Below are 127,872 nucleotides of genomic sequence, written 5' to 3' on the forward strand. Positions count from 1 at the left end.
GGCAGAGGCAGGCAAATCTCTGTGAGTTTGAGACCAGCCTGGTCTACAAGAGCTAGTTCCAGGACAGGCTCCAAAGCCACAGAGAAACCCTGTCTCAAAAAACCAAAAAAAGAGTATAGAGAGTCATAGATTAAAGGAGTAAAGAAAAATAAGTCACATGAATATGTAAAATACAAAGAGAGTCTGGATTATATATATTATAGTGTTTTCTTTGAATTTTTGACTATGAATGAGCTAAGTACAGAGAGACATTTCATTGTGTGGGCTGCTAAGCTAAACCAACATCCATATTTTAAAGGCATCTTGACTTTAAAATTTGGGTTTAAGAATATGTTGCTTTGGAAAAGAGGTTGTTCTATTGTTTCTATAGAAGATGAGAACCTGTGGATTCCTTCCAGGCAAAAATGATTTGATCAAACAAGACAATGAAGCAATGGCCCAGACAGTCCAACATCCATGACAGCTTCAGGACTACTGGCTGAGATGGACCTACCACACATTAAAGATCTGATTAATAGTACCTCCTATCAGCAGGAAGTAGTCTAGAGAACAATGCCCAAATTTCATAAATTATTGTTTATAAATGTTTGTTTACATTTAAAGGGGGATTTTCTATAGAGATGAATACTTTGCATTGGTATGGATCTTGGTTTATTACAAATTTAAGGTCAATTTTGTTATATGTATATTTCTGCTCTTGATTAAAGTATTGTGTTTGTGCAGCTCATTTAAAAATGTAATGTATAATTAAGAAATACAGGTTAATAGAGAGTCATCAATAATAGTCAAGCTTGTAGTCATGTTAGGTTTTATAGATGTACAGAGATATACTTCAGATGGATAGGTATTCTTCAAACCTTTCAAAAACCTATAGAATATGGTATTTAAAATGTTTTAAGAACTTAGACTTTTCATAAAAATGAGACTTATCTGCTCCTGGAAACACCAATCTACTTCTTGAGGATGATGGGCACCAAAGAGGTTCCTTATGAAGTTTGTTAGCCATTTGGGAAAGAAACTGCTCTTGTCTGGACTGCTTGATGGTATGCTGTATGAATTAGATATGCGGGACTCACAGAGAAATGACTGCTAAACTTGCCTAAAGGTGAGACCATCCTTTGGGGTTCCTGTTCCACGAGAGAACTGCCAGACATTCTGCAGGACACAGATGAAAGCAACTGATAGACTTTGCTACTACAAGGCATAAAAGATCTTCAAATTTCCTGCCTCATGGAAAATCCTGCCAGATACTGTAGGCCTATAGGCTTAATATGGATGCTGAAATATTATTCCTTTATTCATTAGCCAATAAAAGCAACACATATACAGAAGGACTTCCTACACCACCTATGCGATTTATGTAGCAGATTGGCTCTGTCACAGCACCCAAGCAACTGCCCAGGTCTGCACATGAACAGGTCTGCAGAAGAACTTTGAGTGACTGTCCAGGTAGCAAGATGTCTCTGTCACTGCCAGCAAACATCCCATCCAAAAAAAATGCAGCTACCAATAAGCTGCACTAAATTCTATTTTGTGTGTGCATCTAGAATTCCTTTTTAAGTTCTCTCAGGTTTTATGTGAGTGTAGTCAGGTCTACATTGGGCACAAACTTGTAGGCAGAAGCTGCTTTTTTGTTCCCGGATGCCCAGACCTGAAATAATCACTAATAATACAGAAACTAAATTAATTACAACACTGCTTAGCCAATCACTTAGTCATATTGATAACTAGCTCTTATAACTTAAATTAACCCATTTAGATTATTTTGTATTCTACCACGAGGTTCATGGTTTACAGGTAGGGTTCCGCATCTTTCTCCTTTGATGGCTACATGACTCCCTGACTCTGCCTATTTTCTCACTATATCTCTTCCAGCCTGAGTATATTCTGCCCTGTCATAGGCCCAGGCAGTTCCTTTATTCATTAGCCAATAAAAGCAGCACATATACAGAAGGACTTCCTACACCACCTATACGATTTATGTATCTGATTGGCTCTGTCACAGCACCCAAGCAACTGCCCCGGTCTGCACATGAACAAACCACATCTACTTTGCACTCCCAAAGAGCAGGATGACCTGTGTTGCACCCTGGAGCAGAAGGGGCATGCTTGTGAGGAACTTTCCAAGCTCATGTACCATCAGTCTGACATGTAGACAAAAGGTGTCTGTACTGTGGAAACTCCTATGGAGAAGTGTGTCCCCACCACCCGCAGTTTCAGGGAAAGAGATGGCTTTCTTGCTTCACTCGGGTTAGGTTGCCTTCTCAGTTACTCATGAACCTACTCATGCCTTTTATCATAGGAAGTCTCAGTTCTTCCTAAGATACAAACCAAACAGGGATGGAGCATCCAATTGATCTTGATTTGATAAGTTTTCTATAAAAGCAGTGAAATATGCCATGACCTGAATGTTTGAATTCTTACACATCCACGCTACAATATGAGACCCAAAACATCTGGGCTACAGTTCTAATCCTGCAAATACATAGTACAGTCCTAAAGTCAAAACATCTATGCCACCATCCTGGTCCCCACATATTCATGCAGTAGTCCTAACCCCAGAACAACCAAGCTACAGTTCAAATCCTTAAGACATCTACGGTATATTCCTAACCCAGAAGACATCCCTGTAATGATCCTAATCCCCAAATATTTGTGCTATGGTCCTAATCCCCTAAAACATCAACGCTATAGTCCAAATCCCCCAAAATGATAATATCAGGCACCTGACCTTTGGGAGAAATTTGAGCCATGAAATCAAAACCTGTGAGCTTGTAAATGATGGGCATAAAAGACACAGGCGGTCTAGCAATGTGGCTCCGTTGTCTGGTAATGTGGCTCAGTTTTCTGGCAATGTGGCTCCGTTTGCAGAGGGCTTGTCTAGTGCACTCAGTCTCTCCGAGTTTGAGTCTCAGGACCGCATGAACCAGGTGGGTGCCGCAGGCCTGTAGTCCCAGCACATGGGGGGTAGAAGGAAGAGGTTCAGGACTCTAAAAGTCACCCCCGGCTTCATGAAGAGTGTAGAAAAACACAAGACCCTGAGACAACAACAAAAAAGAATTAATTGGAAGATTTTCAGCCAATAAAGTGCAAGCAGAAAGGCTCATTAATTAGGACTTGATCTTTAAACTAAGGTGGGAGCCAGACATGGTGGTCCAAGGTTATAAATTCGGACGGTGGAGATCAGAAAGATCTTGGATTCAAGGTCAGCCTGAGCTTCATCCAAGAAGGTGCCTTTAGAAAAAAGAAAAGAAGAGATAAGAAAGAAAGAAAAGAAAAAGAAAAATTTGGGGTATGTGATATTTGAATCCTGAAGAATGGGACTCTTTGACTGAGAGTATACGTGTGACTGCATAGTTAGCCAGGAGAGCACCTATAGATTCTTGTATTCAAATGGAGTCTCAAAAACTAATGCTAACATCTCACTTAAACAACAGAAAAAGCAAGGTGTTGGACAGTGTTTTGGTTGGTTGGTTGGTTGGTTGGTTGGTTGGTTGGTTGGTTGGTTGGTTGGTTTTGTTTGTCGTTTTTTTGCTGGGATGCAGTCAATTTAAAAAAACTGATTGCAAGTTTCACCTTCAACAGTAGAGGGTGCTATGCGGACAGGCGCGCCAGGATTTTGATCCCATCTTCTAAGGTCTGCAGTTCCCGATGTCCCTATTGCACGGGCTCCTCTGCAAAGGCACCTACTGTGGTGCCTGTGCCCCAGTGCCTGTCGGTGGCGCTGGAGTGCAGAAACCGAGAGCCACAGCAAGACAGTAAAGCCCAACTATGGACCCACTTTTTAGAAAGAGTGGCTCTCAAGACCCCCCGGGAGCCAACCAGAGGTTCACAGACACTGTGACACAGGACTTCACATCCCCTGTCAGTAGTTACCATGACAGCCTCTTTGCTTGGTCTGTTTTCGGCAGCGTTAAGCCCTGGTATTTTCCTAAAACTTTAACACTGTATTTTCATGCAAACTGGGGTTTTGTGGAAGACAGTTTGGTGTGGCTTAGACTCTTAATATTGGCAGTCAAGTTACAACAAACTTTTTTTTAAAAAAAGCTTAATTATAGTTCTTTTTTTAAGTCTAAAAGATATGTCTAACATTTTGCCTTCAATGTGTTGAGACATTACTTGGCCTTTAAATGATTTAATGTAAGTTGGTGTTTGCACCAATTAGCTGTCAGTTCCCTCCATGGCTTTGCCCAAGTGAATGAACAGGTATGCTTTCTAGAATTAAAAAAAAAAAATTGGAAACAATTTTTACTGGGTAGGATGAATAGCAGTCTATTCCCTTCTCCTTTAACTTAACCCGTTTGTTATTTATTTACTTGTTTATTTTTTTTCTTTGATAGGATCTCAGAATATAACTCTGGCCTGGAACTCACTAGTCTCAAAAATCACAGAGATCTACCTGCCTGCCTTTGTCTCCCTCTTATGTGCTAGATTAAATGCTCGGGACACCACCATGCCTGGCCTGTTTATTCATTTAGAACATTCTTTAGGAGGCACTGCATTTATGAGAGTGGCAACTTACAGTTTTAAGTGTACAGTGATAGGAGAGTAGCCAGTTGGAACACTTGACTGCACCATAGCCCAGCCATTGATTCAAGAAGCAAAGAGCATTCTGAGCCCAGTCAATAGGAGCCTGCCCTGGGATTTCTCAGACTTAGAACTTGAGTGTAGCTGCCTCCCCTTTGTGAAAAACAAGATTTCAGGAGTGGCAGCAGATCTGTTTGCATTCTCTTGGGAATGACGGGAAGTAGAAGCAGATGGTAAAAATTTGAGTCTGGAGACTTGACGCTGTGTTGGGAGAGGAGATTTAGCCCTCATCTCCTGGGTCATGTTTGTCTGTGTTGTCTATCCTTCTGTGCTCTTTCAGCCTCCCCATTTCCACCTTTTCTCTCCCAAAGACATTTGCATCAACCTGTATGACTTTAAGATTGGCCTGAGTGAGACAAATGAGAAATCAAGAAAGCACAGGCACACACAGAAAGCCTAGGGTCTCCGAGAGAGATGTATCCGCAGCTCTGAAACTCAGTGTGTTTGTTACATACAGTTGAAAGAGAGGGTGGTGAGCTAATCTTGGTAGGACCTCTAAGGAGCAATCCCCACTACAGTCACCAGGGAGGGGAAAGTTGTGGCTGTTACTTTCTACACTTGCTGCTTTAGAGCTAAAGATTGACTGTTTATCACCACCAGGACCTGAACCAGGGGAAGGGCTTATTCCCCATAGATAAGGCGTCAGCATTCACATGTGTCTGAGTCACTGGGGTCCTTGACAAGCCCAAGTTCACGTCAAGAATGCTCATTTATGTATGTGTATGCTCACTCCCCAAAACATTTCATCTCGATTTCTATCATTTATAAGCACAGATCTGACAAGGAGAAGCCACACCTAATAAGCACAATAAAAACATAACTTTGTAGTGTAGAGGCCAGTAAATATGTCTGACCCCTAGTTCTTCCTACTGGCTGGCCTCAATAGAGGTCAAGGATACCCTTTGTCCTGATTTAGCAGTAAGGAAGAAGAAGGGGGGAGAAAGGCAACCTGGATAGATAAGGCAAGAATCAACACCTACTGATCCAAACCAAGACCTTTAATACAAGTACTGGAACTTGAAAGGAACAAAGCCAATCCTGAGGCAAACTTCTCTCTTCATGAAGGTAGCATAGAACAAAGATGAAGACAAGAAGTATGAGAAGGAAGAGGCAAAGAAGGATGATGGGGAGGGATGGAGAGGGAGGAAGAAGTGGAGGAGGAATAAATGGTATTACACACGTTTAACCTCAGTGCCAGGGAAGCAGAGGCAGGCAGATCTGTGTGGGTTCAAGGCCAGCCTCAACTGCATAGTGTGTTTCAGCCCTGTCTCCCCCAAAAATTTAGACGAGAAGGGGAGTGGGTGGTTAGGGAATGAAGAGATGGATTATCCTTTGCATTTTTCTTCACGTACTGAACTAAAATCTACCTATGTTTTAAGAGATTCACACTGGTACTAATACGTGTTTTGTGGTCTGGGGAGAAAGCTCTGGAGATAAAATCTTTGCTGTGCAAGCATGAGGGCCTGAAACTTAGGTGAAAATTGAAGGCAGGGTGTTCTGTGTTTGTAATCCCAGCACTGGAAAGGATGAGATGAATGAATCCCTGATGTATGCTGCCAACCAACTTAGCCTACTGGGCAAGTTCTAGGCCAGCGAGAGACCTTGTCTCAAAAACAAGATGGACAATGCATCCTGGGTAGTTTTATGTCAACTTGACACAATCTAGAGTCCTTTAGGAAGAAAGATTCTCAATTGAAAAAAGTGCCACCAGGCTAGAGAGACGACTTAGTGTTGCAAGGGACAAGTCCAAGTGGGTAGCCTCTGGGGGAGGGCGATCAATGGCATAGGTTCCACATAAAAAGCAAAAGCTGACTCCTTCACTGAGGGAATTGGGCAGGCCTCTTACACCCCTTCCCAGGACCCAGGGATGCTGCCAATCTGGAATGCTGTGTTGTCTTTCTCTCATTGGTCGAGGTTGTCATGACATTAGCGGTCTCCAGGCCTCGCAGCAAACTTCTGGTTGGCTCATAGGGAAGTTTCTAATGCTTATGCTCCACTTACCCCAGCAGACTGTTAGCCTCCTCCTGCAGTGAAGAGCACGGGTTGCTCTTCCTGAGGACCCTGGTTCAATCCCTAGCCCTGGAACTCCATTTCCAGGGGATCTGGACTCTGCAGGCATTGCATTTGCAGCACATGCTGTATAGACATACATGCAGGCAATGCACTTATTTACACAAAATAAATAAATTTACGAAGAAGAAAAAAGTGTCTCCATAAGATTTGCCTGTAGGTAAGTCTGTAGTGCATTTTCTCAATTACTGATTGGTGTGAGAGGGCCCAGCTCACTATGGGCAGTGCCACCCTTGGGCAGATAGTTCCAGGATGCTATAAGAAAGCAAGCTGAGCACGTACCATGGGGACAAGACAGTAAGGTTCGGTTCCTGCCTCCAGATTCCTGCCATGCCTGAGTTACTGCCCCGACTTCTGTCAGAGATAACCTATTTTCACCTAATGTAGCAAAATAAACCCTTTCCTCTCCAGGTTACTTTTGGTAATATGATGTTTTATCACAGCAATAGAATCCCCAACTAAGACTCATTGTTTGAGGAATAGAATTCAAGATTGATCTCTGGATTACACACACACACACACACACACACACATACACACACACACACACCTGCACACGCATGTTCTAAATAAGAGCAGAGTGCCCCCGATTTAATATACTAACATCTTTTTTCACTCTATCCAGCAGCACAGACCACCTTTACCCTCTTCTCTCAAGGCATGCCTTTAGTGTCAGGAAAGTCACTAACTCACACCTAAGTTATAGCTGACCTTTAAACTGCACAATAGACCCATCTATTCAGCAGCTCGGCCTCCCAAAATCAATTAACAAGGTCAAGTCAATAGCCTCAAGAATAGAACACCAAAATTAACAGAAAGAGTATGTCCACAAATGAAACAGCATTAATATAGATACTTGAATTGATGAATTATGCCAGGAGAGATGACACACACCTTCAGTTCCAGCACTTGAGGGGCAGAGACAGGCAGACTTCTGTGAATTTGAGGTCAGCCTGGTCTACAGCTGGTGCCACACAATGAGACCCTGTCTCAAAATAAATAAATAATTTAACTTATGAATACCATCAAAAATACTTATTGATATGCTTAAAACACATAGGTTCTTTATACATACGTACACACAGGCAACACTAATTGAATTCATTAGGATATAGAAAAGAAGAAAAAGGCATGATATTGGGAGGGGGACATGCAGGGGGGGACCAGGGGGAGCTGGAAGTGGGAAATGATTGGTGAATATGACTGCCGTGCACTGTGTGCATGAATGAAGTTCTCAAAGGAGGAATGGAAGAAAGTAAGAGAAAGGAGGTCATATTTGACAGTTATGAAATCTTTCTACATTACACATAACGACTTGGTTTTGTTTACAATTCTATCTGGAAACATTTAGTGGCTCCACCTATAAGTGCACCCCTAATGTTGTCTATATCGTCTCTAAAGAGTGTATTTGTCAATCGGGCGGTGGTGGCGCACGCCTTTAATCCCAGCACTCGGGAGGCAGAGGCAGAGGCAGGCGGATCTCTGAGTTCGAGGCCAGCCTGGTCTACAAGAGCTAGTTCCAGGACAGGCTCTAGAAACTACAGGGAAACCCTGTCTCGGAAAACCAAAAAAAAAAAAAAGAGTGTATTTGTCACGAGTGGTTTTCTTTTCTGTTCTGTGTCCATTATCTCCAATACTGAGCGGTTTTACAGCTTTAGCTGAAAATTTCTTGGGCGCTGGCGTCCTTTGCCTTAAAACTGTAAAGAGCGCCAAAAGACAGCAAGTTTAAAGAGAGGTGTGGCATTCTTTCTGTGTGGAAATCCAGCACAAGATTGAACAAGTGTGCGTAAGAGAAAATGCAAACAGCATTTTGCTCAGTTGATAGAAAGCAAAATAGCAGAGATGGCCTCCCACTACGAGCAGTCTGGCAACCAGCAAATGACCAGATGATGTTAGGTTTGTGATCCATGTCCATGACCCCATTCGTCATGAAGAACAAGAGGCAAAATAAGAGTTTAACATGATCACTGAGACAAGAGCATTTGCCAGAATCTTAATGAGGACGTAGGTGCTGAGTAAAGATGACACAGCATTTGGATTTGTGGCTTAAATTCAAAAGTTCCAGGGAATGTCCACAGTCATTGAGCTAAGCCTCTGTGTCTAGCTTCAACTTGCTCGGTATGGTTGGATCATCTGAGCATGACTGGACTTGGTGAGGTTTAGGCAGAGAGTGCACAGGAACTGTCCTTCCTCTGTCAGGGCTTGGCCTGGTGATCTAGATTGGAGATAACAGCTTTTGTGGTTGCCTGAACTGTGTATTGACATCCTCTGAAATATTGAACAGAATTGGAGCCAGCATCCTGATGAGCTGTCATATGTCACTATTAAAGACAATTGTTCACAAACTTATGGAGACCACTCTTTGACTATTCAAATAAAAGGGGGAAATATGCAGTCTGTTTGCTCTGAAGATTCTCATACCACCACAAAGCAATTTCAGGGTCACCCAAGAGGAAAATATGTAATATTTCAAATGTCAGTATAACAATATAAGTCAAGGAAATATTTCAATATCCACTCAAGTGTTTGAAAACTAATTGTAAGCCGGGCGGTGGTGGCGCACGCCTTTAATCCCAGCACTCGGGAGGCAGAGGCAGGCGGATCTCTGTGAGTTCGAGGCCAGCCTGGTCTACAAGAGCTAGTTCCAGGACAGGCTCTAAAAAAGCTACAGAGAAACCCTGTCTCGAAAAACCGAAAAAAGAAAAAAGGAAAACTAATTGTAGAGATGAGGCAACGTTGGATATTTTTCAACATAGAAACATCTTGAGTCTATTTTTGAAGTTAAACCAAGTGGAATGTTAAGCTCACATGGTTAAAATACATGAACATTTTAAAGTAAGGTTAAATATTAAATTATGAAACTCAACCACATATTCCAGCTTGGTTAATTTAGAGTCAGAAACCCTTACATTCTAAAGTTGTTGATTATTTATCCCAGAGTACAGAGTTCTTTAAAAGTGACTCAGGGAAAAATATTTTACACAGGAGGTAAAACTTGTAAGATTCCACAATGAACTCAGACTGTTGAGTGCTGGAACTATGCATTCCCCAGGGAGCAGACCATCAAAGTCTATAAACCAGAAGCAACTTTATTAAAAGTACCATGGATGGGGAAACAAACAGACAAAAACGCTGCTAACTAGTTCGGGTCACAGAGCGATATTTGACTCTGTGACCCTAAGAAAGAGCTACAAGTGTCTTTTTACAGTCAAAGGTTATGCACAGGGCAGAGAGTATATATTGGGATTTACAGTGTCTGGGGCGTCTTGGCGTCTTGGGAGTGCCAACTTGCGTTAGGGGTTTTACAGCCTCTGATTACAGGGCTTTAGTTTGAAATGTTTATATAGCCTGGGTCTGTTCTAACTTTGCTTTCCTGTATCTGGGAGAATGCAGGACAAAGGGTCAGGTAGCTTGTTTTAAAGCTGTTATCAGGCTATAAGCGTATAATTTGTTTATCTTTCTGGGCTCTTCGAGACCTTTCTATACTTACAGTTCAGACGCACATGTGGAATTTGTCTTTACTTCTTTCTTTTGTAGAGAAAAGAAACACTCAAGAAAACTCTCGATCCCCAAGACACAGACCTTTTGAATTATTGATCTCAGTGACAGATCCAGTAGCTCCAAGTCCTCAGTCAACACCTGACATTATTGAGAAGTGGTTTGTCCCCTTACCATACTTACAGTCAACACAAAATCAAAAGGATCTGTCCAGATTACAAAGTAGGACAAGACTTAGAGTCACAGTGAAGATGAACCAGCAGAGGAGCTTAGTGCATGCAGAGCCCAGATTATTTTCTATGGCGGAGCCTGACATCCACACTCAATGTGAGTCACAAATGGAGGGGCATTTGGAAAGCTGAACACTCTCTACCTACAGAGTAAAAGGGGGTTTGAAGCATCGCCTCACATGGGAGTCGAAGAGAAATGCCCTCTTCACCAGCTTGGAAAGCAACGAGGATGTTTTGTACTTTCAAGGAACTGGCAGGAGTCAACCAGAGAAACAGCAAGCCTGACTTCTGATGTGCTGCTGTGGGTGTTCCAAACCCATTCTCTGTATTGGAAACCAGTGTGGGGTACCACAGAAAACAAGACATAGATCTCCCATATGATACAGCTGTAAGACTTCTTGGGGATATTCTTAAGGGACTCAATATTCTACTATAGATCCACTTGCTCATCCACATTCATTGCTGCTCTGTTAACAGTAGCCAGTAGCGCAGAAATGAAAACAGCCTAGATGGCCATCAACTAATCAATGCATAATAACAATATGATGCATATACCCAGTAGAATATTATTTGCTAGAGACCCACTCCAGCGAGGTTCAGGTCCCAATGAAGATGTGTGAAGCCCGAGGGGTGGGAGGTGGGGAGAGGGGGAGACTGGCAGAATCCAAGGGTGAATAAGGATGGTTGACCATGCATTAATTGAAAAAAGGTAACAACTTTTTACATTCAACAGTTTAGCCTTGAGCAAGGCTGCTAGCAGGCACAATGATTCAGGGATGAAAGTGGCCATTAACTTCGTTAGAGCATTTTTTCCTGAGACAAAAGCGCTAAGTTCAGCAAGTATGGAAATGTCCATTGCTGTCAAAGGCTCAGTATCTCTACCAGGAGCCCTTGTACATCAATGCAAAGGCCACAAGTTCCTCCTGCCTGGGATAAAGAGAACCAATGTTTTTAGCAAGCAGGAACTTTCCTCAAGGTCCTGAGGGAATGGAAGCCCTTGTCCAAATGTCTGACCTTGGGAAAAGGACTTCCTTTGGGGACCACACTCCACTACAACTTAAGAGCCATTTTCCTTCCTCAAGGGGCACGATGCAGTGTTTGCGCTGAGCTGTTCTGTAGTTGTGTTCCCCTGTGTCTTAGTTCTACTCTACTGGGTCCGTTTCCCTCCTACGCTCCCAAAAAGAAAGTCCTCTTTTTCCAGGAAAGCCTACCATTCTGATTCCTCTCCACTTATTAACTGACTCTTGCCCTTAATGGCCTCAGACCCTGGGTCTAGATTGTACCCTTCATCCTTGGAGTCAGGTGTGCCAGTTAGTAAATCTCTAACTTTCCTATTCTTGGTGTAATCCGGGGCACACAACAGGGAATCTTGTGTGCAGAGACATCACGCTATATGGTTCCGCAGTAGGGTTTTTTTTTTTTTTTTGCAAGAATTGTCTACAGAGGTTTTTTTCAGCTTTCAAAGTCCACATAAAATTTCCCAAAGGAAAAGGCATAAGGGAACTCTCAAATCATACAGTGGGGATCGAGAAAAGTTGAAGCGTAAGGGTGCTGGAGAACTGCGATCCCAGAAGTCGAAATGCTGGAACTGTGTCAAGCAGCCATGGTCAATGTGTGGTCCATGCCAATTACCCAACTAGAAAGGAAATAAAGCTATGAAATTAGCAGATTAGTGCATTTCTCAACCCTCATCAGAGAAGCTTCTTTTTACAGTATAAGGTGATTAACACAGAGACCCCCAACTGGTCGACACGTAGGGAGTAAGAGACTGGTGTGCTCAGTTTTAAACGGTATCTCACCCTCTTGAACACAAGGCTCAGGGGGCATTGTAGAAGGGGCAGAAAGAATGTAAGAGCCAGAGGTAGACATCTGCAGTAAAACCATATTTGCCAAACACACAGTGCAGTTGTACACATGAGCTCACAGCATCTGTGACTAAAAACACAGACCTGAACAAGATCAAGCCAGCCGAAATACCACCATGGTCAGGCAAGGAACACATGAAGTTGCACCATGGTCAGGGAAGGAACTCATGAAGTCCCACTGTGGTCAGGGAAGGAGCCCATGAAGTTGCACCATGGTCAGGGAAGGAGCCCATGAAGACCCACCATGGTCAGGGAAGGAGCCCACACCATGGTCAGTGAAGGAGCCTGTGAAGTCCCCCTATGGTTAGTGAAGGAACCCATGAAGTCCCACCATGGTCAGGGAAGGAGCTCACAAAGCCCCACCATGGCCAAGTAGCTATTGGAAATTAACAGCTGCTGGCATGTGAGAGGGTCAGATTTTTTCAGGGATTTGACTCTGAAATGCTACCTAAGCTCTAGTAGATGGCAATAGTGGGAGACAGGGAAGGAACTGAAGGGAGAAATGAGGGTGATTTGAGCAAAATGCATTATGTGTGTGTGAAAATTTTAAGCAGTTTTATACATGAGTTAGAGAATTTCCCATTGTACATGATAGCAGGTATGCAAACTGAGAAATAAGTCATAGTATTATTTTCATGTAGCTTGTCAGCAAATATAGAAGTGGTTAAAACAGGAAAGAAAACATAGAAAGCCATATCAGACTCACAAGAGAGGCCTGTGATTTTTGTTTGTTTGATTTGGTTAATAAAGAACTACAGAAGCTGGGGAAAAAAAGGTGAAGCAACAGAGTGATTGAAGTTCAAGTTTATCCGTAAAATTGCGGTTTACATAGTTCAAAGAAGAAGAAAACTAAAGAAGGGCCAAAAACCAGAAAGAGGGGAAGCATAATATATATTTAATTCTAATTTATTTTTTTGGTCTTTTCACATTTTTCAAACAGAACAAAAGTGATTAGAAACACTGTGGAGCAATGCAAGGGAGCATCCGCAGGTGTCAGAGATGTGGCTGTCTCTTATTTGCTGGGAGATGCCTGACAGGGAGGCTGAGTGGGAAGCTCACAGCTGCCAGAGGCAGGAGGCGTCTACCGTCCAAAGACACAGGTTCTTTACATTTTACCAAAAGTCATTTGCAAAGAAGCCCTTCTTGAGCTTCCGGTTTGATGCCTTTCATTAATGATTAACAATTTAAGCCCTGGAGTGGCAGAAAATCCTGGAGTGTCACTGGCAAGAGGTAAGAGAAGCCTGCTCAGAGGAAAAACAGCACGCCCTACCTCAGGCACTAAGTTGGTAAGTCACTGACCTTCATCGCGCAGCGGAAAGTCTGAATAACAGCTGATGGTCTCTATATATCCCTCTTCAAACCTCAAATGTTCTCCTGTCGACAAAATAAAAAGTGTGTGGCAGAAGGTGAACATCTATATCCACAAAGGCCATGGAGAAGGAGGAGTGAAGAAGATGAAGAAACAGAGGGAGGGAGAAAAGAGATGGGAAGGGAAAAGGGAAGGAATAGGGAGAGTAGAGAAAGTGGAGAGAGAGAAGGGGAAGGGGACGAGCAGGGAAGGGGAGGAAGAAAAGTGGAGGAGATGGAAGGGGGAGGAAGAGGGATGGGAGGGGAAGAAAGAGGGGGAGAAAGAGGAGGAGGAAGAGGGGGAGGAAGAGGGGGAGGAAGAGGGGGAAGAAGAGACTCCAAGAGGGAGAGCAAAGGGAGGAACATAGAGAGAGAGGGAAGGAGAAAAAGGAAGAGAGGGAGAAAAGAGACTTGGAAGTTCACCAGGAACGTTGATGCTAGCTGGTGGAGACAATGGCAGCTGTGGAAGACAAATTCAAGAAACAGACTCTATAAAGGAGTGTTTTAAATATTTTATATAGTCACATAAATTCATGGATTATGTAGAAGTGAATTGTCTACAAAGCAAGGGAGGTCCCATCTAGACTTTTTTAATTTAAAAAAGAATGTGGGGGAAGGGAGGAAAGGAGGAAGGGAGGGAGAGAGAGGGAGAGGAAGGAAGAAAGAGGGAGAGGGAGGGATAGAGAGGGGGGAGAGGGAGGGAGGGAGGGAGGGAATGAGTGGGAGAGGAAGGAAGGGAGGGAGAGAGGGGGAGAGAACGAGAGAGAGAGGAAGAGAGGGAGGGAGGAAAGGAAGGAGGGAGGGAGGGAGGGAGGGAGGGAGGGAGGGGTAGAGGGACAGGGAGAGGAAGGAAGAGAGAGGGAGGGAGAGAGAAGGGGAGAGGGAGGGAGGAAGAGAGAGAAGGAAAGAGGGGGGAGGAGGGAGGGAGGGGGAGAGGGAGAGAAAGGAATGGTAGGTGGTAGACAAAATGGCTCACAAACAAACATCAGTTCTGTTCCTGAATGGAGTAACCTAGAAGAGAGTCAGTGAGTTCTCTGAGGTCAAGTACTCTGCCAGGGTCCTGAGTTTGCAGCAGCAGCCGGCTGCAGTAGCTTTTGCTAACCTGACAGCTGCTGGAAGGTTCTAGCACTTATGAAAACCACTACAGATAAAACAACATTAGCAATCAGTTCTTTGCCTATTGCATTATCAATGCAAAAAACCACACAGCTCTTACCTTATAGGGAATACAAGATTATGCTAGAGCCGTATTTGAGTGACCATGGTTTGGGAACACAGATTCAGGTTGCCCCCAAATTACATGTCTCAACACAGAAGCCGTTTCATGAATCTTATAGTTTACAGAACAAAGAAAGTCTTAAGTCAAGACAAATTTAAAATACACTGGTGAGTACACACGAGAGGCAGGTACAGCGAGACGGTGGAAGTTTTTCTGAGGCCCCGGTTGCTCTCCAATAATATTCATAGACCGTTCAGGTTGGTGGAAGCTAGGAATCTGCTAAGTCAGTAGATTCCACAGGGTTTTTTTTTTATTATTATTTATTAGCCTTGGAATGCTAGTTATGGCACAAAGGTGGGCAAGGAAGGGCTGCTGAAGAGGCTAAATCTATCTCAAGTTAAAATAATCGGCCTCTGGACCCATCTTCTCTATATCATTGCACTCCTTTTTTTTTTAAAAAAAAAATATTTATTTATTTATTTATTTATTTATTTATTTTACATCCAGGCCACAATTTCCTCTTACTCCTCTCCTCCAGGTACCTCCCCTTACCCCTCTCTGTTCCTACCTGCCTTTTGTTTTCATCCTCCAAATCACTCCTCTGTTTCTGTTTAGAAAAGAGTAGGTCTCCCATGAGCAACAACCAAGCACCAAGCTGCAGTAAGACTAAGAACTTCCCCATGTCTTAAGACTGTATAAGGTGACCCCATATGAGGTCACCAATAGAAGCCAATAGAAGAGTTGGAGACGAGCCCCTTTTCCCATTGTTAGGAGTCCCACAGGAGGACTAAGCTACACAAGTACAGGATGTGTGTAGAGGGCCCAGGTTAGTCCACACAGGCTCCCTGGTTGTTGGTTTAGACTCTGTGAGCCCCTGTGATCCCAGGTTCATTGATGCTGTGGGTTTCCTTTTGGTATCCTTGACCCTCTAGCTCCTACAATCATTTGCCCCCTCTTCTGCAGGATTCCCTGAACTCCACCTAATGTTTGACTGTGGGTCTGTATCTGTTTCCAGCAGTTTCTGGATGAAGCCTCTCTGATCTGTAAAATAAAGGAAAACCATGCAACCATCCACAGATCCAGAGAGACTAGGTAACAAAGAGGGCTCATGGGGGGATGCCCAGATCTCCCTGGGAAGGGGAAATAGAAGAGATTTGGAGAGTGGACTGAGGGTCGGTGGGAATGGGAACATGAAATCATGTTGGGGGGTGGCCCATAAGGGAAAAGTACTGAAAGACTACTGGGGGTATTTGGGGGCCAGATTAAAAACCTGGTGCAAGAGAATCTCCCAAGAATCTACAAGGATGACCCCAACTAAGACTCCTATCAATAACCAATATGTGACTTGAATTGGCCATCTTCTGTGACCAGATTGGTGTCTGGCCCAATTATCATTGCAGCTCTAATAAGGTCGAACATGACTGAGGAAGACATTCAGCTTTGCCTTTGCAAATACGCACAGCCGCATGCACATACATGTAAACAATGGCTAGAGTGTAGTGCTGAGGTGGAACGCTTCCATAACATATATGAAGGCCCGGGCTTGACCCACAACATCAGCAAACAGAAAATGAACAAAATGGCTTAGGAGGGAAAATGAAATGAAGAGGAGAGACAATTATAACGGGGGCAGGGGCATCCGAAGACGGCTGGGGACCTGAGGGCAGCGGGAGGAAGGCAATCATAAAGTCCTAAAAACTGGAGTCAAGTCTCTAGCTGCCTTCACAGAGACTGGCATCATGAAAGATCACAGCGCGAGACGTAGCTATCACTCAGTGAGGATAACACCGCTCATGAAAAGAGGGTAGACCCTGCTCTGCCTGAGACAACCAAACTGTATCACCATTGGGTGCAGGTGGCCTTAATCTTGTCTCTTACTAAACTTGGAGTTTTTGAGTGGAGAAGCAAAACACTCTCTATAGAAATCAAACGTTAATTTTAAAAATGTTTGAACACATTAATTTATGGGTGCATGTGTGCATTGCGGGGTATGCTTGTGTGACAGCATGAATGTGGGGTTCATGTTACGACTTAGGGAAGACACTTTTCTCATTATATCCTGTGAGCCCTGGGGATCAAACTCAGGCCACTAGTCTTGGTGGAAAACACCTGTACCCACTGAACTGTCTTGTCAGCCCACCAAAGGCTGAACTTAAAAATTACATGGTACATTATGTGATTAGAATGTCCAATGTTGAGAAGCTTAAGGAAGATACATTGATAGCAAATAATGCCATGAAACGAGCCCAGCTTCACTGGAGAAGTGTAACTAAAACCAAGATAAAACAAACTAGCTGCCTTCTTAACTGCCTCAGATTTCAAAGGCTGACCATGCAAATGGATCCCGTGGCTGCCTCAAACACTGTTGGTGACAATGCAAAATAGCACAGTTGTACTGAAGAGCAGTTTGCCATCTTCCCGAGAAGATGGATATGTGCTTGTTACACAGCCATTCTAGCACTAGGTATTTCTCTAAAAGAAGCCAAAGTACATGGCTATACAGAGACCTGGACATGGGTGTCCATAGGGGCCCCAATGTAATGCTCAAAAATCTATAAACAATATGACTGCTCATCACAGGATGAGCTTGCTCAACACATTTTAACATAACTGCTCAGTGATAATGAAGAGCCAAATCATGAATATAGATTATATGTATAAACTTCAAAATGATTATGCCTAGTGAAAGAAAAAGAAAACATGTCCTGCATTGTTCCATTTTCACAGCATGTCTAGGGAATATCAATTACTACTTGTCATTAAAAGTTGGTCAGCAATAGCCAGAGGGGGAGAGCAGGACAATAGAAGATTTGGGGACAATATATCAATAGGTCACTTTATTAGTGGTATTAGTGGCATGCCGTTCTTGAACTAATTCTTAAGTAAAATTGAGCACTGAACATAGCACACACCTTGCAGTTCTACATAGTGTACTGCATAGCAATCTCCTGTGGCATAGAGACTCTAATATTATGACACAGCAATGAGCTTTTCCATGTGAACAAGATGAGGTCTGTTGGTTCTTCAATAAAGTCTACAGACATAGCATCAACTCATGGGCAGTATCAAAACAGATTTTGAATTGTATCACCGGTTAGGCAGACTTATGTAGACTTTGTTGTTAATAGCAAACAGAGAAATAGGCATTCCGATTTGCTCCTATGTCACTTTGGCAAAGCAGGTCATCTGTGAACCTGTATTTGCACTGAGGATCACCTAGCTCCCAAGCCAGAGTTCTTCAGGCATTCTACGGTGAGTCTGCTAAATCCTGTGATTAACAGTTCCAAGCCTTAGTTGCAGGATGCCTATTGTGTTGAACTGAGAGATGGTGATCAGTTCTATCCCATTTCATGTGCCAGTTAGATGGAACAGGCCCAGTTTTGACTGTTTGGTACCCGCTCTTCAAATGTACCAAAGGCATCTCTTTTTTAACTCACACCTATGGATTATGCATTGCCCTGGAAACTGTTAGGTGGCAGATCCTCAAGCTCTCTCTCTCTCTCTCTCTCTCTCTCTCTCTCTCTCTCTCTCTCTCTCTCTCTCTCTCTCTCTCTCTCTCTCAGAAACTAGCTCACACACCCCTGTAGCTCTCTGGGGGCAGAGTTGATAAGAAAATTTGCTGTGATGTGGCATTCAGTATCCCTCTCATTTATAGGTGCAAAATCAGCCCCCTCTCTTCTCACTCCTTCACCCCCCCCCACACACATCCTATCCCTAAACTAATAACCTTGAATTATACTAATCTTATCAGTACCTTCTTGACTTCTGGTACGTAAGCCAGGACAAACTAGATCATGTGGCGTGGAACTTGCTCACCAACCTGAAAACCTATAAAAATCAGAAACCCTCTTTATTGTCTAGAGTTGAAGCCCCTCTGCAAGTCCCACTCACACCGCTATGCACGATGATCAATCTGTTTTAATGTTTCTCATATTAGGATCCCATTGTTGTGGCCCATGAAGCTCTCTTTCTTCGTAAAGTTTACCTGAGAGATGACATCATGTCAATTATTTTCTATGACCCTGCTTTCTTTTTTTTTTCCCCTGACAAAAACTAGCCACCCAGAAAGAAAAAGCCACAATGACCACAGTGGAATTGAAACCTATTAGTAAGCAGAGTGAGGACAACCTAGTCATGCAGGTGGACAAGAAGAGCCCTTCCCAGAAAGGTAAGCTGTGCATAGCTGTGCACTACAGGAAGCAGGCATGTACACCTGCCCACTGAGTTTCTGGTGTGTTCTTTCCTGTAATGTAGTCCCACAAAACAGTGACTTCATCACGTTTAAGTTTTTGATTTGCTTTGAAACACAGTGATATTAAGTCACATCTCACAGTTAAGTGAAAGAAGGAAACACACTCTTCTAAGACCAGTTTTTCCCAGTTACTTTCTCTTTACCCACATGAGTTTACTCTTCACAACTGTTAACAAAGCTGTAGGCACACAGCTTCACACCCCATTCCTTTAATATCTGCATGGAATACTGCAAACACAATCACATAGCTTGATTAAAGTAACAAATGACATAAATATCCAAAATCAAGAAATGGAACATTTTTGTAAGCTTACTTCACCCAATATCATTTTTACTGCCTTTGTTCTATATGACTTTTATGCAACTCCATACTGTATTTTAACTTGCTAATGGTTTTCAGTATTGCTTTGTAAGATTAACAAAACCTTTTCTTCAACTTATTTTCAATTCTTTAAAGTTAGCACATCATGTAATGGGTCTCACTAAAGCATTTTCATCCTCTTGTTCTTTTTCCTCCTCTCGAGCCCTTGCTCCCTGCCCACCCCTGGCTCTTTCCCTTCCTTCCCCAGATGGAATACAGATGACTGAAGGCAGAAAGGTCAACTGTCTGGAGGAAGGAGGGGAACAGAATGTTACACAAGGCATGCTTGACATATCCCAACAAGTCCAACTTCCACACTTATTTACCTGAAAAGCCCTCCTGTGGCTGATGTTTAAGTTGTTTCCTTTGATTTTGATCCTTTGTCATTATCTCTGTGTGAAATGCATATGTTACTCGGCTATTATATGTATTTGGACTATTTCTGAGAACCATTAAGCTATATATCTTATGGTAAAATAACATAGCCCTTGGATAATCACATTTGGATTATTTCCTTAGGTTTTGAAATGAAAATGATAATTTTGAGACAAAATTTATGATTATTTTGCTTCCAGTGAAATAGAGACTTTGGTTTTCTGTCTCGATACAGATGAAAATATGTGGAGGACTGTGACCAAAAGAGGAAGTGACTTGTCTTGTGGCATAATGGCAACCCTTAACCGACTCCACCAAATAAAGACTGGCAGCAGGGAGCCATTGTGGTTGGAGACTAAGGGAAAAATTCAGACTTCAGCCACAACCATGTAGAATAGCCCCAAACCAAAAGAGAGAGGTGGGATGAGCGACTAGATTCTTGGGTATCTTAGGTGAAAAGACAGCAGTATGATCCAGGTAGACTGGATAAGGCAGCTTAGAAAAATACATTATAGAAAACTACATTAAGAAAACTACATTAAAAAAATACATTAAAGAAAATTACATTAAAGAAAACCTGTCAATGGCAGGGGGCTTGCCCAGCCATATACAAGGTCCTGAGTTTGAACCAGCATCACCTCCCCCCACCAAAGTGATATTAAGTAAAGTAAGAAAACTGCAGAGTGTTTGAGAAAATAGAATTACTACCAAGCTAAAAAAGCAAAGTAAGAAAACTGCAGAGTGTTTGGAAAAACGGAATTACTATCAAACTGGAAAAACCTTTGGAAAATTTTGGGAGTTGTCAGAGCTCAAGGGTTTATTTTTCACTTGTTAATCAGCTTAAATTTGATTTGCTCATCAACTGACTTTTAGTAAACAAAAAATAGAAAAATGATGCTGGACATGGTAGTGAATGCCTGGTACCCAAGCACTGCAAAGGCAGAGGCAGGAAGACCATGAGCTTGAGACTAGCCTGGCCTATCCAACAAGATCCTATCCCAATAAACAAAACCAAACAAGACAAAGAAAAATGCTTAAATGTATCTTCAGTGTCAAGAACTGTAGTATTGCCATACTGATCTCCAGTTTTTTTTCTTTTATTTAAATGTGGAATAACTCCAACATTATTTTTCTCTGTAACAGGGTAATTTAGAGTTCTGTAGTAGGAACCCCCTTGTTTGTTCCTGGCTGCTCAGCCCCGAAATAACCACATAGAAACTGTAGTAATTAAATTACTGTTTGGCCCATTCACTTTAGCTTCTTATTCACTAACTCTTACATCTTAACTTAACCCATTTCTATTAATCTGTGTATCACCACGTGGCTGTGACTTACCGGTAAGGTTTCCACACGTCTGTTCTCCGTGGCGGCTACATGGTATCCCCTGACTCCACCTTCTTTTTCCCAGCATTTAGTTTAGTTTTCCCCACCTAGCTCTACTCTACCCTATCACAGGCCAAGGCAGATTCTTTATTCATTAACCAATAAAAACAACACATCAGAGTTCTTTCATTTCGTGCCCTTTTCCCAATCATTCTTTGGGTATACTGGTATCATTCTATAGCTCTTCCTGCTGTTTTATATTGTTCTCAGTAAAATTCCGATGTTTTAAAATGCAAATGTTAGTTAATGCTTGCCACTCTTGCCCTTTCTTCTAAATTTATATGTTACTATGATAAAATACTCTGATTAAAAGCATCTTAGAGGAGGGAAGTTTTTTGTTTGTTTGTTTTAGCTTATAGGTTATAGTCCATCATTGAGAAACATCAAGGCAGGAACTCAAAGGCAGGTCTGCTTGGTGTTCTACCCAATACTGTCTCTAGTGAAGGAACTTAGTCAAGAGTTGTAGGAACCATGGAAGAATGTTGCTTGGTGACTTACTCTCTGGCTCATACTTAACTAGCTTTTCTACATAGTCTGGAACCACCAGCACAGGGAATGGTGCCACCCATAGTGGGCTGGATCCTCCTACATCAATTGACAATCAAAATATGCCCAGAGACTAGTCTCAGTTGAGACTTCCTTCTCAGGTGCCTCTAGGCTGTATCAAGTTGACAGTTAAAGCTAACTAAAGAACAGCCTTCGGAAAAAATTCTTTTGTAGTCAAATAGTACATTCAAGTAAACTGTACTGATGCCACCCAGTGATCCCTGTAGGCGTATCACCTTAAAGTCAATAGCCTGAAACAACAGGCATTTACCATCTCACCAGCATATGCCAGGAGCCGTAGGGCAGCACCTTAGGCAGCTCAGCTTAACTTCTCTGGGCCTCAGCCTGTCTCACGCCTTCAGAAACTGCTCCGGGGGCTCACACTCCACTCAAAATAAAAGCCACAGTCCCTCCAACAGCTCATGTGATCTTTAAGACTTGGTTCTACTCTGGTTGTCTCCTCTGTCACACGCACCTGGTGCTGGCTCTTTGAACACTCACTACTGGCTCTCTCCTTCCACGACAGGGCATTTCCACTAAGTGGAGTGTGCCTTCCCCTCAGATGCCTGCACCATCAGCTCTCAGGCATGACCCTGGAACTCTGCGTCTTCCTGTTTTATTTCCTGCACACCCACTAAGACAGACTTACTGTCTTGCCTTATGGTGTGTTGTGGTCCCCTCTGGAATGTGAGGCTCACTAGCAGTGTGCTGCTCCACATGGAGAGAGAGCAATAGATGTGTGTTCCATAAGAACTGAAGATACTAACTTGACTGGAGAGCACGGCTTAGGAGAGTGGTCTGTCAAGCTCCTACCCAGTTCCCCCAAGTGAACCAACTGATGTGCTCAGCCACAGGATGAGCTGGATAGACTTAGGACTCCCCAAGAGACAGATACTTGTCTGCTAAAGTACCCATGGAGGACCTGGGAGCTCTTTGACACCCTGAGAAGATGCTGAGTTCTGCATGCTCAGTTGATTTGTCACAGTCTCCTGGGAAAGAAAGAAAGAAGCAGAGGGTGTTGCAGAATGCCCTTTGCTGAAGTCTGTCTGTAAAGGATAACCTGCAGCCAGGCGAACACAGCTTCTGCAGTCATGTGACTTTTTTATCACGTCAGTCTGCCTAATGTTCTCTGCCAGGACCCCTCAGCAGTGCCACACTGCAGGCCTTTCCCAGAAGCCATGGAAAGCTGCCTGAAGAGCTCGGGAAGTAATCGGTTATCTAGCCAACTATCCTCAAAGGTCCATTTCTGAACCATTCTCACATGTCACTCATGGGTGCATGGCACTTTGGACAATGGACCAGGCTCTGGGAATGTGGGGGGTGGGGTGAGGATTTCCATGGAGCCACACACATGGATTGTTTCAACAGTTCTGTTTCCAGTGCAGCTTCACCGCAGGTTTTTAGCATTTGAGGGTGTCAACCTCCCTAAGGATGATGCCTCTCTAGGACTTAAATCTTAAACTTGGTTCATGTTCTTAAATCTCACATTTTAAATGAAAATTTATCCTCAACTTATTCAAACTTTAAATTTTATTTGTACACATTAGGCATGATATATTACATATATTATGTCTGTGATATGTAACATAAATATATTATATATCACTAGTTGTGCATACTATGCACATACATGTAATTTACATGTAACTTATGCATTATATTATTGTATATATTTAACTTTTAATATAAGTTTTAAATTTACTGTGAATCAGTTCATCAGCCCTAAAACTCAGGGATGTGGGAATGGGAGAGACAATATTATAGGAAGGACAGAAAGCCCCAAATGAAGCCAGGCTTTGTTAATTTGTAGTATAAAATGTTCCTTGACTTAAGTCACTTACCAGCTGCTTTGACTCTCCTTTTCCTGATTCCAGCAAAACCAGAAAGGTGATTTAAGTCATCAGATGGCCAGTAGTGATTTTAGTTGGCCTCAAATAGCAGCCAATGATAACCAAACTCCTAGTCCTCCTGCCTCCACCTCCCAAGTGCTGGGATTACAGGCTTCCACCACCAAGCCGAGCTTTCTATTATATCTTGTGAAAAATTAATGTTACCTCAACAAAGCAAGCCATGATATGATGTCCTGTTTCCAGTCCCGAGTTTGTGCGCCATACGCTACGGAATAGCCTTGCTTGCACATTTGGCCAACTTCACATTTATAGCGCAGAACTCCATCATAAGCATCACTATGGTCGCCATGGTCAACAACACAGACCAATCCCACCTCAATAGCTCCACCGAAGAGCTTCCTGGCGATTTGAATGGTGACCAACATGACACCTTAAAGCATCTTTCTACAAAGGTAGGCAATGCAGAATTTAAGTTTGTGCTCCCACTTGTGTGTGAGAGTGTGTTGCACACATGTGTGTGCGTGTCTGTGAATGCCAGAGGCCAAATTTTGGTTTCATACTTCAGGAGCCATGCACCTTGTTTCATGAGACAGGATCTCTCCCTGGGACCTGAGACGTGTATGCTAGAGTCTACTAACTGCCCGGCGGGTCCCAGGGATTTTCATGGTTTTGCCTCCCCAGTGATAAGATTACAAGTCACAATGCTGGCCTCTTTATGTGGGTTCTGGAGATTAGAACGAGCCTGTGCACAGCAAGTGCTTCACCAACTGAGCCCTCTCTCCAGTCCCTAAGCTCAATTTTTTTTTGCTATTCATGTTTGTATTTATTTTTCTAAAGTTTGTGTTCAAAATCTTGTTTTATAGTTCTTGGAAGAGAAGCCAGGGACTTACACATTCTTGACCAATTGCTCTACAATCGAGCTACTTTCCAGCTCTTTCCCTTTTCTCTTACATTTATTCTGTTTTCAGAAAGGGTCTCATTAAGTTGCTCATGCAGGCCTTGAGCTCACTTTGTTGTCCAGGCCAGCCTTGAACTTGTGTCCTTGCTTCAACCTCTTGAGTAGCTGGTATTACATATCTATGTAACCAGGTCTAGCTGTATTCAAAAATTTGATTGAGAAAATTCAGATCTAATGAGGCTTCTTAGACTTGGTAAATACCTTCCAGTGTGTGGCTCATAACAGCATTTTGTGCTTCCCAAAGGCCCCTGTGTATAATTGGAGTCCTCAAACTCAAGGAATCATCTTCAGCTCTGTCCAGTATGGCATGATGTTGATGCAGGGACCTGGTGGATTCTTGGCTGGGAAAATAGGAACAAAGAAAGTGGTCGGAATTGCTCTGCTTGGGTCTTCGCTGCTCACTCTCTGCATTCCATTGGCTGCCAATCTTGGACTAGGTTTTCTCCTAGCAGCGCGAGCAGTCCAAGGCTTTACCCAGGTACCAAGTATTTCCTTTTATTTGCTTTTTTAAAAAATGTAGACCAGGCTAGCCTTGAACTCAGAGGGATCTACCACCTGTCTCTGCCTCCTGAGTGTTGGGAATACATATGTGTATCAGCATACCTACCCCAGGTACTGAGTACTTTCAGACTTTGAGTTGGATGTGGATTTCTACACAGCATCATATCAACATCTCTAACCATCTCTATTTCAGGGCGCTGGCTATGGGGGTCAGTTTGCACTCTGGCAGAGATGGGCTCCTCCACACGAACGCAGTCGGCTCTGCAGCATTGCTCTCTCGGGTAAGGAAGTGCAGTCCAGATGAATGCCTGGCAACCCCACACTCCCCACTGAGCTCCTAAACAATTTTTCTGTTAAACAGTTCTTTATCTTTTACTTGATGTTAATGAAATGCTTATACAAATTAAGAAAACCAACACTTCATTTGGATTGTGTGCTCATTTGTGACATGACATTTTTTGTCTGTTTTGTGATTTGTGGCATAACTTTGTTTATGATATGATTTCTGACATTTAACAATGTTTTTTATGTCTCTAAATCGATCACTTTTATTTTGTGGGATTTAATTTCAGCTCACTGACGGGTTGTAAAAGCAATTACCCATGTTTTTATGAATTTGTACAGCTTAGTTTTTACATATCAACTCCTGACAACTCAATTTCCCTTCACTTGCTGGTCTATCCGGCCTGGAGAACCAAAATAAATCAACTGACAATATATAGGGGAATCTCAGCAGCCCACACACTGCAAGCTCCAGAGGCTTCCTTGTCTTTGGTGTTGAGGAATTGTTTGAGGAACTCCAGAAAGAAATTCTTGTCTGTCTTCAGAAAACATAGAGACCCTCCTGGCTTCCTGAGTGACACAGAGAGAGCAGATGGAAAATTCTATCGAAACAGGGTTGGTTGAGCCCACTTTCCTGCCTCAGTAAGACTGTGATATTACTTACAGTGATGTCTGGGTTAAAAGACAGGATCGCTCTAACCTGAACCCTAGAGAAAAACACCCTCCCCAGAAAAGTACCTGCCTAGGGCCCAAATGGCCTGGCTTCTGCCAGCCTCCAGTGCAGAACAAACTGCATGTTCCTTGTAGATGTGCCAAATCTTTGACATTGCCACCCTGCATTGCCATCTATAGAGTTCACACTTACGAATAAAATTAAGAGATGAAAACATCATGCAGTCTCATTTCAAACTAAAGAAGTGAGTTGAGTTTTAAGAATGTGATGGTAGTGTGTTGACCATCCCCTAGTGAAAGCCACATGTCCGCTCACAGGCAACACAAACTGGACTTGGACGTTTAAAAATAACAATTAGCACGCCTTTAATCCCAGCACTCGGGAGGCAGAGGCAGGCGGATCTCTGTGAGTTCGAGGCCAGCCTGGTCTACAAGAGCTAGTTCCAGGACAGGCTCTAAAAAAGCTGCAGAGAAACCCTGTCTCGAAAAACCAAAAAAAAAAAAAATAATAATAAAATAAAAAAAAATAACAATTGGGTGAGTTGGGAAAGAATTAGGAAGGGGTAGATACGATCAAAATAGATCACACGCTATTTTCAAAGAGCTAATAAAAATGAGAAAAAATAATCACAGAATATTTCATAATGTTTAAGTCCATTTAAGATTTTATGGTGTGGTCTATATTTCTAGCTATCCTGGGGTATTTAGGTGGTGTGTGGGTCATAGGTTGGACATGTTTTCAGGTACTACGAAATATACATAGAGGTAGGGAATTTTGCAGCCACTCACAGAGCTTTGGAACAATTCAGGTCAAACAGGACTTATAGCTCACTCTTAAGGCTAGTAAGTGCTGGGAAGAAGAAAACGTTTTATTAGCTTTGCCCAGAGCTCAGGAAACAGCCTCTCAAACCACACCGGAGGCTGTCATTGCACAAATTCTGAGTTAACTGAAAACACAGGGTGAAAGAGCAAGGAGAACAAAAAGGAGAACGGGGAGAGAAAGAGAAAGGGTGGAGGGAGGGAGGGAGGGAGGGAGGGAGAGAGAGAGAGAGAGAGAGAGAGAGAGAGAGAGAGAGAGAGAGAGAGAGAGAGAGAAAGAGAGAGAGGTGAACGGCACAGTTATCTTTTGAGAGATAGGAGGCAAACATGCGCAAGGACCATGTGTGCTCAACTGCCTAAATATTCAATATTCTTTCTCTGTCTTTCTACTTCATCAGCCTTTGCCCCAAGGGTGTGGTAATGGAAAACGGTTAAAGTTCAAGCAAGACTGTCCCCAGAGGAAAGGCATCTTGGGCCAAAGTCACCTACTTGTATGGCAGAAACACAGGGAGGAATAGAGGAGGTCAGCTAAAGATACTGATAATTACTGTTTTGTTTCTTGAGTAACTGGAGCAGAATGGATGACTGGCCCAGGCCTTTGCATGTACTGAATCAGCAGTGATTTACTGATACATGGTTCTTTAAAGGGGGTTGGAGGGACCAAGGTAAATTACTTATCAACGTCTATGCTAAAGAAACTCCTGAGAAATCAGTCTTAAGATACAAAATGAGGAAGAGATGCTATGAGATATTTCAGTACATGTCAACACGTACTGATGTTAAAATCCAGGCACGTCTATCTCTGCTGACACTGATCACTTCTTTGTAGTGAAATTTTTCAAAGTTCTCCCTTTAAGATTGCTTTAAAACATAGTACGCTCCTATTCTTGACACTCTGCCTGCCGCTATGCAGCAGAACACAGAACTTGGGCTTTATTTCTAACAAGGATCCTATGCTATTGGTATTGCATATAGTCAGGAAAGAGTCAAGAACAGAGAAGGAAGTGAGAGTGAAGAAGTGAGAGGATGCACACTTAAGAGCCCAGGCTTGAGGCAGATTGGGAGGGGAGGAAGTCAAGAGCACAAGACAGGACATGACCTTGGCTGGAAAGAGGAGTCTGCCCCTCACTGTAATCAAGGCAAAGGCAGACATTTAGGGGAAAGATATGGATCGGGTGGACCTGGTGGTAAAATAGGTACCCACTTCCAGCTTTCTATACATGCACCCTGGAACTCGGTACTCTCTTTCAAATGCCCCCTTTCCTGTTATTAAAAGGAAAAGCCCCAACCCTGGGGCAGTTTATTTAACTGCAGTTGGCTATTCTTGATCACAGGCAAGTTTGATTGTTAATATTTAAATAAGATAGCACAGACAATATGCTTCAATAAACATGAATAAAGGAAAAAGAATGTGTAAGCAATTATTTCCACATTGCGGTGTAGGTTAAAAAGCAGTCTAGGCAAAAGAGTAAATTTGGAAGGCCATAGATCTGACTCCACAGCAGTCTGTAACTGCTGACTGTGAAATATAACCACGTCAACAAGGCTAAAGATGGCAGAACGCCTGCCCAATGCACAGAGAATCTGTAGCTTGAGACAAAGGGAAACAAATGGGAGAAACAGAAAAAAGACAGCCAACAATTTCAGTTGGTTTTTTTTTTTCCTCTTACTCTTCAGAGGCCACCACCCTGCTCCCAAACAATCACATGGAGAGTTAATCTTACTTAGGAATTCGCGGGTCTTCGTTTGACTTGTTTCCACTTTGTTTTCTTTACTTCTTACTCCTTGGCTGGCTGTGTGACTGAATGGCTGGTCCCTGGTGTCCTCTTCTCATCCTCCCTTTCCCACTCCTTTCTTCTCTCTCTTCTCCTATTTAGTCTCTCTGCCTGCCAGCCCCTGCCTATCCCTCTCTTGCCTAGCTATTGGCCATTCAGCTCTTTATTAGACCAATCAGGTGTTTTAGACAGGCAAAGTAACACTGCTTTACAGAGTTGAACAAATGCAACGTGAAAGAATGCAACACATCTCTGCATCATTAAATAAATATTCCACAACTTAAACAAATGTAATACATTTTAAGCTGATATTCTACAGCAAACAATAAAGTTGGTAAACAGGAAAAACTGTACCTCACTACAAAGAGCAAAGTTTGAAATGGGGGCTCTTTTATTATTTATACTAAAGGACAGGTGTTTAAAATTTTTTCAAGGTATTAGATGTTATAAAGGAGATGAGAAAGAAAATGTTGGCGATTTAAGCTGCTACAGCTTTCAACAAAGCTCTTTTACTGTATTTACCAAAATTTGAAATATACATAGCCTTTCATCCAGCAAGTCCACCTCTGATACGCTATTATACAAATTATGTTCATATTCAGAATGAGTAGTAATTCCTGTTTGGGATTAGAATCTTCAGTGCAATGGAGATCTTTGTAAGAACTATTGTTCACTGAAGATAGCTGTTGGGGCTGGCACGATGGCTCTATGGTTAAGAGCATGTACTGTTCTTGCCCAGGACCCAAATTCCATTCCCCGCACTTGTACCTGTAATGGCAGCTCTAGGGGATCTGACATTCTCTTCGGGCCTCCACGAGCATTTCAGTCATGTGCATGCATACTGCACGCACATACATAATGTAATTAAAAAATAAAAAATTTAAAGATAACTGAAACCCTTGGGCCATTATCATCTTACTTATTTTAAAATAACTCCATACACATGGACTTTGACAAGAATACTAATCATAAAACGTGAGATTGCTTAGAAATATTTGAAAAGCTGTGAAATGGGAATACGCCTGACATATATTAGAATTCTCTGAAGTTATAGAAATTGGAACACTATCATTAGCATATTTGTGCAGAAATCAGCTTTCTGTGAATGCGTTTACAAAGAGAATGAATGTATGTATCTCTATAAACAGCATATAAGTGCATAGAAAAGAAGGCGAGTGACTGTTTCTTGTACAATAAATTGTCATGATGTTTGTCTTCAGAAGGATGAGGGGGTGGAATTGGAGAGCATACAACAACCTTGACTATTCATGTGCTTTATTCAATAATAGATAAATTATTGAAAATTAATACAGCATGGAAGTAAGTATGACAGTCTCCTGCAATGTCACTTGGGAATTTTGAGGGGAAAACAAAAGACTTTTAGGAAGTATATAAATTAAATGAGCAATCTGAAGGTTTTACATTTGCACATGGTTTTCTGTGGTTTGGTGGCATGTCTCCATGTTCACTTTCAGCCCTCGCTATCTGTCTGGTAGAAAGCAGGGGTCCCACTACCTTTTTTCTTTCTTTCTACAGGAATGGTATTGGGAATCTTTGTTGTCCTCCTTGTGGGTGGCGTCATTATCCAAGCCCTTGGATGGCCCTTTGTCTTCTATATCTTTGGTAAGCTGCTGGCTTCTGAGCTATTCAGTCATGCTCTTCTGAGGTTGTGCATCTGTGTGTACTTTACTGAAGGAAGAGAGTCCAAATATAAAAATGTCAGGGAAGCGAAGTATCATAATATAAGGAAATAACCTTTGCTAGCTAAATTGTGGGGATCCTCTGGCTTCATATAAAGTACTATTCTCTTGCCCTAAGGCTCAATGGGCACAGATGCACCGTGCCTTGTAGGCAGGAGGGGAAGGCCTGCAGAAGAGTGCTTTCTAAGAGATAAGAATGCAATCCAGAGACTAAGTGTAGCTATGGGGCTTGTCTTTGGTTAAACACAACAAGGGGGCGGCATCCTGGGCAACTCTCAAGTTTCCCAATAAAAAGAAAATATCAAACACTGAGAGTAATTCATGGTAACTTCACTCTTGGCCCCAAGACATCTATTTAACTAGAAACCAAGGACGTGCTGCTTCACCTACCATTGCCACTGGAGGGGCTTTGCATTTTATTTTCAAACTTCCTATCAGCTTGTTTTGTTCACATGCCTGTTCCCTTTCCAGTCAGTGAGTATCTAAGGACAGAGATGGGTTACTGTCAGTTCTTGAAACTTTGTAGGGCTCAAGAAACATGAAAACTACTCAAGAGATAATTGGGTGGATATATTAATACCAGACAATAAGGAGTCTTACCAACTCACCAAGAAGACACAACAATCAGAAATGAACATGCACCCAACAGCAAAGCCCCCAAATGCACCATGCAAGAACTGATGGAACAAGGTTGGGATGTAGGCCGGTTGATAAAGTTCTGGGCTAGGAGGGAGCCATGGGTTCAGTTTCTAGGAAAACTGGGCGTGGTGGCACATGGCTCTAATCCCAGTTCTCACAAAGCAAAGACAGGATGATCAGAAGTTCAAGGGAAAGCTTGAGACCAGTCTGGGCAACTCAAAACAGTGTTCTGTGGAGCAGGAGTAGGGTAAGGAAACAAAAACCTTCAAGAAATATTAATCAGATAGCTTAGGCAAATAGGTGAGCTCCAAAGTCAGTTAGAGATTCCTGTGTCAAAGAAATCAAGGAAGGAAATTCTCTCACCCCCACCCACAAACACCAGACCTACAAATAAAATCTGGAAAAATTATTTAGAAGAAAATGCTTTTTTCTTTAGTTAACCAAATAATTCCTAAATATGACACCACTAAAAGTATGAGTCACTGAAAGTAGATGGAATCGATGAATTAGATATCCACAGAGTTAAAAAAAATCCTCTTCAAAAGACATTGCTAAAATAATAAAGAGACAAACTGGCTCAAGGAGGATATATCCACAAAACAATTATTTGTTTATCTAAAATTTGTAAACAATTTTCAAAACTCAATGAGAATACAAGACCCTCAATTGAAAACTAAGCAGAAACATTTCACCAAATACACACAAAGAGAGCACAGACCTGTGACCAGGGGCTGAACTAAAACATTTAATCATGGCGGCATGAAAAGCAAAAGTACAATGGGATACAGCCATATCCTTATTAAAATGGCTAATACTGAAAATATTGACACTAAGTGTTAGGCTCTCCCTAAGGTCTGTAACCCCCTTCCCATACACAACAGACTAAGAAATGTATTAGACAGCTTGTTTAAGAACTGGGGAGGGCTCAGAATGAGCTTTGGCAATGGCCTCTCCTAGAAAATGTCCCAACATAAGAACAAGCCATTCGAAATACCTAAAGGAGGCTAAGGCAGCCCAAAACAAAGATTATAATTGGGAAAGCACACATTTCCAATTATTGCCGCACTGTTCACAGTATCCCAAGCATGGAACCAGCCTAGATGGCCAGCAAGAGAGAACAGATAAAGGAAATGTGGTGCAAAGTCACAGTGGAATTTGATTCAGCCAGAAAGAAGAATGAAATTACGTCATTTTCTGGAAAATGGAGGGAACTGAAAATCATAGTAAAAGAAATAAGATACACAGAACAATCCACACATTTTCTCTCATTTGTGGGAACTAAAATTCTTTGTAAAGTATCTGTCTACCTATCTACATGTATGCATATATACGTAATACATACATGGGTCACACATACATATACATACATAAAAGCAGGCAGGCAGCAGAGAAAGGAGATTAGTAACTGGTAGGAGGGGAGAGGGAGGAGAAACTCAGGAGAGTATATGAAGAAGCTGATATGCTCAAAATGCATTGTACATTTAAAAGTAATTATTAAAAACCAACATTATGTGCAATGACTATTACAACAATTAAAAAAGAAAAAAATGTGAAATCCATATGAAGTTTAGGATTTAGTAGTAAGAAGTCAAAAAAGTGTTGACAGATGTCCTATGATGTCAACACTGGAGACATAGGACAAGAGGGATGTGGCAACTCTAGGCTATCTTTGCAACATTTAAACAATCCTAGTATTATTCCATAATTTAAAGTCTGCTTTAAAAAAGACAAAATGAGCTATTTGATGAACTCTCCCCTTGCTCACAGGAGGTCTTGGCTGTGGCTGCTGCCTTCTCTGGTTCATTCTGGTTTACGATGACCCTGCCTCTCACCCATGGATAAGCAGTTCAGAAAAAGAATACATCTTATCCTCCCTTCACCAACAGGTACTCATAAAACCTCCAACCTCTGCAAAAACCTTGCATCCACATCTGGGTTCTGAAGGGTGGCAGAGACTTTGAGCCTTATTTTGATCTTACTACTCAGACCATTTGCTTTCAGAACAGTTCAGAAGAGCAGCCACTTCCCATCAAAGCCATGCTCAAATCTCTGCCACTCTGGTCCATGTGTCTTGGCACTATGACCCACCAGTGGCTTGTTAACACCTATATAGTATACATCCCAACCTACATCAGTTACGTGTTCAAAGTTAACATCAGAGACGTGAGTAGATATCATTCCTTTCCTTCATTGTGTTTGCATGATTCCTCCGCTACTCAGGTGTCATAAATCATTCAATCCGCAGGACATTAACTCTCATGACCCCAAAATAATCTGATCTTTCAAACTGATGACAGCAACCTTGTTAGGGGCATGACGTAAGAGGTGGCCAGGATTCCCAAGAAAGGGTGGTTTCAGAGAGTCGGGATAATCTGAGGGAATTACCAACAAGTTGTTTCCACTGCCTGAATTATGGAATTCACCCAGTCTTTTCACCTCAGAATGGGTTCCTGTCTTCTCTTCCCTTTTTCGTTGGCTGGGCCGTTGGTATCCTTGGAGGCCTGCTGGCTGACTTTCTTCTGAGCAAGAATTTTAGGCTCGTAACTGTAAGGAAAATCCTCACAGTTTTAGGTAAGAACAGGGTATGAGGGTTGAATGACTTCTAAGTATTCAACAACCGAAGACTGCATCTCACCCTTGGATTCTCTCTTCTGCACTCCCTAGGAAATCTTCCCTCAGCAGCCCTCATTGTGTCTGTGCCCTACATCCAGTTCAGCTATGTCACAACAATTGCATTTCTGACACTCTCCTGCGGACTAGCCCCTCTATGTCAGTCCGGAATCTATATCAATGCTTTAGACATCGCCCCAAGGTGGGACTCCTACAGCTGCTCTTAGTTTTACATTTTCTGGGTGAAGAGAGGGTAATCGGTAGTGTTCTGGGGTCTCAAAGTATAGAAAACAAAAAATCATAAGCATGGACCATAGACGGGCCTATGGTGTGTTGGGTGGAAGGGTGTCGACTTATCATATCGCCTCACATTGAATATACAATGCCCAAGTCCTTTTTGATGTAATTACTTGGTGGATTCATACATAAAGCAAGGCTAAAAGATACTGTCAACTATGTATGGGTTTAGCCTGGGACATTCCTGTCACCCACAGGTATGCCAGCCTTCTCATGGGAACATCAAGAGGATTGGCACATTCATCAGCTGTGCTGGTACCCCTTATTGGTGGCTTTTTCCTCGATCAGGTAATTTCCATGCCAAGACAGACTTTTAAAATACCACATGCATTTGTAAAAGTGATAATAGTTAAAGAGTGTAGTCAAAGGTTGGAAAATAGTGTTGAATTTTGGGTGACCATGAAGTGTAGAGCAGAATGAACTAGAGTTGAGGTCATTCTGGAGTCAGAGAACTAACCACAGCTCCACTCATAATCCCCATTTGAAATAGGAAACAACCCTAGATGATTTCCATGCTGACCTGCCAAGTCATTGAGGCTGAGTTTTTATTGTGTAAATAATTACACACAGGGAAGGAGAGGAGAGGAAGCATGTTAAGTGCATGCCTCATGCTGGTATTATGATAAAGTATTTTTTTCTCAGACAATGTTTCCTGGCTATCCTGGAACTCACTCTGTAGACCACATTAGCCTCAAACTCACAGAGATCCTCCTGCCTCTGCTTCCTGAGTGTTGGGATTAAAGGCATGTGCCACTACCACCTGACTATGTATGAGACGCATTTTATACAACACAATCTTGTTTAGCTTTTCATTCTAACACAAGTATGAACATTAACAACATCACCCTCATCCCCTGATGCTTAAACTGAAAATATGATACATTGAGTCTTCCTGATCTGAGGAAAGAGCTCTGATGCCTAGAATCTCTTTACCACATTGTAACGTTTGATGGAAGATTCTTAGAAGAGTAAGTTTTAGCATAGCATTTGTAGGCAAGGTTGGGCAACAGAGAATGTGTATGACACATTGATAATAATGACAAACATAACTCTGTAGGTCAATCATGAGGGTCTCCAAATCTCTCTTACGTAGAAAATTTTGAGTATATTTTGGATTTCCTTTATCTAACGATCAAAAAAGAGTTGTAGGAAATGAATCTCGGCATGGAAAACCCCTGGAAACTGTCATCTGAACTAGTGATTCAGTTTCATCAAAAAAGAGAGGCAAGAAGTCATATGTATTTTGGGTTTTGTGTTCCCAGGACCCTGACCTTGGGTGGAGGAATTTCTTTTTCTTATTGTTTGCCGTTAGCCAGTGTGGCTTAATCATCTACCTCGTGTTTGGAAAAGCAGAAGTCCAAGAATGGGCTAAGGAGAGGATGATGACCCGATTGTGAAGGTACCAGACGATGATCTCAGTAGAGGTACAGTCACAGGACTCCAAGATAGTCATTTCCGGTCATGTTCCTTCCTCAGCTGTTCCACTTCCAGTAAAGACATCATGACACCTGCTGTTTCCTGTGTGAGAAGACTTGGGTCAAAAATGACATCTGGGTTCCCTGCCCCCTCTCATTCAGACTTCTTGTGAAGAAATGTAAGATGAATAAAAGATCGAGTAAAACGACAGCAAAAGACTCCGTTGCCATCTTTTAATTGAGAATGTGGGCACTGACGTGGTAGGTTTCACTGTCTTTAAAGAAAAGAACAAAAGTTTTTGAACTCTTAGTCTAGAGAGGCAGTCTTAGTAGAACAATGCTTTATTTTCTATTTGTCAGATTTGATATTAATTTCTTTCTGTGCATGTGGTTCTAGAGGTAGAGCAAGCGCTCCACCACTGGTATGCACTCCTAGCCTGGAGTTTCTACTTGCTGGGTTGGTTACTGCCATGTTTGTCACATGTGTTCCATTTATTTTCACTGTGTTCAGGCTACTGGAGGGTGAGTTGCATGGCCACACTCCCTTGCCCACCAGCTTCAGCCAGGGTTTTGACAGAGAAAGGAAAACGTAGTCTGTAGATCCACAGGCCTAGCAGGCAACCCTCTTTATGTGTTCTAGTAACTTCTTCCCTCTGTCCATTTGGTCTTGTTTGTTTGTTTTGATCTTTGTGCCAGATCTGATTCTCTCTATAATCCTTTGTGGTGTTCTTGCCCTGTGTCAGATCCTGCACAAATTATCTCCTTTTGCACTGTGCTGAGACTGCTCTGTGTGGCTGGTGTCTTTCTTCTCTAGGATCTACCTAATTAAGTGGCTAAATCACTTGTAGGGATGGAAAGTAAAACTGGCTCAGTGTTTTTGTAAAGTAATGGTTTGTAGGTAGTAGTGGGTCAGACCCAGGTCAGCATTGGGGACTGTTCCCCATGCTGATCTCTGTTGCTTAAGATGGAGATCACTGCCCTCAAGCCATTTCCTACAGAAGCAGTGTAATAAATTCTGAGTTCATCAGGACAAGGTTAGAAAGGCCAAGCATGACCAAACTCAGCAAAGACCGTGATCTTGATATAAGTTCCACTATGTCTGTAAGGGCACTAGAGTAAGTTAAATACAGTTTTCCTTCTAATGTGCCTGGCAAACACTGTCTTAGGTACAGTAGTAGAAGGACTCACATGGGACAGAGATGAAGGTTTACAATCCCATGCTGAAAGATACAGGGAAGTTTTCTTCCATTAATTCCTGGGCTAGATGTTGAATGAGAAGGTCTGTGGTCTGATTTCCCAAACCAGAGTCCAATTTCTACAGAAGCATAAAGGCCACGAACAGGGTGCATTCTGAAGGAAATCCCCTGCCTGCACACTCAGTGAAGAAAGTACAAAGCTCAAAACTAGAGGAATGTGTGTTCCTGATATATGCCACACCCGTGTGTCCTGGGAGAGAGTCTGAGTATGTCTTACAAGCAGTAATCAGGGCTCCTAGCAATAGTTACATGGGCAGATCCTGCTAGACGGAACATTCTAAAATTTCAGAATTAGGTGACTAGCCAAATAATCATCTGGACACTGGTCTTTACGGCATTTCTGGGACTAGAATAAGGCAGGGCGAGCTGAGAGGATGAGGAGAGGAATGGAAGTGTTTGTGTGGATGGATTTGAGGAACCTACTATCTAATTGGGTGGATGCTAGAGAACACAGGAGAAGATGAGAGTCCTGGGGCTCTACCTTCTCGACCAGATGCCGGCAGACGAGCTCTGTGCAGAGGAGAGCTAACAAGCTGGCTGGGGGATGCTGAGCTAGCAGTGATGGTGAGATCATCGAGTAGCCAGCCGTGTTGACAGTTTTCTGCCTTGACAAGCTGCCACCAACCAAACTTAAAACAATAACAACTATTATCTCGGTTCAGAAATTAAAGTGTTGAAAAGGTTGATGGTTCTCCATAAGGACTGTGGAAGAGGACCTGTCAACTGTCTTTATTTTAATTTCTTTGTACCTCCAGGGATCCTTTGGCTTACATATTTCCTTTCCAGGATACAGGAGTTTAGGATAAAAGCCCTGGTTTTCAGGAGTCTCAAAGGACTAGACACCACCATTTGTCCCAGCCTGAGTGGTGGTAAATTATTAAGAAACGAGATTAACTTGGCATGGCCACATTGGGAAGCCGTGTCATTAAGTCTGTCTTCAAGGTGCCAGGGTTCGATTGGTCATTGCCTCTGTTCTGGCCCTTGTTTTGAGTTCTGGAGACGTTGTCATTGCTGTCACCACTTGAGGGGAGTACCTGAGTCCCTTGGAATCATGACACCTATTCCAGGGTACAGCCTCAGCCCCCAAATAACTAGTATCATCCTCATTTGCGAGCAGGGAATCTGTCCTACAAAGTGTGATCTGGGTCTTTGGTCATTAAGATGCTTGTTATCAGTGCTGTAATCCTGGAGCTCAACACAGCTGCAGAAAAGAAGGATTGTCAGTAGCTAGCTTACTACTGCCAAGCTAAAACACCACGACCAGAAGCAACTTGGGAAGAGAAGAATTTATCTCCTCTTACAACTCTCAAGCGACACTCCGTCACCAAGAGAGGTCAGTGTAGACACTCAAGGCAGAAACTGAAGCAGAAGTCATGGAATCCTGCTTACTGGCTTGCTCTCCATGGGTTTGTTCATGTGACTTTCTTACACAATTGAGGACCATCTGCCCAAGGGTGGTACCACACCCCCCTTAGTGGTCCTGGTCCTCCAACATCAATCATTGTTCAAGAAAATACCATTCAAGACTTCTCTATGGGCCGATCTGATGGAAGCACTTTCTCATTTGAGGTTCTTCTTTCCGGATACTGCTAGCTTGCATGTTGACAAAGTAAACCAGCACGTGCAATGACTGAGGAGGCAAATAATTAGAGAGGCAAAGCCTGCCAGTCAGGCAGTGACTGGCCTTCTCCTTTGCTCCCAGACTTCACATCAGGCTCTCTCTGTGTGTCTGTCTTTCTGTGTTGCCTGTTTTCATGAGGGTGCTGGTCCTATCGGATCACATTCCACTCTAATAGTCTTATTTTAACTCTGGGTCTTTGTGTTGAATAAAAGCACACTTGAGGCTCTCAGCTATCCCCACGTTTCTTTAACTGGCCTACCTACTGTTTCTACCGATGCATTTAAAGGTGTCCTGATCTGTGACTTCCTTTGTTCTGCTTCTACAATAACTTAACAGAACCGCTTTCACATTAGGACCCAGAATTTGGGGTAACTTAAATCTAGGTTTTCATGCCACGGCCACTCATATTTGAGTCCAGAATAAAATGTCTTCTTTGAGCTTACTGTTGTGATTATTTATTATTTATTTATTTTAGTGTTGTGATTTTTATATCAAGAAAGTGAACACTAGAAGGGAGGTAGAGCTAGCAACAGAAAAAATTCACAAAGTTTGATTAAAATAAGGACATGGAAATATAAAAGAGGGGTGTTGGGTAAATGTCTGACCTAAGGGAGAGGGCAGCAGTCCTTAGGGAGACTTGGAAGGAGGAGACTGCAGAGGAATTGTGCGAAAGCGATGGACCAAAGGCTAGCAGGACACAGCAAAGTATTTGAAATGGAGGCTGTAGTAGTCTAAGTACAAACATTCTAAAAATATATAAACTTGCAAAAAGCAAAGGATGTCTTTTTTTTCCCCTTCCTCATAAAAAGCCTGCTCACAGCCGTCGTTACACTAATTTGGGGCACTGAAAAGCAGGTGTGCATTTTCTTGCCAGAGTTTCCTTTGCTTCGTTTGATCGCAGTGGCTACGGGGCTGACATACAAGGACAGCCCGTGAATGTTCCCTTCAGCGTGGCCTGCTCACCTTGCTGCCACTGTAAAGTCATGGTTGTTGAATTAGTGTCTCCGTGGAAAGGAGAAATGGTTAAAACTGTATCAGCTGTAGTTGATGAAAATGACACTAGCTTAGGTGCTATTTATTCATTTATAGAAATGGACTACACAATGAACACTCCTAAAATCTAAGGCAAAAGTTTTACCTTTCCTTGACAGGGGACAGGCAGACTCTTAAATGAGACAGCTAGAGACTTAGGAATCCTGACTTATCATTGGAATGAGCTGGAACACGGGGTGGTGCGGTGTCTCTCTGACAATCACTGTGGGAGGCCAGAAGGCATTTTGTTTCAATATGCCTAACTAGCCAGTGTTGGTTCAAACTTCAAGAGCCTGACCCTGACAAGTTTATTTTAGGAATACTTAAGCAAATTGCAAGTTGGTGAAGAGTTTTCTGGTGATAATTAACTCAATCCCGTGTGTACAATAAACCTCAAAGTAAGCTAAATAAAGATCAGACATGGTTATATCAACTCTTTGCAAATACATATGATACCTTCCATAAAGATGGGTTCTACAGATTAGGAAAAACAAGCTCATAATAAGGGTCTGGAGGAAGATCCAGTGTGGTCTCTGCCACAGAAATTGAAAAAAAAAAAAAACTCACCAGGCTATTAACCATGTCCGCTCCCAACCTTCTGCACAGATAACAGCCTGTACATCCCTTCCTTTGAAGGAACAACCTTCCGTGTTTAACATCCCAGGTTCTCCTAGTACTTACCCATGGGTACAAAAACCTGCTTACCTCCTACAGTAATGTACTCTCAAAATGACACAAGGATACTCAGAACCCAGATGCTATATGGATGTTTATACTTGATATGTTCCTGTAAGTGTTAAAAGCTCTTTCCTGTGCCTTGAACATATTAGGTGCCAAATAAAAGGCAACTGTGAAAACAAAAAGAGAGGGTACAGGCCATGGCAAGAAGTGTCCACGGGAGCATTCTGCAGTGAAGACCCCAACACCAAGTTTCTGATAAGAAAAATCAGGAAAACATAGTTTTTCAAGCAACAAGCCTATCTGTTTCTGCCATTTAGGCGTGATGTCTAAAAGATGGGGCTGTGGGAGGAAATGAACGTGTACTTCCTGGGTGCCCCTTCCAACTGGCAGGCTCTTCTGTGAACATTCAAAACTACTTTCTTTGTTCATCAACGTTTAAAAACCCTAGACAAAGAGCCGGAGTGGTGACATATATCTTTAATCCCTGCACTCTGGAGATCCCTGTGAATCTGAGCTCTGCCTGGTCTACACAGTGAGTTCTAGCACAGCCAGGACTACATACAGAGATCCTGTGTCAAAAACAAAACAAAGCACAAGCAAACCGACAGGTCTCCTTCTTGGTGAAACATTTGGGGTCTCCTGTTAATCACCGAGAACTTTCTTTTACTTAATTTCTTCTCACTGTTTTTTGCTTCATGGCTCTTATTCTTTGAAGTCACAGGGCAAGGACTGACACCAGAAAACCTGAAAGACTGTTGCAGTTACTATAGTTTGTTTTGTTTTGTTGAGATGGGGCCTCATGTAAATCAGCATGACCTTGAATTTGCTATAGATCTCTGGGTAATTTTAAGTTTATGATCCCCCTGAATCCATCTCCAGAGTGCTGGGATTAAAAGAGGACACTTCATACTTGCCTTGCAGTGAGGTTTCTCAAAGTGATTTTGGTTGCCTTTGAAATTCAAAACACATCATATTCTCCCCGCTCCTTTTCTTTAGCTTTATGAGTATAGTTTTTTCTAAATATGGATGCAACTATAGAGCCTGTCAGTGAAGGAAAGAGGTGACAATTAGTGTGTTAAGAAGTTGGATATATGTGACATGTTGCTTTGCCTTTCTGAACGAAGAGGCAGGGGTGAGATTGCCCAGATAGCAAGTTCCTCGGGGTGCATATGCGTAAGACAGTAACATGATGGGTTAGTGTGGTTCTGACCGTGGGGGTGAGCACAACCAAATGGAAACTTCCAGACAGTCTGAAGGTCTAGATGACAACTCGATGTTACATCATGTATGTTTGTATGGGAGCAATTCGTATGTTAATGACTTCATTTGTGAATCATACATACATACATGAAGGTGGCATGGATATGATCACTCTAGAGTTTGTCTCACTTTTCCCCCTCTTTCCTGCCTCACGGTAAATCCGAGTGTGTAAAGCCAATGTTTCCTCCTCCCTAGAATGTTCCAGATTTGCATCTGCCTCTGGGGCATAGATACTTACTTTCAAATGGGGAGAACTGATTGTTCTTGAATAATAACAGTAATGAACATTACTAATACTCCAAGAATGGTTTAGTAGCTTGGCCAGATCCAGCCGTGAGCATCAAGGATGGAGTTCAGTCCTGTGGAATCTAACCCAAGAAACTGTGCTTGAAGTTTCTGCCTCACATCACCCATGAAGGTGTGCTCTACTTGGATCAGGAACACTTGCTAGAAGTCAACAAACTATATCTGTTCTTTTATTAAATCTTTATGGCAATGCCATAAACCAGCATTTATTATTTTAATTTCATTATGGCCTTGATATTAAATGATTTCCTCAAAGTATTACATTAGAGGCAAGAAATTAATCGTGCCAAAATTTAATCGCACAGAATAAACATACTATAAATCTTGGTTGACATTTCTATTAATCTTCAAAGAAGTTACAGATATGGCACTAAGCAATGCATTGTCTCATGCTGCTGGGTCTCAGTAAGTAAAAGTTTTCCTAATTAGCATAAGGGCTATCACAGGCCAAAGACCCACCAGTTAGCTGTCTCTCTAGCACACATGGTAGTTTTTATTTCACCATGGGAATTGAGGATCACAGAGAGATGGTTGAGACCATAGAGAGAAATCTACCCGAATCTCACAGGAGAGTTCTCTCAAACATCTCTCTCCCCTAAGGATGGGTATAACAAAAGATGATGGTCACTCTCTGGTCTTCATATGAATTTACCTTTGACACATTTTAAGTTCTATCATTTGAGTCCATGTACCCTTCCCAAAGGACCAAGCCATCAAGATAATACTCAACTACTTGAACATGGTGGAGCTCAGCCTTATTTAGAAGACAGGTAAGGATTCGTAGTCACTTCCTGAGGCTGTGTCTGGACCTCATCCAGCACTTTATGCACGGTCTGCCAGGCTCGCAAGCCACCCTCTGCTTCATACTGCATGCACCAGCAGTTGGCACATATCCAAGGGCCCAACCCTTGCTTTCTCTTTTCCTGCCAATTAATTTTCATAATAAAAGTACATACAGCCACATACGTATTATTATTCATCAATCCCAGCGTGGATTCTACAAAGTCTCAAAAGAAAACAGAATGCCCCCAGTAGCGACATTATCAAACAAAGGAAGATGACTGCATTTCTGTTGAGGTAAATAATCACTCTGATTAACCCGTTGAGGCAAATAACTACTGTGCTTAATGTGTAAGGGCTTTGTGCAAGCTTTCTATGGACGGTAATTTGAAAAGACATTGGGCACAAAAACACACTGCCAAATCCGGTTCCCATCAAGGATTGTATTGGAAGGAAAGAAAATGAGCAGAGCTGAATGAGAGTCTGTCTTCTCAATAAAAAAGGTTTTTTTTAGGATGTAATGTAAACAGATTCTGTTATTAAGGCTATTTATGTGGTAGGATATTTAATAGCAAAAATACCAAAACCAGTTACTGATGGTAGGTTCTGAAAGTTATGAAGTTCTGAAACACCGCAGGGGGCAGTGTGGCCGACATAACCCACACTGAGAAGGAGGGAGAACTTTTTAGATTAGCTGTCTCATCTGGTGAATTAAAGACACTGGAAAATCTAGTGAAAGAACCTTAGAGAGTTTCGTTTCTGGTTTTAAATCTTTTGCTGTGGCCATAGATGGTGGTGCTAATGACACAAAAATAACTCAGCTAGTAATTTTCTTAAAAGTATCAATGAGAAATACAAGGTCACTAAGAAAATACACATATAAATCAAGGGATTTATATGAGCCATAAAAGGGTATATTAAAATTCATTTTCTTTCTTCATTATAAATATATCTGGTACAGTTTTTTGTTATTGTTTGTTTGATTTTGTTTTTTTGAGAAACTCACTGTATAGCCCTGGCTGGCCTAGAAGTTATAGACTAGGCCGACACAAACTCACAGAGATTCATTTATCTGTGTATCCTGAGTGTGAGATTAAAGGCACATACCAGACTTTAGCAATGATAGGTAAAAGAAGGGGGCTTTTCAAATTAATAGAAGATAAAGAAATTGATGCCCAAAGCCCACGCTTAATGAAGTATTATCAAGATAATGTATTCAACACGAAGGTATAAAAATGGATAACATCAGGCAAATTATCATTAAAACCGACTTTCCTAAGGGCCACATCATCATCAAATCCAAGAATTCCTTAAAAGTGTTGGTGAGCTGACTATGGCAATACATTCTTTGTGCTTGCGTGTAAGATAGATAGGTCAAGATGGGTGGTGATGGTATAATCTTTAATCTCAGCACTCGGGAGGCAGAGACAGGCAGATCTCTGTGAGTTCGAGGCCAGCCTGGTCTACAAGAGCTAGTTCCAGGAAAGCTAGGGCTGTTATACAGAGAAACCCTGTCTTGAAAAACAAAAAACAAAACAACAACAAAAAAGCTAAATCAAGGACAAATGTTGAGAGATTATGATCTGGATTTGTTACATGTTATCTAGTTATTTATATTTATGGTAGCAAAACAAAACTTTGTACCAAAATTTGCTGATGAAACAATATTATATATTTAGTAATTTTTAAGCCTTATTAGTTCATTTAAATTAAAATAGATTTCATAATTCTTGGAAAAAAATCAACATTTTGGTATACTTGCAACTCCATTTTCAGTCTACAGAAAAACATTGCCTGACAGCTGCTAAATGGACCACTGTCTGTCCCAATCTAAGCTGCAGTCTGACATTCCACCTAAAGAAATCCTTGCCTGTGTCTTGTATTAGTCACCAATCTATTGCTATGAGGAGACACCATGGCCAAGATGATTCTTGTAAAAGAAAGCGTTAACTGGGGCAGGTTCAGAGGGTTAATCCATCATAATAGCAGGAAGTGTGGCAGTGAGCAGGCAGGCTGCTGGAGCAGCATCTGACACCTTACATCCTGATCCGCAGAGGAGAGAGGGGGAGGGAGGGAGAGAAAGGGAGGGAGGGAGAGAGAGAGAGAGAGAGAGAGAGAGAGAGAGAGAGAGAGAGAGGAGAGAGAGGAGAGAGGAGAGAGAGAGGAGAGAGAGAGAGAGAGAGAGAGAGAGAGAGAGAGAGAGAGAGAGAGAGAGAGAGAGAGAGAGACTGGGCCTTATGGGGGCTTTTGAATCTTCAGCGCCTACCCCCAGTGACATATGTCCTCAACAAGACCATACATAATTCCTCGAAAAAGAACGCATCTCCTAATCCTTCTAATCCTTAAATGGTTCCACTCCCTGGTGACTAAGCACTCAAATACAGGAGCCGATAGGCTCTTCTCATTCAAATCACCACATGCCTCTTTTATTAGACTCTTATAGGTCCCAATGCGCTTCTCTTCACAGTCACAGCTTTTATTGTGTCATAACTTCGTGCTTACACTGGTGAGAAACTGTTTCCAAGAATGAAGCACAATCCAGGTAGAATTAGAAGGGAAATATCCGAACACCGGAAGAACTCAGTGAAACAGCAGCTGTTTCCATGAAATCAGATACTGAGGCAGGAGTATCTCAAATACAATATCAAATCACGCAATCGTTTCATGTTGCCTTTTTTTCTTTTACTTTTTATTGGGAGGGGGTAGGGTTAGAGACAGGGTCTCCCTGTGTAGCCTTGACTGTCCTTGAACCTTGTCTCCATAGACCAGGCTGACCTCACAGAGATCCACCTACCTCTGCCCCCCAAGTGCTAGGATCGAAGGCACACACCATCACACATGGCTTTTTCTTTACTTTTATAATAAATATTTAAATCAATGAAGTTTTATTATATAGAAGGGTTCACTATATTATTGATTACAAAGGTGGAGCCCTCTCATCAATCCCGGAAGAATATCCTAGTGGGTTACTATGTTATTGGGGCTACTGTGTAAAGATTTTGCCTTTCTATAGTGGCAGATATACACAGGCATTTTTTATTGTTTATGACTTTTTGTGAGTGATCTTGTATTTAATGTGTGGTCCAAGGAAATTCTTCATCCTATATAGCCTAGGAAAGTCAAGGAGTGGGATACCCCTGGTCTGTAAAGACTATGGACTTCTTCCATTGATGAGGTGTGCCAATAATGGTTTCATTACCAGGTATGTCATTGGCTTTTACAGAATGAATTTTTGAAATACTGGATCTTGATGTGTATCACAGACTGGCCTCTGGACCTTTGAACTTTCTATGTAGTCCCAGCTCAGCTCAAGGTCATGATCTTCCCTGCCTCAGTCTCCTGAGTGTTAGGTTCATAAACGTGTTACTCCATTGCTGGTTATATATAGCTAGTTTTTACAAGATTCTTCTATTTATTTATTTAGATAAGATCTCAATATGCAAAACAAGTTAGCCTGGAACTCTACATGTAGCCCAAGTTGGCCTCAAATTCATGATCCCCCTGCCTCAACCTCTCAAGTGCTAGGATTTATAAGCAGGCGCCAACATTTCCGGATTTAACATGAACTTCTTACTGTCGGAATGCATGTGGTACTGGGAGGGAATTGTTTAAGGGTAAAACTAACGAGCTATCTCATTAAGGTAGCAAGTTCTCAAGTGATGGTCAAGAAATAATGCCATCCAGGAGCTGGAAAGATGGTTTGGGGATCAAGAATGCTTTCTGCTCTTCTAGAGATCTCAAGTTCAAGAAGCTGACAATCACCAGTAACTCTAGCTCTAGGGGATTTTATATCTTCTCTGGACTCTGAGAGTAGCCATACTCTTATACACTGGTGCGTGCGCGCGCGCACACACACACACACACACACACAATTTAAATTAAAAAAATATTTTTTTAAAAACAAAAAAGCTGACTGGGGCTGTAGAGTGCTTGGCCACCATTCATAGAGCCCAGCTAAGCTGACAGTGGCACATGTCTGAAATCCCTGCACTTGGTCAATAAAGGGAGGAGGATTGGGAATTCCAGTCCATCCTTGACTACATACAGCATGACTTCTAAGCCAATCTGGACTGCATGAGACCCCAAATCAAACAAAGATCAATCGAATATAAAGGGGATAGTTCTGAAGTAACTGAGGAAATTTAAAGGATTTTGTTTATTTACTAGTGCTGGCAGCTTGTTATCTATGGTGTAGATTTTTCTGATGAATTTTCTTTGCTGAGGTTTCTTTCATTTTATTTGTTTTTTGTCTCATTTTGTTTTTGTAGAAGAAATTATATGATACTGATAATTGCTTTAGAATACTACAGAAACAACTATTGGACAGAGAAATTCAAATGCTAATAATAGTAGAAGCTAGTTAATATGTCCATGGTTACATTGGACTGTTCTACTTCTTTTCTGGGCTTGAAATTTTCCATGATAAACTGGGAAAGTAAAAAATTAATAAGCTAAACATGGAACTCAGTGGCGTCAGAGCCTCGCGATGCAATAGAAAGTGAAAGCAGCAAACAGAAAGCCAGCTCCTTTTTATGTAATCTGTACCTAGAACGTGGGTATTGATGCCATGTGGGAGTGCTGTTTATTCAAAATGTGGACATTGAACAATTGCTAACTTGGAGCAAGATGTAGTATCAAGCAGAGAGGACAGATTTGCTGCGGCACACGGAGCATCAATACCTCCTAGAATCACAACCCCAACTGAGTAACAAGACAAGGCTCCAGGGCAAAGCATTTCAACATTTGACTTTCCCCTCCCTTCCCTTCCTTCTCTCTCTTCTCTTTCCCTTTCTGATATACAGGGTCTCATTGTGCATGTAGGGCTTGTCTGTCACTTGTTAGGTAGCCCAGACTGGCTTCGAACTCATGATCCTCTTGCCTCTGCCTCAGGTACAGAGTTCACAGGCTCACACCATATCTGGCCTCACAGTTATTTAGGGAGAACAATTGGGTTCAAGTCATGGAACAGCTGCTACATGTAAAATATTTATAGACATCGAAAAGAGTGTAATAAAAATTAAAATGTTTAAGTATGTTAACAAATTATCAACAGTGAAAAATTTCTGAATCAGGGCTTAGATGTCCCTAACTGATCAGCATATTATGTTCAAAAGGTTTCAGCCCAAATGTTTCAGAAGAGCCAAGAGTTGAACCAGGAGAAGCCACAGAACAAGTCACAGCTTTGAGAGGAAGGGCATAAGAAAATACACAGCTTTCTGAGCATGTCAAATGTCAAACAGGTATGACCTCTGAGGAGTGGGGAAGAAGGAAGGAGGGGGACAGAAGGGAAAAGAGAGAAGGTGCTGAGAAGGGGGAGAGGAAAGAGAAGGAGGGGGAGAGGGACGGGGAGGGGGAGAATGTGAGTTGAGGTAGAAGGGGAAGAGAAGGAAAGAGCAGGAAAAGGAGGGAAGTAAGAAGGCGGGGGGGGGGTGGAGGAGAAAAGATAATGAAGTTAATAGGACATCCGTGAAGCCACAGCTCTTCTGGGACAATCCATGGAATTCCAAAGTCCTCCTCGATTGAGACATCTTGTAAACACTTTTGGAAGGCATGCTCCCTCCTGGGTAGGTTGGAGATGACGGGATCTGTTTATTAAATCCTGAAATTGCTGATTAGTTCCCAGAAAGTTCTAGTCCAGTGGATGATCTCAAGACTCATGTTTCTCCTTAGAAGATGCAAGGTTAGGGTAAAAGAAAGGTTAAAAATTAAACATTACCCTTGACATGATGAGGTCAAGAATTCGATATAGGATTTACCAGGAGGTAGAAAAATTCACCTCTAAAGTTGAGTGAAAAGTCTTCCAGGGAGGAGGAAGGGCTGTTCTGTCTTAACCAGGTCGGTGTCATTTTCATTATGTGCCAAGTGAAACGCACTTTTAATTCTCCAGAAGGCTTTAGCGGTCCTTTCCTGGCAGAGAATTTCCCAACGTGAGGAAATTTTGTCAGAAGAATTTGCTTATCTTTAGAGGCTTTTTACAAGGGAGGAAAAAGAACATATTTTTAGGAAAGAGTGTGAAGTGGGCATTACTCACAGAGACACGGGGAAAGAGAAGGTGTGGGCTGTGGGGCGAGCTGTCCGTGATTGTTGCAGCATGGCAGAGGTGGAGGGAAGGGTAAGTGCCTGTGGCCTGTGTGGTTCGCTGGACTGCAAGTGTGTCCGGTAGGTGGTGTGTGCAATTTGTGCACACTTATCATTACAGGCTAGAGAGGTGTAGGTTTGGTTTGTGGGTGGAGGTGTTTGTACTATGTGTGAGGAGGGTTTGTACTATTCGTGTGTGTTGTATGTATATGTGTGTGAGGTGTGCATTTACATGTGGCTTGTGTATGTATAGTATGTGTGTAATGTTTTTGCGTGTACAGTATGTGTGTACTAGGTTTGTGTATAGTGTTTGGGTGATATGTATGTAACATAGCCATGTGTATATAGTTTGTGTGCAGCATGTATATGTATACATGTTATATGTAGTATAATTGTCTATTATATCTGTGTATTTTATTGCATGTGCAATATATGTGTGCTTTTCTGTCTGTGTGTGGTATGTATTTAGTGCTTCTGTGAGTACGTAGTAGTATCCATGTATTGTGCTGTATGTATCTTATGTGTGTCACATTTCTATGTGTGTAGTGTTTGTGTAGTATTTCTTTCTATGTGTAGTATGTGTATATTATTTGTTTGCATAGTGTTTCTGTGTATAATATTTGTGTACTATGTTGTATGTATAGTATGTGTATAGAATGTGCATAAATGTACAGCATATGTGTATTGTTTATGTGTGTATAGTGTTTTTCTCTGTGTGTAATATGTGTGTATAAGGCATTTGTGCACTGGGTCATATGCATAGTATGTGTGCGGTGTTTCTCTCTGTTTAGGTTTGTGTGGTATGTGTGTTGTATCTGTGTACTATGTTCTATGAGTAGTAAGCATGTAGTGTTCCTCTATGTGTGTGTGAGAATATGTGTAGTATCTCTGTACTGTGGTGTGCATTTGTTGCATAAAGAGCAGTTCAAAAGAGGATCCAATGTGTGATTCTTGTGGTTGACGTTCTATGCATTCTAGAATGCTCCAAATACGCAAACCCTAGGTGTCCTGGGGACATGTGGGAGTCATGTGAATTGATGAAGTCAGATCTCAAAGTCTAAGTGCACAGCATATGTGAGAATTGAATCCTAACTCATCACCCTCCCACCTGCTTCTCCCCGGCAGACAGAAGCTTGGCTGCGGGAACTCTGTTTCCAGAGAAACTGCAGCTACAGACAGGTTCACATGGGGCTATGGAGAGCACTCTATCTCCGGAGAATGTAGCATTACTAAGAAGACAGTCATGCTTCACCTCTCTTAACATACAGAAAATAAGCTGGGCACATCTTTAATTCCACCACTTGGGAAGCAGCTGTGGGTGGATCTCTGTGTGTTTGGGGCTAGCCTAGTTTACCAAACAAGTTCCAGGATAGTCAGGGCTGTTCCATAGAGAAACCCTGATTCCAAAAAACAACAACAAAAAAACAAAGCAAAACAAAAAAACAGCAGAAAATGAGTTTTGCTTGTATTTACTCCTTCTCCAACATTCAGCTTTAATGTGCACTGCGCTCTCTTCCTGCGCGCTGACCTTCTGACAGTCTGCCTTGCAGGGCAAGCCTACTGACAGCAAATGTCCTGTTTTTGTTTCTGTAATAAAGTTTTTATTTTTCATTGAATTAAAAAAAACTAGAATGACAGGGTTGCTAGTTAACAGATTTTCAATAAATTTTAAGTGAACAAAAAAAAAATCCATGAAAGTGGAATATTAACTAAGCTCCTCCGTGGGGGTGAAAGGGCACTGGAGTGATTGGGTTAGTCATCCTTCAATCCTGGCTTTCAGTCAGACAGGATTCCCGAGGGCTTGGTCAGTTGCTTCCTTGCATATGCTGACCAGTGTGCTTTGAATCCACAGTGCATGGAGACCAAACCCACGAACAAGAAGATAAGCATCAAATGGAGAACCAGTGTCTTGCCAAGAAAGGTAGTGTTGTCCTGTTGTACAGGGTCCACCTTCTTAAACACAACATCACTGGCGGCGAGTGAGAGAACTGGTCTATGGAAGCATTAATTCGGAAATATTCAGAAAAGGCAATAAAGTTTTCATATGATTCTTAATGCTCTTCTGACATCCCATAACTATGATGCAACTTACAGTGCTTAAATATTTGTATATCATCAACAAGTCCCGTATTGAAGGGTAAAAACAAAATAGGAGAAAGAAAACAAATTTGTTTGATACATGCATGAATAGACACAAATGTGTTCTTAACAAAATAGGGAATAATATCATGATAATCAAAATAATTGGTTTTTTGGGGACTCATCACATGCCATAGTGTGTATATATATATATATATATATATATATATATATGGCATGTGATATATATATATGTGTGTGTGTGTGTATGTGTGTGTGTGTCAGATGTCATAGCTGATGTTGATGACTACCATTCTCCACAGCCTTTGTCTTCATAAAGCAATTCAATGGACTGTGGTTCTTTACCTAGTACGGCATCTACAGCTTGAGTACTGAAGGCCTGGGCCATTTATAGTTCTGCTTGAACAGGGTTGTGAATGAGTCTCATTGACCTTAAATACTAGTCTGGGAAACATTAGGAGAGACTCTAGAAGACCGTACCTGTTTGTACTCTTCCTTGTCAAGTTACAGAATAGAAACCATATTTCCCTATTGGGAGATCATATTTCTCACCCCACAAACACCTTAACTCCACTCATAGCTCATCACCTCAGAGGCAGAGGACCCCAAAGTCCCCCAAGGGAGAAGCCTTGTCTTCTAGCCCAATGGAGTCCTTGCTTTGCCACCAGTGTCTGAATTTCTCCCCCTGGAAGCAATAGGTAGAGGCCAGCAGCAGTAGCTCCTGAAAATAGGAAGTGAAATGTTTGCTGCCAAATCTCTAGGGGTGATGGTTTCTATCTCTCCCCTGTGGTTCCTGGATACATAAACTTTAACTATGGGAAAACAGCACCATGTGTTGGATGCTGATTCAAGCTTACACAGCCTCTAGCAGAATATTGTTCCAGTCCAGCAGAGTACTGCCACCAAGTTAATGCTGTAACTGTGTCCTCATAAAGGCCATTCAACCACAAGTGAGGTAAGACCAATAAATCTATGAACACATGCCCTCTGCTGCACATCTCTGGATGTGACGTGAGCTCCTGTTGTATAGAACACCATGATGGGGAATAAGGCATTTTTCGAATTCAGAGAAAGTTATTTCTAGAAAAACATTGCATAGAGGAAGGATAAATTCATATCCAGAATAACTGTCTCTCTAGTAAATATAAAACACTGCCCTATCCACACAGGAAATTATCTGATATAATCTATCTGCTATCAGCTTGCTAGCTGGTCACCCACAGGAACTGCCTTGTGGTGGGCTCAGTGTTGGTCTCTCTTGCTGGCAGATTGAGCACTGAGCAACAGCCATAGATATGTGGGGTTTTGTGAATGCTGTAAACTGTCAATCTTCTAACCCAGTGTTATAAGTTAGTTCGCAGGGATCTTGATTATTTTCCTCTTTTGCAAGGTATCGCAGGGGTCAATTTAACATTAATCAACAAGAAATTATGTTGATTGGCCTGCATGAGAGGTAGCATTCACTATGGACTTACTGGAAAAAAAAATACTCATCTGAATAGACACCCAGATTCTAACCCTTTCTGGATACACTCTCACAACAAACCCAGAAGTATAAGTTAACCATTTTTCTAGTAGTTTCTCAATATGGTGAGATTGACAATCACAATACATATATTGGATTATCATACTCTATACCACTTTATTTTATAACTAGGGTAAAAATTAATCTTTTAAAACACAGTATTTGTTCAGATGGATTTCAAACCCATTGTGGATTCATGACTTTTTTCTCTTTTAGAATTTTAATGTTGGTAGTTTTGCACATGCCCATCCTATTATTGTATGTTGGGAGTAGTAAGAACTTATATTTGCCTCTTCAGCAAGTCCACAGATAAATATTGTACCCTAGTTGCATTGCTTCTATAAGGGTCATCGGGGTCTGATTTAGACGGTGAGATTTTGCAATTTGAAGTCATGACTTTTTGATGAGGTTCAAGGTAACATTACAATAAAGTGGGGGTGGGGGATGCTTAAGATGGGTTGACCATGTTTTGCATGTGTGATAAACATACATGTTTAGGAGTCAGATGGTGGACCACAGTAGGCAGAATTGTAAGATCACCCCTAAGACCTCCTAACCCCTGATACATGCAAACTATTTCCCAGTTAAACAGGAAAATTATCAAGGGAAAGTGATTGAATCACACAAGCCTTTAAATCTATGTTTAGAGGACACAGATGGAGCAGTCAGACAGATGTAAGATGGATTCAGCATGGTGGGGCTTCTCACTGATGGCTTTGGATAAGAGAGGCCATGCCGATTATTTTTGACTGTTAGGGAACTCCATAACAATAGATTCCTATGGTAGACAGCTTTGGTGACTAGTTCTTTAGCCTGGGGTGATGGATCAGTCAAGAAAGCATTTGCAACACTAGTACAATGATCTGACTTCAGATCCCCAGCACTCACATAAAAAGCTAGGTATGTGGGCTGGAGAGATGGCTCAGCGGTTAAGAGCATTGCCCGCTCTTCCAAAGGTCCTGAGTTCAATTCCCAGCAACCACATGGTGACTCACATCCATCTGTAATGAGGTCTGGTGCCCTCTTCTGGCCTTCAGGCATACATGCAGAAAGAATATTGTATACATAATAAATAATTAAATATTTTTTTTAAAAAAAAGCTAGGTGTGGTGATATGTGTCTGTCATCCTGGTATGGGGGAGACAGATACAGGAGGATTCCTGTGGTTTGATAGCCAGACAGTCTAGCCTAACTAGAGTGATCCAAGAGTTTCATGAGAGATACTTCCTCAAAAACTAAGGTAGATAAGGTGGAGAACAATAGAGGAAGACACTCAGCATTGACCTTTGGACTCCATAAATGTGCAACCACTTTTCCCAATATGAGCATGTATACCGACATGCAGCATGCGTGCGCGCGCACATACACACACACACATCATTTAGTCCTAGATGCACATGTATTTCTGTAATTCCTGATTTCTTCTACTGATGAGCGTGCTTGGTTTTATACCAATATTACATTCTTTACTATAGCTTGATACTTTCTCAGTAAATTTATTCTCTTCAGAAAAAAATTTCACATTGTAAAAATGAGTTTGTCAACCAGAGTAGTCATATCAGTTTGAAGATCAAAGCAGTTTCTTTGAGATAAAATATGACTGATAATATTAAGGGGTCCTACTTCCAAAGAAAACCCAAGGTATTTGTCCATGGTTTCTTTAAAATAGACACTCACCAAAGCATTTGCAAATTGGATTAACATTCTGGGACATTCTAACTGGAATAATGTCTTAAGATAATAGGGATTATTATATAAGTACCACATCTTCCTTTTATATGGCAATTTCTAGAAGGATGTTTTTACAGTAAAATTTTAACTTACTGTCTAGGATATCAAAGTTCTAAATGCCTGCATTTCTTTTTCTTGAACTGTGTTACAAATTGAGATGGTCTTTTCTACTTCCCAGTTCCAGGTTTCTGCTCCTTTCGCTATGGATTGGCTATCGTTTTGCACTTCTGTAACGTTTTCATCATGGCTCAGAGAGTGTGCCTGAACCTCACCATGGTAGCCATGGTGAACAGAACAGAGACACTCCATTTACCCAATGGATCTGCAGTGGAGAGACTCGATGATGTGAAGGTATATTAGAAGTATGAAGTATACGTTTAAAACTTTACCTTGGTAGCTAGTTTCTACAGAGGACATATATTATTGATAAGATAATAATAATAATAATAATAATAATAATTATAAAATGAAGCTCAAGTTTTAACTATGAGTAAGGACCCAAAAAGGCATAGTCTGTGATTAAAGAATAGCTCAAAGGCTGGAGAGATGACTCAGCTGTTAAGAGCACTGACTGTTGTTTCAGGGGTCCTGAGTTAAATTCCCAGCACAAACTTAACAGCTCACAGCAGTTTATAACTGTAATCCTATGGGATCTGATGCCCTTCTCTAGTGGGCAGACATACATGCAGATAAAACACCTAAATACATAAACAAACCTTTTAATAAGTAAAAAGAATTATTTGACATTTTGGAAGGGTTTGTTGTATGATTTCAGGTTAAGGGGTAACAAATCCCAAGAGTTAATACTTCTTTAGAGTAAGAACTTTGGTATAGAACTGGGGGCAAAAAAAGAATGTACCTTACCAAGGGAAATGAAAGATCTGGTTAACTCTGATTGGAACTTGGCGAGGATCAAGAGTCACCTAGGAGACACACCTTACATTTGTGAGGGAGTTTCTAGATTGTGTTAACTGAGGTGGGGAAACTCACACTAAATGTAAATGACATCATTCAGTGGACTGGCCTTTCAGTATGGATAAAAAACAGAAAACAGGCTGGGCTTCAGCATTCGTCTCTTTCTCTTCCAAACTACGGGTGCAATGTAATCGGTTGTTTCACCGCTGCTGCCAGGATCTCCGATATCCAAAAGAATTTGAAATCTTTCTGGTCTCAGCATTTCAGATAAGAGACACTTAATCTATACTTGAAAATTTCAATGATAAAATGTAAATACATATGCAAAATGACATTATAAGATAACAAAGTTGTTTTGAGACAAAAATAAACTTTAGGAAGAGGAAGGACTACTTTAAACAGACTGAGCAGGAAGACCACACTCCTGGAACCCATAAACACAAGATTTTATCTCCAATGCTGAGTCCTTAGACATGTTTCCTTTTTTTCCCCCTTTTAGAACCCTGTGTATTCCTGGAGTCTTGATATTCAAGGGCTTATCCTCAGTTCTGTCTTCTTTGGTATGGTCGTGGTTCAGATTCCTGTTGGGTACCTATCTGGACTATATCCAATGAAGAGAATACTTGGGTTTTCAATGCTCCTCAGCTCTGTGTTATCCATGCTTATCCCACCAGCAGCCCAAGCTGGAGCAGCTTTGGTCATTGCGTGTCGAGTACTCCAGGGAGTAGCCCAGGTATTAAGATATGATTCAAACAGACATAGATCTCGGATTCAGAGTATTAAGAGTTTAAAACCCTCATCTTTTCATTTCAGGGGATAGTGTCAACAGGCCAACATGAAATATGGGTCAAATGGGCACCTCCCTTGGAACGAAGCCGACTTACCTCTATGACTTTATCAGGTAAGTACTTAAGCCAAGCATGGTTAAGTCCCATTTTCATCTCCTTGTGTCATGGTCTTTCCGAGAGCCATTTAAACACTTGTGCTTTGAGTTGCTAGAGGTTTTAGAAACATCCCTGCAATATTCTTGCTTTAATTAGGTGAGAGAAGATGGCTCAGTGGATAAAGTGTTTGCCACACAAGTATGAGGACCCTGGCACCCATGTAAAGTAGCAGGCATGGGATCACACATTTATCACCCCAGCACAGTTGGCGCAGAGACAGATGTAGGCCAAAAGCTCACTGGCCAGCCATCCCTGCTGAAACAGTGAGTTCTAAGTTCATTGAAAGACCTTGAAAGACTTTGTCTCAGTACAGAGAGTAGGGGAAGAAAACACTGGACTTCAACCTCTGGCTTCCAAATGAATGTACATGGATACACACACACACACACACACACACACACACACACACTGTTTCAGAATGAAAAAGCAGTGTCTTTACCTCAAACAACAGAAAAAGAGAAAAGAGAAAAGGCATTCTCCGTTCCTCCTGAGCACTGGAAACAAACTTCTTCCATGGAGTTCATTACAACACAGGTTTATTGGCTGAATTTTCAGGTGCCTTTGTTAAGTTAACAGGGATGTCTTCTGTGCCCTTTGATTAGGATTTGTAATGGGACCATTTATTGTCCTTCTTGTGAGTGGATTCATCTGTGATCTTCTGGGTTGGCCCATGGTTTTCTACATTTTTGGTGAGTCTCTTTTTTATAAAATCTCAGTAAGGCATCAAAGTTTAAGAATAAACACAAAAATCTAAATCTATTGTAACTTAACAATTTATATGAAATGCCTATTTAAAAAAACCTGGGGGATCAGAGAGGACTGGTGGAGAGGGACTGGGAGGAGAGGAGGGAGGGAAAACTGTGGTCAGGATGTAATAATACTACTATAATTAATGATGATGATGATGATGATGATGATGATGAGCCCACAGTCATCACTAAGAGAAGAGCAATCAGTATTCAAGATGCTGATGATGAGAAATGCACTTCGTAATCTCCTACCCAGTTTACATAATTACATGATACAGTTTGGTATATCTTACGTAAGAAGCTGTCTGGGGGAACAGACTATCATAATAGTTACGTATATTGATCTTTGAAAGGTCATAAGATGAGTATGTTATATATAACCCATACTGCAGGGCTAGGCTGTAACTAGGCATAGTTACATCTTCAGGGAAAAATACACTGCACAAATTGGAGTAAGTAAACATAATAAAGAACAGATGCTGCCAAGTGAATTATAGCATCACCATTGGATTCAAACTGCAATGTCTGTCCCCAGTGACTAACTTCCTCCAGTAAGACTCCCTGCACCTCACAAAGATTCTTCAACCTTTCACTTCTGTGCCACCAGCTGGGGACCAAGTGTTCAGCACAAGAGCCTCTTGGGACATTTTACTCTCAAGTCACATTGTTCAAAGTCACAATTATGGCAAACTGGGGATTTCTTTACTGACTTTGTAACTTTTCTCTTGCTGTGACAAGACATCATGACCAAGGAATCTTATTTAAAAAGCATTTAATTTGGGGCCTTGTTTATAGTTTGAGAGTATAAGTTCATGGCCATCATGATAGGGAGCAGGGAAGCAGGGAGGTGGCCAAGGCGCTGGAACAGTAGCTGAGAACTTACATGTTGAGACAACCACCATGAGGCAGAGAGAGAGAGAGAGAGAGAGAGAGTCAACTGGGATGCTGTAGGTTTTTGAAAACACAAAACCTACCTCCAGTGATACATCTCCTCCAGAAAGGCCATACATCCTCCAACAAGGCCACACCTTATAATCCTTCCCAAACAGTTCCACCAACTAAGGACCAAACATTCAAACATATGAGCCTAATGGGCCATTCTCATTCAAACCCTCATATTTACCAAGCAATTACTTTGAAAGACATACTCTAGAGTTATAGGAACAATGTCATAATGTAAAGTTGGGTTACAAGAGCTACCATTACCCCCAACCCCAAGAGAGCAAGTGAGCCAGAGTTATCAGAACCAATCAAAAAGTCCCTAGACTGGATGCCTGAAGAACACCCCTGTTTATTCACAAAGAAATGATGTAGGTGTATCTTCTATCTATGTGATGATTTCATTGGTTAATTAATAAACTGCTTGGCCTAATAGGTTAGAACATAGGTGGGTGGAGTAGACAGAATAGGAAGAAGGAAGTGAGGTAGATGGCTCAGTCAGATGCCACACCTCCTAAGTTAGTCAGACCACCGTGCTTCTCCTCAGGGAGACAGACACAATGAAGCTCCAGCCCAAGATGGACGTACGCTAGAATCTTTCCAGTAAGACACCACTCCGTGGTGCTACACAGATTATTAGAAATGGGTTAAAGCAAGATGTGAGTAAGAGGCTGAAAATAATGGGCCAGACAGTATTTAAAAGAATACAGTTTGTGTGTAATTATTTTGGGGCATAGGGCGGCGGGAAGCCGGCCCACAGCTCCACACTACAAAGAAACACATAAAAGGAGTTAACTCTAGGAGGGAGATACCAAAGGTTTGAAAAGATACCCTGTACTCATTTGCCTTCTCCCTCTCATCCCTTCCCAGGCCTTTTTTTTTTTCAGAACTTAATTCACTTTTAATTTTCTTGTATAAAAATCCTTATGTGGTGGCCACAGCTGGAGCCTGAGTCCTCTGAACAGAGACTCTGGTGTGGGTTTTCACAGGATGGTCAATGAATTCCTGATAAGGAGACTTGGTGAACACAGTCTCTTTCCAGGTATTGGGGGTCAGGTAGCTGTGTCTTAGAGATGGCATCAAAGGTGGCCTTGGTAAAACTGCCCAGGGTGGCAAGGTAGCCCCTGACTGATGTGTAGCAATCATCAATACTGGCCATTATCAGTAGCTTCTTGGGCACAGGAGCGGAGACTATGCCAGTGCCTCTGGGAGTAGGAATGAGACACCAACACAGAACCACAGCAGCCTGTCACTTCACATGGAACAGGGTAGGGCTTGCCAATCTTGTCCCCCAGTAGTCTCTGGAGGACAATGGAAAGCTTGGCCAAGACGATGGCCCCTCAGATGATAGTGGCTACCTCCTTGGAGCACTTAACACCGAGACCAACATGACCATTGTTGTTCCCAATAGTGACAAAAGCCTTGGACCTGGTCCGCTGGCCTACCCTAGTCTGCTTCTGCACTGGCATGATCTTCAGAACCTCATCTTTTAGGGATGCTCCTAGGAAAAAAATTAATAATCTTGGATTCCTTAATGGGCAGGGAGAACAGGTAGATCTCCTCTGGGACTTGATTTTCATCTCCTTAACCAGGCGGTCCCGCTTGGTGATGGGGATCCACTCCTTGTCTTCAGCTTTACCTCCGCGAGCCCCTTGGCCCCTAAGACCACTGCATGGCCTCCTAATACTGGGCCCCCAGGTCCTCTGGGCCCTCCCACTGCATTGGCATCATCCACATTTGGTGTTTCCAGAAGAAGAGGAAGCCTTCCCAGGCTTTCTATTGGCCAAATTCAAAAGGAAAGTACAGGGGCAAAGGCCTGTTGATATTTATTCAAGTCATCTATGGCTAAGTCAGTGTCAGAAGGTTACAGAAAATGCATAATTCCCATAGTGTGCCAAAGGCTGAGTCAGACTAGAGAAACACATCTACCCTTGCAGCAGTGGTTTGTGAGGCTGTCTAGCTCTGTGCAAGCTCAGAATGGCATGCTCTTGAGGTAGGGAGCCATTACCAATCTGAAAATATAAAAGCCCAACATTAGGGAACCCTAAGGGAGTAGACGGACTCATTGGATCAGGCCGGAACAAAGGGTTCACCGACAGGAGCATATCAGTAACATGCACACCACAGCAAGGGCCAGCTGTGGTTACAAAGACCATCAAAGTCTGAGCCTCCCAGGGTTTCAGAGAAGAAAAAGAGATTCTCAGGCCGATGCTCTGAAATGTGCTTGATCCAAAATTCCAGGTAGAACTTCCTTGTAACATGTGATTCTCCGATAGGTATTTTTGGCTGTATCCTGAGTCTTTGCTGGTTTCTTCTGTTCTATGATGACCCCAAGGACCACCCGTATATGAGCAGCAGTGAGAAGGCCTACATCACATCCTCTCTTCCCCAGCAGGTAGAACACTGAACTCCTTTTGGGCAGCTTCTACATTCCGCTCCAAACAAAACACATTCCAGATGATCCTCATTTTGAATGATTCTTGTTTTCTTTCCCAGGTCAGCTCACGCAGACAATCTCTGCCAATCAAAGCTATGCTTAAGTCTCTTCCGCTCTGGGCTATTATCCTCAATACCTTTGCTTTCATATGGTCCAACAGCCTCCTGGTTACGTACACTCCAACATTTATCAACACGGTGCTTCATGTTAACATTAGAGAGGTAAGTGTACTACCTGTTCTCATCTTTAACATATAAAGGACTCCTCCCCCTTAACTCTCTGTGTCTTATGACCATAGACCCAGTCTTTGCCTGTTTCCTACACTGGCTAGTGGACTTTACCTGGAGATGCATGGTTTCCTGCATGTGAGCTCTGTCCAGACAAAGGGTGTTAGTATAAACACAGTGTCTGAAATTCTTCCACCATGCAGCCACATTTCCACACAGACCCCCAGGGTCCCTCAATATATGTCTTAGCCTGTTACTTAAGACTTGTTATTAGTTAGTATTGTGGTGAATGCCTGCCTATCGTCTAAGCACTTAGGAACCCGAAGCAGGAAGGTTGCTCTAACTTTGAGCCTAACCTGAGCCACAGTGTAAGTTTTTATCTCAAAAAAAAAAAAAAAATGAAAATCGCTTGACGGTACCATTCTCTTCAGGAAATGGAGTCCTGATGTAAAAGTTACTCTGCCACCCTGTTCAGCTCTTGTCAACCCATTGTCTTTGGATAAAACCACAATTCCTGGGCTTTAGGTGTTACTCTTAAAGGATTCCCATTGCTTATCTGACATTGGATGCCAGTTATGCTTAGAACTTCCTATCATTTGATATCAAGGTAACCTGGAAAGACTCCCTTAGAAATGGAGTCTGGGCTCCCAAACTCAGAACATTGTGTAGTGTACTTACTGCCTCAGGGTAGTGGCCAGAATAGTGCCGTGGTCATACAAGCTCTCACTGAGTCAACTTAATGAAACGATTGAGTCATTCCTAGAGTTAACCATGGCCAGTTAGAGCAAACATGCAATTGTCTGTCATCAATTATTATCTCTGTCCCCTATCATTTCCCTCAGGGCTGACACTTCCTGTTCTCAGTAGTCTTCTCTTGCATTTTTCCAGGTCCCATGATACTAAAAACAAAAATCTATAGAGGATGGTGACAATGCTTACTAACTTCAAAACTATGTTTTGCTTTCCTTGGACCTTGTGTTCCCAGACACAGTTCTAGTACTGGATAGTTTCCTGCATCAAAGCACACATTTAATTCATTCATTAATTAGATGGGACTGGGGATTGAACCTAGCACCTTTGGCATGGCAGACAAGAACTCAACCACTGAGTCACATCTCCAAGTCTAAAGTACACATTAGTTACTGAAATCTAGTGAATGCACTGGCTGCAGGCACTGCGTCTCCACCATGTGTACTCAGGATGGTGTTTTCTCCTCAGAACGGACTGCTGTCCAGTCTCTCCTATCTGCTTGCTTACATCTGTGGCATCGTAGCAGGTCAGCTGGCAGACTTCCTCCTGTCCCGGAAGATTTTCAGCGTAGCTAACGTGCGGAAACTCTTCTCTACGCTAGGTAAGGAAGAGCCAGGACAAATGAGCACATGGGGAGTCCTTCAGCCCTGTGTTCAGAAGCACCTAACTGTACGGTTTGGATCATTCTGCAGGGATTCTCTCTCCTGTGATCTTCATCATGTGCCTGCTCTACCTGAGCTCCAGCTTCTACAGCACCATCATCTTCCTGACACTCGCCAACTCGACACTCACCTTTTCCTTCTCTGGACAGCATATCAATGCCCTGGATATTGCTCCCAGGTAGGGCTCTCTTAAAATTTATTTACTTTTGCATTAATAAATAAAATGACATGCATTTCTTGAGTACAGGATGATGTTTGGAAATGGACGCATTGTCGGATGATTAAATGGAGTTAAGGAACATATAGATTACGCATACAGTTCCTTATTTTTGTAATGAAAGTACTTAAAATCTGTCATAGTAGCTGTTTTCAAGATTACAACCCATTGCTGTTAATGGCAGGCCTGTGCTGTTTGATGAGTCTCTTGAAATTATTCATTCTCGTTGAAATTTCGCATCTTTCAGCCAGCGTCTTCCTAAATGTCTTGCTTCACCCCTAGACTCTGATAACACCCTTCCTATCCTCTACGTCAACGAATTCAACTTTTTCTATTCTACATGTACATGATATCATGTGTGTGACCTGTCTGTGACCTGCTTATTTCACTCAGCATTAAATCCTCCAAGTTCATCCATATTGTTAAACAAAGGCAGGCGTTCCTTCTTTTAAAGGCAATAGCATTCTGTTGTGCAGAACCCACAGTCTTTAGCCATTTAGTGCTGGTGGACGCTGCTATTTTTTGTGTCTTACCTGAGTGGATGATGTGGCCATAAACAAGCCATTGCAGATGTCTGACACACCAACTCAGTCTCTGTCTAATACATGCCCAGCAGCCGGAGCGCTGGGACATATGATGAGGCGCCTTCATTCTGTTTCCTACAGTGGCTGCCACACTAGCTCAGCTTTCTGCCTCTTGCCAACCCCTCTCTCATCCTTTTCATCACAGGATTGGTCAATCACGGCTGCTCGTAAACAGCCTTTTCACCTCCTCATCAGAGGACTGGCAGGGGTCAGGGGCTCTGGGTCTGTGTGATTAGACCGAGTGAACAGAGACCTTCAGTCATCAGCCCCAATCCAGTTCCTGCAGGCCACCCCATCACCTTCTGAATGTCCTGGCTGTACTTGGAAGTCTCAAACACTGCTGAGTTTCACTCTAAACATTGACCGTTTGCATAATATCATAGATTCCTTACTGCTAAAGGTAACCCTTTCTGACAGTGTAGAACAATGAAAACTAGCTAATCATGCATGTCTACTTTCCGCCGTTTGAACGTAAGCAGTTGGAATGGGTATTCATAGCATCAGCAGGTCCCCCTGCGAGCCTCACTGCATTGCGGTAGCATTTGTACCACTTTCCACCCTTGTTCTCTTTCCTTTTTGTACAGCTATTATGGATTTATTAAAGCAGTTTCAGCTCTAATTGGAATGATTGGAGGCCTAATTTCTTCAGCTGTAGCTGGGTTAATCCTTAATCAGGTAAGTAGCATGCAGATAAGCTTAGTGGTTTTGGGTTTTGGATTTGCTATTAATTGTATAAAGTCACACACACACACACACACACACACACACACACACACCTTGGGGGCGACCACAACAGCAGCAGGTGGTCTTCTGAGTCTACACTCCTACAGACAATATATTCTTTCTCACTGTGTGTCAGCTGGGACCTCTTGGGCTGTTTGAAAGGAAATGGGTCTCTGGTTTTAACAGAGAAAGGTAGCTGCTGAAACAGGATTCAGCTGAGGGAGGGTGGAGGAAGCACCAAAAGGAGCTTTGTCAGGAAGGAAGTTAAAGACAGGAAGACACGGGGCTGAAGGTTGGAGGATGCTGTAGCTTCTGCTGAGGCACTACATCTGCAGAATCCTTAAAATCCTCTTGGTGGACACAGTTGAAAGACTCCACAAATTTAAAGTTACTTAAAAAAAAAAAAAATACGTGTTTCAGGCTGGTGAGATGGCTCAAGGGTACAGCACTTTCTGTAAATGCTTAACAACCTTGTTCAAAACCAGAAAGCCACATAAAGGTGGAAAGAGAGAAGCAGCTCACAAACATGTCCTCTGACCTCCACATCCATGCTGGGGCACATGCATGTTTTCACATGCACATAGCCTGTGACACACACAGATAACAGTGTGAAAATCCATGCTTCCTCTTGATCAAAGCAAATAAAAGAACACTTTAGAGATTTAGAAAATTTGAGTTCAAGGAGGTGAATGACCACAGGGCCACTAGCTGCTGTGGATCAACGGACACACATTTACCAGAAAAAGCAAAGCCAGGATGGGCTTGTGTAGAGAGAAAGGGCTGCACCCTTATTCTGCATCTGCACTACTCAAGGTCACGCTCCCTGCCACCGCAAAAGCTGTGAGCAGAGGCAGAAATTGCATCTCTTCGTAGTACTATCCAGACTGTTTGATTCAGTGAGTTGAGAAGGCGGTGGGTTAATATCCTAGGAAAAGCTGTAGCCAGCTGGCTTAAAGGGAAGTAGTTAATCATTCTATAGGTCTGTCTTGCCCTGCTGGTCAGATGATCAGGACATTTTGGAGACTTGTGATGTCTGTGTATTGTGCCTTGCACTTTCCCCTCGTTCTCCAGGAGCCTGAGACCAGTTCCTTCCAGAAATGCTGAGTCCAGCTTGTGTCTGACTATATCAACCCTTGTTTCTCCACACGGGCTGGAGCATTAACTCAGAACAGCCAGCAGCTAGTACTGTGTGCGGTCTAAGCTATTGATAACATGTGCAGATGCCTTTCTACCTACAGGAGGACTAAAGCACCTTCTACAGTATAGAATACAAAAGGGTCCAAACCCACCCCTTGTCAATTTCATTAGCTCCTCAACTGGTTTGTTTGGAGGGCAAGCTCCCAGGTGGATTAGTTGTGTTGGAAATTTCTTCCACACGCCGCACAGCAAGAGGCAGGGTGAGGTGGTCAGCATATATTGTGGCCACATTTCCCATCAAAGAACTTTCCAAAATCCTGCTGTGCATACTTATGGTGTCATAAAGGCAGAAGCCACAGACAGCACCACAGAAACTCCCTGGGAGGAACGCTGGCCTCACTAAAGAGGGGAAACTCAAGGCAACTAGGATTACTTCTCTTTCTGAGCCTTAAGAGCCAGCCACACCCAGCTGTATCTATTGAATACCATGAACTGGTTTCCAATTATTGTCAGCTGAACAAACTTCTCTACTAACTTCCGAAAGGCATGAGGAAATGTGGTTTTAGAACTTTGCAATGCTGTCTCTACCCAGGAAGGAATCTTGTCGCCTTTTCCTTGGTATGAGGGAAGAGAAACACTGACTTAAACCCCACAGCAAACAACATCTCAGTGCACTGTGAGATGGTTTTCCTTTGACACTGTGAGCAAGAAAAGGATGCGATGATCTTATTAGCTTTGTGCTGTATTCTAGTGAAAATACGGAAAACGGACATGAAAAGAGGAAGAGTTAAGTAGGTGACATTCAAAGAGAACCAGAAGGCTACAGCTAAAGTATGGCAATGAACAGTTTGGCGTGCTTGCTGATGGAGTATAAATATATAAATTGTATAAATCAATGTCCATATGAAGTATTTTCTAAATATTTGAGTAAATACCACAGAGATAATTTTAGTATATCATTTATAGCCCTAAAATAAAATAATGTATCTAAGAATATATTTAATAAATGACTTACATATCTGTGGAGAAATCAGGAGATAGTTTTTATAGAATTAAAAAAATTCTCATAAATGGCAAGGTACACCATTTCTTGTATTAAAAGACTTGAAAAGCTGTAAAATGATTTTGAGTTCTGTTATAAGATTTGTTGGTTAAACACAATCCCAAATAAAAGTTTAAATTATTTTTTGTGGGAAATGATAATGTTTTTATTCAACTAACATGTGTCCATTTCTCTTAATTGTGTCAGAACCCTGCCATGGGAAATGTGAAATCATATGATCATAGCAAAATGATAATTACTGTACATAGGATGGCTAAAAAATAATAGCGGTAGTGCATAGAAATGGTTAAATCGGCCAACTGCATTTGAAAACACACTTTCCCTACATGCTTATCCATATGTGACTATCTGATACAACACACCATTGTCTGGGTAAGATGTCTTGAAAGAGACATGAAGTTTTGAAATAATAAATCATGCCAAAAAGATGCATTATTTACCAGAAACTGGTATATTGCCTGGCGATGGTGGGGTACTCCATTGCTCTCACTACTCAGAAGGCAGAGAGGCAGATGAATCTCTGAGTTTGAGACCAATCTGGTCAGCAGAGTGAGGTCCAAGACACTCAGGGCTACACAGAGAAACCTTGTCTCAAAAAACTAAAAATAAATAAAAATTTTTAAAAAAAGCCCAACAAAAAGAAAAAAACTGTCATATTATTAGCTGGTGAAAGCAGCAATTTATAAATTTATGGAATTAAAAGTAGTTACTGGTGTAGAGTGAGCTGATGGCTTTCATTGTCGTTTATAAGTGTTTTGAATGCTTAAGTGACCTGCGTTGCGTCTACATACTATTTTAATGCTGTATTCTAAATGTTGTCAGACACAAAATCAAGATCGGCCACTCACACTTACTTGTATTTCAATCCCCCAGGATCCAGAAAATGCCTGGCATAAAATCTTCTTCTTGATGTCAGGCATTAATGTGACGTGCCTAACTTTCTACAATGTATTTGCTAAAGGAGAAATTCAGGACTGGGCTAAAGAAACAAAAAGCACACGACTGTGAAGGTGAGACATTACCAGATTAAATCCTGAAACCGAAGATGCAGGCAAGACAGCTGCTGCTGCTGCTGCGTCGCCGGCGCCGCTGAGATGGAGAGCTGAGCGGGTTGGGGGAGAGCTGAGCGGGTTGGGGGAGGGCTGAGCGGGTTGGGGGAGGGCTGAGCGGGTTGGGGGAGGGCTGAGCGGGTTGGGGGAGGGCTGAGCGGGTTGGGGGAGCCGAGCCTGCTAAATCTGAAACATCATCACTGATAACCGCCCCACCCAGCACTACCCTGTTCTAGGCAGATATCAGAGTTGCTATAGCAAATCTGGGAAATTGAGTTTCTCAGAAATGAACAGTTAAGAGAAATGCAAAAGAGATGAGGACCTGCCCTCAGGAAAGTAGAATAATGGTTAGAAAACATGGAGTGTTGAGGCGAAGGAACTAATATCTCTGGAAAGCGCCATCCATGACTTAACATCTTTAGATAGGCTCTAAAACTTACCGCTGGGTTAGGCATAGCTGTCATAGGGATGATCCTGGCAGAAACAACTTTCAAATAAATGATGGAGACAGGAGGCCGGTTAAGGGGTGCTCAAAGAGAATCTGGTAGTTTGTGAAAGTTTCATCTAACCTGTGGGTAGTGGATAAACGGGAGAAGAAAAGACTCCTGGATTAGAATTGGCAGTTGTGAAACAGCCCTATTTTAAAGCCCCATTGAATCAAGACACCCTGTTGTGATAAATGCCAGCAGCTGTTAGCAGAGACAAACAGAGACTGTGAGCCCCTCTTTTTAGGCATGGGGGAAGAGAGTGCACGTGTGACTAGGTTAATGTGTGTGCCTGTGTGTGTTGTGGTGTGTGTGTATGTGTGTGTGTGTGTGTGTGTGTGTGTGTGGTGTGGTGTGGTGTGTGGTGTGTGTGGTGTGGTTGTGTGTGTGTGTCAGCCAAAGACAGCTTCAGATGCTATCCTCATGCCTCTGCTGCCAGCCTTTCTCCCCCCCCTCTCTCTCTGTTTCTTTCTTTCTCCCTTCCTTCCTCTCTTCTTCCCTTCCTTCCTTCCTTCCTTCCTTCCTCCCTCCCTCCCTCCCTCCCTCCCTTCCTTCTTTCCTTTCTACTTTATTTTATTTTAAAAGAAAGCAAACTATCTTTTTTTTATTATACATACCAATCTCAGTTTCCACTCCCTCCCCTCCTCCCATTCCCTCCATCTTTCCCCCCACCCCACCTCCCATCCACTCCTCAGAGAGGGTAAGGCATCTTGCTTTGGGGAAGGTTCAAGGCCCTCCCTACTGTATCTAGGCTGAGCCAGGCATCCATCTAGAGAATGGGTTCCAAAAAAGCCAATACAAGCAGTAGAGATAAATCCTGGTGCCACCCACATTCAGAGGGCCTAGTTTGGACCTATGCCGTTTTCTTCCCTGTCCAGCTGGAGTTGGTGAGCTCCCATTAGCTCAGATAAGCTGTTTCAGTGGGTGTTCCTATCATGGTCTGGATTCATATTCTTTGTTCATATTCTCATTCCTCCCATTCTTCTACTGGATTTTGGAAGCTCAGTCCAGTGCTCCTATGCAGGCCTCGGCCTCTGTTTCCATCAGTTGCTGGATGAAGGTTCTAAGGTGATGTATAAGATATTCATCAGTGTGACTACACGACAAGGCCAGTTTGGGCACCCTGTCCTCTATTGCTTAGGGTCTTAGCTGGGGTCATCCTTATGAATTCCTGGAAATGTCTCTATTGCCAGGTTTCTTGCTAGCCCCATAATGGCTCCCTCAATCAAAACATATCTTTCCTAGCTCTCATCTCTGTCCTTCCTCCATCTCTACTCTCCTGTTCCCTCAAGTTCTCCTCCCCTCCCCTTCTTTCCTCACCTTCTCCTTCTACCCTCCCTACTGCCCCCACCTCTATGCTCCAAATCTTGTCAGGCGATTCTATTTCCCCTTTCCAGGTGGATCTATGCATGTTTTTCTTAGGGTTCACCTCTTTTGAAACAGTCTCTTATTGTCAGGCAATATGACAATTGAGTCTCCTGGCTGGCCAATCAGACCCAGCAGATCTTCCTGTTTCTGCTTCCCCAGTGCTCAAGTTACAAGTATGTGCCCCTACTGTACATTTTTACACGGATTCAGGGAATCAAACTCAGGCCCTTGTGCTTGCAAACCATTGAGCCAACTATTTCCTTCCTCAGTTTTCTGTTGTCTGTTTTATCTGTAGAAAAGAAAAAAGAAAGAAAATATGATGTGAAACAGATATTCCTCCCAAAAAGAAATAGAGAGAAATGTGGCATCAAAGACGGTTTTGTTGTTGCTCCTGGCTGTTTGTTTTGGAGGGGGATGCAGTTGCTTGTAAGTTGATGTTATGTATGAGTCACTGCTTATTGGTCCTTTCTGTTGTTGGTGTTAGTGCGCTTCCATAGTATCTGAGTGTGTTACCCAAGAACTCCTGGGTAAGAGCTAGAACCAGCGTGTGGTGATAGACTTGGAACTCACTGTGGAGCCCACACAGACTAGCCCAGAACTTATAACCTCCACTCTCAGGCACTGACGTTACAAATGTATATCAGTGCGCTTGGTTCTTAAATTCTATTTTAAATGGAGTTGTTTTCTCAGTTTAATTTTTGTGTTAAATACAATAGGAATGCAATTAACATTTATAATGCCCTACAATTTCATTAGGCTTACCTTACTAGTTTTTAGTGGATACTGTCTGATTTCTACATAAATGATTCTGTTATCTAGAAATGTAGGTCATTTTACTTCTGTTTCCTATCTGAATAATCTTCATTTTTCCCTCTAGTTGCTCTGCTTAGAACCTTTAGTATAAAACTGAATTGCAAGGGTCAAGAGATAACAGCTCTTATTTAGTGTTTTTCTTTTTTTGGCTTGGTTTAGCTTGAGGAGTGTTTTTTTTTTTTGTTGTGTGTGTGTGTGTGTGTGTGTGTGTGTGTGTGTGTGTGTGTGTGTGTGTACATTAATTCAAGACCTCAATAAGTATAGCTTAGACTAGCCTTGGACTTTCTGTATAGCCTAAGCTGGCCTGAAGCTCATGATTTTTCCACCTCCATTTCTGAGTGCTTGAGTTACATGCATGTGCCACCATGATCAAAATTAAGAATAGGCATATTTACAATGTTCTGACCTTCAGGTAAGAACAGGCATTTTTAAATTGTTGCAAAACCTTTCTCCACCTCAACTCTCCCAGGGCTTCACCTGGCAGATAGATTTATTTATTTTTATGTTCATAGGGGAGACATGCGAAAATGGCATGGATAACCTGTCACTGGACAAGAAAGATGACTTGAGAAAAGTCTCCTAGCCTACACTAATTTCTTTGCGGTGCTGGCACACTCTCTGCAGGACAACTCTCCAGTGACATCTCTGTGTGTTTTGTTTTCCCGTTTCTACAAAAGTTAATAGAAAACTGAGCGCTTACGAAGCACGAGGTCAGAGTCCTTATTAAAAGGAAGAGGAACCTATGTGAGACTCCCATCCCCAGGGAGCCACCAACCCCAGGAGGGGGTGGCGTGAGGATCCTGGGAGGCCAGTCTCACTCGCTTTAGTTTGTGTACTTCTTCTGCACTGCGTATTGTATGCGACAAGTTACGTGTCTGAGTTTAAAGGTGGATTTATTTATCTGTCCTCCTCTATGATCCAATAAACAAACATAAGATGAAATTTTACTCTACAGCTTCATGAAAGGCCTCTTGGTTTGGGTTTATTTTCATTCATTTTGTTTTCAATTTTCAACATTCATTCCTCTTCGTTGTAAATATGTGAGCCATTTGAAAAAAAACAACTTAAATTATTCTTTTAGGATAGCCCAATTTGAAAGAAAATATTTTAAAAAACCAGTTTCCTCTTTGGTGGTCCCAGAGAGAAGTCAGACATGTTATAGGCAGCAGCTGAAGATGATTGATTAACAAACAAACAAACAAACAAAAAATAGGGACTGATAAGACGGCTCAGCAGTTAAAAAGACTGCTCTCTCAGAGAACCCGGGTTCGATTCCCAGCACCCACATGGCAGCTAGCAACCATCAGTAACTCCAGTTTCAAGGGATCCAAAGCCCTTTTCTGGCCTCCATAGGCACTACACACTTATAGTGCACAGACATACATGCAGACAAAACCCTTGTAGGAGTAAAATAAAAATGAATAAATATCAAAAAATAAAAATACAAGTGTCATGGGAGAGAAAAGAAATGGATTAATGAAGATCTTGGAAAGCTGACTATGTGCTCTAATGAGACCCGAGTCAGGTCCAGGATTGCCAAAGAGAGTGACAGTGTCACACCCAGGTTTCTGATACCATAACTCTACCATGGGCTCTGCAAGCAAAGGCATATAAATCTGGGGTGAAATTGGTTTCTTTTCTCCTGTCCCCATTAGCTTTACCCATCAACTTGACATAGCCTAGAGTAACCTGAGAAAGGAGTCTCAGCCAAAGAATTGGTCCAATCAGACTGGCCTATGGGCTTCTCTGTGGGGAGCTGATTGATGGTTAGCTGGTGCAAGAGAGTGCAGCCTGTGGTGGGCAGCACCACCCTGAAGCACACAGTCTTGGGCTGTATAAGAAAGCGAGAAGAGTATGACCTGTGGGTGAGCTGGCAAAGTGGCATTTCTCCATGGCTTCTGCTTCAAATCCCTGCTTGGGTTCCTGCCCTGACTCCCGTCAAGGATGGACTGTGACCTAGATGTGTGTGTGTAAGTCAAATAAATCCTTTCCTCCTGTAAGTTGCTTTGGTCGTGGTATTTGTCACAGCAACAGCGCAGAAACTAGGACACTTTCCCATTCCTTTTGTCCCCTAACTGGTCTTCTCTACCACCCCACAGCTGCTCCAATACGTGACTCAAACATTTATTGGTACTTACTGTACATGGAACCCCAAACTTTGCTGAAGATGTGTCAAACAATGCATGCCCTGGTTCCGGAACCTTCTGGGATTGGAAACTATCATGAATGGGCTAGAAGAGGAAGCATGTGTAGGTGTTCCAGGGTTGCATGGAAGGCAAAGACCTTGCCTGGCCATCAGCAGGGCATCTCTACCATGTCGCTCTTCTGTCAAATAAGAACACGGCAGCCTCTACCTCACCCACAAACCACTCATGCACCCTCTGCACTTTCAAGTAGAAAGAAAGATTCCAAGAATGACGCCCTCCTTGGATTTCTCATTAGCTAATGTGGACAAAAGGCAAGACCACCTACATTCCACCCCTGTTATCTTCCTAGCTGGTCTTAGCCCACAGCGGTCCTTCCTCATCCCCCCCTCCCAGGAACTTTCCGTTCACGCTTGAAGCTTTGGTTTATGCCACTTTGATTTCTCAGCTAGCTCTGCCTCCGGGGTTTTCAGTAGCTTGCTCCAGACTTTCTTTGAACCTCTCACCTTTCTTCCTCCCTCGCTTTTGCCTCCGAAGTCTCAGGAGTGGACTTCTCACTCTGCTTTCTCCCCATCAGCCAGATCCCTGCAGATTGATGCCACACTGACCGATCGCTCCTTTTTGTAATTCATTCTTTCCATTTCTCCATCTTAATACTATTCTCTTGGTTTGCCGTCTATACTTTTCTTCCTTTCTTCCTCCATTCCTCTCTCTGTTCTTCCCCCCACCTTCCTCTTTTCTCTCTCTGTCCTCTAGCTGACCGTGAAGGATTAGTTATAGACTTTCTCTTTTATGTCATACTGTCTACCCAGGCAATCTCATCCACATTGAAAATTTTGTTTAAATAGCAAATTCATAACTGGACCCCAAATGTCACATGTGCCATCCAGACCTTTGTGCCCATGTTTCTGTTTCTGTTGTGGTCTTCATTGTGTGAGTTGTTGGTGTGAGAAGCATCCCCATTGACCTAAAAACAAACCAAAATGCAACTGTTGCCGTGGACATCATTCACTCTCCCCTAGGGTATTAGAGTGTGGCCAGGCTATCCACTTGGCTTATTTCTCCTTACCCCGTCACCTATACCATGGACCACCACTCTCCTGAACTGCACAGGGACCTCCTAACCAATTCTTTTAACCAGTGTTACCACTAAAAATCGGAACCATGATTGTGCCCCCATTCCATTAAAATATGATCACTGATTTTAATATAAAGACCAATACTCTTCACTCGGTCCACTATGCTCTGGATGTTCTTAACATCAATACTTCTATAACCTCACCGCCCAGTTTTCTCTTATTCACTCCTGATCTTTCTATCTTTCTTCTTTAGTCACTTCCCAGTCAATTCTGCTCGTGTTCATGCCTGCCTTTTCTCTCTGCCACCAGGCCTTTGCAAATGCTGTGGACCTTACTAGAGGGTCTTTCCTAGAACATTCATTCCATCAGCCTCCTACATCAGGTGACCTTCAAACACCAGCTCAATTGATGCTGTGTAATGGTGGTGGCCACCACTCACCCTTAAATAAGTGCATGGCACTTATGTATTCTAGTATGATGTGCCCCTCTTTCTTACATAGTCCACAGCTGTCACTGCACACTCGCTTGTGATACTGTCATTAAAGCCGTCTCTATCCCCCTGTGATAGTGAGTTATTTCAAGCTGCGCATGACTGTGACGCCTGCCATGTCTCCATACACACTGATGTATATTCATTAGCATTCACTTAGTGTTTGAGTGTTTATGTTCTCTTTTGTAGTCTGTGTGGATTCTTAGTGCAAAGAAACACCATACAACACCATACACACTCTCTAAACATGAGAAATGAGCTAGAGCAAGCATGGGTCCTACCAACATTTTAGGAAGGCATTTTACATTGAATGAGAGCCGTTGAACAGTGACTGAAACCACAAGAGTCAGAGAAGCAGGCAAGGAGCAGTCATTGTGAGACTGATGTTGCAAAGCAGTACATGAGGGGATCAGTCACACAAGCCCGTGTCTACTCCCTAAGACTAAGACGTAAGAGATTTGCACAGATCCACATCCCAATGAAAGGTCCAGGTCAGAGTGGTCAAAAAGAAGGTATCTGTGGAAGAGTTGACTCCAGAGAGTGCCTGAGTGGTGTTTATGTTCTAGAAGTGGTTTTGATCCAAAGCCAAGATCCACAGACAGGAAACTTTCTAGAATGGTTGAATTCTACTGCTCCTCTGGTATTGGTTGAAGAAAGTTGATTCATTTTTACATGATAGATTCACTCTTCCTTGTTCTTTATTCTGATTTTCTTAGACACTCTGCACACACCAAGACCCACAATGGCTCTTTAACCCTCTCACTTAATGTGAGAGCAACTGTCCACTCTGGCCTCCTACCCCAGCACTTCGACCTGTAGATGTTCTGTTGTCCGGGCTGTCAGGTCTCTATTGCTGGCAGCTTACAGACTTCATGGTACCACTCTTCCATGGGTTCAACTTACCACTCCTGTACTTCTGACTTCCTTTTCAGTTTTGGTGCAAATTGTCTTCCAACCCCTGATGCTTTTACCATGGCAACAGGCGAAAGTACAGAGGGTTCATAGAAAGTCAGACACAACTGTGCTTCCAGGAGCATATAGTTATAGATAATCAATTATTTCCCTCCCCTGTGAAACCTCCAATTGTGGGGGGAAGTACCTTTGGTATCATCTAGCCAGGATCTCTGAGATGACCCTGGAACAAAGCCCCTTTCGGTTTGATGTCTTTAGCAGCCAAGCAGGCACAAAAGCAGATCTTTGAAGGGAAGTGTCAGGATCTCACACATTGCTTGTTCTTCTCAGAGATGGGTCTGTTCCTTAGCCCAGTCCTGTACCTCTGCTTGGCCGAAGACGAGGTAGAAGAGCAGGCCTATGACATCAATAGCAGCTGCCAGCAAGAAGACATTTCTCCAGCCAAGCTCTGGATTCTGGAGGCAGGAAACTACTTGTTAGCAATGGTGGTCTACTTCTTGTACCCTGGTTCAGAAAAGTTGGGGTGCTATACCTTGATGCTCCTTCTCCTAGCTCAACCCAACCTCCACGACTCCCATCTTGCTCCTGGAATATACTGCTGTGTGTCTAACATTAGGCCATCGGTCCCTCTTCCCTCAGCTAGAAAGCATTTCCCATAAGACACTCTTTTGACTCATTCCCTCACTTCTTTCCAGTACTTGCTTAAAGTCACCTTTTCAAAGATTCTGTCTTTGGCCACGTTGTTAAATTGGTCTTGTTTCCCACTCTCCGCTTCTCTCAGCACTTACCACCAATCCGACTATAATTTACTTCAGCTTTCTGTCACTTGTTTTTCAATGTAGATTTAATGGGATAGGGTTGGGACACTTTAGTGTGTTTGTTTGCTAAAACCATGGACATAATACACACTAACATTTAATAGTTTTTTTGAATCAATGAATGAATGACTAAATGAATGAACTAATCAGTCAGTCAAGTGGCAAGAGAAACAAGGTCTATATGACCTAACCCCTAACAGTGTGTTTTCAGAGACTAGAAAGCTTCGAAGCAAAAGGGGACTTGATAAAGTCCATTCTTTGCTAATCTCCTGTCTTTTTCTGTGCTATTAATAGAAAGTCACAGGAAGATTAGAAGTGAGATTTTCACAAATCTCACAGACATCCTTTTCCATGTGAAAGGTATGTCTATATAATTCTTAGGCAATGTTCAAGTTATCAGGTTTAATTATATATTTATTCTTACTTTTTTCTTCTTTTAGGGATTTGTTTGTAAAACAGGGTCTGACAATGTAGTCCAAACTGGCCTCCCAAGTGCTGGGATTATAAGCACACACCGCATTGCTATGCTTATTTTAATGATGTAAAAATGTGACTCTGATGTGGGATTCCCCTCTGTATGCTGTAGTTACCATTACTGAATACCATTACTGTCTTGGGCCTATGCAGGGAATAGAGGTAGGCGGGGAAAACTATACTGAATGCTGGGAGAAAGAAGGAGGAGTCAGGAAAGAAGCCATTTAGCCCCACCAGAGACAGACACCAGAATAAGCCACAGCCACGTGGCAATACACAGATTAAAGGAGATGGGTTAAATTTATATGTAAGTGTTAGCCAATAAGAAGCTAGAGCTAATGGGCCAAGCAGTGATTTGAATAATATAGTTTCTGTGTGATTATTCTTGGTCTGAGCTGCCAGGCGGCTGGGAAACAAACAAGTGGCCTTCTTCAACACAACTCCGGGATGGAGGCTTCAGAATGAAAACCAGCATCGCAGCAGCACTTGTCCTGGGAGCTTCTGCTCTGACAGACGAGCAAGGCGTTTAATGAACACTCAGGAGCACAGGTGTGAGGTGCAGGGAGCTTTCCCCTCTGCCATTCATTAAACATCTTGTTCATCAATTTCCAAAGACTTGTTAGCTTCCTAGCCAGAAAACCACCTCATCCTGGTTTTCCCAGAGCATTCAAGATGTTAACACTGAAAACCTCCCAAAAATCCTGAGAGCCCTCAGTTTGAGGCAAACTATGCTGAATGATCATACAGTACTGCAGGAGAAACGCCATGAATATTACTGGATGTAGGACTTTAACTTGAAAGGCTCATCCTGAAAGAATTCACAAACCATAGCCCACGACCCTGAGCATTCTCACACACACCGTACCCACAGAATATGGAGTTTCCCTCCATAAGCTGAGCTGGGAATGAAGGCTTATTAAGGGCTCCAGACGCATGAGCTTTGAGTTCTTCCTCACTGAGCAACTAAACAGCACCTTAGACTGACTTCTACTAACTACCGCTATTCAGTTTCTCTTACTGATATTTCTTACAATGTTTAATCTTACCTGACCAATAAAAAATCCAGCAACAGTAGGAGCTATGGCTCCCGCTATATAAGAAAAGATTTGCAGTAGTCCTTTGAGAAAGCCAGCGTACCTGGGAAGGGGAAAATCTCAGGTAAGCAAAGGTTTGCATTCTGCTGTCCTATCTCTATGCTTCTCTCTGGGGAGGTTTAGGGTGGTGCATATTACACTTGAACACCATATGCTAACTAATGATCCTTATACTCCTATGCCACAGGCTCAGCCTTTCAGGGGTAGTCTATGCTAACATGTCAACTTCTTGGCTCTTGCTATTGAGCTCAATCTTGTAGCCCTGTTTCGAGATAAAATGTTTCCTCCTCCTGTGTCAAAGACCTTCATGGGATGAGATGGTTGTTCTCTAAACCAGCCTATCTCCAACACGTCTCAGGGGCCCATTGTGTAAAGATAAAACATGTCTTGTTGCCTGAATTAGACCCTGGGAGCTTTATGTCTGGTCTCAGTTCTCTCTGGCATGACTCACACCAGAGATAATGATTCTTTCCTTTGGTTCTATGTCTTGTCCCTTTATTTTTGTGGGTGTATATGTGTTCACATGTGTGCCGGTATGCATGTACATATGTGCGCTACAAGTGGAGGCCAGAAGACAACCTTGGGTATCGTTCTTCAGTTGTTGACCATATTTCTTTTGGAATATTGTTTCTCATTAGCATAGAAATTGCCCAGTAGGCTAGGCCAACTGCAAGCAAGCCACAGGGATCTGTACCTCTTGCCAGCTTCCCAGCACTGGAATTGCATGTGCACATACCTGGCTTGTTTTATTTTCTTTTGTTTTATTTTAATTTTTTGCAGCATGAGTTCTGGGGATGGAACATGTCTACATGCTTGCCTGGCAAGTATTTATCAACTAAGCCATTTCTCTCAACCCCTTTCCCCCTTTATTTAAGCTCCATATAGGACTCCATGATGGGATCTCTTGAGAACTTTCAGTAACCAATCCAATGAACCTGCTGCATTCTTCAGCAGAGACTTACAGGTGAGGTGTCTGCATGACCACAGACTGCTCTTGTTTCAGCTAGGAAAGGCTGCATTCACAATGGCCCACTAGCCCAGAGTCCCTTCCAGGAACTGCAGAGATGTAGCGCTGATGTTACTGTCCCTGCGACCTGATGCATACACTATCTTTTACCTTTGCATCAGGGCAAGGGTTCCTGGACTTGAACTGAACTTCTATGAGGATGAGGCAATAGGGTCCCTACCTTGGAGCAATATCTAAGAAGTTTATGAGGGCCCCTGAGTCACAGAGGCTGCAGAAGACAGACGACAGAACCAAGAAGGCCATTGTGGTGCTGCGGCTAGATCTGACCCAAGGCAGGGGCACGAGGATCCCAGATGAGACAAGGACCCCTGCAGCAGAACAAAAACAATAAAAGGGGGGCTCCAGAGCTCCCACAGTCGCCGAGCATCCAGCTTGGCTCTTACCTATTGCAGTGAAGAGCTTCCTGATAGTCACAAGTCGGAGGATTTTCCTGGAGAGGAGAAAATCTGCCAGTAGTCCCCCCAGGATAATGCAGACACAGCCAAACACGAATGGCAGGGCCGACAAGATTCCGCTCTGGAGATTGGAGATGGTAAGTACAAGCTGCTGCAGCACTTCCCCACTGTGGCCCCGACTGATCCTAAATGGATGACCCAGGTCTGTGGCTTTGCATTTTATACACATCGCTTCCAGTGCAAATTAAATTCTTTGTTACTAGAGCTGTAAACTGTAGAGTTGTAAACTGTAGTTCTGGAGGGAAAATGCGCACATAATTCAATCTTCTTAATTTTTTTTTTTTTGACAGAAGTTCTCACTATGTAGTCCTAACTGACCCAGGATTCACTATGTAGAGCAGGCTGGCTCAAACTCACACACATCGTACAGCTTCTACCTCCTAAGTGCTGTGATTAAAGGCATGCACTATTGTACCTGGTTTTGATAATTTTAATAAAATGATAAGCGCTCTCTTCATATATAAAGATCACTTAGAAATAGTTATTTTAGGGCTGGAGAGATGGCTCAGAGGTTAAGAGCATTGCTTGCTCTTCCAAAGGTCCTGAGTTCAATTCATGGCAACCACATGGTGGCTCACAACCATCTGTAATGATGTCTGGGGCCCTCTTCTGGCCTGCAGACATACGGACGGAATATTGTATACATAATAAATAAATAAATATTTAAAAAAGAAATAGTTATTTTAAAGATTTTGAACTAGGCTTGGTGGTATATGCCTGTAATCCTACAGTGAGGAGGTAGAAATAAGAAGACCTGAATTTGGAGGCCAGCTACATAGTAAATTCCATGCTAACCTAGGATACTTAGTGAATCCCTATCTTAGGGGGAAAAAATCAAGAAAGAAAGAAGAAAAAAATCAAGAAAGAAAGAAAGAAAGAAAGAAAGAAAGAAAGAAAGAAAGGAAGGAAGGAAGGAAGAAAGGAAGGAAGGAAAAAAGAAAGAAGGGAGAGAGGGTGGAAGAAAAAGAAGGGAGAAAGAAAGAGGAAGGAAGGAAGGAAGGAAGGAAGGAAGGAAGGAAGGAAGGAAAAGAAGTCTAATAACATCTTATTTACAACAGAATTTATTAATCCTTTTAAAATTTTTATGCTGCCAATAGAAAAAATCTTGTTTATAAATGCTGACTTCATTAAGTATAGAATTTTTTTTGCATAGGACTTTTAAAACTATGACCCCGTAACCTGATTTGGCGCCACACCTCTGCTCACGTAAGCAGTGCACCACACTGAGGTCAGTGTGGCTCCAAGTTACCGGGCTGCATTTCCTGTGAGGGGTCCTGGCTTAAATTCCTCATCCTGTGGCCACGAGTGAGATCACACAGAGAAACACAGTAACGGGTACACCTTCTTTATACTCACGTCTCTGAGGTTTGCTTGAAGTACAGAGCCGATATATGTGGGTGTGTATGCCATCATCGTGGATAACAGCCAATACTGACAGAAGTAAGAAACTACAATAGCCCAAAGTGGGAGAGATTTGACCATGGCTTTAATGGGAAGAGACCAGCCTGGTGAGCAATCCTAAAAGAAAACGCATGTGATTAACCCCTCCATCACGAGATAGGAGCACCCCATGCTCTACCTCCGAGATGCCCAGGGATAGGGAAAGTGACAGGGAGATTCCTCAATGTACCTCGTGAGCCAGTGAACACCCAATGTATCTCTTCTCAGCAGCGCTGATAAAGGGGTGATTCTGTGGGTCATCATATACGAGAGGAAACCAGATCAGGCAACAGGCACAGCCAATCCCACCTGCGATAGAAGAGCTGTCAGCACTGTGTGGACGCTGTCCTTGGTTCGATGATTTCTACGACCGATAGAATAACTAGTGCACGTACTTCACCCTCACACCCCACATTGTAATCCTGAATGGCTCTGCCATGGAGGGTACTTCGCCACCACTTGACTTAGGTCTTGTTTGTGTAACTTGCTTTTGCCTAAGCCCTAGTGCAGCTGTCAGCGGAGGTGTCAAGAGATGCTGCCTTACTTCCCTGTCCATGATCCAAGGCAGATTAGAGAAACAGAATAGAGGCCACCAGCTGCTCCGTGGGACTCCAGGAAGAACGGCAGCTGCTTCCAACCGCTGCATTCCCAGAGGCTTTGAAGCACACACGTGTTACACTGAAGATGCACACAAGCTCTCAGTGCACGTGCCCTCACAACTGAGCACCAGCCGGTGCTCCTCCTGCCGGACTGCAAGGTTTGCTTCTCCACTGAGCCTTTTCTTGCCTTTCATTTATCTTTCTTGTTTTATGTGCAACTGATTACTTAAACCATTTCTATATGTAGAATGAAGTTAATCACCATCAATCAAATACATTCCTTATCACAGTGTTGGAGAACTCAATATCATCACTGCTGAGTGGCAGTGTGGCTCATCAAACTTGAATGCCATCACTCAGGTGTAATCCACCTAGTTTTGGGACAGTATTTTTCTCTTTTTTATTTTATTTTATTGAGCACTACATTTTTCTCTGCTCCTCTCCCTGCCTCTCCCCTCTCCTTCAATTCTCTCCCATGGTCCCCATGCTCCCAATTTACTCAGGAGATCTTGTCTTTTTCTACTTCCCATGTAGATCCATGTATGTCTCTCTTAGGGTCCTCAATGTTGGACAGTACTTTTCAATGGGCTGAGGCTTACTAAGGAGGATGTACTGGCTGGCAACAAGTCCAGGGTCCTACTTGTCTCTGCCTCCCCAGTATTAAGATTACAGATGTGCACCATGATACCCAATTTTTCACATGAGTTCTGGAAATTAGACTCAGCTTCTTATGCCTACATGGTAATCACTTTACAAACTGAGCCATCTCCCTAACCCAGAAAGGTGTATGCTTGTTATTATATTTCTGACCTTCCCTGTCACCTGGGTAACCTGTCCTTTAAGAGATAAGCTCCAACCACTCCCAACTTTCCATTCCCCCCACCACACAAGCAGATCCCCTGCCTCCTCTCCAGCCTATTCTCTCTCTCTCTCTCTCTCTCTCTCTCTCTCTCTCTCTCTCTCTCTCTCTCTCTCTCTCTCTCTCTCTCTCTCTCTGCCCCCATCCCTCTTCTGAAGAAGTAACTACTGCCTCACTCCCCCTTCCCCCTCTCTCTATCCCTCTTTACCCCTTTCCTCTCTTTCTCTCTGCCTTTTTTCTCCCCCCTTCTCTCTTTCCAGCTTCCCTTTCCTCTCCATAACCCACTAAATAAACACTATACCCAAACTCTCTCTCTCTGTATGGCATATCTTTCTGTCTCTCACCCACCTTGATCTTCCACCCACCAAAGGAACTTGAGACCTTTGGGGACCTGCCGCTGCCCTGCCAAGGCCTCAGGTATCCTGCTGCTGTCCCTCCTGGGATTGGTCCCCCACCACCAAGTGTTTATAAACAATAACAATGCTGATGTCCATAAAGTCATAAGGTTATTCAACTATATAGCCAAATTATTAAATTCATACTAGTTTGTCTTTTGAAATTTACTTGTTTTGTTTTATATGCATGAGTGTTTTGTCTGCATATGTGTGTGTGCACCTGTGGATGTCAGAAGAGGGCATGGGATCCCCTAGAATTGGAGTTACACAAGGTTATGGGCTATCTTGTGGGTGCTTTGAACTGACCCTGGGTCCCCTGCAAGAGCAACAAATACTCCTAACTGCTCAGCCATCTCTCCAGCCCCCAGAATACTAAAATCTGGATTCTCTTTTATAAATCAGCAAGATTTTCACCATGACTAATTTTGAACATTGCCAACTTTACATAAATGCTATCTGTTGGAATTTAGATGACCAAAGATATGTTCATCCCAAACACCCAGCATTCATTGTCATAGAGAAACATTGAGATTTTTAAAATGAACAAACTCACCAAAGATGTAGAAGATATAAGGCCATCCGAGGGTCTGGCAAAGAAGACCACCAGCAATGAGGACGAGGAAGGTCCCAAGCATTGCCCCTGAGCAAAAGATACAAGGATATGTAGCTGAGAGCTGGTCTTGGGAATCCATATGCTTCCTACAGAGTTGAGTGATGGTGACTGAGGGTTGGAGCTTCAATCAAGACTACAACAATACAAACCCTGCTCCTTCCCGCAGGAGCCATATGATCCCAGACACTTATCAGTCTACTTGTGTCTTGGATTTTTTTTTTTACACTGTGTACATACTACTTAACTGATTTATAAGGTTCTTATGAGGGTAAAAGAAATGAATGTATACAAAATCCAAGAATGTTTGCTGCATTGGTAACATGCTATTCTGATCAAAAAGATGGTCTAGGTCTTCAAAGCAAGGATTATGAAGACAGGGTGACTAGGATACAAGGATTTTGTTCTCTTAGTAGTCCATTGCTGAGTACTCTTGGACAGCGCATACAAAATGAGATTCAGATACCAGTTACCTGATCCAGCAATGGTGGTGAGTTGACTCCTTTCCAGTGGTGGAGCCCATTTGACCCATATTGAGTACTGACCTGTTAATACCATAACCTGGGGGAAATTATTCATTCTTAGATATATGAGATCATACTAGAACATAGATATTTGCCAGTTATACTTGGTAAAGATCTTGATACCTGAGCTATGCCTTGGATGACCCGAAGGCCAATGAGCAAGGCTACTCCAGTATCAGCCGCCAATGGAATGAAGAGAGTCAGCACTGAAGAAATTAACAAACCCGCTCCAACCACATACTTGGCTCCAAATACTCCAGCCACATAGCCAGTGGGGATCGGAGCTAAGAATGACCCGTAGCTCAGGGAGCTGAGGAGGATACCCTGGATCTCTGGCGTCCAGTCATACACCGGGGCCTGGGCGACAAGAAGAACTCATTGTTTGGCTGCATACGTGACTTGTTTCACTTCATTTTGGTTTGAGATGGGTTCTAGCCAGCCCAAGATGACCTTGATCTCTTAGTCCTTCTGATCCCACATCCAAAGTCACGATATTACAGCTGTGCTTCACATCTGGCTCAGCTGTTTGACTATTCACTGTAAGACTTGAGACACAGAAGGCAATGTGCAGTTCATTTCAACACTGTTCAATTCTTTCAATTCACCAGTTTCATAAAGAAAAAACCTAAGTATATGCATAGTATATTCTTTTCTATCACCCTGACATGATTAACTGACCAATTAAAATATAGGAGTCAGAGTAGGGCAGTGGTGGCACACGCCTTTAATCCCAGCACTCGGGAAGCAGAGGCAGGTGGATCTCTGTGAGTTCGAGGTCAGCCTAGTCTACAAGAGCTAGTTCCAGGATAAACACCAAGGCTACACAGAGAAACCTTGTCTCAAAAAACAAAAACAAACAAACAAAAAAATTACAGGAGTTCAGGCTGGTATTTGCCTGGAATCCATGTCCTTTGGAGGCTGAAGCAGGAGGATAAGGAGTTTGAAGACAAACATATAAAGTCTCTGTCTCAGAAAGGCAAATACATATAATATTTATCTTTATATGATCTATATGAACTACTATATTTTATATATTATAATAGATGCATATATTATGCATAATAGATAGAGACAGAAGGAAAAGCTCATAAAGAAAAAACATCATAGCTGAGATACTGAGCATTATGTGGAAGAAAGTGAACATAATCTATGAGCCTGGTTGGGGTTGATTTTCATCAGCATAGAAGAAGAATTTATTTTTACTGAATGAGGAACCATGATACATTCTGACTTAGCCAAGGCATTACAGGCATTACATAGAGAGAGATAAAAATCCTTTCAGGTAATCTTTATGTTCTCATATTAAAGGAAATTCATTTGCTCATAAGATGGCCCTTAAAAAAATAATTGAGACTCTCACAAAACATATCAGTACCTTAGATTCCTGTACTGTTTCATTCCAGAAGTCTTGGGAGTCACCAGGGGGTCTTTCAGTGGAAGCGTTGGGCTGGCTGGTTGCTGCTGTGGTGTTCACCATGGCTGTTATGGCAATGCTCAAATTCATTTGTTGGGTATAAATCGAAAAATTACAGAGCTGCAAGATGAAGGCCAGGCCATGTCGCAGTGAACAAAAACCTAGGAGAAAAAGGGTCAAAGGTCATGCAGTCAGCCTGTCTTCTTCTTACGGTTTCTAGGTCTGAAGGAGGCAAAAGACTGGTATCTGTTTGATTCTCAGGAATATAGGAGATCCAGTTCATTCTGTGGAGTCTCCATTCTTCTGAAACAAAGAGCTAGTTCCTTTGGAAGCAGAGCCAGCCTCAGAGATGAGGTTTTCAGGGCTGGGGGATGAGCCATCAAGGGCAGGAACAGGTTTATAGCTGGGACTGCTCATGAGTGTGGTGAGGGGTGGGGTGAAAATAACTCCCAATTCCCTGCTTACACAGCTGAGATCAGTGTGTTCATAACTAACAATAGGATGCTTAGCTTGTTCAGGCTTTGAAGGAGAAGTAGAGTGAACATAATCTATGAGCCTGGTTTAGGGGTGCGAGGTTGAAGACGTGTGTCATGTTCACCTTACTACTGTATTCTAGACTTGCACAAAGCTTCCCGCTGGTCCAATCACTTTAGTTTGACCCCAACCAGGAGGCAGAGAAATCCAGAGGTGACTTGTGGTCACTGCGGTCAAACTCTGAGTTTACAGCTTCCAGCCTTCAGTCAGAAAGCAGATGAAGCTGAAATAGCCAGCCCTGCACCCTTGTGTGTGGAGATGCACTTGTTAAATTCAGGGTTAACAGATGGCACCTTTGGCCTAAGTCTAGGACTGTTTAGCTTTGGAAAGCCTCCCTTCTCCTTCCGAAAGTTCCAGCGCAATTTTGGTCACTGTTGTTTAGACATGTCATATCCCATTAGGAAGGGGGGTCAGGTTATCTTCTCCATGCTTCGCCCATGTACTCAAGTCTTGTCTCTGCCCCAACATAAAACTGCAATCATTATCAAGTACTTTGTGTTGCTTCTAAAACTAAATTAAGTTTACTATCACGGTCTTTATTTATTTGCTTGTTGATACAGGGTTTCATTTCACAGCCCAGGCTGGCCTAAAACTCATGGTCCTACTATGTCAAACTCCCAAGTGCTGTCATTTTCCTCCCTTTGACTTTGATTGGATAGATGATAGACAAACAGATAATATATACACATTTGCATACAAATCATGGGGGGGAATCAATTCTTTTTTACTGTTTGTAACATTGATATCATATTTTCTTTTTGTCCATCAGCACGGTGGGGAGAACACTCCCGCTAGATCAGGATTTAGTGGAAACACTAAATTGTTGCTTGTGTGACATGCACTTCAACCACACTAAATAATCCTATTCCTATTTTAATATTCATGGGCTATATCAGATGGTTTTTTTAATCTTGAAATCAGTCTGCTGGATCTCCATCCCAGACACTCTACTAAAAGTCTCCGTGGCCCCTGCACTTTGCCAGGGTGGCAAAAGAATCTGCCTATAAGGGCCTTGATGACAGCGGAAGCTTTCCCCGCCCGCACAATGATGGCGGTTGCTAGCATTTGACTCTCCTTTGTATTCTTAAAATATTCTCTTCTTCACAGGCTGTTTCAAATGACCAAACAGTTTGCTTTGCTACGTTAACTATAATTTTATTTAGCATACGTCATTGAGTTGAATGTGTAGTTCGTGTACATGTCTATCATTTTGTCCTTGTTAGCTTTGTAGGGGAAAGTTGTAAGTTTTGCATCTTGACAGTGATCTGTGATGATTTAGAGGATAATGGGCCCCAGCCCTAGACCAACAGTCAAAGGCCAAGCTTAGATTCCTATTTCAAATCTGCTCTGATGTGATTGGGGTGTGTTGGTCCACTGGTTTTTATGTGTGTTTTGTTTTTTATTTGTTTGTTTTTGCTTTTGGTGGGCTGTTTTATTTTGAGTTGTTTTGGGTCTTTGTTTTCACTTCCATATGATGGCTACAGGTTTCTTATCTGTTCTGTATCCTTTGAGATTACCTATGAGAAATGAAATAATTAGGAGTAAAAATGCTTTATCACTATTTAGCTCTATTGGTCACTAGTGAGAAGGAGGAAATTGGGGTGCCTAGATCCTGTTTTCCTCATAACCAGAGTTCTTTGTGTGTTATTTTTACCTCTCTTGAAGGATTGTTCTTGGGTCATGCTTGAACTGCTGTCATTGGAACTGTCTCCCACTTTCGTCTTGATGCCTGCTCCAGTAGACATTTTGTCTCTCTCCTCCTAAGGTTCAGCATCTACTTACTGAAATAAAAGAATGTAAGAGCAAACACAGATAGGAAAGCATCCTGTATCTTAGATGATGTGGTCCCTGTCCTTGGCTGTCACTAACAAAATGTGAGACCTTGGAAAGGATATAGTTACCCTAAGTCTTACTAGCTGTATCTTTGAAATGGGAAACTAGCCTAGACTGTCTAGATCAATATAAGATTCTTTCTACATCTGTTTGCTCCCTGTTCTTAAGCTGGTATTTGTAACAACTGTAAATGAAAATTTAAACACTAATTTGAAACTTTATTTGGAAGATTTCAATAGATTAAATTTTCTGGGGTGGTGAAAACTGTCCCTTATAAATGTTTAGGTTAGGTAAAATATGGCAAACAGTTGTTCTTTGAGGCACAGGGTTCCAAAGCTAGAAAGAGCTACCTCCATGGATACAATGAAAGCTTAGAGTCGTGTACTAATTCTTCTGTGACGTAGGGGTGGGGCATAAAGGCAGGGTCCATCAGGGGTGCAGGAGTGTGGCCCAGGGACTATGAAGGATGAAGCCAGGTCCATGACAGGAATGAAATTATGAGAAAGATCCTAACACATACCCAGAAGCCGCAGAGACCCCAAACTTGAAGAATCTCTGCACTTTCACCAGCCGCTGGTTTAAAAACAGGGACTCTAAAATTCATGGCGAACTGCAGTTTTGAATTCACACTATATTCTGAGAACTAAGCCCCTAATGAAAACTCAAGGCTTGTAGCGTGTTCCTTTGATACACACAGATCACAGCCAATCACTACAGGTGAAGTTTCACTTACTATGAGCTTGAGGTTCAAAATGATAAACATCCAGAGAAGCAGCCCATCTAAGCCAATCCTCTGATGTAACCGACGGAAGATAGATGGAAACTTCCCCAAATATACTAGACTCATAATGTTACATAAGGATGCTTAAGGTGATTAAAGAGGAGCTAGAGAGACCGTTTAGTGGTTCCATCTTGCAAAGAGCCTGATTTGGATTTCTGAGCACTGGAAGGTTCTATGCACACTACCAGAGGAAAAGGGTGATTGTCAGTCTTAGCAGGAAACCACTGGCCAGGAAAGACATGCTACATCAATTAAATTTCAATTGTTGTGATGAAACACCATGACCGCAGGAACTGATAGAGGAAAGTGCTTGAGCATACAAGTCCAGAGGACGGAATCCATGATAGTGCAGTGAGGGCAAGGCAACAGAAGCAGGTGGCCGAGGGCTCTCATCTTCAACTGCAGGCACCAGGCAAAGACTACAAGCTGGAAATAGAATACGGTCTGGAAACCTGAAGTCTTGCCCCCAATAACATCCTTCCTCCAGCAAGGTTACACCCTCCAAGCCTACCCTCCAGGGAGCAGAGGAAGCCCTGAATGAATGAAGTCCAGGATGGATCTGTATTATTGACATGGGCACAGCCATACAAGGACCAAGGCCTCAAACCCATGGGAGATGGCAAATCCTTTCCCCATGTGGGAGAAGCTTGAAATTGGTAAAGCCTTCTTCATCTGGTCCAAGTACCAGTGTTTATAGATGATTGATCTCATGGATACAAAAACTAGCTAGCAACTGCAGCTTCCTCCTCCTGGATATCTACAGCCTTAGGCTGCTCGCTTACAAAGACCACCTACCAAGACTAGCTAACTTCTCCTTGTGCTGTACATGAGAAGACACTAAGGTTCTGAGTTGTAGGAGAAGTAGGTGCAGCTCCTTCAGAGTACACACACCCTACTTGATCCTAGCTTTTCTGTACGCGTGTCTGTCATTTTTTTCATTCCCTCACTGCCCCGAGTCAGTTGCAAAACCAAGTCACTTGGGGCATAGCACTACCCAACAGTGCCACCAACTGGGGATCAAGAATTGAAATGCTTGGAACTATGGGGTCTTCTTATGCGAATCACCACACATGCTCATTAGAACGAAAGTGGCATAAAGATTATGAGTATAACCAACCACTTTCTGCTTGTATTTAGGCACACTCCACAAGAAGAAATTCAGGCCTGGCACCATTAACCAGCCAAGACCTTGTGGCTAGGTAGGTCATATATCCTACTGATCCTACTGTTATCATTCTGTTGAATGGGCACATTATTAAACCAACTCCTAATGGCTTAATATATTAATAGATATAAATTTATATATTTAATATATAATTATATGTGCAATATATATTATTATAATATATTAATATGTAATATGTCAATGAAATAAATTTTATAACGTCTTATAACCCTAATCAAAAAACTTTTTACAGCAAGACAGATACAAAATTTGTCAAGATGTGGAAAATAAGAGACCGCAGAATGTTTGGCCCTGAATGGAACACACACACACACACATATGCATGCACGCACATACGCATACACACATCATGCCCCCTCCTCACAAACTCAGGGATTAATATGGAAAAGGAAGTGGAAAGGTTTCAAGAGCCAGAGAGGCAGATGACAACAGGAAAATAATACAGTGTCTTCCAGACACAGCAGGAAGCAGGCCCATATGAACTCACAGTAGTTGTGACAGCATGCACAGGACCTGGGCAAGCTCTGCCAGACTAAACCCCAGCACGGAGAGGGGAGGTGTGCACAAAGTCCCACCCTTAGCTGAGGAGCTATGACCAATTGATAACTGCTGGGAAGGGAGAGAGAGGATACAGACTTGGGTGAGGAGAAGTGGGGAGTGGATCTGAGGATTGTATGTGCTAAATACACCTTGCACAACATTCTCGAAAAACTAATTTAAAAAAACGAGAGAACAAATAAAGTTGTTGGGTGAAAAGCAGGTTGTAGAAAACTAAATTTAAATAACCCAAACTCACACAAAGACACACCTCACATACTTTATGTGTAAATAAGAGATCTAAAAGTTATGAAAGAAAAATTAAGATCTGTTCGTCTAATAGGTTTTGTCATCTCTGTAGGGGGAAGCAAGACAAGTCAAAATGGCCACACAGGAATTTCATTTCACCTCTGGTGTCTAATCAGTGTTTGTGAAACATCGTTGTGATTAAAAACAAATTGGAAAGGGTCTGGAGTGGCAGCTCAGTGGTTCAAGGCACTTGCTACTCTTTCAGAAGAGCCCCTGAATTCAAGGAGGTTTCTGGTCACCACAGCTCTCTTATGGTATCCTCCTGTACTATACACAGGTTATATAGTGTGTGCACACATGCATGTGCTCACACACACACAAACACACGCACACAAATAAAACATAAATGTAAATGAACAAAATTTTAAAGCAACAACAACAAATATTTACCACAAAAAAACCTGTAATTGCAACCTGCAGGGTGTGCAAATTGTTCTTGCTGATGGTATTCTCATGTGTATATGTAGTGTATGTATCTGCGTGTCTCTCTATGTGTGTAACAATCCTAGATGATGAGCCCTACCTGAACTTGGAAGAGAACATCTCAGAGGGCTCAGAAGAAGACGTTACTGAACCAAGCTCAGGGGCACAAACCAACTGTGATGAACAAGCAGAACAGTTTAGCCACCTGGATGTTACGAAAGAGAAAGAGAGGCATTTACAGGGTTACACGTATGCCCAATGGAGCTTGTTGTAGAGAAAGAGTGGAGGTAGAAAGGCAGAGAGGTAGAAAGGTAGAGAGGCAGAGAGAGTTCAGAGCGCATAAGCTGTAAGTATGGATACACACTGAGTAGAGAAGAAGCCCACGCCACGCTAAATGCCTGTGGTGTCTTCCCGGTAGCAGGTGCAAAACTGCTGGGGCACAGAGCCACACATTCCAGGTCAACCAGATGTAGATGACTTGAGAGAAGTCAAAGCCCCAGCTTTCTAAAACCTGCCCAAGAGCCCTGCATAGAAGCTGTTCTGTGGCCACAGCAGAAGTGGACTAACAGATGCTCAACAGCTGAGGAAAGGACCAAAAGGCATGAGTAACCACTGACAGGGGAAGGACCCCTGAAGTCCCCAGTGAGGCGGTCTAAAGATGCAGCAGGGGCTAGGCACCCAGCCAAAAGGCACCACCTGCCTCCTATTGGCCTCTGCTGCCCTAGTCCCGCCCTGGAAGGGTTAGAAGCTTCAGCTAGGATGAGAGGAGAGCGGAGTGGCTGACTAAGGAAGGGGGCATGAGGCTATCCAAACAGCCCCTTCCCTCCAGGGTCCAGCCTGGAATAGAGAAGTTTCACTTACGTAAAGTTTGAAACTTTGGGCTCTCTGTTGTGTCAAGCCTATGAGCTATGAGACTGGGGTTACATGGAGTCTGAACATGGCTTCTTACCACCTGATAACGAACACAGAAGTTGAAGGGCCAAGCAGATGTAAAGGAAGGTAAGGGTGGATGAAGTTTCTCGTGAGGTGAAGCCATTCATCACCTGCCTTCTAGGGAATATGAAATCTGTTCAAATTCAAGATGTGTAGCGTGTTCTGGGTTGAGGATGACCCTGTGTTTCAGAGTCGCTACAAAGGTCACCTAATGTCCAGACATGTCACTACTACAGCTAAAAATGAGCAGTCACAGACAGGATCCTGACTCCCACCATCTGCGTTTAGACAGGGGAGCCTGCCAGGCTGCATCAGGATTCAGAAATGAACTGACAAACAACTCAGTCCAAACCAACATGGGATGGCAGAGTCAAGTGGGTCGAGCCCGAGAATTCTGCTGGAAAAACTAAACTGAGGTGCTGGCTCTTGGCCACGCCGTAGGGAGACGGGTTGACCAGAAACTTCTGCCACTCACTGAACTAAAGATGGAATCCAGGGCCCCATTTTCTTATGGCTTTACAGACCCTGCCAGGGAAGCAAGGCCTAAGAGCTCACGATCATTCAGTAAACATTTGCGGACTAAAAGGAATGTGTTGCTTCCATGGCTTTCTCCAGCATGACTGGAGGTCTTGGCTCTCACAAGCTGCCTTCTGTACATACTTCACCAGAAGTGTGGGTGCCTGGAAATGGACATTCTTGAGTTTGTGAGATAAGTGAATTAGCCAGTTAGAGGCTGAGGGTGGGACGAGGATGAGCGGGGAAAGAGACGGGACTATGGACAACATGCAGGATGCATGCCCTGGTGAGTGAGAGGGCACAGTGTGATCAGGGGAAAAAGAGCAAGAAAGGCACAGCTGGGAAGGGAGCGGGATAGTGTGAGGGATAGTGATTAAGGGCCTAACCGTGACAGACAGGGCGTCTGCTTTGCCTAGTCTAACCACCTAGTCTGCTGCTACCCAGTGGCTATCTCTGAGCTGAAAGGGAAGTCCAGCTGCACGCGAGGATGGCAGCAAAAGAAACAAGTAGCTTCGGCTTGCTTTGGGAGGCAGAAGGCAGTCTGACGTAGCTCGCACAGAGTGAGAAAGGAGATTCAAGGGGGCAGCAGCAGTCAAAGCAATAGGCAGTGGTCACAGGATGCAGGCTCCCGTAGGCCTGGTCAGGGACTGGGATTACTTTAGCCAGCGTGTGACGCCTGTGGAAAGCCTGGGAACAGCAGCCTTGGGCAGCAATTGTTTTCACCTTGGGTGTGGAGTCGATGCTGGCTGGGCTGAGCTGCCTGCCATGAAAAAGCCCACATTCAGATGATTTGGAAATGAGCCAGTAAGACTTGGTAAAGAGATGGGTGTGGAGATGCGACAGGCAGAACAGTAACCATTGGAGGCTCTAGGTGGCTTGAGATAAGAGTGAGTCCTGTCCAATGGAGCTGTGGGGACGGGGATGGGGGGAAGGTTTCCTTAGCACTGTACACAGAAAGGAAGACGGCCCAGCAGACTTCAGTCTTGTGGGCTAAGGCAGAGCTATAAATTTGAAATTTATCAGTCTTAACTATTTCCTTTTAGGGCAGGGAAATTACAAAGAGCTGGGAAAGCAGGTGGGTCAGCGGATCTTAGCGATTTTTCTTACCAATATTGTTTCTTTCTGAGCTATTGGCGTTAACCTGCTTCCCACCCTGCCCGAGTACTGGCTTGCAGTGGGAATGGCGGGGTAATAGCGCTGGTCTCCACTCTAAATGTTTTCTCCTTGTGAGAAACATGGCATGATTCTCATCCACAACTCCCAAAACTTCTTCCGGTCTAGGCTCTTTACTCTGAACCACTGTCCAAAGCCATAAGGGGTGTTATTTGTTTTGTTGCCCACTTCCCAGTGTAATTCCCTTGATCACTCTTTTTTGGTTAAGTTGATCTTTGAAGCCTGGTAAAAACATTGTTTAAGACATTAGCCGTTATTGCCTCAATCTGTTGGCTAATGCTATTTCCTCTTCACAAAAGCAAGTTAAATGCATGAGTGCTCTGCTCCATTTTCCAGCATCAATAACCCTTAGATATGTAAACCCTGAGTTTACAATGGCCATTTATTTATTTCTAGTGGCTTCAGCCAATATTCTCTCTCCTCCTCCCCCTTTCTCTCCCTTTCCTCCCCCACCTTCTTTTTGTCTCCCTCCATTCTTCCCTCCTCCCTCCTTCCCTCCCTCCTTCCCTTCCTCCGTCCCTCTTCTTCTGGAGTTCCCGGGGTCCTCATTTGTTTCAGGGAAAAGCAGCATTCTGCCTCACTTTTCAGAACCATCTCCCCAAAGAAACACAGTCTTGCTCGCCCCCTACTATCTCAACAGAAGAAGACCCACATTCCCAAATCAGCAACAACAGAGCAAGAACTTGAAAGCAAACCTGAGGAAGGCAGTGCGCATGGTTCTGGTTCCAGTCATTATGTTTCTGGGCTTTGTGCAGCTGTCTAACCCTTAGGAGTAAATGATTACCCAGAGCCTGTAGCCCTTATCTCACCAGCTGGAAGTTTTTATTGGCTCAACCATTTAATGTTTAACTTTGTTTTATTGTTTAATTGATAAGCAGATCAAGTTCATTGAATCTTCCTCATACTTTGAGTTCATCTGAAGTCACTTATGTCTTCCTTGATTCTCAAAGGATCCTGATAGTTTGCTTGTGTCGTGTCTCAGTTTACGTTTATGTGTATATTATTTATGTATTGAAGTCTGTGGGGGTCAATATGCACTTGTTGAGGTCAAAGGAGAACTTTCAAGAGTGGGTTCTTTTTTTCCACCGTGTTGATCCCAAGAATGGAATTCAAGTCGTCAAGCACAGTGGCATATCTTTCGCTGCCATGCCATCATGTCAACTCTGACCAGCTCATTAATGATATTGCCACCTTCCATGGTCTCTGAGGTATTACAATTTTCAAAGGATGGGGTTACATCTTGTCTCCTATGTGGCCATTTTCTACCATACCCATGTTTAATAGAACTAGTTTTATACACAGCATAGCTATTGGCCTACAAGTCAGGTACTTATGGCTGAACATATATTCAGGCTAGACACTTACTGCTCTGGGATTAATATAGTGGTTTTAGCACTCGGCAGCTACTATGCTCCCCAACTTCCAGCAGCAGTGGACACAATAGAGCCAATAGCACTTTCTGGTTTTGCAGCTCTTGGGACCCTCGGTCCTACAATGATGGGTGCTGTGTTGTTCAGGAACTGAACCATTGACAGAGATGGTTTTACAGCTAATGGCCCCATGGTCACTGAGACCCTTTGGTAGCTCTCTGGAACTCTTTCAATGGTCAACTCGTCATTCCTTGTCTTCAGCACATCAGAGCTCTCATCGTCTCTGCCACCCGTACCCACCACCACTGCCTTTGCCATCTCTACTGTAACCAGTGCTACTGCTCCACAGCTGCAGCTGGCATCCTCCCATTCTGCTGCCATCTCACCCTTTCTTTCTGTTACCAGATCCCCTGCTCTAGAATGACAAAGACCAAACAGGTAAGAATAGACCACATGAGAGAAGTTCTCCCTTGGGTTGGGGCCTCTGGGTGCCACATCAGGGTGATGTCTCCCAGCAGAATGGCAAAGTAAACCAAACAGATTGCTAATGTAGAGAAATAAGATACAGCAGGGGAGTCTGCCCCATCTTCCTGAAAAGGATGCATCCTCCAAAAGAACCATACTTGTATCCTTGGGAGGGGCTTACGCAAGTAAAGAATTGTTGAAGCCAGCCACCGACCTTTTTGTGGTCCTGGGTGATGGGGAGCACTCCCCCCTCTGGCAAGTGAAAGACTTCTGAAACAGTATGAGGGAGTGTTGGGGTTATGTTTGAGCAACTGGCAGCTGTGGTTGCTATGCTACCTTTTCAAGTGGTCTTTGGGGTGTTCAAAGCAGCAACGGGGGCATAAAGGGCAGATAGTCCTTCCACCAAGGCAACCAGGGTACCACAGAAGAACATAAAAACTGTTCATTAGGAAGTCAAGTGCCCCTGCCCTCAATTCCTTAGCTTATTTGAAAGAAAAATGAATATTTTAAGAAGGTTTACTATAATAAAAACATTGTTAACATAGGATAGAAATAATCTCTGCTTATATTACAGAAAATCACAACATATGATTATACGGCCTAATACCAAAGGAAAATAAAAAAAAAATATCTTTTCAGTTTAAAAGTCTCAAAAGAAAAATGTAGGTGAATCTGGTAACATTTGACAAAGAGCTGGTTTCTTAAATAAAAGTGTCCCAGGGGTGGGTAGAGAATGTACAGTAAGAGTCCTATAGCTATTTGGGTAAAGGAAATAAAAAATTAGAAAGAATATAGATGATAGATAATATAAAATTAGAATAAGATAAAAATTAAAACTGAGGCAATTTTGTAAATGTTCAAAAATTATAAATGTACAATATGTTGACAAACTAGAGTTAGAACCTAGGGAAATGCATGTACAGATGCATGGCTGATGGATGCTATGAACTGACTGGCTATATCCCTGAAGTTTATGTTGAAGCCTTTACCTTTCGTATGATGGTACTTGGAGTCAGAGCTTGACAAATATAATCAGGTGTGGACAAGAGTGACCCCCCCCAACAGTATTAGTATCTGAGAAGGAGGAGGAAGAGGAGCCATAATTCACTCAAATCCTCCCTCTTCCCCTCTCGCTTTCTCTCTACCCCATCTCTGTGTCACAAGAGGTCAAAGCCAGGATACACAGGAAGCAGACACTCACCAAAAACTGAACCAGGCCAGACTTTAACCCTGGGCTTCCCAGCCTCCAGATCTATGAGAGTTTAAATTCCTATCGTTTACAGCTGCCCAGCCAATGGTGTTTCGTCCTAGCAGCCCAAGGTGACTAATCTAATGACTTTGCAAATGGTTATGGTCTCCATAAAAACAACAATCCCGAGAAGTCTTGTAGTATTTAAAAGTTCAGCATACTTTGACAAAGTCGTTTAGCACCCTAGGTTTTACTGGCAAACAAACTGCGAATGTAGGGCAAACACAGCAACTGTTGTTTGTGAAGAGATCACAACAGCAGCCTTTCTGTGGCGTTTAATATTGAGCAGATTCTGTTCAAAGGATTTTACACACCCTGGCTCTCTGACTCCTCTGACCACCATAGGAAGGTATACTCTTTAGAGAATTTTCAAAACATTTTGTCAATTACAAATAGTGCATGGAACACAGAGGGATTCCTAAGTAGACTGGCAAATAAATTTGGAAGGAAACAATTTGTAATTCTTATATATCTGATAAAGGTTCAAACTTGGCTTATTGCTTGCCTTACTAGGCCGCTGCCCCTCTGCCAATTCCCAACCCATCACACACACACACACACACACACACACACACACACACACAAGCCAGATGCCCAACAAGTTCCATAAAATTTCAGGAACTCCTCTGATGCCTGGCAAGCCTCATCTGAACCTTACTGGTGCCCACCTTGCAGCAAGGCCAGGATCTTATCCTAGGATTCCTACTCAGGCCAAAGGGTGGTGGCTCGTCCCCACTTCTGTTTATCTGCTTTCTTTTAGATTCTTTATTCTTTTTAACCTTTTAAAAATGTGTGTGTGTGTGTGTGTGTGTGTGTGTGTGTGTGTGTGTGCGCGCGCGCACAGTTCTGTGGATGCCCTCAGATTCCTCTGGAGCTGGGTTTGCCCATGACTGTGAGAACCTTGATGTGAGAGGAGAGAACTGAACTCTGGACCTCAGCAAGAGCAGCAAGCACTCTTAGCTGCTGAGCCATCTCTCCAGCACAGAGTCCTCTGTTCTTACCAGCCAACCCCTATAAGCTGTTAGGTTTAACAATCTCTATAGCAAACTTTCTCTTTTCAAAACTGATTGTGTCGTTTCTCACTTAAAAAAAAAAAAAACAGAGCTGAGATTGCTTTAAATTAACATGCTCAGGAAGAAAATAAAAGCCATCCAGGGTGAACTTCCCAAGGCAGTCACCTAGATTCCCACGCTCCGTGTGTGTGTGTGTGTGTGTGTGTGTGTGCGTGTGTGCGTGTGTGCGTGTGCATGCTCATGCATGTGCATGATTGTGCATGTGAAGGCCAGAGGCCTGTCTTGAGTGCTGTATCTCAGGAGCAGTCTATCTTGTTTGAGACATGGAATAAACTAGATTGGCTGGCCCGGGACTCTTAGGACACCCCCTCCCCCCGCTTGCCACTCTCGCTGCCCTCACAGCACCAAGGCTGCAAACACGCCAGCACCTTCTTTACAGCACAATACTCAGAGTTTCTTCGTTGGTGATGTTTTCAGAAATTTGTTTTGAAAGGCCTCTGTCTTCAGTATCAAAGGTTCTCTTTAAGTACTCTGAACTTCAAGGTGGTGATAAGGTGTCTCTTTACTAGCTCTCTATTGCTGGTGAATCAGTCCACTGCTGTGCCAACTCTGTTTTTCACTTTATGACTGAAAGAAGGCTCAGTGGCTTTGACAAAGCAATCTCCAATGTGATGTCTCATCGCTTCTTGACTTCTGCGTGTTCTGCTCTCAGGCCCACGCAGCCAAACCTGAGCACAGGGGAGGAGCAACGCGAGATGCTGGAGACATGGGGTGCTGCCTTGGAAACTGGGTACCGCACAAGATGGTGCACAACTCAGTCATCCAAAAGGGTCTTAGTGACTGGGGTTTTACTGTCTTAGAGTCTATTCTTAGAAGTTCTATATAGGATTCTAAGGCCTGTGTTTGTGATAGGAATGTTTATAGGGACAAGGTGGTGATTCTAGTGACAATAAAATGACTTCATTGCTAAACTCAGAGTCTTGGAATTATTTGAGGGTGCATCTTTTCAACAGTTTTTAGGATTTATACCAGGATCTCCAACCTACTAAAATTTTTAATTTAAAGAAGTTGTAATTAGCTCCCTCCTTTTTCTCTTCTTCCTATTTCTTCCTTCTTCCTCTCTCGCTTTCTTCCATCCTCCCTTCCTCTTTCCCTCCCTCCCTTCTTTCTCTCTCCCCTCTCCCCCCCTCTCTCTCTCTTTCTCTCCTTTTCTTGATTTCTCTCACAGTCTTGCTACATAGTCCAGACCGGCCTCAGCCTTACGGTTGCCCTGACTTGTTAGCCTCTTCCGTGCTGGGGTTACAGAAATGTCCCAACACGCCCGGCCATAGCTACATTTCAGTGCGTATTTAGTATCCGTTCTTATAACTTAATGTTTTATTGATCTCATCTTATTACTGAGTTACTTTTATAGATGTGGTTTTCTGGGGATCAGGAGCAGTTTGCATTCCAGAGAACAGTCCTGTGAGGAGGTTATCCAGGGCCCAGGCTGCAAATAAACTGATTAGATCATCAGAGATTGCTTTTTAGAGCACTAAGCATCTAAACCTAAGAGTTGTTATTAACTACTGTCTCCTCGAGTACCTTTTCCTGTTGAGAGTCATGCAGTTTATTCCATGAGACATGAGAAATCGTTGCTGAATTTGCATACAGATATAGCACATGTTCGAATCTACCAGGGTGATTCCAGTTGGGTTTTCTTGTGAAGGCTGCAGAGTCTGCTCTCTCCACTGCTCGAGTCAAATGTGATCTGCTTCTGGGTGTCTCTAGGAAGTCCTGTGCAGTGGCACTTTTTCCTAACTCGGGGCATAATTAGTTGGATGTTAGAGACTGGATATGGAAGGAACAGTCTTTTCAAACAAAAAAAAAAAGGAAGGGCAGAAACATGGCTCAGTGGGTAAAAGCTCTTACTATGCAGAGCTGACACCCTAGGCTCAATCTCCAGGACCCATGCTGGAAGGAAAGAATTGATTCCCAAAAGCTGGTTCCTGACCATCACATGCATGAGAGTACACACACGCACACGCATGTACCCCTTTACACACACACACACACTTACATGGCAGTAACAAAAATTAATTAGAAAATAATAAAAGTAGAGCTGGAAAGACTCAAGTAATAGCACTGATGATAATGAGATAGGATGGCTTAGTGGGGAAAAAACGCTCATTGCCAAGCAGGAGGACCTGAGTTCTATTCCCCGGTTCCATGTACCAGAATTGGAGAAGAAATTCTTACAGGTTAATTTTCCCTCTTACTTCCACACATGCACAGTGACATGCACATTCACACAATCAATCAATCAATCAATCAATCAATCAATCAATGTAATTTTTTTAAACTTTAAGAATCAAGTGGTAAGTGTCCCAACCAGCTTCATGGTTTTGGTTCCCAGATCACCTCTCACCCAGAAGAGTATACTGTAAACAGTGACTACATTAGCCCTCTTTGGAGAGAGGTCTTCACAGGTTTGTTATCTTGATGATAATCTGTCATATGAATCTGTAATCAAAGGACACCGAAAAGCTGGAAAATGTCTCCAACTTGGGAAAGTCTAATTTTCTTTACTGCACGGGAAGTCGTTCATCCCATATTCTGGCCTGTGGCCTACAGGACATTTTCTGGATTCGGTAAATGTTAATGTTTCCAATTGGTTCTCTGTGCCAGCTTTACACATAGTCTATTTATGGATTCTCTCAAAGATACAATTAGTAGATTACAATGTACTAGCGAATGTTTAACAACTAGCTATGGGACAGAAATGAATGAGCATACATATACACCTGCAAAATACACACTCATAAAATTCAAAGCCCCACAAAGCTGCTGTTTTTGTTTTGGTTTTTTTTCTGGTTTCTTAAATCCTTGTTTATCACTGTATCTGCATGATGGGGCGTGGCAGCACGTGTGCTCTGGCGCATGTGTGGAGGCGTGATGACAGCTTTGTGGGGTCAGTTCTTTCCCTCCACCTTTATGTGGGTGACCGGGATCACACAACAGCTGCCCTTACCTGCTGAGCCATCTCACCAGCCCCTTAAGTATTTCCTAATATAATTTCTTAAAATGAACGCTAAGCTAGAATGCTTCCTTGGCTTCCGGACTAGATGTTCAGCTTTATAAGAATTGGCCTCTCTTGTGAAATCTGCTTTCACTAAAAAGTCACTTTATTGCCAACAATAGTGCCACAAGGTCAGTCTGAATAGCTGCCTCACGAGCATTTTTTTCACAGTAGTGATTCACACGTCCTCGGTTACGGTTTGGATATGACGTGTTGAAGATGCAGTCCTCAAGAGGTGGCTCCAGTCTCTGGGAAGTGATTTGGATTGCGAGGGCTCTGACTATCCACTGAAGGATTCCTAAATTGATGGTGTTACTGGGAAATGGTGCAAAGGCTTGGAGGAAAGGGTCTAGTTGGTAACGATACATCACAGAAGTGTTCTTAGGGCCATTTCTTCTTCCAGATCCTCCTCTTTCTGCTTCCTGAATGCCTTGAGGTAACCAGATCTCTACCACACCTTTTTCCAGAGCCACAGGCCATGAAGCCAACTTGCTGTACCCTATACTCACTGCACGCTGTGCTCATTGTACACTGTGCTCATTGTATACTGTGCTCACTGTACACTGCACTCACTATACACTGTGCTCACTGTATACTGCACTCACTGTACACTGTGCTCACTGTATACTGCACTCACTGTACACTGTGCTCACTGTATGCTGTGCTCACTTACACTGTGCTCACTGTACACTGTGCTCACTGTATACTGCACTCACTGTACACTGTGTTCATTGTATACTGTGCTCACTGTACACTGCACTCACTGTATGCTGTGCTCACTATACACTGTGCTCACTGTATACTGTACTCACTGTACACTGTGCTCACTGTACACGGCTTACTTACACTGTGCTCACTGTACATTGTGCTCACTGTGCACTGTGCTCACTGTACACTGTGCTCACACTGTGCTCACTGTACACTGTGCTCACACTGTGCTCACTGTACACTGTGCTCACTGTATACTGCACTCACTGTACACTGTGTTCATTGTATACTGTGCTCACTGTACACTGCACTCACTGTATGCTGTGCTCACTATACACTGTGCTCACTGTACACTGCACTCACTGTACACTGTGCTCACTGTACACTGTGCTCACTGTGCACTGTGCTCACCGTACACTGTGCTCACTGTGCACTGTGCTCACACTGTGCTCACTGTACACTGTGTTCACTGTACACTGTACTCATGCTGTGCTCACTGTATCCTGTGCTTATTGTATACTGTGCTCACTATACACTGTGCTCACTGTATGCTGTGCTCACACTGTGCTTACTTACACTGTGCTCACTGTATACTGCACTCACTGTACACTGTGTTCATTGTACACTGTGCTCACTGTACACTGTTCTCACTGTACATTGTGCTCATTGTACACTGTACTCACTATACACTGTGCTCACTGTACCCTGTGCTCACTTACACTGTGCTCACTGTATGCTGTGCTCACTGTACACTGTGCTCACTGTATGCTGTGCTCACTGCACTCACTGTACACTGTGCTCACTGTACACTGTACTCACACTGTGCTCACTGTACACTGTGCTCATTGTACTGTGCTCACTGTATGCTGTGCTCACTGTACACTTTGAGCCTTATCAACTCTTCTTCCCTTAGGGTGTTTTTGGCACACTTCACCACAATCAGAAAGTGTTAATGCATTAACTGAGCTCAGTCCTGATGCAGGCACTTGTTCTTGAGAACAAGAAAAGAAAGGGAAGGAAGGAAGAAAGGGAGGAAGGGAAGGAGGGAGGGAGGGAGGGAAGGAGGGAGGGAGGGAGGGAGGGAAGGAGGGAGGGAGGGAGAGAGGGAGAAAGTCACCACATACAAAGAAAGTGCACTGGAACTTTGCCCATATGTCAGTGGAATGAGCAATTCCCTTGCCAAAGCAGCTCACTGATTTTGAATACTAAAAGAGCATTTCCTTTATACTGAAGACTGTTCATAATGTAACTACAGCTACATCGCACCTTTAAACTCAATCTATGTTTTCCTCCCAGATTTTCATGAGTTTAGACAGTGAAAGAATAGCTAGCGTTGTGGGGTTTAGCCCTGATTTCTAAGGTCAACCAAGTCCAGTCTGATTCCCAGCTCCTGGAATGTCCCTCACTGTGGAGCTGGGGAGCCAGCCACAGCAGTGTACCCTTCAACAGCTTCTCATTTAGAAAAGAGACTCCTTGACAAACAACCTTGGAGCCCAGGCAATAAACAGCAGATACTGGCAAGCAGGGTGTGACGCACATTCTCTCTGTCTTGAATTTAATTTGTTCCATTTGATTTTATATAGCTTCATTTTGAGTAATGGTGATGTTTAGCAGTAAGCACACACATCAATAGCTCTAGTGACTAACTAGCTCTAGTAAGAGCTGAGCTCTATATTCCAGGGGATGCCAGGTTTCTGCCTTGAGCCCAAAGATGCTGGATAAGTGCACATCCTCCTCCTTTGTCCCCTCCTTCCACTGTCATCCACCCACATGGGTCATCTATCCTCATGCCACCAGCTTCCTCAAACCTCACCTATCTGTCTCACCCCTGAACTCAGGAGCTCTGTCTATCTCTCTTTTGATTCTATGTTTCAAGTTCTTTAGCCACCCAAAGCTTTGCGCCAACTGATCTCAAGCTGCTACCCGGTCACATCACCCACTGTGTCCCCACATTCTCCACTCACATGGTGGTTGTTCTAGTTAGAATGTCTACTGCTGTGAGGAAACACCATGGCCAAGAAGCAAACTGGGGAGGGAAGGGTTTATTTGACTTCTGCTTCCACATCACTGTCTACAACTGACAGGAACTCAAGCAGGGCACGAACCTGGAGGCAGGAGCTGATGCAGAGGCCATGGAAGGGTGCTGCTTACTGGCCTCCTTCACATGGCTTGCTCAGCTCACTTCCTTACAGAACTCAGGACCACCAGCCCACATATGGCACCACCCACAATGGGCTAGGTCCTTCCCCTCATCAATGACTAATTAGGAAAATGCCATACAACCTGATATTATGGAGACGTTTTCTCAATTGAGGTTCCTTCCTTTCAGATAACTCCAGCTTGTGTCAAGTTGACATATAAAACCAGCCAGCACAATGGTCATAGTAGACATGTCACATGATCTTTACATATTATTAATTGATTCACACTGGAGAGTTTAGACCATAGAGGAAAATGCAAGACCAGGTGAAAATAGTAGGATATTGATTTTATTACTACTGTGTATGATCCTGAAGGCAGATGTAGTTACAAATGGCAGAGTTTTTGATAAGGTTCAGGATTTCAGAAGCCACAGAACAGCAGAAGGAACTGAATAGCAGGCCTGGGCATCCCACTGCTCTCGTGGGATCCTAAGAGCAGAACGGAGGGACAGATTGACAATCCCAAGCAAGGAAAACAGGCGAACACACAAATCTCCTCAAAGGATCAGCTATGCCTTCTTGTTCTTATCTGATTCTGAACTTTTCCTCTGATTGCCTTCTGGTACCAGATACAGAGACAAATCCATCGTCTGCTTAAATCCGTTCCTCCTCCGTACTCTCTGCTTATCCCTGCGGTCTACTATGATTAAGAACAAGGCAGATCAGAAAGATTTAAACCGACCACGGTCCTGGGTGAGGCTGTAGATGTGCATGCAATGAAAGGACCTGCTTGAAATAGATTAAAGAAACAGGGAAGAAGCCTGGGAAGGGCCATTCCTGAGATGCTCTTGCTATATGACAAGAGGCTGCTGGGACCGGGGGCATCTTCTGAGAGGAATCCGACACACACAACCTTCCACCCTTTCTCCCAACAGCCACACTTCTTTAGCCTGACATCACTTCCATTTTTGTAACTTACTCCAGTAACGAGCTCTACCACACGGGCAGTAAGAGGTACAGCTGTGGACTCATTTTTCTGAAGTCTTCCATTACCCTGGTTGCCATCAATGTGTCCCTTCCAACTCCGTGAATGAAAATCTCTGGGTTTAGCTTGTATCGCGCTCCTGTGCTCTAACCAACACTGGGGACTGGGTGACTCGAGTTCCTTTCCCGACCCAATGCAGAGGGTGACACATGAGAGAGCAAGAGAACAAAACAGGACAATTCAGAATAATAGTGTTAGGATCCTCCCATTGCAGTACATTGTGCCGTAAACTTTTCTTTAGCCTGCTCCTCATATGCATGTACTTCTGGTACTTAGTCTTATAATAAACTGGATTTCTTAGAGTGTATTGTGGTAAAAAAAAAATTTACAAACTTCTTAACCCTGCTATATTGCATGTTTGTATTCTGTGTGCTATTGCTACTGTCTGAATTTGTCCCTACTACGATGTTTACCAGCAAGGCAGTTCCCTCTTTAGGGTTTTTCATAAACAGATATTAGAGACCTTTCACCCTAATCCCTCTGTTCCTCATTTGCCCAGATTGGAGAGTAATCAGACATACTTCTGCTCTCCCCTTGGCTTTAACATTCAGCCTTATCTGTCCTTGTTTGTTCCCAATTTCATTAGTCATTAATCCCCTTTCCCCCCACCCCGGTCTTATTACAGTAGAACATTCTATTTCTTCTACTATTTACCATATGCTTTCTCACTTTTAAAATGAAAAACAGCCAATACTACCCAAAAAAGTTTTATCAAAATTTCTCTCACATAGTATAATTTTTATAAACTGAGGATAAACTGAGGAGAGAGCAGCACTAACATTTTGAAGTGAGCATAATTATTACATCAAATACATGTTATTTATTGGGATGACATTTTTTCAAACCCAACCACAGCTCTTCTCTGATGGCGATAGTTGATTCCAATGTGACTTTTTGTGCTCTGTGTGGCATTGCACCTCGAAAGTCACGGACATTATGTTGGTTTTTTTTCTTTCTGAGGTGCTACATATTTTTAGTGTCCTTTTCAAAGATTTGTCTGAGATGCTAGAATATTGCTAGTGATGGGGAAAGTCTTCTCATAACTACAGCTGATTTTTCCAATGTCTTAGTTAGAGTTTCTATTGCTGTGACAAGACACCATAACCAAAAAGCTAATTGGGGAGGAAAAAGCTTATTTGGCTTACACTTTGATGGCATTGTTCATCATTGAAGGAAGTCAGGACAGGAACTCAAAAAGAGCAGAATCCTGGAGGCAGGAGCTGATGCAGAGGCCACAGAGGAATGCTGCTTACTGAGTTGCTTTCCTTGGCTTGCTCAGCTGCTTTCTTCTAGAACCCAGAACCAGCAGCCCAGCCATGGCACCATCCACCATGAGTCTAGGTCCTTCCCCCATCAACCACTAATTAAGAAAATGCCTTACAGCTGGATCTTATAGAAGTATCTTCTCATCTAAATTTACCTCCTATCAGGTAATTCTAGTTTGTGTGTCAAGTTGACCTATGAGCAGCCAGCTCAACCAGTTATACAACTCAGCCTATTACCAAATATCTTAGAAACATCTACTGAGTCTGAAATAGATTTGTTTTCCCTCAATTTTATAAAGTGACCGAAGTTTGCATCTTACACAATACTCAAGCATCCTTGATGAACTTTGAGGAACCCTGTTTTGCCATTGGTCCTTTCTTTTTGTATTTGCTTCTGTTTTGTTTTGGGGGTTTTGTTGTTGTTGTTGGACCCAGTGATGTCATTCGTATTAAAGGAAGATTTGTGGATTCTTGTAACTGAGGCTGTCTTGTGTCCTACAGAATCAGCACTCGGCAGCTTTTACTGGATCTTCCCGTATTTCTAAAACAAGAATAGTGTTCTGTCACAATCTGGAGCCACTTCTCTGGCCACATTAGTCCTTCCCTTAAGCGTTTGGGAGTGAGCAGTGGGAGCATGTGAGAGGACATTAGCCCAGCCACGACGTCAGCTTCCTCCTGCCAGCATGCTACTCACTGCCTGCCAGATTCACGGCAATAACTTTATATTTCTTCAGAAACTTGTATTCCATCATTATTTTAAAATATAATTGGTTTGTGACTAAAAAAAAAATAAAAAATAAAAAAAAAAATAAAATATGTATGTTCACATTCTTCAAAACTGTACCTCTAGAATTTTATTTTTTTATTTTTTTATTTTTTTTGAGACAGGGTTTCTCTGCAGCTTTGGAGCCTGTCCTGGAACTAGCTCTTGTAGACCAGGCTGGTCTCAAACTCACAGAGATCCATCTGCCTCAGCCTCCCGAGTGCTGGGATTAAAGGCGTGTGCCACCACTGCCCGGCACCTCTAGAATTTTAAAACAATCCCTGAATTCATGCTCCAGTTCTTCATGAAGCTCACAGGTTTAATCATTTCTCTCAAATGTGTCTCATGGCCAGTTCTCTGCGACTTGAGTATTAGGACAGTTGTTAACTCTGTAGATTTTAAGGGAATTTTTGTAGCTTGTCACGGCAGATGCTGGTTGCGTGACTGGCTCTTTCCGTGGCTGTTTACTACTGTGTGTGCTTTGCCTTACTGCTTAGTCTTCAGTGTCCAGTGCTCCTATCTGGAACCAGAGCCTCCAGTCATGCCCATTTCACTATTAAAACTTTTTTCTTGAGGTAATAACCTCTGTATAATACAAAGAAATGAAACTAGTATTTTACTAAATGGCTTCCCAGGTAGCAAACATTCCCATGGATCCTTGTTTCTGTTTACCTGGTGTAGTTAACAGATGCAGGATGCCCTACAGTTCAGAAAAATCTTGGCTAGAAGACAAGGATGACACTTGCCACCAGATGCTGAGAGTTGCTGCCCACATCATTCATCCTGTATGTCTGCTCTCTGAAAATAAGTTAGCAATTTATTTTTATTTTGAATCCAATCATTCAGTTATTTCACCCGTAGAATACAAGGAGGCTCTCAAAGAAGATACCTAACACCTTCCTTCTTTTTCTCAGGAACAATATAGGTCAGCACAGCAACATCCCATATAGACTTGTCTTTTTAATAATAACAATAATAGCGTCACAACTAGGACCTGCTCTGACCAGTTTTACCTGCCTCGTCCTGTACCATCCATGACCATAAATTACAGCCTCGGATCATCGGAGGGCGGGGTGGGGGTGTGGGATGGGACAGGATAAGAGGAGGTGGGGCAACGGACACCCTTTAGACACTCCTTCCACCAGTACTAAATTCTCCTCACAGTCCTGTTACTGTGTGAAAGCTGTGGACTCTTAAACTTATAGCTGATAATCAAATCCCTTGTGACCTTGCAATTCTGTCACATTCTTTGTGAAAAGGGTGAGCATCTCTGTTAAGAGTCTGGTTTCAACTTCGTGTTTTTCCCTTTGGGAGTACAGGTTACTCGCTGGCCTTTGCCATGTGGAACAGTGTGCCGAAGGCTTAGTAATTGCGTACTAGAGAAGGCACCATTCTTAGCAACGGTCTCTAATCCTAAACAGTTTGAGCTTGTCCTGATTTCTGCCACTTGAATGTAGATGGAGAAGGTGGCCATCTTCCTGCGTCCAGATGGGTTGCAGGTCCACTCCGAATCTCACTCCGCCTGGTTGTGTACCCCATCGCTCAGGTCTGCACCCAGAACAGAACTGGTCTTGTTGAACATGGCTGGGAGTCTGTAGGCCCCTCACTACTGATAGGACTTATCCTGGGCTAAGTCCTTCCCCCAATTCCCCATTAATGTAGCTGCTATAACAAAAATAACAGAAAACGGGTGACTGTTAAAATACATTTCGTGCTCACTTTGACGCTAAGTCCAGATTTCTGGCTTCGTGGATACTGTTGGTCTCTTAGTAACCCAAGGAACTTACCAGTACTGTCTCATTTACATATCCGCAGCTGGCCATGTCAGCTTGGTGACTGTAAACACCTTGCTCCAAATCAGATTCCACTCACTTGCTGTTTATTTGTTTCTAGACAGGGTTTCTTTGTGTACTCCTGGCTATCCTGGAACTCACTCTGTAGACCAGGCTGGCCTCGAACTCACATCCATCTGCCTCTGCCTCCCAAGAGCTGGGGTTAAGGGCATGTGCCACCACCACCCGGATCCATTCACCGTTTGCTGTCCTGTGCAGCCTTGTGCCAGCCATGCCAGGCTTGCCACAAAGTGCTCCAAACGGTTGCTGGCACTCAGCAAGGCTGGGGAGCTTAAGGAAGGCTCCCGAGAGCCCAGTCGTAGTCCGCATCTCACCAAAAGGGACCTTATCGGGATACAAGCTCTCGCCCATCAACAGCTCTGCTGCATGGCACAGCACAGCAGGTGGCATCAAGTCTGGCACATTTCAGCAAGCATCTACCTGCAGTTGTGGTGGAGACGGGCATGGACTTGTGGTTAGCCCGTGTCTGAGAATGAGGTCATTGACAACTATACAGCAACCAAATAAAACTGGCCAATGGCCACATCACATTCACAAGTCAAGATCCACCCACACTCTGAAGGGCTGAAGACTTTTGACTTTGATGTTATGTCTATACTTCATGGATTAGATAACCAAATTGGTGTTAGCTGCTATGCTTGATGTGACAGTCTCATTAGGCAAAATTGCTTCCTAATCGCTCGGACCGTATCTCTAAATATCCAACTGAATTTTGCCATAGTTTTAAGAGAAAGTTCAGACCCCAGGTAAATCAGGCTAGGGTGTTCTGCGTGGAGACAGGGCTTACCACTTTCCAGGTCTTCTCTTAGTGATTAGCATCACCAGAAACAAACGGCGTGGGACCAGAGACGAAGATTTTCTCTCTGTTGGCAACATGTAGGGGAAAAAAAATACCCTATAGGTCAGCACCCTTGTAGCTTCTGAGCCCAGGCTGCAGCACCAGGACTCTGAGGAGACATTGTGCGTACAGTTGGGTCTCCTTACAAAGAAGATTGCAGGGGGATCGAGAAGATCCTGTTTCAAAGCATTTGGGTTGGAAACCAACAGTTTGTCCACTGAGTTTGCATTCCTTCATAATTTGTTCTTGACTCGCATGACAGGATCCTTTGTTGTCTTCAGTACTGATCGGAGAGCTACAGGTTATCCCATATTTCAGTTAGAGGATTCTGAGTGAGAGAGCCACTCTTCATTACCTGAATGCTTTCTCCAAGAGCAGAGCAACATTACAGAAAAAATAAACTTGAAAACTTAACTAGAATTTTTAATTTGATTTATATTTCCTTCAAAGGAGCTACACTGTCCATATTGGCTTTCTCTACAATAAAAAAAATTAGTTTGAAATAAAGTATACAGTAAAAAATTCATAGGAAAGGCTGGAGAGACAGCTCAGTAGTCAAGAATGCTTTCTGCTCTTCTAAAGGACCCCAGTTCAGTTCCCAGAACCCATAACCAGTGTCTCCCAACAACATTTAACCCAGATCCAAGGGATCTGATACCTCTGACCTCTAAAAGCACCTTCTACATACACATACATATACACATACCCAATTACTGTACACACATACACACACATGCACATACCCACATAGTCTACATATACACACATATATACATACCTAATTACTGTACATACACATGCACATACCCACATACTCTACACACACACACATAACTTTAAAATACGTTTTTAATTCATAGGGAGAAAAGCCTTATACCTTTGTGTACAGTGAGATGCCCCTGAAGGAACTCCTGAGTGCTTAAATGTGAGATCAAAGAGATAACAGACAGAAGCATGTGTCATCTGTAATCAGGGACCCCAGCTGTCACAATGAAACACTTGGAGACAGAAAATATCAGTACAGCTTCCAAATCTGCTGTGTCTGCATCTGAAACACTGGTGAAATTTTCAATCTTGTTCTTTCACTTGGGAGCCTAATGTTAAGAAAAACCTCTCCACTGGTGTAAAGAACTCCAATCAAACCAGATTAAGCCAAATCAAATGCCCGCGTTTAATAGACGACATACTCCCAGGTGGCTGGAAGAGCGTGGCTAGGGGAAGACAGAGGGAGCACACATGCAAACCCAAAACCCCTGTTCCAGGGCAACCCTAAATACCCTGGGAAAGTGGTCAATACTCGGCAGGCTGGGAGTGATACTTCCAACTCAATATTACACATAGTTCCAATGAATAATCCAATGAACGGATTATTCATTTCATTCTATGCAGCAATTGCTCATTCTTCTTTTTCAATCACTGACTCGTTCTGTATAGACATACCATTTATCCTGGCTGGTTTTGCCAACTTGACACAGCTAGAGTTATTTAGAAAGAGGGCCTATATTTGAGAAAATGCCTCCATCAGATTGATTTGTGCTTGCAAATTTGTGGGACATTTCCTTGGTTAGTGATTGATGTGGGAGAGCCTAGTGCACTGTGCCACCCTGGGCTGGTGGTTCTGGGTTGTGTAAGAAAACAAGCTGAGAGGCCAGTATGCAGCATTCCTCCATGGTCTCTGCTTTAGTTCTGTTGAGGACTGACCTCAATGAAATCATCTCTTACCAGGGTAGGGGCATGGGAAATAAAGACAGAAACCGCAAGACAGTATCAGGAAGGAGTTTTAGGGGTTGCTCAGATCCTGAAATCACCCACGTTTATTTTCCACAGCTTTTATACCCAATGTAAACTGGGGGAGAAGGTAACAAAGACTTCGTTAACATTATACAGCAAGATTAACTCATACATCCATTCTGAGACTTCCCATCATCAGCATTCTGTTGCCTAGGTAGCAAGATGACCCAAGTTACTATACTCACCACACTGTTTCGTGTAGGCAGAAAACAGCCCTTTCCCAAGTGACCTCATAGTTACAATGGAAGGAGCAGAAGAAGTACATTGCATATCCTGACCACCTGTCAGCATGGCACCGAGCTTTCTTAACTTCAAAAGAGCCAGGCAACCACTTCCTGGGTTAGAAGGTGCAAATTACGCCTGTTAGTCTCCAAACTCTGACCATCAGACAAGGATGAGAATGGGCCTGCATTTCTCAGCCTCCACACAGTTCCTTGAGTTCCTGCCCTGAAGTCCCTTCCTGATGATCTACCGCTGTAAGGTGAAATGAACACTTTTGTCCTCAAGTTGCTTTGGTAAGGGTTTCATTGCAGCAATAGAAACCTGCTCTCCCTGAAGAAGCAGAAGAGGGGCTATCCATGTGACTCAAGTCTCCACTTCTCAGTCCACTACAAGCTGCTGTCCTTGGCCTGTACTGTTGAGGTGGGACAGATACACCTCCACTTGGTAGCGTTCTCCTTATTTTCTTTTCCAAAAAGTTATTTATAAGAACCGTGTTCCTTTTCCCATTCTCTGAGCGTTTGCTCAATGAATGAATGGAGGGCGTGAGGGTGCATGTGTGAGGGATTGCCCAAGAAACCGGAAGCCCCCAGTAGTACAGGGCTTCTGGAAGTAAACACAAATGGGAAAGTTGTCTCAATAATTTCTCAAGGAAATGGTACAGAAAATTTGGGGCAGGTTAATTTATACAACCAAAGAAGGCTTTGCAGTATCTGTAATTTATAAAATACTCCTGATTCATGTGATCTGAGTATTTTATGGGACACTAAAGCCTAAGGGTCAGGTTTAAGACATGAAGTGCCATGGTAAACTGTTTTGCAGAAGGAATGCTAATGCCTCACCTTTTAAGTTTGACCATGCTTAGAAACAATGTTTGAGGATGTAGTTTTAACGATATTGAAATGAAGTCATCCTGCATTGTGGAGCAGACCCGTAATGGTTTGAGTATGAAGTCTCTCCCATTTGCTCATGTGTTTGAATCTCTCCTTGTGATGGTTTGAATGAGAATGGCCTCATAAGTTCTGTTTAGTCACCGGGGAGTGAAACTATTAGGAGGTGTAGCCTTGCTGGAGGAGGTGTGGCCTTATTGGAGGAAGTGTTTCACTGGGGATGGATTTTGAGGCTACAGCCCAGGCCATATCTCTCTGTGTCCTGTCTTCAGATCAGGAGGTAAAGATCCTAGCAACTGCTCCAACACCGTATCTGTCTCCTTCCTGCCATGATGATCATGGACTAACCCTCTAAAACTGTAAGCTACCAATTAAGTGATTCCGGTTAGAGTTGTCTTGGTCATCTGTCTCTTCAGAGCAGTAAAACAGTAATTAAATACCCAACGAGGGGCACTGTTTGGGAAAGGTATGGAAGGCAGTAAAACAATTACTATTTTCAGATATATGTATATAATGTAGACTAGTGTAAAGATGGAATCTGGCTAAGGCAGAGGACAGTAGACTGCTGGGCAGTGGAGCAGAACCCTCTGCCTATTTGAACCTTTCTACACTTGCTGGTCCTGTTCAGAGATAGTATTACCCCAGACTAGTCCACTAACATCTCTTCCTGCAGACAGACTGTATATGATGTAAAAGCTATGTCAGGTTTGAAGAGAGAAGCCTTTTCTGGCTTTTTCCCTAAATAGTCCTCACTATCCATGGGCAATATTAAGAGTGGTCACAATGGGCAAGGATCTGAGAGCTGGAGCAGTTAAACTCCGACTAGAGATGGTACCAACCAACAAAGGCATAGTCCTAAGTGGCCATCTTGGCAGGACACGAAATTCCGTTATCACCGTTTGTCAGTTAACCCTACCTAACATAGTCCACTATGAAACATTTGAGGCTACCAGGCAGCCCCTACCTACTATTACTATGTTTCCAGCAAAACTAAATCCTAGAACCCTCACTAGACAGAAAATATCAGACCAGAAAGTCTTCAGCTTCTGGTCTCAAATTACTTTGGGATTATGTGTTCCTCCTCTGAAAACAAAACCACATTTGAAAAGCTGTTGCGATGGCCAGTGAGACTCCCTTCACGGCAGCCTGGGTCAGGTTCCCACAAGCCCAAGTTCAGGGCGAGGACGTGCCAGTAAGCAAAGCTCTCTTGCTCGAAGAGGTAGGTGGCTCTGAAAAGAGCCTTTGGTGGTGTCAATAGTCACTTGGAAAGTTTACTTGGCGCTGGTGTACTTGGTGACGGCCTTGGTGCCCTCGGACACGGCGTGCTTGGACAGCTCCCCGGGCAGCAGCAGGCGCACGGCCGTCTGGATCTCCCGGGACGTGATGGTCGAGCGCTTGTTGTAATGCGCCAGGCGCGACGCCTCGCCCGCGATGCGCTCGAAGATATCTGTCACAAAGGAATTCATGATGCTCATGGCCTTTGAAGAGATGCTGGTGTCAGGGTGGACCTGCTTCAGCACCTTATAGATGTAGATGGAGTAGCTCTCTTTACGGCATTTCTTACGCTTCCGGCCCTCCTTCTTCTGAGTCTTCATGACCGCTTTCTTGAAGCCTTTCTTGGAAATGGTAGTGCCCTTGACTGACACCTCCGGCATGGTGAAAGTAACTTTTCACACCCCAACGGCTCAGAGGTGTGCCAACTACTGAAAAAAAAACACAGTTGGCTGGAAGTGGAGAAGAGGCATTTATAGGCGTGGACCTCAACTGACGTAAGGATACACGTTATCTGATTGGATAACAAGTGCTCTGTGCATGCAAATAAGGGGAATTCAAGTACTGCTTCCTGATTGGCTAGTCCAGCATCAATCAGCCAATCAGGTGGCGAGTATGAACTTCCATCAGACTATAAATAGGCGTGGAAGCGCTAGCTTGGTTACCCTTTCCTTCAAGCTTTTTGAAGACAATGTCTGGGCGTGCGAAGCAAGGCGGCAAGGCTCGAGCCAAGGCCAAGTCCCGTTCTTTCAGGGCCGGCCTACAGTTCCCCGTGGGCCGTGTGCATAGGCTCCTTCGCCAAGGGAACTATGCAGAGCGCATTGGGGCTGGCACACCAGTGTACCTGGCGGCCGTGCTGGAGTACCTGACGGCCGAGATCCTGGAGCTGGCTGGCAACGCGGCCCGCGACAACAAGAAGACGCGCATCATCCCGCGCCACCTGCAGCTGGCCATCCGCAACGACGAGGAGCTCAACAAGCTGCTGGGCCGCGTGACCATCGCACAGGGCGGCGTCCTGCCCAACATCCAGGCGGTGCTGCTGCCCAAGAAGACCGAGAGCCGCCACAAGGCCCAGAACAAGTGATTGCACTTAATAGCTTAAAACAAACGGCTCTTTTCAGAGCCACCTTCATTTTCAGAAAAAGCTGTGCATGAGTAAGTTTGCCTCTTGAGCAGGTATAATCCGGGGCAGCCAGACCAGTTATGTTAGCTCATGACAGTGGGAAGACCTTCCCTGGGACAGTTATGAGCCGGCTAGGGTAGTGTGAAGCTATACTGATGCCACTGAATTGAAAGGCCACTAATTCAGCTCCCTCCTAGCTTGACAGTAGTTGAGAATGACCAGACTACAAAGGTGCCTTCGAAGTGTCAGTAGTGTGTCACCATTACGAGAAAAGGGTCACAAGTGAGCTAGAATGTTGGTCAAAGACGTGAGACATTTAGAATTGAGTTTATTGCTGTTAGTTTTAGCAGGAAGACAGGGCCTATCAACTTTTTAAAAAGAATTTTATGGGTTTTTGCATCTGTGGTATGTTACTATGAACATTCAGTAGCTAGAGGCCAGAATATGGGGTTGGATCCTTACTAAAGCTACTGGCCATTGGGAGCTGGCATGAACGTACTACAAACCAAACTCAGAATCTCTGCAAGAGCAAGTGCTTTTCACCTGTTGAGCCCAATTGTCCTTATTTTTTGAAATCCAGGAATGGACATTTTAAAAGTTTTGACTGGAAAGCAAACCATCTGGATTATCTCATCTTCATAACTGATGCAGGCCAGTTCAGCATGCAAAATTATACTTAGTGTTTCATAGATGTTTGTTTGAGTTCAAGACCACCAGGAAAAGATCCCACCAGACAAAACTTCAAGTTAAAAGTAAAAGAGTTAATATTTATGGGGATGTTGTGACAACTGGGAACTGTTCTGACAACAAACTATGAGAACTGCAAACGAGAGGATGCTGGAATTTTTAAAGGCACAAACCACAACTGTCTAAATTATTAAGGATTTTTCTGCTATGTGAGGCATTATATTTTTTGTTTTGTTTTTCTGAACAAACAGCAGTTAAGTGAGATTACAGAAGCAGAATGAGTGTCAGGTTAATATTTTAGGATAACAATTACACACTAAGAGGAAGGGGCAGACAATTCTGGGAGATTAGCCAGGTGGTTCTGAGATGAGTCTCCTCTTTAGGTTGCTATCAAGACTCAACTGCTGGTAGGGCTGACCTTAGGGTTGCGGTCTAGGCATCCTGAGGTTATCAATCCTCAGATTAAGAATAAATTTCTGCTGAGTTCTAGAGAGTTCCTTTTTACACAGTAACTTAATTTGAAACTCAGTTTGAAACAGAGCTAGTTTTAGCCATTGTATTCCTTAACAGTATGGTAAGTGTGTTCCCACGTATTTTTACTATTCATTTGATTTGTAACAATTCTTGAGAGACAAAGTAAAAAATCCTAGGGAAGAGGGAATTTTATCTCCTCTGCAAATTCATGGATTTTTTATTAGGAACCACTGGAGTCAGAACAGTTGAGTACAGTCTTCAAATTATAAAGCAAAACAAATTTCATTTTAAAGTTCTGCCCTCAAATTATTTTTATATAAAAATGAAGTTTTTATTCGAACTGTGTATCCAGAGCTGGCTCCTCCTTTCTCAACCTGCTGAGAGCTGCTTTATAAGTGGTCACCATCACGTTCAGCTCCGAGAGGGTATTAAGTGAGATGGACTAAAGATCCGCTGAAAGTGAAACGGGAGAGTTTGGGATGGATGTTATTAGCAGAGATTTCAATACTAACTACCTAGTACTGAGTGTGAAAAAGAGCATCAGGAGATGTAACCTTGGAGCCAAGTCCTGTGCTGAAGGAGATGCAAAGATGAAAAGCCTGATACTGAATGGAATAATGAGTATGGTACGCTCAGGGCAAGACCCCACCGAGCTAATCCTGCAACCTATGGTAGGAAATCCCTCTGGCCTGAACAACAGCAGAAAGTTTATGCAACGTAATTCAAGTATTTGGCCAGGTTCCAGTCCCAGCAGGAAGCAGAATTTGGTAACTGCTTTATCAAGAAAAATACAGTGTAAAAAAGGATTGTGGAATCTTCTTTTGCAGTTAAAGAAAGCTGCTGAGGCCAGGCATGTGACACAGGTGTCCCTGAATGGAGACCAAGAACAGCCATTGCATGAAGCTGTGACAGTGCAGCCTGGGCTGCATTAGGGACTACAAGATATTAGAGATGCCAGAGCCACGGGCTACCTACTAAGGAGAGCTGCAGACAGTGCATTGAACCAGCCCAAGAGGGAGAACTGCATTACAGTCAGCAGCGTTGAAAGAAGTGGGAGATAGGAAGAGCCATCCAATAAGTCCTTTGATGTCATTAGGCATAGGGATACAGAATTTAGAATTTGCCCTACTAAGTTTCTCTCTTGCTTTGGTCCAGCATTTTCTCCCTATGCCTCCTTTCCTCACTTCTGGAACGGTAATGTATATTACTGTGCCATTTAAATACACTAATTGAATCGAAATAGAAGAAAATGTGACTTGTATGTAAACTCTACACCTAAAATTTGCTGGTCTGGAAGGTTTGGAAGGAAAGGATTGAAAATATACATTTCAGATAAAGTCACCACTCTAATGTTTTTTGTAGTATTAATATCAGGGATAATATTATTCAGTGAGAATAATTTAGTAAATCATTACTTGATAATAAACTTCTCTTGGACGTTATACTAATTTTTTATCATGCAGACAGTGGAAAATACATTTTTATCTGTTAAAAACAGAAATAATTTGAGACAGAAATAGACACTTCTGTGATGAATGTGTATTTTAAAGTATCTGTCTTATAAAAAGATATACCCCATTATGTATTTCTATGTTAAAAAACACAATGAGACACAATTTACATGTTAATAGCCAAACCAGAACACCTAACCCTTTGTCATTGGTGTCTTCTGTCTCAGTGTCTCCTTCCCTGTATCCACTGTCTCTGCTTTACTTTGTCTCTCCCTCTGAATCTGTCTGTCTACCCTGTTCTTTACTTACCAACTACCTGTTGCACAAACAAGTGTTCTAGTCAAATGCCTGTTCTTTTGTAAGTCATAAAATGGATTATAAGGCAGCAATTTTATACCTTTGGTTTAAATCACTGGAGAACAAGAATGGCCCCTTCTTCATTGCAGCTTTTAATACCCTGGGGAGTTTCTAGATCGGTCCAGTATATAGTAGGCATTGCATTCTCCTAGTCTAGAAAGAGTAGGGCATGAGAAACAGTTACAGTTTCCACAAGAACCATAAGGATGCAGAATGGAGAAAGATATCAGCAATCTTTAACCAGAAGGAAAGTTGTAATTCTCTCTCTCTCTCTCTCTCTCCTCCTCTCCTCATCTCCTCTCTTCTCATCTCTCTCTCTCGTCTCTCCTCTCATCTCTCTCTCCTCTCGCTCTCTCTCTCTGTGTGTGTGTGTGTGTGTGTGTGTGTGTGTGTGTGTGTGTGTGTGTGTCTTTTTAAAATGTGCTTTAAAAGATCCTGACATCCAATTTCAGGTACACCTGACCAAAGTACCAAAACAAAATACTTAGGCGCTAGCCAGCATCCAAAAGAAAGAGACAAAAGAGAAGAAAAAGAAAAAAAAGTTACATTTTTTGTGAGTCAGGATCCAGAAGGGTGGACAGGGCAAACAGAACCTCAGAGTGGTTTTTCAGTGGCTATAGCAGAGACTATATTTGGTGAAAGAAAAAGTCATTATCACATTAAAAGGATAAATATTCCTCCCGGCTATTTAGCATAGCTTAAGGTGAATTTGCCTTTCTGAACACTGGTCTCTTAGCTAGTGATCGACTGGCCCTGTTGGCAGCTCAGCAGTTAGAAGACTCTTCTCTTACAAAGGATCCAGGCTTGGTTCCAGGAGATCGGATGCCTGCTTCTGGCCTCCGTAGGCACTGCACACATGTGCCTTACAGACGCAGACCACCCACATAAGTAAAAACAGTTATTAATGTAGCTTTATTAAAACTTCCAATTCTGAGGCTAGAATGATGGCCCAACAATTAAAATGTCTTACAAAGGTCCCAAGACCCGACACCTCCCGCCTCTGTGGGTACCTGCGCTCCTGTGTGACAAAGTGCCTCAGTAGCCAAATAGGATATCTGTGAGATTACAGATGACGTGGATCAGTCATTATTGGTCATCCCAGAAGGAAAATTTGCATGGATAGCTTGTCTCCCAAAATAATTTGTCTTTCTTGAAGTGTATAATTCGGGAAAAGAGAGCGTATAAAATTGTACATAGCCCCCTATGGCTGCACCAGGTTTCTCACTCCCTAGCTCCTCAATCCACCCCTATAAAAGATTGAAGTCACGTTCTTCCCCCTGGCAGACCCCTCAGTCTTCTCCAGAGAGAGGCTGTCCTTCACTGTGCACACTAATAAACAGATTTTTTTTACTGAAGGTCAGATCCTAGTCTCTGTGTGCCTTCTGTCTCTCTATGTTTTACAATGTGAACACACACAAAATCAAAAGTAATAAAAATAAATCTAAAAGGTTTCTAACTATATTTTATTATAAATCAGCTAATTATGAAATTCTTTTCAGTGTCAAAGCCATGAATCCCAGTGAATTAGTTATTTCTCTATTGCTATAATAAAATAGCATAAAGAAGGCAATTTATGGAAGGAGGAGGTTACTTGGATTATAGTTCTGCGGGGAATAGAGTTCATCACAATGAGGAAGCAGCAGGCATGGAGTTGGAATAACAAGCAAAGAGCTCACATCTTGAGCCACGAGCACAAAGCAGGAAGCAAACTAGAAATGTCATCTTTAAATGCTCCAAGTCCATCTCCAGTGATACACTTCCTCCAAAAGGTCCATACCTCCTAAGCCTCCCCAGACAGCACCACCAACTGGGGACCAAAGATCCAAATGCCTGAGACTATGGGGAACATTGAATTCAAACTACCGAACCCAGTTCGTCCTGAGTCGAGGTCCCTAAGTCAGTGAAGGTAACAGTGTGGAGCTGTGCCTTTGTCTTCTCACCATAACAACTGTGTATCTGGGAATTCCAGAAAAAGCCAAGGAAACATCAAAACTCATTTCATTTAGTGACACCCTGACTTTTTATTGGCAAATATTACTCTTTAAATTGTGTTCAACTCCAGGATCGTATGTGTGCTTTCTCTATCTTTTTCATTCTTTTTTTCCTTTACTCTTTCTCTTCTTTTTTTTCAAAACAGGGTTTCATTGTGCAGTTCAGACTGGCCTGGAACTCACTATATAGCCAGTGCTTCAAACTCACCGCAATCCTGCCTCAGCTACCCCAGTGTTGGAGTTACAGAATTGGGCCACCACAACCAAAGGCTAACTTGTAATCACTGTTTGCCTGTTCTCCCTTCTCTAGAATGCTTCATCCCATAGTCCATTTCCTGGTTCAACTGCTCTTGGTCACCTCCAAACATTCTGAAAGGCAAATGCATACACTGGGGTGAAGGGTATAAGGGGTGAAGGCAGGAGACCCTAGGTGGTACCTGATTCTCCACTGCTGTGATTAAACACTGACATAAAGTAACTTGAGGGGAAGAAAAGGGTTTGTTTATAGTCTGTCATTGAGAGATGTCAAAAAGCCCTTGGCTGTGCCAGAGAGGCAGTGAGTTGCAATGGAAGTTCCGGGTGTCAGCCCACCAGAAGGGAATCCTCCTGATGGGCCAATCTCATTTAGGCAAGGCCACGGACTACAGACCTCAGAATGTCTTTTGCTTCTGCTGTGCCTTTACATGTTTGCTGCGGATCTTTCTCTGGTATGGAGCATGGTGTGAGTGGTTGTGGGGAGATCTCTACTGCCTATAATACAGGGTGTTTATCTCTTGGTAACATCCCCTTCTACCGGGCATTTTTACCTGTGGATTGACAAGAAGATGACCATTAACTATACTGTCTAATTTGATAATAGTGATGATAGCTTATGCAGAGTTTTGATGAATAGAAACGAATACAAGGACACGTTTCACAGTTGGGGCCTGTGAGTCTCACCTAAGCTGCAGGGATTGCAGCTCAAGTTAATGACTAACAGTTGAGTCCCAGTAGCCCAGCCAGTTTAAATTCTTTTAACCTTAATGTTGGGAGATGTGTCCACAGAGTGCATCAGAGCTGAAACAAAGCTTTGAAAATAACGAAGTTAGATTAAGATGTTTTTGTTAAATAACTGTGAGGTGAAAAACCCAGGAAGACAATCTAAAGTTTTAGAGAGGCACATAGTTGAATACGGAACTCTTTATGGTCAGGGAATAAGAACAAAGCAGCACAGTTATTACTGGTTGATGTGCTCTCCTTGCTAGGTTTGGTTGATGACCAAAGGTAATGATTAATTCCTTATCCCCATTCTGTCCTCGATCTCCTGGTGTAAAAAACTATTAATGAATAGATATGTACCCTAAAGATTTAAGTAGAGTTAACTGATTCTTTTTCATATATAAAAGTTTAGGTTTGTTATTCCTTTAAAATTCCTTACAAAATTACCTTCCAAAATAAGTAATAAGGTAGTTGGCCCTTTCTCTGTAACTGCAAAATGCAGCCTTCTAGTAAAAGACCTGACAAAAGCATGTTGCTCGCTCACATGGTTAATCTGCAACAAGTTGCTTGGGTATGAATGTACATGGGTTCTTGGGACAATTTGTTTTTCACCTGTGATACATAAAATGTTTAATCATGTGAGGGAGATGAAAAACATGTTTTTACCTGTAATTATTCGCTTGACAAATGAAAAATGCAACTGTCTTGACTCTTGTACTGCCTGGAAGACTCTGTTGGGGTATGAAAGCTGTAAAACAACGTGAGATAGAGAGAGAAAATAGAGAGAATAAAAAGAGAGAATAAATAAAAAAGAAAGAATAAAGAAGGAAACCATCGAGAGAGTTTGCGAGTGTCTTTTTCCCTAATCCCCGCAGATAGGAAAGATTATTTTCGCCGACTCCATGAATTCCTATCAAAGCCCTGTGCTGCCGGAGGCTGGCCCCCCAGACAGCAGTAGCAAAGCAGGAACTCAACGCAGGAACTCGAAGAAGAAACCACAAGATTCGAGCTTACTGGCCTCCTCTCCATAGCTTGCTCAGCCTGCTTTCTTCTAGAACCCAGGACTACCTACCCAGGGGTGACCCCGTCCTCACTAATCATTATTCACGCACTTATTATTAGTCGTTAATCAAGAAAATGTCCTGGACAAACATGCCAATAAGACTCTAGTCCTCAACGGCGTCCCCTCTTCCTCCAGGTGACTCTAGCTTGTGTCGTGGGGACAAAAACTAACCAGCACCCCTGGGTGTGAGAATCCTGGGAGAGTTGAAAACAGACATCCAGAGAGAGGATTTATTTATTGCATCATCATGCAAAAGGTTTGGCCAGCATGCTCCTGGAAACCGGAGGAGAGGCGAGAACGAAGGGAAAGTGGTTAGGTCTCCTCAGGTGCCACACCTGTGTGGAGCTCCTAACAGGATGGCGAGGCACACGGCTCGCTCTGGCAGAGGAACGGTTTTCACTGTCTGTTTTCATGGAGCTGCTGGAGTTCCGGTTCTAGGTGGCTCAGCTCTCTCTCGTCAGTGTCAGGGCAGCCTAAGACAGATCGCAGGCAGCAGGCAGCGCTTGCTTGCCGTGGTTTACGCATTCTGATGAGATAAAGGCTGAGTAAAGTGAGGACATGACCCGTCCAAGATACGGGTGCGGAGAAGAATTTTATTGTCGATAGTGAGGGAGAGGAGAGCCAGGGGCATCTGCAAGAGTTCAGAGCAAGGAGAGCTCAGACTAAACATGACCAGGAGACTGAACAGGGCTATGAGAGGGAAGGGGGGGCAGGTAGAAGAGGAGAGAGGGCAAAGAGAACAAGAAAGGGCATGGTTAAAATGGCAGGGTCATAGAGGAATCAGAAATTGGGGAAGGGGAGCCCATGGTCTGGAGAGATTTAGGGTAGGGGTGGGCAGGTGAGACTACCTGAGAGGAGTCCCCACAGGTACCGAGGGAGCCTGTTGGCCAGTGTGCTCTTTTGCATACTAACAAGCACCTTATCAGCTATTTCTCCTTAGTGTCCCTTGGACCTGTCAAAGGCCAAGCCTTGAGACCACTACAGCCCTGTTGGAGCCATCTAGGTTTGAAACAACCTTTTTCCTGAGGCTATCTTGTTCCAGGACCGAATCCGTGAGTTGGAACACATTCCACAAAGGGGAAGCATCGGGACTGGGCAGAGGCTACACACACAGGGCCCTAGGGTCTGTCTGTTTCTATGTCTCTCTGTCTCTGTCTCTTTGGGTCTCCAACTCTGCCTCTCTGTCTCTCTGCCTCTCTCTGTCTCCCCATCTCTCCCTCTCCCTCCCTTCCCTGCTCTGTTCTCTGTCTTCCACCCTCTTCCCTTCTTCACCCCTCTACCTCCTGCTTCTCTCAAGTTCAGTAACACTGACTAGATGTGACCAGAAATGGGGTGCAGAGCAAACTCAAGGCAGTCTTTCTGGCAAGAAGGCCTGGGCAGGTGATTTACCTTCTACCTCCATCCCTCTTGCCTTCTGCCTGAAACTGTTTTTGTGTCAAAAAGAAAGAAAAAAACGTTCATGCTGAGTCATTTCCCCTTGATTGTTTCCAGAAGGAAGTTTTTCAGGTTATCCATCCCTTCAGGAGGAAGGCAGAAGGCACCCAGGAATTTCAGAATTTGACTGGGCCTCAGCTCCATGACCCAGTGAAACCTCTGGATCCAAAACAAGAGGAGGCCGCAGAGCATTGAAGAAACTGGTTAGAAGCACAGATACTGTTGCCTGGGAGACAGGGCTGTGGTGAGTGGTGTCCAGGGAGAGAGATGTGTGTCAGCTTCTCCCCACACACCTGACAACACTCCCCACTCCCACTGTGTTCCCACAGAAGGCTCCTTACCAGCTGTGGTTACACGTGCTTGGTGGAGGTGCATCCTGGAGATGCCCACACATCCCAGGTGACCCCCATAAGGAACACAATGCCCCATATGTGGATATCTGCTTATGCCACCACACTCCTGAACTCTCAAGATCTGAAAGAAGTATTATGGTAGCATAAACATCCCACATTCTAGTAGCATAAGTGTATCTGGGAAACAGAGTGCAGGTTCCTCTTACCTAAAATTTATCACCAGTCCAACGATTAAAAAAAAAAAGAAGTGTGGTTTAGATAAAACAATAAACACAAGGACTAGAGATGAATACCCCTCAGTGGGATAGTTATGCCTAGCACTCAGAGCCTGGCTAGGGTCTCCAGTCTGCAATTGTTGGGAGATGTGAACCCCCAGATCCTGAATTTCTTGTAAACAACGCGTTATGCTTGCAGCTACTCTGAGCAGGAGACCCTCAGGAGTTCCTGATGGCAGGGGAGTGGTTTCTGGTGGGTTTGGCTGGGGCGTGGTTATCAGTTAAGGATCCCTATATGTGCTGCCCCTGGAAACAATAAAGGGGGCATTCCTGTTTCAAGGATGACCCGTGTCTCTGTCTGTGTGTCTTTGTGTGTTTAAATCTCCAGGCCCTTGCCCGGCTTGTGGATGGTCCTGTAGTGCAGTGCCTTAATACAGGCATGGGGTTTTTACATGCAATAAAGAAGTAAATGAATAGACTAATCTGGGGAATTCAGGACAGTATCTGTGCTTCAGCAGACTCCTGTCGCCCTCATGCTGCATCCCTTAGGGCCATTCACCTTTCGTGAACTCACAGAATAACATTGCCTCCTAAGTTTTAACATGAAATGGCATTGTAGAGATTAAACAAGTTCCCTGCAGAAAGGGACAAGGTTTATTTACTTTTAAAATTTTGGATCCATCATGATCCAGTATATTCATAGCAAATTCCATAGACTTAATATTTCTCTTTCCTAAACACATGAATACACTTGTGTGTGTGTGTATGTGTGTGTGTCTGTAAACTTAAACATGGTGGGGAAAATGCAGAGACCAAAGGCTGTGTATCAGAGTGTTCCCACAGGCTGGCAGCAGACTGTGGGCTGTACCATTCAGGACCAGATGTAAAAAGCACAGAATTATCATCAGAAACCATGAGTATGAAAGTGGAGAACATTGCCTAAGGGACATGAACTCGGCCCCCATCGTTAGCCTTCTAAGGGTTCCTGTCTTATTTCCAGGTAAAGAAGCTGAGACAGACTTTGCTAAGGACTCTGTGATGGGTTAATTGTAGCCCCACAAAATTCATGTTGAGGGTAGGTAGAATGGCTCAGTCTATGAAGGCCCTTGCTACCAAGGCTCACAACCCGAGTTTAAAACAGGGGACCCATTAGTTTCTTCTCTAACCTCTACATGCCTCCCACAGAAAATTAATTGATTTTTAAAATTCATTTATTGAAGACCTATTGTCTTGTACCTCCGAATGTGAATTTCTTTGGAAAAAGAAGAAATGCAGATGTGACGCATGAGACGAAGGCATAGTGACCAGCAGACCACCATATGCCCAGGAGGAAAGCCATATGAATGAAGATGGAAACTGGGTGATTGTTCTACAAACCAAAGATTACCTGCAAACCATAAAAGGCCAGGAGAAGCACCTGGAACAACTGCCCTCATAGCTTGCAGGCCACCAGTCCTGGCAATGCTCTCTCCTACACTGCAGCCCTCACAGCCATAGATTCATACATTCGGGTGTTGAAGTCACCAAGTTTGTGGCACTTGGATAAGGCAGTATGATAGAATAAAGGCTGCTCTTCAAAGTATTCTTTGCAAAACCAGGATCAAGATCTTGTGACTTTTGGTTCGACGCTATCTCTCAATAGACACCTGGCTCACTTGGCCTTCTGGAAGAGATGGCTTCCAAGTTTTCTTTAAGGTCACCAGCATTTGCTATGAGAAGGAGATTGAGGAAGAAGGCACACACAAATGTTCCTAAGCCACCTGGAAGGTACCTCAGACCCATGTAAGATAAACCTGAGCTAAAATTGTCTGTTTCCTGAATCTTACAGTGGGTAGTAAATATGCAAGAGATAAAATCTGTATCCAATAGAGAACCATGTAAGATTCCTCTTAATTTACACATAGCAATAATCAAAGGCCAGGCTTCCATATAAACAAGTTTGTTCATTCTTTAGCTTGCTGGCAGGGGCAGGATGGGGGTGGGAGGGGAAAACATTCAGCTAATTATAACAAGTAGACTCGACCTGTAGGTGAATTTCTCTCTCTGACCCACTCCTGTGTTAGGTGTCATCAGTGTGTGTACCCAGATAAAGTATGAGATAAAAATCTCAGCTCAAAAAAAATTAAAAGCAGATATTCAGAAAATGGTCAAGGGACTAGCAAAAGCGTGCAATTTGGGTTCAGGTGACCTCTGGGGTCACCAAATACAAGTAATCTGGCTCTTTGGACTCCTTGAAGAGATCCGAAGAATGACATTTGGAAGCCCCCCTCCCAGTACTTATGAAGCAGAGACAAAAACACGAATCAGCTGGCTCTAAAACATGGCTCATTATCTGCTCCAGGCTCCAGGGTTAACCCTACATCTGTTAAAGGTCATCCTCAGTCCCCCAGCATGTAAAGTAGGCCTGCCAGCCCCCTGAGGACAGCATGCATAATCTAATTGCAGGCTGCCCTCTTTGATGACTGAGCAAATGCTGCCTTTTCTATCTCTGGAGTAATTTGGAGCTGCACAAGCGCTGCGATCCTGATGGAGCAGCTGAGAACGGCTCTCAGATGATCACTCTGCAAAGCAACATCATTACGGTGCTAACATTTCCTCTAGGATTACTATAATTGTGCTGAAGTGAACAGTGCTGACTCAGAGTGGCACAGATTTGTAAGTGACACAGCATTACTAAGCGAGGCTTTACACAGAGCTGATTCCCCACCGGTGGCCTTGTGTTCAGTATTCTGTCACTCAATTGTTCTACTATCTGTACTCCATAGACTAGAGAAGGAAAATGATTCTTTAATGTCTCAGTTAAAGCGGGGGCTATATTTTGATAGATGGTGATGGTGGTGACTATGATGATGATGATGATGATAATGCTGCTGCTGTTGATGCTAAGGATGCTAATGCTGATGTTAATGGTGCTGATGATGGCAATGCTGTTGATGCTACTGGTGATGATAGTGATGATGCTTATAATGGTGGTGGCGCTGCTGCCGCCGCTGGTGATGATGATACTGATGCTGGTGATATAAGGATGCCGACGATATTGGAAATGCTGATGTTGCTGCTACTGATGATTAGGGTGATGATACTAATGATGGCAGTGGTAGTGGTAGTCATAGTGATGCTAATGCTGAAGATACTCCTGTTGATGATGATGCTTATGGTAGTGCTGATGGTACTGATTATGATGATGATGTCAATGTTGCTGCCACCAGTGGTGATAACGTTGGAAATGATGTTGCTGCTGATTGTGGTGGAGGTGAGGTGGTAATGAGAGCAATGATAATGTTTGAGTCTCCTAGATCTCTGCTTTTTCTTTGTCCTACTTGGAACATAGTGAATCTTCATGAAACTAGGGAACGTTCAAGAATCCTTTCTAAGACTGTGCTGTTCAGTCTTAGTGTTCTTTTGTGAAGTTTGCTGCAATTCCAGTGCTTTGGGGTCCCAAGAGCTTACTCTGTTGATCCAAGCCAAGTTTATTTCTTTTATTCTACTTGGAAGGAAGGAGCTCAGCTTGCCCTCCCACTCCTCCAAGATCCACTGTGTAGTGAGAGTTGCGGGCTGCGTTCCTGCTGCCCGGATCCTGGCCACCTGGCTAGCTTATGCCCCGAAATAATTACACAGAAACTGTATTCATTTAAACATTGCCTGGCCCATTAGTTTCAGCCTCTTATTAGCTAATTCTCACATCTTGCTTTAACCCATATTTAGTAATGTGTGTAGCACCACAAGGTGGTGGCTTTCCGAGAAAGATTCAGCATGTATGACCTGGTGGCTGGCTCCATGGCGTCTGTCTCAGAGAGGAGAGGCATGGCGATTGCTTGAAGCGTCTGACTAACTTCCCTTCTTCCCAGCATTCTGTTCTGTCTACTCCACCTATCTAAATCCTGCCCTATCAAAAAGCCAAGGCAGTTTATTAACCAATGAGAGTCCTCCATCACCACTGCTTTCTCCTCTCTCACATCTTGTTTCCTTTCTGTGTCTTCCCTGTAAACTAAGTTCTTACGCTTTTGAAACAGGAAATTCTGGAAGATTTATGTAGATCAAGCCAATGGGTGAGTGGAGCCTAAAAAATTAGTAATTTGGTGATTGACAAGTAGAGGGAGCTGAAGAAATGGCTCAGAGGTTAAGAGCACATACTTATATTCTACCAAAGAGTTCCATTCTCATCATCCACATCAGGTGCTTCATGCCAGCCTTTACCATCCAGAGAATCCAATGCTGCTCTTCTGACCTCTGTGGCCACTGCACTCATGTATACAATCTCTCTCTCTCTCTCTCTCTCTCTCTCTCTCTCTCTCTCCTCTCTTGCTCTCTCTTTCTCTCTCTCACTTTCTCTCTCTCTTTCCCTCTCTCTCTGTTTCTCATGAGAATGTGCACACAGAGACACACAAAATAATAAATATAAATCTTTTTTGAAAAAGAAAGAACTTAGAAAATGCAAAGTTGTTTCCTAGAACTGAAAATCACAATAAGCACTTGTCACTAAAGGCAAACCTACCTAATGGAGCCTGAAACAAAAATCAAGAACACTGACCCTGTTTTTAACATGGTCCATGTTAGGTTTTTATACATTGTGACCTTTTAACATATTACAATAAGATTTTCTTGTGTGGTTGGTTGGTGATCTGTCTTCTTTTTATGGTATGGAATTCAGGGCTTCACATATGCCAGGATATGCCAGGCAAGTATTCTAACACTGAGCTATATCTTCAGCCCTATCTTTAATTTTATTTTGAGACACAGTGTCTTTGAGTCTCTTAGACCGAACTTAAACTTGTTACATAGCCCAGGCAGGCCTTGAATTTGCCAGCCTCCTTCCTCAGTATCCTGAGGACCTGCATTACCAACCCTGACTCAAATTTTCTTTGTTCTAGAAGTGAATCCTTAGCCTCCTCAGCCCTTGCTTCATGATAGTCTCTGTCTTAGCTGGAAGTTACTAGTGTTCAAAAAATACCAAAGTTACCTCCTCGATGAAAGCAAAAAAAAAGTTTAAGCCATTTTGTCAAAGCCATTTGAGCCCTGAATCAAAACCCAGAGCTGACCTGTGTCACTTCCTAGGTAGGAGACCTTAGACATCAGCTTACTGTCTTCATCCCAGATGTTCTAGTGTCTAGAACAGAAATAACGACGGCACCTTCAACACAACCCTTCCTTTGCTGAGATGCAGTCCTTCAGCAAGATGGACAGCCTTTTCCTGCCGTTTCTACACAAGGGCATGTCCCAGCTGTCCCTGGGTTCCTTTAAATGCAGGTGTCATGGGGAATCTAAAAAACTTACTACTCTTTCTAATTTGGGAATAAGAACTAGCCTAAAAGAGAAGTGAAGTAAATTCTAAGATGATGATGATGATGATGATGATGATGATGATGACAACTTTTATAATGACAATGATGTGATGATGACTGTGTTGATAATATTGGAGTTTCCTTTTCCTCTAGTCTTTCTTTGACCTGCTTGGATGCATGTATATCCTCTATCCCAGATTTCTAGTGTAAAATTCAGGTCTTAAGGAGAAGGTGGAAAGATTTGCTACCCTTTTAAGTATGGGAATAAGAAATGTGCCTCGCTGGGTGGTGGCACATGCCTTTAATCCCAGCACTCAGGAGGCAGAAGCAGGCAGATCTCTGTGAGTTCAAGGGCAGCCTAGTCTACAAGAGATAGTTCTAGCTACAGAGAAACACTGTCTCGAAAAAAAATATACCTCAAAGATAAATGATTTAAACACAAGAATGAACTCTGAGATGACCACAAACATAAAGTAATGCCTCATAGCTAAGAAGAACGTTTGATGTTCAGCCCAGTGAGGAACTACTATACTGCAGGGGAGAAGACCCAAGGGTTTTTGAAGCAGGGATGGAGCAAAAGCACAGGATGGTAGTAGATCACAGCCACTCTCCTTGTTACTGCCACTGTCTTACCTGATGTTTGTGTAGAGTGTGATATTTATGAAACGCTCACACATCAGCCTGGCAGAGAATGCAATCTTCCTGCTAACCACTGTGCTTTACTGTTTCTGTGTATGTGCACTTTTGGGTGCATGTGCACATGGAGGCCAGAGGTCAGTGTCCGGTTTCTTCCTCTATCCCCTCCACCTTAGTTTTTGATCAGGGTTTCTCATGCTACCTGGAGCTCACCCACTAAGCTAGGTTGGCTGGCCAGCAACCACTACAGATGCCCCTGTTGCTACCTCCCCAGCATGGGGATTATAGGAGGGGCCTCTTATGCTGGCTTTTATGATGCTGGAGATCTAAACTCAGGGCCCTGTGCTTGTGCAGCAGATGCTTCATCAACTGAACCACTGTTTTAAAAAAAATGAAGAAATTGCCCTTTAAAAGATTTGCATGAGTATACGTGAATGAGATGTACCATTATTATAGAACTGGTGTAGAATGGGCTCAAAATTAAACCAGGGCTCCTAATTCTAAGATCAGATATTTTTCTTCCCATTTACCTTGTTTTTGGTTTGTTTTGCTTCCTTGCATGTGTTTCTTTAGGCTAGAAATAGCCAAGAGCTTTTATAATACTGAATTCATTTATTTGGCCCAATCTACCTTTGCCCAGTGTTAT

General features: G+C 43.0%; 5 protein-coding genes and 2 long non-coding RNA genes across 14 annotated transcripts; 3 read left to right on the plus strand and 4 right to left on the minus strand.

Moving 5' to 3' along the window:
• Positions 1-11,884: 11,884 nt before the first annotated feature.
• On the minus strand, positions 11,885-21,163 carry LOC119816490. The gene is made up of 3 exons (XR_005285776.1): positions 21,140-21,163; positions 13,550-13,624; positions 11,885-12,021 (listed from the first exon to the last, which is right to left on the minus strand). It is a non-coding gene; the product is annotated as an uncharacterized LOC119816490 (long non-coding RNA).
• On the plus strand, positions 15,832-35,462 carry Slc17a3 (solute carrier family 17 member 3). Its single transcript, XM_038333205.1, has 12 exons — positions 15,832-15,908; positions 18,874-18,984; positions 23,827-24,035; positions 24,786-25,019; positions 25,236-25,323; positions 30,127-30,213; positions 32,697-32,815; positions 32,931-33,092; positions 33,371-33,500; positions 33,594-33,741; positions 34,034-34,124; positions 35,099-35,462. Exons 1-12 carry the CDS (start codon positions 15,878-15,880, stop codon positions 35,231-35,233), a joined length of 1,545 nt encoding a protein of 514 aa, XP_038189133.1. The 5' UTR covers positions 15,832-15,877; the 3' UTR covers positions 35,234-35,462.
• Positions 35,463-46,100: 10,638 nt separating this feature from the next.
• On the minus strand, positions 46,101-48,437 carry LOC119817928. Its single transcript, XR_005285965.1, has 3 exons — positions 48,219-48,437; positions 47,964-48,094; positions 46,101-47,852 (listed from the first exon to the last, which is right to left on the minus strand). It is a non-coding gene; the product is annotated as an uncharacterized LOC119817928 (long non-coding RNA).
• Slc17a1 (solute carrier family 17 member 1) lies at positions 47,289-69,630 on the plus strand. 7 transcript variants are annotated; one of them, XM_038335398.2, is made up of 13 exons: positions 47,289-47,427; positions 50,118-50,186; positions 53,800-53,972; positions 55,036-55,269; positions 55,350-55,437; positions 56,083-56,169; positions 59,445-59,563; positions 59,665-59,826; positions 61,051-61,183; positions 61,275-61,422; positions 62,630-62,720; positions 65,842-65,978; positions 69,196-69,630. In XM_038335398.2, exons 2-12 carry the CDS (start codon positions 50,159-50,161, stop codon positions 65,974-65,976), a joined length of 1,398 nt encoding a protein of 465 aa, XP_038191326.1. In that variant the 5' UTR covers positions 47,289-47,427; positions 50,118-50,158; the 3' UTR covers positions 65,977-65,978; positions 69,196-69,630. The 7 variants fall into 7 exon arrangements, with proteins under 7 accessions (XP_038191326.1, XP_038191323.1, XP_038191328.1 ...); XM_038335395.2 differs by lacking the exon at positions 47,289-47,427 and adding an exon at positions 47,652-47,751; XM_038335394.2 differs by lacking the exon at positions 47,289-47,427 and adding an exon at positions 47,799-47,867.
• A 3,026-nt stretch (positions 69,631-72,656) lies between these two features.
• Positions 72,657-92,006, minus strand: Slc17a4 (solute carrier family 17 member 4). Of its 2 annotated transcripts, XM_038335393.2 has the most exons (13): positions 91,938-91,970; positions 88,721-88,825; positions 85,206-85,332; positions 82,979-83,178; positions 81,727-81,960; positions 81,553-81,640; positions 81,023-81,109; positions 78,807-78,925; positions 78,533-78,694; positions 77,105-77,237; positions 76,882-77,029; positions 75,647-75,737; positions 72,657-73,763 (listed from the first exon to the last, which is right to left on the minus strand). In XM_038335393.2, exons 3-13 carry the CDS (start codon positions 85,294-85,296, stop codon positions 73,635-73,637), a joined length of 1,482 nt encoding a protein of 493 aa, XP_038191321.1. In that variant the 5' UTR covers positions 85,297-85,332; positions 88,721-88,825; positions 91,938-91,970; the 3' UTR covers positions 72,657-73,634. The 2 variants fall into 2 exon arrangements, with proteins under 2 accessions (XP_038191321.1, XP_038191320.1); XM_038335392.2 differs by lacking the exon at positions 88,721-88,825 and having other exon boundaries at positions 91,938-92,006.
• A 19,175-nt stretch (positions 92,007-111,181) lies between these two features.
• On the minus strand, positions 111,182-111,565 carry LOC119817386 (histone H2B type 1-A). The gene has a single exon (XM_038334591.1). The coding sequence runs from the start codon at positions 111,563-111,565 to the stop codon at positions 111,182-111,184; it is 384 nt and encodes a 127-aa protein (XP_038190519.1).
• A 308-nt stretch (positions 111,566-111,873) lies between these two features.
• Positions 111,874-112,266, plus strand: LOC119816693 (histone H2A type 4). Its single transcript, XM_038333562.1, has one exon. The coding sequence runs from the start codon at positions 111,874-111,876 to the stop codon at positions 112,264-112,266; it is 393 nt and encodes a 130-aa protein (XP_038189490.1).
• Positions 112,267-127,872: the final 15,606 nt, after the last annotated feature.

The sequence above is a fragment of the Arvicola amphibius genome, chromosome 6, assembly GCF_903992535.2.
Source record: "Arvicola amphibius chromosome 6, mArvAmp1.2, whole genome shotgun sequence".
Classification (NCBI taxonomy): domain Eukaryota; kingdom Metazoa; phylum Chordata; class Mammalia; order Rodentia; family Cricetidae; genus Arvicola; species Arvicola amphibius.

Coding starts and splice junctions, on each gene's coding strand:
- Slc17a3 (XM_038333205.1), top strand. CDS start 15,878: ATGCAACCATCCACAGATCCAGAGAGACTAG. Junction 18,985..23,826: donor GAAGAGCCCTTCCCAGAAAG/GTAAGCTGTGCA, acceptor TCCTGTTTCCAG/TCCCGAGTTTGTGCGCCATA. Junction 33,093..33,370: donor TCAAAGTTAACATCAGAGAC/GTGAGTAGATAT, acceptor TTTTCACCTCAG/AATGGGTTCCTGTCTTCTCT.
- Slc17a1 (XM_038335394.2), top strand. Junction 55,270..55,349: donor TACTCCAGGGAGTAGCCCAG/GTATTAAGATAT, acceptor TTTTCATTTCAG/GGGATAGTGTCAACAGGCCA. Junction 62,721..65,841: donor CTGGGTTAATCCTTAATCAG/GTAAGTAGCATG, acceptor TCAATCCCCCAG/GATCCAGAAAATGCCTGGCA.
- Slc17a4 (XM_038335392.2), bottom strand. CDS start 85,296: ATGTCTACTGGAGCAGGCATCAAGACGAAAGTGGGAGACAGTTCCAAT. Junction 81,961..82,978: donor AAACAGTACAGGAATCTAAG/GTACTGATATGT, acceptor CTTGTCGCCCAG/GCCCCGGTGTATGACTGGAC. Junction 73,764..75,646: donor CTGGATTTTTTATTGGTCAG/GTAAGATTAAAC, acceptor TCCTGCCTCCAG/AATCCAGAGCTTGGCTGGAG.
- LOC119817386 (XM_038334591.1), bottom strand. CDS start 111,565: ATGCCGGAGGTGTCAGTCAAGGGCACTACCATTTCCAAGAAAGGCTTC.
- LOC119816693 (XM_038333562.1), top strand. CDS start 111,874: ATGTCTGGGCGTGCGAAGCAAGGCGGCAAGGCTCGAGCCAAGGCCAAG.